Genomic DNA, 127,476 nt, shown 5'->3' on the forward strand with positions numbered 1-127,476 from the left:
CCGGATACCCTGATTAACCAATTCACATACATTAAAACCGAGACAGAAAACCGCAGCTAGAAAATTCTTCCTGTTTTCACTGAACTTTAAACAAGGTTTCTGCTCTGAAACAATCCAGATCTCCTCATTGTGCAGCCAAGGCAGCTACAAAACTTACTCCCAAATTCTTTGGTCTGAATATTTCCAATGCTGAAGCTGCCGCAGCAATGAAAGCTGGGCTCCTTTCCTGCTTCCTGTGGACTGCACATGGACCTAACGGTTTTTCTTGGACCACTTAACAGGATAGGTGCCTCCCTTTGCCAAAGTTAAGTTTGCAGGAAAGGCATATTTCTAGAATTTGGAGGAAGAAGTTGTGAGGTCTCTTAAAATACTGGTTTAATCTCCTTTCTATTAATTAGCGGTTCACCTTCAGTATATAAACTATACATGGCCAACTGGTTAGTCCCAGAAACAGGAAAGTGACACAGCAGACAAGAGTATCTGAACAGTAAAGATTTATGATAAATTTTAAAATGGACAGTGAAAGGATAAGAGGCAATAGACAAGCTGCAGGAAAGGAAATTCCGATTGTATCCTTCAAGATACTGAAAACTTGACTGGACAAGACCCTGAGCAACCTGATCTGACTTTGAAGTCAGCCCTGCTTTTGCAGGGGTTTGGACTAGATGACCTGCAGAGATCCATTCCAACCCAAGAGAAAAGCAAAAGGTTTCATTAAGTGTTTCATTAAGGTTTCATTAAGGCCAGGTTGGATGAGGCTTTGAGCAACCTGGTCTAGACGAAAGGTGTCCCTGCCTGTGGCAGGAGAGTTGGAACTAGATGATCTTTAAGGTCCCTTCCAACCCAAACCATTCTATGATTCTATGATTCTATGATAAGTGGGAATGTCAGAAACTTGTGACTGAACCAGCATCGTTAAGTATTGGGAAAGAAGTCCAAGTTCTTTAAGACAGCAAAATAACCAAAGCTAGGCGACTGAACAGCATACAAGGAAAGAAAGCAAAAACCTATAAATTCAACTGAATGCAAAATGGAACAAAGAATTACTTCTATAGTCCTGTGTTAAAAGGTAAATGTTCAGAAGATTAAAATGCCACTGAGGATCACTTAATGAAAACATTTACTTAATGCACTATTAGAATGCATAATGAATAACACAGAAATAATGCACATCTCTAATGGCAATATATGAACTCATCCGTACCTTACACACCATAATCCAATCTTCGAAAGAATAAAAAAAAAAAAAAGACTCAGAGAAAGGTGATAAAAATGAGACAGAATTCCACAAAAGGTGAGACTGAAAAGCTTTTTTGAAGAATACAAATACAAAGCGTGAATAATACCAAGGTCATCTAAGAACTCCTAAAGACATCCATCTACTGAAAGAAAGATGATGCATTTAAAATGCAATGAAGGGAAGTTCTTCTGTGTGTCTTACTAGTTGCGTTAGAGGCAGAGGCAAGGAAACCAGTAAAGATCATTTCAGAGGCAGGTTACTATCTATACCCCGAACTGATGCTATGGCAATTACTTGGTTTATTGTCAGAAGTGGCAGCTTGCTTTCATCTCAGAGTTTGGTTTTGATATGTACTAGTATCACCTGGCTGAAGGGCTTGGCGTGGTACAGATCAGTTGACGCTGCACGAAATGCAAGCAGAATGCTACAAATGCATTCTCCAAGATTCAAAAAGAAAAGAGGGGAACAATGTAGCGAGTTAGTTTTCATCTCAATGTCGTAATTTCTAGTCTCTAGATAACCTACTAGCTATGTGCCAATTTCGTTTCCTACGTTAAAAATTTTTATTACACAAGAAGCACTATTTTATTATTCAAAGTACTATACATCATGTGCATCACCTTCACATAATATCACAACTACGCTTAGTTAACAATTCTCAATTATTAGAGTGTTTAGAGTAAGACACAAACTTGAGAACTATTTGCTTTAAGATGATTGTAAGAAATATTTTCATAGACCCGAGAGCAAACAACACACTGACATTGTTCAAGTTTGATCATTTTAACTTGACATATTCCTGCCTGACCCTAAATCTCCAGTATTACAGTTAAGTTCAAATAAGACGCAAGGCTCCTAAAGCTATTAAAATCTATTCTGTAACAATTAAAACTTTCCTGCCTTTCTTCATTTGAAAGCATGGAGGAATTGTTAATGTAGTGAAGGAAAGGCTTTGAGTAACTATTTCTCAGTAAATCTTCTGAAGCACACTTGCATCTCCTTACTTACCTTGGAGAGAAAATAAGGCAGAATAAATTTGCCAAGGTTTTGCTCACCTCTCTGAATGTGTTACATTACTTGAACAAACAGAGCACCTGAGAAGCATTCTGCAGAGTTAGAATTAAAATATTATCTTACTTTTGCTGCTAACTTGTAACATAGAGATTCTCTCTTTTGCTTACAGGACATACGTCAGATTAGGACCATTGCTGTGATAAAATGAAAAGCGACTGCTAAGTCCTATTGTATAGTACTACCATAAAAATAAAGCTACTAAAATACAACTTAATTTCATACTGTTTGTTAAAACAAACTGGCAGATTGAGACAAAAACATTCACAGTTGTACGTACACACAGATAACTGTTTTGTGAATTTCAGTATCTAAACAGACTGAAGATGACTAATCAGACCTGGCACAGTGCAGTTCACAGAATCACAGAATGTTAGGGATTGGAAGGGACCTCGAAAGATCATCTAGTCCAATCCCCCTGCCGGAGCAGGATTGCCTAGACCATATCACACAGGAACGCGTTCAGGCAGGTTTTGAATGTCTCCAGAGAAGGAGACTCCACAACCTCTCTGGGCAGCCTGTTCCAGTGTTCAGTTACCCTCACTGTAAAGAAGTTTTTCCTCATATTTATGTGGAACCTCCTGTGTTCCAGCTTGCACCCATTGCCCCTTGTCCTGTCAAGGGATGTCACTGAGAAGAGCCTGGCTCCATCCTCATGACACTTGCCCTTTACATATTTATAAACATTAATGAGGTCACCCCTCAGTCTCCTCTTCTCCAAGCTAAAGAGACCCAGCTCCCTCAGCCTCTCCTCATAAGGGAGATGTTCCACCCCCTTAATCATCTTTGTGGCTCTGCGCTGGACTCTCTCTAGCAGTTCCCTGTCCTTCTTGAACTGAGGGGCCCAGAACTGGACACAATATTCCAGATGCGGCCTCACCAGGGCAGAGTAGAGGGGGAGGAGAACCTCTCTTGACCTACTAACCACACCCCTTCTAATACACCCCAGGATGCCATTGGCCTTCTTGGCCACAACGGCACACTGCTGGCTCATGGTCATCCTGTTGTCCACTAGGACCCCCAGGTCCCTTTCCCCTACGCTGCTCTCTAACAGGTCTGTCCCCAACTTGTACTGGTACATGGGGTTCTTCTTGCCAGATGCAGGACTCTACACTTGCCCTTGTTATATTTCATTAAATTTCTCCCCGCCCAACTCTCCAGCCTGTCTAGGTCCCTCTGAATGGCTGCGTAGCCTTCCGTTGTGTCAGCCACTCCTCCCAGTTTGGTGTCATCAGCGAACTTGCTGACAGCGCACTCTAACCCCTCTCCAAGTCATTAATGAATATATTGAATAGAACTGGTCCCAGTACTGACCCTTGAGGGACTCCACTAGACACAGGCCTCCAACTGGACTCTGTCCCATTGACCACCACTCTCTGGCTTCTTTCCTTCAGCCAGTTCACAATCCACCTCACTACCCGATCATCCAGACCACACTTCCTCAGTTTAGCTGCGAGGATGCTGTGGGAGACAGTGTCAAACGCTTTACTGAAATCGAGATAGACCACATCCACAGCTTTACCATCATCTATCCACCGCGTAACATCCTCATAAAAGGCTATCAAGTTGGTTAAGCATGACTTCCCCTTGGTGAAGCCATGCTGAGTGCCCCTAATGATCCCCCTATCCTTGATGTGCCTAGAGACAGCACCAAGAACAAGTTGTTCCATCACCTTTCCAGGGATGGAGGTGAGGCTGACCAGTCTATAGTTACCCGGGTCCTCCTTCTTGCCCTTTTTGAAGACTGGAGTGACATTTGCTTTCCTCCAGTCCTCAGGCACCTCTCCCGTTGCCCACGACTTAGCAAAGATGATGGAGAGTGGCCTAGCAATGACTTCCGCCAGCTCCCTCAGCACCCGCAGGTGCATCCCATCAGGGCCCACGGATTTATGGACGTCCAGATTGCTTAATTGGTCCCTGACCCAGTCCTCATCTACCAAGACAGATTCCTCCTCTATCCTGACTTCTTCTGAGGCCGCAGGGGTCCAGGGCTCCTCAGGACAGCCTCCAGCAGTATAGACAGAGGCAAAGAAGGCATTCAGTAACTCCGCCTTCTTTTTATCCTCTGTCTCCAGGGCCCCCACCTCATTCATCAGTGGGCCTACATTGCCTCTAGTGTTGGCTTTACCTGCAATGTATTTGAAGAAGCCCTTTCTGTTGTCCTTGACCTGTCTTGCAAGGTTTAATTCCAAGGAGGCCTTAGCTTTCCTAGTTGCCTCCCTACATCCTCTGAAAACAGACTTACATTCCTCCCAAGTGGCCAGCCCCTCCTTCCATGATCTGTACACTCTCTTCTTCCACTTGAGTTTGCCCAGCAGTTCCCTGTTTAACCATGCAGGTTTCCTGGTACCCTTCCTTAACTTCCTACCTGCTGGGATGCTCTGATCTTGAGCTCCGAAGAAGCAGTCCTTGAATGCTAACCAACTCTCTTGGGCCCCCTTACCTTCTAGTACCCTGTCCTATGGGATTTCCCCTAGCAATTGCTTGAAAAGACCAAAGTTGGCCCTCCTGAAGTCCAGGGTTGTAATTCTGCTAGCTATTCTGTTCTTGCCACATGAGTTATCCAAAGTTTGTACCATAACACGTAATACACTGCAACTCAGTTAAAAGGCACTGGTGTTTCTCAATAAATGTCTTCATACAAGCAAATGAGAAGAGATGGAGAACAGAACACGGTCTTTAGAGCATGCATAGGAAATTTATGCCAAACACACTGAGCACAAACAGAAGGAGGACAAAAGGACAAAGAGAGTTTACTGATTCTCGTCAAAATATGACTACTGATTTTTTCATTTACCCTGCCTGTATTTGCTATCAATGTCAAATAAGACAGCAGTGTTTTTTTTTTTTCCCCTCCTGCACTTGATCTGAACAAAGCAGCCATAAATGCAGAGGCACTGGAAAGCAGAGGGAGATTTCTACTAGAAATTACTCCTATGCCTAACAACACAGGTATGTTACACAGCAAGAAAAAGTACAATGGTAATTTTTTCAGAACAGGTTAAATAAAAATAGCTACAGAAGTTCTAAAAATTCCAAATGAAGACTTCAGTATGGGAAGACAGAGTAGCTGGAAAGGAATTAAGTATGCGTGTAACTCTGAAAGGATAAAGTCAACTTATATTCCTATTCAAAGCTAGGACATAGAAGTACCATGCCTCTAAGTGGAGGACCACCACTGGGAGACTACAGCTAAACAGAATCACCGAGGAAGTTCACTTGCAGCAGGCAGCTCTAACAACAGCCGCCCCATTTGTGGGAGGTAAAGGAAGCTAGAAGAAAAACGTGTGGGGAAGCTATTCTGCAGCCATATTTGAAAGATGCTTAATACAACAGAAATGCACATTACTGAAGAGACGGAATCTTTGCAGAAGCCCTGTGCTGTCCACCAACACAGCCTGTACAATTGCTGAGCACGTGCCATGGCAAGATGGGCAAGCTAAACACAGCCCACTGCCAGTCGACCACCACCACTTACCCTGCCACGGGACTGGCTGAGCTGAGGGGTTTTGAGCCAAACACCTAGAGCCTGCAGACACTCTCCAGTCTGCTGCTTTCCCTCCTCATGTTCAGCTGGGGCAGAGGGCTACCTTTGCAGGTAAGGAGCGGTAAGGTATAGGCTCGAAATCCGATTGCTACTCCAGCTTTCTGAAGCTGACAACTTGATATGTGGGTTTTTAATTGTGTGATGATTTTTCCTGCAGTTTTATTTGACCAACATATAAAATGACTTGCCAAATTAACAAGAGTCAAAATCATGGTAGCACTAAGGTCTGCCTACAGGTTTAGCTACATTACAAGCCATAGCACTTAAGTTTTGCCAAAAGGCTATCAAAGCAGTAATCTTAAGAGTTAAAAATATAAAGTGAAAATATATTAATTTTTGTATGTTCAGTCATGTGCCATACACTTATGAAGTCTGAAACACTAAATTTAAGAAATCTTGAAAACTTACAGGACTTTTACACTGCACATCCAATGCTCCTGCTTCTCATTCTGCAAAAGGTTACCCACCTCTGATTTAGAGCCTCTTCACTGGCAATGTTTTTAAAAGGATGTATTTTGAGTTTGGGAAATTGTTCCCGAACCAATACATAACCTCATATTTACCCACCCCCCACAAAAACCAAACCTAGTTTGCTAAGATAAACTAAAATAAAATCCAGAACATGATCCAAACCATTATGCACTTGTAACACAGCAGAAGACTGCAAACAGTATTTTGGTGGGCTAATATGCAGTATCAGACAACCACAAACTGTACTTCAGAAACAGTATAAAAGCAGGAGGGACCACAGAGGACCTAAGGAGCAAGAAAATGTATCATTTCAAATGATGACACTGTCACCCATCCCATCCTCTTCACTGGCTGTACCAAAGGAATAAGTCTTCTCATATAACCACTAATATACAGTTGTTCAGGTTTTTTTTTTATAAAGACATTTGGGCGCACTTCAGTATCTGTCTGATATATGTACTACACCATTACTTTCATAAATCCACTTTGACCTCATGAGATTTGCAGGGCTATCCAAAAAGAGGGGTCAATGAAAGATATATATTTAGATGCTTTATCTGATATTAATCCCACGTCAATTCATGCTACGTATTTTTAAAGTTGCAACATAATACTGCAATTTGTTAACGTTTCCTCTGTTTTGTGTATGAAAACACTTGTGTACTGCTGCAGAAATAACAGAGATAACATGGACTAAAGCAACTTGGAACAGCAGGAATCTAAAATGGCTGTAACAGCCAAATATAATTCCACACAATTTTTGCATGAGTCTAGGTTTAATTTGCCTTACAGGACAGTTGGCCAAACAATGACATTTATCATAAAAATACCCTCTCCATTAAGTACATCTCATTTTTCTTTCCAAAGGAAAATTCAATGTATACTCTGAGCACTCAGTGGCTCATTTACAAGATCAGCCCACACAGATTTGTCTTAACAAAGCAATTCAGTTAAAAAATGCAGACCAATGTAATGACAGTCATATTGCTTTTGGCTATGTTAACTTTAGAAACCATGCCAATTTAGCTATTTTTCTTTAGGTTTTATTAGAAAAAAGCAGCCAATCAACATTACAATTCAGAGTCTAATCTAAATATGCACTTGACAATGAAGCACATCTGAATATAAAGTGAAAAAGGATTCCAGAAAACCTTCAGTTTTGCCAGTCTCCTGCCACCCAAATCATGTATCTTTTCTTCTGGCTTTCTGATGACTGAAATCAAACAAGGAACAAAAGATTTATTGCTATGAAAACAAAACCGTAGTACAGTAGTATGAGTCTTGGGCGCTAAGCATATTCCGTCAAGTTAACCTAATTTCAAAGTGTACTTAAATCTTTTGTTTGGCCATGAAAGTCCATAAGCTGACTGACCCAAGTATAAACTGAAATGGCAGGTCTGGACAAAAAAAAAAAAAAAAAAAAAGTTAGACAGCATGTTAACCTCCAGTTTTCAGACAGTAATAAAAAGATACAATTCCAACAGCCAAGAAATTAAAATAAAAAAATGAAAAAAGTTGATCTGACATTCAAGAGCTAAGTTTATTCTTATATTCATTTTGTTTGCGCTCAAAATAATTTTAGACCCACCAGAAAAAAAAAAAATAGTATTTATGGACTATCACATAATTGAAGAAAAGAAACAATTGCCTTTTGACTTGGTTATTTTCCCCCACTGAGGTATAAAATCTACATATAAATTTGATACTTCACTATAACAAATTGTACTTTTCATAGCTCTGATTTAGTTTCCATTAAACCCTGTTTACTTTTTCTTTTTAAACCACAGAATTCTTATTTAATGTTACTGAATCTGGTTTCCAGCTCTCTCTTTCATTTATTTGTGGATCTATATTTAGTAGTCTGGTTACCACTGCTAACCAGGAAAAAAAATTCTTGGAACTTTCTTCATTACAACAGCACTTTCAGCAGAGGTTACTGATGTGCAAGCAAACTACAATGATATGCAGCTCTTCAGAGAGACTATTTCACTGATTATGTTTCCACTGTCCAAACGTTCTCTAAATTATTTGCTGGAAGAAACTCTTTCAATCTTGTAAACATCAGTGGGCACAGTTTCACTAGTATGTGTGGTAGTTTCACATCCTTATACAGGAAGGCTGGCTCACAGCTACTGAGAAGCTGCAGGAGTTCTAACAGCTGAGGAACTGTGGATTCTGCTGAGCAGAGGTTTCTTCTGTTGCTACTTAACGGTGTAGCCAAAGTATCAGCCGAGGTAGCCCAGTCAATCCTTGCTTTTCTTTAGAACCTCTCAGAATATTTCTGGAAGGGTGACATTGCGAAGCAGCCACTGCTGGGAGCGGCTGCCGTTGCAGTCTCTGATGCTGGGTACCTGGCTGTCCTCTTCGGTGGCTTTGTCCAGGCACTGGTTACTGTTCACGTGCAGCAGGGTTAATTTCTTGAAGACAAAATAAAAAGAAATTAGTTTTACAAAAATAACCAGGCTTAAGCTAACCAAAAAGTTTCTAGTGGCCATTAAAATTCTTCCATAGGTAAACAGGAACTAGACAAGACTCCTTGGGTACTGACTCCAGATCCCAATTCTAAAGAACATTTATATATACTATTTGATGTTGTATATACTAAAAACATTGATTCATGAAAAACAAAACAGTCTGAACCTTCTCAATAATGTTCTTTCTATCCACCATTCTTCAAATAGGACTATAGGGCTGGGAATCTTTGAGGAGTTAGAAATTAAAGTTTGGTAAGATACACAGCTTTGACTATTAGTTATAATAGTGGTTTTGATCAGATCAGAATGAACACATTGAATATGTATTCAAAAGTACACTTTTTTTCTCATTTGGGGACACAAAACTAACCTTACAGTATTTTATTTTTGTACTATGTTCTTTTTAAAAAGCATGTTCTTTGAAAAAATGTGTATAAATACACACATATATATATATCTTTCCCAGTATCTACTAATCCTACTTATGCAATCTTCCATACACCACTTCATCCACCTCGGCACTATCTCATGGAGGAGAGATCTTCACAAGTTGCATTTTCTGGCACTGTCCTATGGACACTCATCAGTGCATCAACTTGTCTATGGTACTGACTGGCATTACTATCAATATTTCTTCTCTCACTCAGCAGCACAACCAGGACACTGGACTGACTGAGAAGTGGCAGAACAGGCAGGCCTTACATGCACAAGCAGCAAAGGGTAAAAAATAAAACAAAAACCTGAGCACATCAGTCTCCTGCACTCATACAGCAGCTAAAGAATGAAGAAGGGAGCTGGAATAGACTTAAGCAGACAAATAACTAGCACAGCTTTTTTTTTCCCCCCTCCTCCTTTCTTTTCCCTTCCATTAAGGGAAAGGAGCTTCTTACATGCCTCCTGAACAGAAGTAGAAGGAAAAAAAAATACAGAAAAATCATCCAACTATGTGCACTCTTGCTAAGTATTCTCTAACTTATTTTTGTGCTTTATTAGCCAGCTTTCAGTGGCTCTGAAGCTCTGAAGATTATACCCAGATTTTCCATTGACAGAATAAAGAGAAAACCACATACAACAAAATTTGTCTGGGCATTGACATAGGGGAAGTCTGTTTTACAGTCTGTGGCAATCATTGCAAGACAGGCTATTGCAGTTAGGTGTCTAAATATGTTCTTAGCATTGATAAGGTAGAAACAAAATAAAATGGACTTGCTGTCTGGTGAATCACTCCATGCAGCAATATTACTCATCTTATTTACTTAAGTTAGATAAACTAACTACATTGGTTAGAGAGAATTAATGGTTCCCAAGACTCAAATTTAATAATTTCAAATCAAAATTTAATCCTGAAAGCCTTCAACAACTTCCTTCAGTCTCCTATCAGCAGTTGCTAGCAATGTGCAGAAATCCTAGTAGAGACCCACTGTCTTCCACACTGCCATCCTAAACAAAGAAGTCATCACTCATACATATTTCCTTTTAGTCTTAAAAGCTGCAGGTTTTGTTAACACCTCAGCTACAAAAATCTATAGCCAGTCTGCTGAGTTAGAAATAACACCCCCCTTTTAAAAAAAAAAAAAAAAAAAAATCTGTGAAATGACTTTTTAGTAGCTAAATATCTACATGTTCTCTTTATCAAATAATCATGATTATACTGGCAAGATTCTTCTTCCATAAATTGTCTTGCAACTGTCTTTTGTAATAACTGATTTTAAATTAAAAAGCCGGAGAAATTTTTTTTTTCCTAACTAGCCATGCCATAAGTCAGAGTTCTTGACAGCACTACTCAATCACAAAATTGTTTTTAGAACTTGCAAATCAAATTAATGATGAATAGATCAATGGTCAATGATTTCTAGATCTGGCAGTTCAACATATGAACTTCAAAATAAATTTGAACATTATTTCTCCAAGAAAGAGAACGATTAAAAAATGAAGCTGCTTTAAGCGTGTCTACCTTTAACCATGCCACAATTAGAAACGTAAAACCTTTCTTATAATTTTGGGATGCTGATTTTTTAATTAGAAAAGTATTTCCTTTTAACCTTGTGTGAGCTAAGACAGCAAATGCTGAAATATCACATGATCATTAGCATGACCTTTTACTGGTCCAGTAGATACTGGAGTATTTTTCCATTGGTGCTCTCACCTTAACGAACACTACACTAGCAGATTATCTTTCTTCAGATGATCCATAAGCACATTGAAAATATTCTTCTAAGAGCTCCCCAAAAACTCACCAGGTAATTAAACCAATACAGATGCCACTGAATGACTACACCTGAATTAATGACGGAGGGAACATAATCCTGACTTTGTTTCCTGTTTTGGCTGTCAAATAGTGGTCCCACATGGGAATATGTTGCTCTGTAGGCTCATGTAAAAAAAAGCTGTCTCATTTTAATGTCACAAGTCATTAGAAGACTTACCACTGGATCATATTCCCAAAGCTGATTTCCTTTTAGATGGTGGCACTTGAGCATCGTTACTGGGCCATTAAGTTTGGATACATCTAAACACAAATCATCTGTTCGAATTTCTTTGTTGGCAGTGTATGAGAAAACCTAGACGGAAAAAGAATGAGAGGAACTGAAAAAAAGTTCAACTAAAAGATTCCTGGGGGGCGGGGAAGGGGGAACATTTGTGCATTACTTCATTAATATCCACTAACCCTCTTTTTTTTTTTTCCTTTCAGCATGTATAGAAAGATTTTTTTTTTTTTTAAGAATAAATATAAACACTTCAGACAAAACTGACATTTTCAAATCGCAGACTGCTTCCTGCATAGAAACAGGAGGATCTCCAACACAGGTAATCTTTGTACACAAGAAAATAATTAATCAAGAATTACTAACAAAGTAGAATGAAAAAAACAGATGTAAAACAAATTCCAGCACTGACACTCGGAAAAATGTACATTAAACCCAGCATTTCAGGTGTAGGCATGTTTTTTTTTTCAAAGTAATGATGACAATCAGGTCTAACCAGGAGACAGTTCCAGAGAACATACAAGAGGTGAAGCCTAGCTTCAGTCTCCTCCCCTCATTTAATTTTTTGCTTGAAAGTTTATCTAAAACCTGTTTCCAGCAGGCCTCAAAAACCTACAAATAACAAACCACCAACAAATCTTCTCATGCATTTCCTCTTACAGGCATCTTCTTCAAAGAGGGTTTCCTAAATTTACAATTTAAGTATATTTTAAGGATAACTACTGAAATAATTGAAAAATTGTTCTGATGAGAAGTAGTGTTCCAAATAATTCGATACATTAAGATCAAAAAAAATTGTCACCTGATTGCCACCCATCCCATGGCAGTTAAAGATTCCAACTTTCTCGTTTTCTTTTCTTGCCATGTTATCCAGACATTGATTTGTCTCCACATTTCTTATCTGGGAGTGAAAAAGAGCACATCACCAAAGGTTGTTGTTTTCAGAAGAGAACTAGGCCCACCTCAAACCACACTGGCACCAGTTCTCTCTGCTATACACCCAGAGGTTATGTGAATGAACTGTAAAATATAAGAACTGTACTACAACGAGAGACCACTATCTGAGGCTCAAACTCCCAAGCAAATATTCAAGCTTCTAGGTTACAGAATCATGTTTGTTTCTTTGCTTTCTTTCAGGGATCCTTCCATCTTGAGGACTCTTTTTGCTCCAAAACTCAGCTACAACAGAATGGACACAATTCAATCTCCAGCCCAAAACCACCAGAAGTTTTAAAGCACTCTCCTTGGCACAGTGGGTTTAATTCCCTTTGAAATCATGGGTGACTGGGTTCCATTTCCTCACTTCTTGAGTTACTGCCTTACTCCCTGTATTACTATATAATAAGCAGGCATGAATATCAGTCTCCTGATGTTCAGGCAGCAGTACGAATGCCTGCTCTATTTTGTTAAAAATGTTTCTTTTAAAAACAAAAAGTACAAAATCACCCTACAAGAGGCTCAATATTTGGCTGTACGTGACTTGTAGAGGAGCATACTGGCCTACTCATTCAGGACAGCATCATCTGTACTACCTCTACAGTCACTTAAGAAACATTAAAGAAAAAACAACGAAATGTCCAGCAAGGCTTAGGGATCACTGGAATTTGCTGGTCACTGACAAGGGTTCTGGGGGTGAAGTTCTGAGCAGTTTTTAAGCAAAGTCCTTGCTTGACCTGGTCTAGTTTTTTAAGCAAAACTGCTCATACTCTACATAGAGAATGTTATACAGAAAGTTATCCATAACTATACGTTTCTGAAGGAACATTTCTAAAGCCCTTCTATGTGACATTTAGTACTGTAGTAAAAAAAGGAAAACATTCAAATTGCAGTACTGTATACTGAAGTTCAGTTTTCTGCCCCACTGAGAAGCCAAATGTATCATTTTACACCTGACAGGAACACAGGTGCAAGATACTTGAACTTTGCTGGAGATAATTTGTTTGCACTACTCACTTCAGAATACAAACAACTCATTGCGCAACATACTTTACACAGGGTAGATAAATATGTTGGATAAAATCTTACCTCTCCCAGAGAAAAGTAATGGCGTGGAATTTGGGAATCAGGATAAACATTCTCCAGGTACCAGGAGAAAGGCTTGCACTGGAGCTTGCGTCTTAGTCCAAGTCGTGATGATATGTCCCCATAATCAACTTTAGTAACCCCTGTAGAAACAAAAAAGTTTTATTTAATGGCTGCTAGTAAACTTTACATAATTCCACTTAATACAAAAGCGATCACTATAAATACACTGCTGGCATGATAGACCTTCTCTTTGGAAAGTCATCTCTACACAAAAAAAAAAAAAAAATTTTTTTAATATAGCATTATGCTGTTTACATTTTCAGAGAGGACACATCAGTCACTACCTGTGACAACTTTTTACAGAAAATTATACAAAAGATGGAATCACTACATCTGTGCTACACATGACAATTTCTACCTGTGGTTTGTGGAACAATTTGAATGCAGTTGCTTATTAAGTTATCACAGGAGAAAGGCTGAAACCATTGTCACTAATGCCATTCTATCCCCAACAGCAACTGGGGTGCATATCTATGCAGCATAACACCACAGAAGGAGACTGCTATGTTAAGAAGTCCATTTTAATTTAATTCTGTAAACCAGGTACCACTTGCTGGACAGTATTTGTTCAATATAATTGCAGCATTTGCAGGAAGTATGTTCACCATTAGGACTGTTATCATTTTTTTTGTGGTATTCTCCTTGCCTTTTTTTCTCTTTTGCTCTTCATTTATCAAAGTGCTCATTCCTCCTGTATCTTCCCACTCCTTTATGGTTGTTTTAATTCCTTCTGAAAATTAATAAGTCTCATCTGCAGATGGTTTGAAGCAGGTGTACATTATCAGTAGATATTTTTGCCTCACCAGAATTAAGGACTATTGTCATTAATATTGCAATATTAATGAATTAATTAAGGGTAGGATAATTTCTAGTTTTCAGGCATCACGTTCTTTTTGTATTTTCCACATTACACTCCATAGAACAAAGGCCAAAAGTAACACACTACAGAAAAACCCAAACCAAACAAAAACACAAACCAAAAAAGACAAAAACCCAAGTTGTAGCCATTTAAATTCCCCTCACGGACTACAAATATGGCTCAACTGGTCACCACACTTTAGACCTCCAGCTGCATACATTTTTCAGAAATCCCTCCACTTAGAGGACTGTGAATTGCCTCTAAAATTATTGACCTTTTGAAACTGAGTTTGAGACACTTCTAAGTTGGCATATTGTGTTATTAAATCGACCTGCCAGCAGATGGAGCATTTCTACTCAATTAAGACAGATACCTGCATAACTTCAGCTAAATGTCTGCAAATATCAATAAAAACATTAGTAATTTCAATATTCCAGAAACAAAAAATACTAGCCAGGCTTCTGGGCTGCTTTTTTTTTTTTTTAAACTACAGACTTTTAAAAAAAGATGCTGGAGAACTATACTGGTAAGGGAATAAAAACAAAAGAAATCTTGTTTTTTAATGAAATTTTAAATAGTGTGAATGAAATATAAAAGTCTTCTACAACAGAATCCCAGAAAACTTCAGTCTGGGCTTTCCAGTCACAAAAGAAATTCCAAACCCAAAAAACACAACCAAAAAACCCCTCCCCAAAACACTGCCCTATCTCCACCAAAGCACGTTTTTCCTCTACACCAAAAGAAGCACTCTCTCAAGAGATGAAGAAGAGGAGAAAGGCTGTACCAGCCGCACCTAAGTATGGAGTTTTTCATTTTTCTGTGATGAAAAAGCAGCTGATGGATGAAACAGTTATCATGCCATCCTTATAACAACCTTACGGTACTCAAAACTCATTCATCAGTTTGCTCCATTGACCTTCAGAAAACAACAGTTAAGGCTTTGTCACACTGCTGAATGGCAATAAGAACTGAAGTCACAACCGTAGAGAATTAAATGCAAAGTGATATTTAATAGTATACAAGTGTGCTGTTTCTTAAAGTAGTTGTAAATGTTACCATGTAGAAAGAAAAGCGGTAGCTGATTTTCCCTCCACTAGAATGAAATAAAAAGTGGGTATTATATTCTATGTAACCGTTTTTAGTCGAAAAGACTTTTAAAAAATCCTCTCTGAACTTAGGTCTGCACCAAACTGTATACTGGCACGTAGACTACAGTTAGCATCAGGTTAGCAGATGGACTGAACAGCAGAACCGATATAGTTGCCTTAGGGGTGTCCTCTAACAAGGCTGAATTACTCTGTTTCCAAAGTTTCTGGTACCTTATCTATGTTACTCAAAACCAGCTTGAGTGATCCTATACATGTGCATTGCACACTGCAGTGGCAGTTACTTATGGGTAACAGTTCTTTTGGTAGAAAAAAATGGAAGCAAACTAGGAAAACTGCAAAACAAAGCATATAAAAAATTAAGTACATGTCCAAATCATTATTTCCTCCACAGACAGGTAAAGTTTATATACACACAACAGTGACATATACCTTCCAGTGTTTTTGTACTTGTTTTTAAAGGCTCAGCTAAAAAAAGTAAAAGAAAAAACAAACCACAAAACAAGAATTAGATTGAATCTTCCTCCCAGGAGACAATTATACCAGACTCTATAGGTATGTGCATCGTAAGGAAGAAAATCATGTCCACTAGTTGTTCTTTCAAATATTTAGGTTTGGTTCACTTAAAAAAAGACAACCAACCAAACAAACAAAAAAAAAAACCAAACCAAAAACCAGAAATAGTATTCAACAGTACTTGCTACTGTTGTCTTTACTTGACTATGCAATATATATATTTTTTCCCCGACCCTAATTATATTAAAAGCCTGGACCTCCCTGATGATCCTATTTGTCACACAGCTTACTGTTTGCTGTGGGACAGTTGCATGCTTTTTTTCACATACATGCTTAAGGATGTACTCAAAAATAAATACCAATAAGGAAAAAAAACCCACATCAAATCATCCAATCACATCATCACCAGTTCCTTTGTACAAATGTAAGATTCATCTCAGAACACGCTCGTGCTGTCACTATTCTTGAAGAAGTTTGGTACGCAGCACCAGACTATTCTGATTGGTAACATATAACGGTCTTTCCTTATACCTTTACAAAAACACATGTATAATGATGTCTATCAGCAAAATACCCCTTCTTCAGTTTAATTTTCTTTGCCACCTTATATTTAAGCTTCCCATCAGCTGTGTTGCAACAGTTCTGCCATCCTCAAAATTTCAAAAGAGATGAAGATTTGCTTGCCAAGTTCAATGTGTGGCAATACATTTATGCCAAACTTCTTTGAAAAAAAAAAAAGCAGCATGATGTTTTCATCATGATTATAAATTGCTCAATCATTTTCAAAAGCACAGTATGAAAACTCTTTCATCTAAAACTAGACTTCTGATGAAAATCACAGAACTTGTTTTTATTTAGCATTATGAAACTCGATAAGCAATAATCATTTAAAACCAATTTGAATAGCTACATTATTTGCATTCCCAATTAAAGCTAATAGGGAAAGGCTATTTTTACTGCTGAAAACAAGAACACAGAGAATTGCTCAGTACATATTTTTAACACAGACTTAGCTACATTGCAAGATCTGCCATCATGGACTCAGGCCCTTCTCTGTCCTCCCCATCACCCATAAATAAAAACATTATCCATGTACATTCTGAACCTTGACTTACTGTGCTAGGCTAGAGACAAGTGCATGTAGCGATTAGAAACTAGGCCTACTGATCCAGTTTTCAGGATAACATGTTTGCATCTCTGTCTAGACGGCTCTTGCTCAGGTACTTCTGCAATGCTGTCTTTTCAGGCCTTCTGCCTGTCCAGTTTGCCCCAGTGCAATGGAAGATACCTTCTGGGGCAAACTTTTGGTCAAGAATGAAATCAATTTCCATACAAGCTAGCCAAGCTCATCAGACCCGCATTTCAGGATGCCTTCAGCTCACCAGCAGGGATGCGAGAGGCTGCTGCTGAAGGACAAGGACGCACACTGGACAAGGAGCAGGGGGGTGCATGTAGGAGCTGGAACCGAGACTCACATGAAGCAGGGGAAACCGCACAGTCTAGAAGTATCCATGCTTCACCTTTAGATAAAGGATACCAAGAAGTTCTACCACTGTCAGTTTATCATTAATTAGTAGTTAGGAGAAGGTTAGGGGGAGGTAGCTCTGGCAAGCCAACCTAATGCTTTGCAGCTGCAGAAAGGGGCAGCTTTCCCTTGGTCAGCTTCGGATTCCTGCTGCACGTCCTGTGCTGACGCAGGTGCTAACTTAACCAGCAGAGAGCCAGCCCACAGGACAAATGATCCTGACAAGTTTATCAAGTCAAATCAGGTGACACAGATGAACAATCAACAAGTGAGGGGAGGTGAAGCCCTGTCACCTGTCACAAAGAGTAAGGCACTCTCCTCACAGCAAGCTGTCAGACTGACATCATCATCTCATGAAGCCTCACCTTGGACAATCCAGTCCTAGCATCTCAGACTGCAGAAAGCTATGAAAGGCCAACATTAGAAATAAAGAAGTGACCGAGTCCACAGAACAGAATGACCGGAGCCAGGAATCACACTTTTCACCTGCACATGCTGGATATGTTTTCTGAAAGCCTGAGAGGAAACAGAATCACAGAATCAACCAGATTGGAAGAGACCTCAGGGATCATAAGAGTCCAACCGTTGCCCTGACACCACCCTGTCAACTAGACCATGGCACTAAGTGCCATGTCCAGTCTTTTCTTCAACACATCTAGAGATGGTGACTCCACCACCTCCCTGGGCAGCCCATTCCAATGTCTAATAACCCTTTCTGAAAAGAAATTCTTCCTAATGTCCAACCTGAACCTCCCCTGGCCAAGCTTGAGGCTGTGTCCTCTTGTCCTATCGCTAGCTGCCTGGGAAAAGAGGCCAACTCCCACTCCACTACAACCTCCCTTCAGGTAGTTGTAGACTGCAATAAGGTCACCTCGGATCCTCCTCTTCTCCGGGCTAAACAACCCCAGCTCCCTCAGCCGTTCCTCGTAGGTCAGACCCTCCAGACCCTTCACCAGCTTAGTCGCCCTCCTCTGGACTCGCTCCAACACCTCAACATCTTTCTTGAAGTGCGGGGCCCAGAACTGGACACAGTACTCAAGGTGCAGCCTCACCAGTGCCGAGTACAGAGGGACGATCACTTCCCTAGACCGGCTGGCTACACTATTCTTAATAGAGGCCAGGATGCCATTGGCCTTCTTGGCCACCTGGGCACACTGCTGGCTCATGTTTAGCTGGCTGTCGATCAGCACCCCCAGGTCTCTTTCCACCGGGCCGCTTTCTAACCACTCTTCCCCCAGCCTGTAGAGCTGCATGGGGTTGTTGTGGCCCAAGTGTAAGACCCGGCACTTGTTCTTGTTGAACCTCATGCTGTTGGTCTCGGCCCATCTATCTAACCTGTCCAGATCCCTCTGTAGGGCCTTCCTACCCTCCAGCAGATCGACACTCCCACCCAGCTTGGTGTCATCTGCAAATTTACTGAGGGTGCACTCAATCCCTACGTCTAGATCATCTATAAAGATATTGAACAGCACCGGCCCCAGAACTGAGCCCTGGAGAACACCGCTAGTGACCGGCCGCCAGCTGGACTTTGCCCCATTCACCACCACTCTCTGGACTCGGCCATCCAGCCAGTTTTTAACCCATCGAAGGGTCCACCCATCCAAGTCCCAGGCAGCCAGTTTGTCTAGGAGGATGCTGTGGGAGACAGTGTCGAATGCCTTACTGAAGTCTAGATAGACTACATCCACAGCCCTGCCCTCACCTACTAAGCGGGTCACTTTGTCATAGAAGGAGACCAGGTTGGTCAAGCAGGATCTGCCTTTCATGAATCCATGTTGGCTGGCCCCGATGCCCCGATTGTCCCGCATGTGCCGTGTAATGGCACTCAGGATGATCTGTTCCATCACCTTGCCTGGCACCGAGGTCAGGCTGACAGGCCTATAGTTCCCTGGATCATCCTTCCGACCCTTCTTGTAGATGGGCGTTACATTTGCTAATTTCCAGTCAGCTGGAACTTCTCCAGTTAACCAGGACTGCCGGTAGATAATAGAGAGTGGTCTGGCAAGTTCATTTGCCAGTTCCTTCATTACTCTGGGGTGAATCCCATCCGGGCCCATAGCCTTGTGGGTGTCCAACTGGCACAGCAGGTCACTAACGGTCTCCTCCTGGATCCTGGGAGGTTCACACAGCCCCCCATCCCTAACTTCAGGCTCTGGGGGCCGAGTCTCCTGAGGACAACAGGTCTTGACATTAAAGACCGAGGCAAAGAAGGCATTGAGCACCTCTGCCTTTTCCTCATCCCCTGACACTACACTACCCTCCTCATTCAGCAAGTGGTGGAGGCTCTCCTTGACCCTCCTTTTGCTGTTGATGTATTTGTAAAAGCTTTTTTTGTTATCTTTGACTGTAGCAGCCAAATCAAGCTCTAACTGAGCTTTGGCCCTTCTAATCTTCTCCCTACACGACCTGGCCACGTCCCTATAGACCTCCCAAGTTACCCGACCCTTCTTCCAGAGCAAGTAGGCTCTCTTTTTTTCCTTAAGTTCTAGCCTAAGTTCTCTGTTTAACCAGGCCGGTCTTTTTCCCCAACGGCTTGTCTTCCTACACACCGGGACAGCCTGCTCCTGAATATTTAGCAATTCCCTTTTGAAGCATGTCCAGCCTTCCTGGACTCCTTTGCCCTTCAGGACCGATTCCCAAGGGACTCGGTCCGCCAGCCTCTTAAACAGGCTAAAGTCTGCCCGCCGGAAATCTAAGGCAGAAGTTCTGCTCTTGCCCCTCCTTACCTCCCCCACTATCGAAAACTCTAACATTTCATGGTCGCTACTCCCAAGACGGCCACCGACCCTCACATCTCCCACTAGTCCTTCTCTGTTCACAAACAACAGGTCAAGCAGGGCCCCTCCTCTAGTGGGCTCATTTACCACTTGCATGAGGAAGTTGTCCTCCACACATTTGAGGAACCTCCTAGATTGCTTCCTCTCTGCCGTGTTGTATTTCTAGCAGACATCCGGCAAGTTGAAGTCGCCCATGAGTGCAAGGGCCGGCGACCGGGCGGCTTCTGACAGCCGCTTGTAAAACGCCTCGTTCGCCTGCTCATCCTGGTTGGGTGGTCTATAACAGACTCCCACCGTAATGTCCGCCCTGCCGACCTTCCCCCTGATCTTCACACATAAACATTCAACCTTGTCATCCTCACCATCTTCCTCAATTTCAACACAGTCCAAGCACTCCCTAACATACAACGCTACCCCACCGCCTCTCCTGCTTCGCCTGTCCCTCTTAAAGAGCTTATAGCCATCCATAGCAGCACTCCAGTCATGAGAGTCATCCCACCACGTTTCTGTGATGGCAACCACATCATAACCTTCCTGCTGTACAGTGGCTTCTAGCTCTTCCTGTTTGTTGCCCGTACTGCGTGCACTGGTGTAAATGCACTTCAGCTGGGCTAGTGGCCTTGCCCCCGATGCAGGCCTGTCACCCCTAGGTTCATTTGTGGTTGCCCTGGTCTTATCCCCCTCCCCCATCGAACCTAGTTTAAAGACCTCTTGATCAGCCCTGCCAGCTTCTGGGCCATAACTCTTTTCCCCTTCTGATTCAGCTGTTCCCCATCTGGCATAATCAGGCCCGGTGCCATGAAAGCCGCCTCGAGGCCAAGGAACCCCAAATCCCACCTATGGCACCAGTCTCTTAGCCTCATATTAATCTTTTGTACTTTCATAGTCTTGGGTACCCAACGGCCTGGGTAACAGCGCCCTGCCATAATGCATGACTGTGAGGAGAACTGTCAGCTAACAGGAAAGGGCTACAGCTAGTGCCATTACTGTCACAGAGAATGGCTGTTGTGTACAATGAGATAGGCCTGATTTTGGCTGAGCAGCAGCTGCTGCAACAGTTTCCTGCCCAATATCCATCTGCACCTAACCACTTCTAAGCAGAGAGATGGCTTCTAAAATGCATGAAGGCTTAAAACAGACAAGTAACAATTTCTACTAGGCTGTACTTATTACAGAAAAAAGGATTACAAGCTTACTTTTCAAGAGAGCAGCTTTCCATTTAACTACATTACATCAACAGTAAAAAGTCTCTTGAGTTCCTGCCGTTCAAGCAGTAAGCCTTTTTTTTCCAGACAACACAGATTACAGGAAGTGGGAAAGCTACCTGAGAATCTTCGGTTTGCTTTCCTGGATCAGTCCCTCTGTGATTCACTATCTTAGGGGAGCAGAAAAAAAAAGGATATAAAGGAAGAAACAATTTTCTTGTTAGCTAGGCTCAGTGATGCCTGTCAGTATATCACCTCCTTCAAAATCCAATTTTCTCATCCATGTCAACTAATGAGAAAAAACATAGGTGCACAGAAGATTGCCTGTTTTCCTTCCTCATTTGCACCCAGGCTTGCAAATCAGCATCAGCTTAAAAATTCTCACCTTGCTCCTTGCAAGAAGTCATGACAGTGTCACGGTAATATTGAAAGTACACATTGCACTAGCAAAGAGTTTCACAGGCTGTATACTGTACTCTGCCGGAGGGTCGCTACACCATCATTCTGCAAGAACTAAACATTTAAATTTTTATATTAGAAGGATACCTGGAAAAGCAGAGTATAGCTAAATGAGCCAATGTAGCAGAGATTCACTGAGTTCCTAAGACAACTATTGGCCAGAAAGACTTACTGAAATTTACACTGATGTTACTTGCTCTGAACAGGTAAAATCAGGGTCTGCAAAACTCAGATAAGATCGGAGATACCAGAATAACAACAGTAAGGTTTTGCGAACTTCCCAAAGCAGTAATCCTTTCTAGTTAATACCTACTGGCTCTCACAACTTACATGGATTTGGGGGGATGAGAGGCATGAGCAGCACTGAGTATATTTATGTGTTCGTTCTCTGAGTTATAATACCTATTGTTAAGAATGGCCCACAGTACTAACCACTCTCTTTGCATCCCCAGGCAACAAACTAATTTCAGAATAACCCAACTTTGTTCAGGTACTATATGATCCTATTCTTGAAACGCTTGGAAATTCTAGCCTCAAACTTTAGTGCAATGTCAATACAGATACACAGGTGGGATGGTGTGCCAGTTGGCAGGTGCAGATGCTCTAAGAGGAGCTAGGCAAGAACACACCCCTATCCACCGATCATTCAGGCTATTAGCATACAAACTATGCAGACATGCATCTTTTGAAAGGAAAGAAAATATACAGTGCAGTTACAGATAATTGCTTAAGTTACTTTCACCATTTCAAAATTTTTACCTTATTCTATTTTAAATTAAATTCTTTCAGTCCTTTTCTCCACGAGGAGAATGCATGCATATTCCACAATACTGCAAAGGGATGAAAGAAAGCCCTATCAAAACAACAATCCTACAAAATTCAAACAGTATACTCCTTTCATAGCTTAAGGCTACCACATGAAATGGAAGGACTACTGACATTATATATAAAGTAACAGAGCCTTATCATGGTATTCAGTAATTTACATCTGTTTTAAAGAATTAGGTTATTTTTATAATTAGGTGTTCCAGCTACTTAGTACATTTTAAAATCTAGCTTGACATGGATGCATAAAAGCAATCTTAACCAAAAACGATTGCACCTATTTATATACAACTTTTCTGAATGATATATCTATACATGTCATGTTTGAATTCATAATGCTTCATTAATAACAAAACAGGGCAGCAACCATAAGCTTCCGATTTCACCTAAAAGGCTTTGAGTAGTAACAAGAATTATTTTTTTTTAATTAAAAAATCCTACACAGTCTTATTTGAGTACTGCATTCTCTCAAGACAGAAAACCACCATAAATCCATACAGTCATTTGTTCTCACAAGTATTCTTAAAACCTGTAATCAAAAATTTGACACTGTTCAGACTCATAGTACATTGTATTACAGCTTTTAAATTTCAATACTAATGCAGGCTTAATAAGCAAGTCATGAGGAAATATTACTTTTAAAGATAAGTCTTTGGAAAAGAAGACGTTGCATATAGAACTACCACTTCGTATTTAAAGTTGAATGACTCTAATGTCTCAGGTATTTAGAAAGGATGCCTGTTACTACCCAAAGTTTGTCTCTCTTTTTTTAAACAACAACAAAAATATCCTGTAGTGGAAAGTAATAATTCAGTATTTCCCAGATTTCCTTTCTTTTCCTAAAATTTTTTTCAGAAAGTTTGAGTTCATAGGAAATTTGCTCTCATATTTTACATCCTCTTCTTTTGTTAAAAGCCATTTTAAGAAACATAATAAATATCATCACAGTTAAGTATATTGGCAACTTGCCCCTATACTCCGGATAGTGAAGTGCAAACTCTACCAAGCCAAAAGATGTTAACTTTTGCTACTCTTGCTACAGGGTTTCACTTAAATTACTTCTGACCTTTTCAACCTGGAATGCCTACAACACAAAAGCCAGAGGCCAAACTCCAGCACATTATGAGATGTATTTGGATGGCTAGTTTTCAGCACTACAGTTGAGCTCTTTGACATTCCACTGAGCTTTAACTGGATTGCACATGAAGCTCGTTCATAAATCATGTTCATGCTTAAAAAAAAAAACAAAAAAAACAAAATAAAAACACTTCAGGGCACATCCCTGGCTAACGAAGTTATTTTTCAATTAAGAACTTCCTTTTCGTATATCTTAGGTCAGCTTTGTCTTATAAACTTCAAAGCAATAACATTTTTATTTAAATACTCATGTTCTTTCCCAGTAGTAATAACATTTTAATTCTTACTAGGTACTTCTTATAACCAAAGACTTGCTCACCTGGGGAAATGATGTAAAAAAAGTTTTTGAATTCATCCATCCAGACTTCTGCAAGTCGCCTGTTATTTTTGTTGATTATCTGCCCTGTACCTCCTGGAAAAGTGTATGGTGTTGCTTTTCTGAACACATGCCCAACATGTGAACAAGTTACAATTTCCAAAGTGCCACCACACTGCCAAATCTGAAAGTGATAGAACAATTATTGCATAGCTTCAAGTTGTTAAAAAAAAAGTTTAAAAACATTAATCACTTGCTTCTGTTCAAGTTGGAGATACAATATCAGTTGAGAACTTATCACTGTCTACAACTACCTGAAAGGAGACTGTAGTGAGGAGGGTATTAGTCTCTTCTCCCAGGTAACAAGCGATAGGACAAGAGGCGACAGCCTCAAGTTGCACCAGGGGAGGTTTAGATTGGATATCAGGAAAAATTTCTTCACGGAAAGGATTATCAAGCATTGGAACAGGCTGCCCAGGGAAGTGGTGGAATCACCATCCCTGGAGGTATTTAAAAGATGAGTAGATGTGGTGCTTATGGACATGGTTTAGGGGTGGACTTGGTAGTGTTAGGTTAATGGTTAGACTCGATCTTAAAGATCCTTTCCAACCAAAACAACTCTATGATTCTACAAAGTCTAGAAGAAATACATACTGCATGGAAGAGAAGTATATGCCTGTTTCCTGCTCCACAGATAAAGATGCTCACAAGCATGAGTAAGGTAGCATAATAAAGAGTATGTCAGCAATAATGCACCAGCAAGGGATTACTTTAGAGAACTGGGTAAGCTGACAGCGAAGGAAGGAAGGAAAAGGCTCACATAAACCACAGGTAACAGGTGGTGATCTGTCCAAAAAAGCCCATTATAAAATAGAATCTCCATGTAAAAAACCCCATTAACTTCCCAAGTAAAGTTTCTGAAAATATTTTTAATTTTATTTTGGACCTCTAAAAATGACAGATTCAGAAAGCTGAACTACTTCAGAAGTATCCACCTATATCCTCTGTTTAAGTAAAACAAAAGGAAATTGTGCTGTTTGGTAGGAATGAAAGTGAGAACCGTGCAGGTTAGGTCCACATCCAAATGAACACATGCAATCATTAAGTTAGAAAACAGCAAGAAGAGAGAGTTCGTAACAGAGGTGCTCACATTTCACTAACACATTAAACCATACACTGATGACATCACCCTTAACTTATGTTCCCCAATTAGCTTTTCTAACTGAACTCCTTTTAACACATACGCATTCATTCATCCCAATCCTTTAATCACAAGGCTCTGCCAGCTATTCACCATGCACTTTTCACTGACAGATACAGTCTTTGTGTATCTCCACTGGAGGAACTTAGCGAAGTGCTAACTGCAACAGGAGAGGACACTGATGCAGGCAGCAATCTGTATTCTATGGAACTCAAGATGCACTGTCCTGAATAATAAAACCCTGAAAAGAGAAGTTTTACCCACCCTGAAAGAAATTTCTAAGTTTTCTCCACCCCAAATATCCATTCCAGCATCATATGTTCCAATTTCCTGAAAGTAATCTCTGTCTATTGAAAAGAGACCTCCTGCCATTGTAGGTGTCCTGGAGGGGGAAGAGACAAAAAATAAGCATCGGTCACCATGAAAACATATACTTAAATACATTTCACACTTACATTGACAAAATGGCTTTTTATTTCCCAAGTTCCTAACATGTTCCCTCTCAGTAGGCTTCCATCCAAATTTTAGTTAACATTGATGTACTTGCTAGCTCAAAATATTCCAGAGATGGAGCCAGTTAGTGACAGTTCTCCTTATTTTCCCACTTCAAATTGGAGTCCAGATAAAGAAACAGCCCCTAGAAAGCTGCTGCAATTCCTGAGAAAGGCTTCTGCCTCCAGTTCTGGTAACTCAAAAAAGAAACCAGTTTCTCACAGGAAATTTATACTTCTGGCAACTGTTCTTGAAAAAGTTATGGGAAGCCATGAAGTGTCCTGCTTGCTTTCACTATTATTGCTTCATACAAGAAAATTGTACAGTCAGGGTTACATCCAGATTTTCTTTACAAATTCCTTATTGGTAGAAAAAAAACCCAAACCCCTGTGCTAGTCTCTCCTAACTTTAGCAACATCTCCCAAATTTCCTTTTTTTTTAGTCCACAAATACACAATAGGTAAATTATATATTAGGTCGATAATATAACTTTGTAGTTCAAGTATCCAATTTATTTACACTTTTAGCATAAATTATTTTCTATCACTAGTCATTTTCCTGAAACACTTTGGGCTTTTTCTGAAAGACACATAAAATATAAGCTAGGTCACAACCCAACTAAACATTTATGTGGCTTTTTTTTCCCCAAAAAGGAAACTGGGGCGGGGGGAATGCAAATAGCCATATCCTGAGAAGACCTCTGGATTTCTTAAATGAAAAACAAAGAAAGAACAGTAAAGGCCATATTCTCAACTTTATGATAAGTAAATATTGCTCACTTTTCAGAACAGTAAGGCCAGAAAACGTAAGTTTGCAATTGTTAAAAAGTACACATCGCACACAAGTTATCTGTGTTTCTCATTACCTTTGTCATAAGATCTACATGGCATTCAAGTATAAATTCAGCTCCCATCCATGAACTTTGAAGACATTAAGTGTATACATGTAAGCACACACACAAATATATACACAGGCATATATGCCAAAAATCGATGCATCTTTTCAAAATATTGTTTGTTAGAGTAAAAGATAAAAATAAGGTTCAATAAAAAAAGATAAAACCAAGTTTCAATAAAAACCCGTGCATCCATATAAAGACTAGTTAAAATCTAGTAATTCACCAGTAATTGACGTAAAAGTATTTCTAAAGGGACAAGTTGATTGCTTCCTTCATTGCTACCAGAAATTACCAACAACCAATCCATGTAAAAGAACTTCTATGCTGTTCCTTCAAAAAGACAAAAATGATGCTACATCACAATTCATTAAGTACTTACTTACAAGATCACCCTAGAAAGGATATGAATAAACATCAGGTGAACATTTTAACCAATTTAATAACTTCTCATTACCTCACAGGAAGGGTTCGATCTCCTTTCCGTCGATCCATCTCTCTCTGAGGAACAGGATACCAACGAAAATTCAACTTCCAGTTGAATCCACCATAGGTCATGTCGGAACCTGCCATATATTCGAAGGTGTCATCGCTAATTACGTCAATGATGGGACACACTACTGTTCTCCTAGAAAAAGAGAGTAACGAAAAACTGTCAATTAAAGTGTCAAAAGAGGTGTTTTTTTTTTCTCTTTAATTTTGTTTTTAACACATATGGCTTAAATTTTCATAATACCATCTCATAACAATAGTACTCAATAGATTGTTACCATGAAACATACTCAAATTGTTTTGCTAATTAGTTACTTAATCTAAAGGAAAATGTGTTTTTCTGATGCAATTTTGACAATACTAGCTCTTTTTTTAAATAATATTTGCATTATTACCAGTAACAAATATTTATTCCTCCGCAGATGGAAAAATTGATCATAGCTTACTCAGTGCTACACAGTGTATAGAAAATAAGAGCTTTTACTTCTAGTTAAGTGGTCAAAGTAACTTGCATGTTTTGAAATTAAAACTCTGCCATTAGCTCTGGGGAAGTATTCTCATATGCCCTCAGGACTAAGAAATGATAGTCATTGTTAACAATTTATAACTACTGCATCAAAGTCGACAGAAAGAGGCTTCCTTGTCACTGTCCTGACATTAAGGCATATATTCACAGAAACTAATTCTAATCGTTTCAAAGACACTTAAAAAACCATCCAAGCAGGCTTCCTCTCACAGAAAGATTCAAGGGTTGCAACTAAGTTCAAAGGACTTATTTAGTTGGGCTACTTGCACAAATTGTAACAATTTATGTATCGCAGTCTCACAAAAATGTGTATTAATGGTAACTTAAAGGTTAGTATTATGTCTTAGCACATTTCTGAATGAAGATTCTTTATTACTTGCAGCTTTTTCATCATATAATGGTATATTTTGTAAGATTAAATTTTAAAAGTAATTTTTACCCATAACCACGAGAACAAAACAAAGATCCATAACACCATACATATTATCTAGTCTATTTAATATGCTGTTTTCTAACAGACTAGTGTGCAACTACAGAGTTACTGCGCAGATGTATGTATGTTTTATAAAGCAGACCATTCTCTCACTTGTTTCTTTTTCTCCTCTCAATACAATTTCCATCACACTATCATGGATGTAAGTGTTGTGAATATTGACTTATGATAGAAATACAAAACTATGTTACTGCAGTGTAGATGAGAATGATTCCAGTAACTATTCTAACTTTAAAAAATACATCCCAGAGGACCAACTCACAGCAAAGAATTCCACAATACAAATACATTACAAAATAAAGAAATCACAACGAGAACCTGAAAACAGTAAGCCTGACAGTTCTTGCTCACAGTGTTGCTGTTACATGAGATCAGGGCTCCATTTCTTCCTCAAGAATATCTTCCCAAATTCATGAAGGAATGGGCCAGGCTGCAGACAGAAGCCCTCAAATTCCACTGCTCTCTCAACTCCATTCATGCTCAGGTCTCCTGCTATTTAACACATTATCCCATGCATTCCAATATAAGCTTCACTTTAAACCAGGTTTTACTTTTAAAAGTTGTACTGAATTAGCCTTTTATCCTTACACAAATGAGGAGTACATAATTTACCCAGCCCTTCAGAAAGGAGGTGTTTACTTGTAGGCTATATTGTAATACTTGGAACATTTCTTAATAACAAAAAACCAATCATGGACCAATAGATGGATAATTACCTGTCAGCTTTGATCCTTGCCAGCAGAGGTTCAAGCCAGCCTACTGTACATTCACAATGAGCATCTAAGAAGGTGATGACCTGGCCTTTAGAAACAGCAGCCCCCTTTAATCTGGCTCTAATCAATCCAGAACGCTGTTCCATTCGAATCACATGAACAGGTACTTTTAATTTTTTCACATAATTTTCCAGCGGTCTTTTCAAGAAGTCTGCAAAGAATGATCAAAACCACGGAAACTGTCAGTTACATAGTTCAGCTTTTTTTTTTTTAATTAAGAGACTTGAATTAAGAAACTTTTCCTCATTTCTTTTCTCTCTTTTTCCTACTTTCTCAGCTAGTTTCCTCCGATGCTTATTCTACACTTTACAATATGCCCTTCCACATCTCCATGTGTTTCACTTGCTAAAGCAGGAAGTTCTTCCTCCTCTTCATTTCTTCATTATGTGAAACGTAAAAACAAAGAGAGTGTAGAATGCTTACACAGAAGCCAGATGGGATAGGCAATTTTTTATTATGGAGTAGATGTGACTCTTACTTTCAAAGACATATGCATAAGTGTTCTTGGACATAATACTTCTCTACCAAGAAAACAGAGAAAATGATCCAACTAGCTGAACATAATGAGTTACCTCCTACAGGAAAGTAACTTACAGATTATTTCTTTGCAAGCAGTTTAAAACATGATCAAATCCATTTTTCAATTATGCTTTATCTAGATTTCTCTGGCTAATATTTTTTCTATTAAATTATCACTATAACATCTAAAAACAAAAATAGAGACAAAAACAGCTATACATAAAGGAATATCTGTACCATCAAACCTCAGCTTAGCTGAAGAACAAATTATTCAAAATACAACAGCCGTAACTGGCTACTATATGCCTAGAGACTCAAAACTACTTGCATTGCAAAGAGCTGCCAAATTAACAAATTTCCCATTGGCAGGCACAGCTTTTGTCCATCATGAAAAATCAGACTACGATGTATGATGCCAAAAGAAGAACAAAGAATTGAAGGAGAATGCAATTGACAGTCACAGAAAGAGCCTTCTGCAATAACTTGCAGATTTCAAATCTGTAAAAAAAGCAAAATAGTCTTATAACACAGCTATGGAATATATTAGAGGATACACTCAAAGCACACGGGAGTTGTACTACAAAAGTGCAAAGCCTGTAGTAGGATGTAGTGTAAGACAGTAAGTACCTCATACGAGAATAAGCGTGACACTGGAGGCGGAAAAAAGCACGGCATGAACTCTTAGTGGCTGTTTGTAAATCTCGAGGCAGAGCTGACCTGAGGGTGATTACCATTCCTTAGCACTGCTCCGGATGAGTGAGTTCTAATCACCTCCACATTTTTTCCGTGCATTGTTGGACTGTCACCAAAATCCACGGAAATAAGTTCTGACACATCTTGAAAGCTGAACTGTGCTAGAAGAGCCTACGAGTTTGATACTTCTTAAATGTTTGTCTCCAGAGAAACTCAAAGCAAGTTAATTCTTATTGTGCATATTAACAGAGACTCAAATGAATAAATGTTTATTAGCACAAACCAAGTGTACATGCCTGAACATTTTGCAGGCCTTTTGGGGTTGAGCACAGAGATCATTTGGCTGACCAAGTCTGTGCAAATATAATCTCATCTCTTTACAGCGTAGCTTTCCAAAGCCACTAATTTAAAAGAACTAATATTATGTTAAGGTTTATAGTTTTAATGTACATGGCTTCCATGATATACACAAGGAGAATACAATGGTGAAGCATTTCTCTCTATGCTAACTACCTCATGGGCAAGTCATATGACTCAACATGTTCCTCTGCACATTTCAGGTGTAGTACTGATAACCTTTTAAAGTAGTTCTAACCACCTAAAGCTGAATGAATTATGTGCTGTGATACTGGTCCTTGAATGCACAGTTACATTTACAGAAAGGTAAAATTCTGCCAGGAGGAAGAGACAAAGAGAGAAAGATTTCAATAATACAACTGTGGCCAGTCAAGAACTAGCATAAAACAGGAAGTTACATTACAGAAGGTCATGGTCAACATATTGCATACAAAAAAAAAAAATCTTAAGTCCTACCTATATTTTCTCTGTAAAGTATTTCAAATTTCAACTTATCTTTTCAAGCACTTCCCAAACTTTTTTCTCTAAGAAACAATCACAGAGATGTGTGAAGTGTTTTCACTATGGAGGGGAACAGAGTTAAGAACAGTCCTTCTCCCATATTTAACCATGTCCATAAAAATATTCTCATGAACTACCACCCTGTTCAAAACTTCAGAAGGGAATATTCCCAGAAACAGAACATTGCCAGACATTCAGTAACTGTGCCCTAAAAATATTACTAGAAATATTAGTAAATATTACAAGGACTGTAATTAGAAAAATTACAAGGACTGCTTCTTCGGAGCTCAAGATCAGAGCATCCCAGCAGGTAGGAAGTCAAAGAAGGGTACCAGGAGACCTGCATGGTTAAACAGGGAACTGCTGGGCAAACTCAAGTGGAAGAAGAGAGTGTACAGATCATGAAAGGAGGGGCTGGCCACTTGGGAGGAATATAAGTCTGTTGTCAGAGGATGTAGGGAGGCAACTAGGAAAGCTAAGGCCTCCTTGGAATTAAACCTTGCAAGAGAGGTCAAGGACAACAGAAAGGGCTTCTTCAAATACATTGCAGGTAAAGCCAACACTAGAGGCAATGTAGGCCCACTAATGAATGAGGTGGGGGTCCTGGAGACAGAGGATAAAAAGAAGGCGGAGTTACTGAATGCCTTCTTTGCCTCTGTCTATACTGCTGGAGGCTGTCCTGAGGAGCCCCGGACCCCTGAGGCCCCAGAGGAAGTCAGGATAGAGGAGGAGTCTGTCTTCGTTGATGAGGGCTGGGTCAGGGACTAATTAAGCAATCTGGACATCCATAAATCCATGGGCCCTGATGGGATGCACCCGCGGGTGCTGAGGGAGCTGGCGGAAGTCATTGCTAGGCCACTCTCCATCATCTTTGCTAAGTCGTGGGCAACGGGGGAGGTGCCTGAGGACTGGAGGAAAGCGAATGTCACTCCAGCCTTCAAAAAGGGCAAGAAGGAGGACCCGGGTAACTATAGACCGGTCAGCCTCACCTCCATCCCCGGAAAGGTGATGGAACAACTTGTCCTTGGTGCTGTCTCTAGGCACATCAAGGATAGGGGGATCATTAGGGGCACTCAACATGGCTTCACCAAGGGGAAGCTGAAGTAAGGGGAAAAACGGGGGGGCGTGCTCGCGGGTGCTGGGCGACGGTCCGGAGTAAACTACATGATCTCAATGTGACTATGGAAGCTTCTCGTCCATCAACAAAGAAAGCAGCGGTCATATAGACCACGCATATGCTAATCACGCGCCCCAATCGCACTTGTGATTGGTCCATAGGTTTACATACTCAGAGCCATGACCGCCCCCCCCCGGATGCAGCTCTGCTTCCCGCCGAAGCAGGCACCACGGGGTTCTTTGTTTTGCACTGTTCAAAGGGAGTCCAAGGTCGCCAGCTCCAGGCCCAACCTCTGCTCAAAGCCTGGGTTGCTCAGACTGCTCAGTGGCACAAGATCGTGCCCCTTCTCACTTAACCAAACCTCTATAGGAAGCCATGCTTAACCAACTTGATAGCCTTTTATGAGGACATAACCCGGTGGATAGATGGTGGTAAAGCAGTGGATGTGGTCTATCTCGATTTCAGTAAAGCGTTTGACACTGTCTCCCACAGCAACCTCGCAGCTAAACTGAGGAAGTGTGGTCTGGATGATCGGGTAGTGAGGTGGATTGTGAACTGGCTGAAGGAAAGAAGCCAGAGAGTGGTGGTCAATGGGACAGAGTCCAGTTGGAGGCCTGTGTCTAGCGGAGTCCCTCAAGGGTCGGTACTGGGACCAGTACTATTCAATATATTCATTAATGACTTGGATGAGGGAATAGAGTGCACTGTCAGCAAGTTCGCTGATGACACCAAACTGGGAGGAGTGGCTGACACAACGGAAGGCTGCGCAGCCATTCAGAGGGACCTGGACAGGCTGGAGAGTTGGGCGGGGAGAAATTTAATGAAATATAACAAGGGCAAGTGTAGAGTCCTGCATCTGGGCAAGAACAACCCCATGTACCAGTACAAGTTGGGGACAGACCTGTTGGAGACCAGCATAGGGGAAAGGGACCTGGGGGTCCTAGTGGACAGCAGGATGACCATGAGCCAGCAGTGTGCCCTTGTGGCCAAGAAGGCCAATGGCATCCTGGGGTGTATTAGAAGGGGTGTGGTTAGCAGGTCAAGAGAGGTTCTCCTCCCCCTCTACTCTGCCCTGGTGAGGCCGCATCTGGAATATTGTGTCCAGTTCTGGGCCCCTCAGTTCAAGAAGGACAGGGAACTGCTAGAGAGATGATTAAGGGGGTGGAACATCTCCCTTATGAGGAGAGGCTGAGGGAGCTGGGTCTCTTTAGCTTGGAGAAGAGGAGACTGAGGGGTGACCTCATTAATGTTTATAAATATGTAAAGGGCAAGTGTCATGAGGATGGAGCCAGGCTCTTCTCAGTGACATCCCTTGACAGGACAAGGGGCAATGGGTGCAAGCTGGAACACAGGAGGTTCCACATAAATATGAGGAAAAACTTCTTTACGGTGAGGGTAACTGAACACTGGAACAGGCTGCCCAGAGAGGTTGTGGAGTCTCCTTCTCTGGAGACATTCAAAACCCGCCTGGATGCGTTCCTGTGTGATATGATCTAGGTAATCCTGCTCCGGCAGGGGGATTGGACTCAATGATCTTTCGAGGTCCCTTCCATTCCCTAACATTCGAGGTCCCTTCCAATCCCTAACATTCTGTGATTCTGTAATTCAGCAGAATAAGAAAAATGGCAAAGCTTGATGCCTTATCCCTACAAAAGCATGGAAAATAACTCGGGCATCAAGATTTCTCGTCTTCCTCTGCTGCCAGCAGTTAGGGTTAAATGCTCAAATCTAAGCAGCATATTTTCCCTGCAAAGAAAACTGCTCCCTTATTTTAAGTAGCAAGAGTCTAGAATTTTGGACCAGTCATCCATCCAGAAACTGGTAATAGTTTTGCAAGGTGAGACATGCTTTTTTCTTCTTTTTTTTTTTTTTTTAAAAAAAAAAAAAAGTATTTGAATAGTCTTTTAATGCATGCAATACATTTTGGCCTACAAGAAATGCCAGAATCAAGCTGTACAGATGACTTTCTGTACAAACCTACTGGTCATATTTATACTAAATCCTACATGAAATACTCAGATTAAAAGTTTTATGCACTGCAGAGTCAGTTGTTTATGAGTGACCCAGAATGACAGCTGAGTAAATTTTTAGCATTGCCTCAAACACTTCAAACAGAGAGTGAGACTTTGGTAATATTTAAAAAGAAAACCCAAAACACAAACCAAAAATACTTCTACTTGGGAACAATAATAATTCATGTATTTTCAGAGGCATAACTTTAGTTTCACTTAAATCTTTCTGCTGGATATTCCTTTCAAACTTTTTCCGTATCAAAAGGGTGCATAATTTTACCTATGACTATGGACAGTTTAAAGAACACCTTCCAAGGCAGTAGCAGAACTAAGAAAGCCAAAAAATCAATTATATTCAGTTAAAGTCAAGTAAGTGCATAAGTTGAAAAATACCTTGCCGATTCTATTACTGAGTCATATTTAATTGAATATAAAAGAAAAATTAAGTTTCAAACAATTGTTTTTTATTGGACTACAATAAAACACAGATTTATCACATATAAGCATGCAAACACAGTTTTAAGAAGTGTGAATATTTTTATAAGATGTTATTGGCAGGAACTTAGTTTTGGTTACATTGCTTTGATCTGTATCTATATAACTAACTTTCTGCATCAGGGTAGAATACACTCACAATCTGCCTACCATGCTTGGCCATTCAGGGCTGACCTAGTTTTAAATACTGACTAACCCTGATCTCTCCTGATAAGTTTTTTTTTTTAAATAGTTACCAAAGATCAATACTTAAAAACAAAACATGCAATTCTGATCAGTAACTAGAGAATAATGTTACAAACATGTCTTGTTTCTCCAAAGCTTTTCTTTTCAGTGTAAATAAGTGCGTGATATTATGCAAATTCATTCTTCTAAGAGCATGACACTAGCAGGTACAAAGTGTGCTTCAGGCAGACTGAATGCTTACTTTACTCCAATTAAATTGACTCTGATGCTAGAATTCAAAACACACCACTCAGGCTGAACATTTTCTTTTTCTGGACAAGTTTGCTGTTTTAGTTCAACATAAACAGAATGCTTAAGTAGCATATGCTAAACCCTTCAAACTTTCAGGCATCATACCCTTTCATTTTGTTTAATGTAAAAGCATGTTTGCTGGAACCATAACAAGTCTCTGGAAAACAAAACAAAAACTTTCAGTAATTGTTGAAAATAACTACAAATAAAAGATGCTCGAGTGATCTGAAATGAAGATCACAGATTTCAAAACTAAGTGTTGGAACGTATTCAATAACAACACCAAAAACGTCTGAAATGCTCTCTCCTTCAGCCTGGAATTAAGTTACTTTGCTTTTATTACCTAACTCAAACCCAGAAACAGAAAAGTTATTAGGCAATACATAAGAAATATTATGTCTACATTATTTTAATACTACCTTGCTCTTTATTTCTAGGTCATATTGAAAGCTGACATGTCACAGCTAATCGTTAGCACTGATTTGAATTAGTGCCAAGGACACTGTTTTGATAAATGAAACAGAGCGCACTTGCAATAAACTTTGTTTTCCTAGCAAGAGTCTGTGCACCAAAGCTAACCAAAACAAATGTACTATCTCTGTTCCCTTAGGGAAGCATATACCTGCACAATAACCTAGGATAGGCACTCAGAATCCAAGTATCAGCATCCGTGTTGAAAAGAGGATTGTTCCCTGGGAACAAGGCCAAAAGAGGTGAGCAGTTTCAAGTGCATTAGAACCAAAAAAATCTGGAGTTTTTGTATGAAGGTTGGAAAAACTACAAGAAATTGCGGGGTGTAATCACAAATTCCCCACAAGTGAAACAGTGAAAATCTGATCTTGTGCCTTTCTGAAAGCAAAAGTTAATCACACCTCTTATCTAATCTGGAACACGTTTATGTGGTAGCCTTGCCCTTTGCATGGGCATCCCTCCTCTACTGCCAGAGTGTAATTGTATTTAAGGCCTCTGCCCCTTCTTCCAAATTATACTGAATTTGGCTGAAGCAGATAAAATTAGTATCAGGTAAGAAAGCAAAAGCAAGCAAGGGTGCTCAAGAGAGGAAAGGAACACAGACTGATACAAGTGCAAACACAACCTGAGCGCATGAGCTGTGCTTCCTTAGGAAAACAGGGTGGTCAGCGATCGGCTAGCTGATATCATCTTTCTTTAGTCTACTCAGCCACTCCACAACCAGCTGTACTCTAGACCTACACAGTTTGGAATAGGTCAGTTAATATGCTAAAGCATCATACACGTGTGCAACCTGAAGAAACTCATGGTTTCTACCACGTTAGATATGAAGTGCAAAAATCCACTCCTAAAGTTCTTCAGCTACAAAAATTCCTGTTAACCATTGTAATGGTTACTATCATAAAACCTCCTGTTAACCACTGTAATCCATGCACCATAATGCTACTTAGACCATATGATCTGAAATCCAATGTCTGTCTCCATACATAGATCTTGTTTGGACAGATCTTGTTGTTTGGACAACAGTCACCCACCTTACTCTGAAGTTGCAATTACCATAAGCAGCAGAACATAGATTTTTGCAGCACTGGAATCAGAAGCATCAGAGATGACAGCATGCTGGGTGTAAAACCCTTCCATGACTAAAGCATGGGAATTCCTGCTGATACAGATAACAGCCTACAACTCTTGGCTGCCAAGACTTTTTTCTAGTGGCCTACTAGCTATTAGTCCTACCAGAAAACTTTCAATGTAGAAATATAGAAAAAAGGGTGATTCAATATAAAAATATAGAAATGTTTTAGATGGAAAAAACCATAATACCCTCTCATCTCCATTTGCAAACCAAGAAAAATAAAAATCCCTCAAGTTATACTTTATAACTATACATACCACTGAGGAAGATTAAGTAAGGAACAAGCGAAATATCAACTATTAATCAAAATGAAATATCAAGTATTGTAAAAAAAGTAAAATCTAAATAAAGTTACTTTACTTTAAGAAAAAATCAGCTTCAAGATTTGTCTATTAATTTCATTACACATGGGAAGTTTCTTTCTGTAGGATGGAGTTTTCATCTGGAGCGCTAGTTATTAAAAAGTGGAATCTCTTACAGCATAGACACTGAATTGCAGCTTCCCAGGAGCTGAATAATCAAAATTAACCCCTCTGAGCACCACATTTAATGGTGGTGCTGATAGTAAATCTGGATCTGTGTGAGGAACAGAGTTGCCTTTACTATTATTCACCAGGTGATTCAAGTATTAAATGTCCCCAAGCTTTAGGAATGCATTAAAATTCCAAATGCAAAACATGAAAGCTGTAATGGGACAAACCCACTAACAAACTCAAACTCTACTCTATCAACAGAAAAGTAAACAGATAAACTTCCACTAGTTTTCAGTGGAGAATGACCCACCTGTATTTCAAAATGCACATTGCTCACTCTGCTTTCCCCTGCCCCAGCTACTGTGTTTTGCTGAGGAGAGCTAAGCCTGTAGAAAGTCAGTCTCAATTTTTGAAGTAAAAAGAGCAGCAAGCTAAGACTTATCATTACCTCTTTCACTGGCATCATCGACGAGGACGATTTCTTCCAGCATGTGTCGCGGTGACCGGTTTATCACACTATGAACAGTTCGTAGAAGTGTGCTCCAAGCCTCATTGTGAAAAACAATGACAACGCTTGTCGTGGGAAGGTTGTCTACATACACTTTTGTTTTACACCTATAAAGAAAAATAAGGCATATATTTGTAAAGGTCAAGCCTCCAGTTAGAACTGCAATTTTGAGGTTTATTTCTGAGTATCAATACTAACATTCACAATATATGAATTGTATGCAAAGAATGACAAAGGAGCAAAGAGTGCACAATTTATATTTTTACCTAAAAAATACCCTGACTTTTATGTATACGTCTGTGTATTTCATCCTACCACTAAGAAAGGAGAACTTCAATTCAATAAACAATTCTAGATATGAAAGAGACATCCATACTGCTAACATACAGAGATGATAACAGATCACCTATTTCCACTAAGTATATTTCATAATTTAATGTGTTTATATCACACAAAGAGGGGTTTTTTTTTCTCCTCACTGTATACATGTTGGAAGTGCCATAAAGGTTCATCAAATTAAAAGAGAATTATATTCACATTCCAAAGTTATCACGGAAGACCATAAGTTTAGCTCTTCTAACAGCATATATAGGACATTTATGTAAAATAGGACATATACTCCAAGTAACCCCACACGCAGCCAACATTTTACACTCTTTACAAAACTATATGTTAAAACAAGTGATATTTTTAGTATCTCCCTGAAAAATCAATATGCTGTACATAAAGTACTCTTAACAATTCTGAAAATACAATTCTGCTCTAAAAAATAACCATGTAAATTTAAGTGTTCTCTACACAGATCAGTTCCTCCTGCACATTCCAAATCACACACAGAAACTTACATGAGTTTTGATGGCATTAAGCCCTTCAAGAATCAAAGCTAAAGAGATACATGCAGATCTCAAACACAAGGAAAACACTGAAGCGGAAAAAGAAATATATCCAACGGAGCTTCATTCCAACAAAAAAGCCTTTATTAGATCCCAAATCATTGAGTCAATTCACTGTAATGTAACCTGATCTAAATACTATTAAAATATGTTAACAAGCATTCATGACTATCACCTTAACAGCTGTGCTGTCTGAGGGCTTGAGAAGTAGGTAGGGCATATCCTCTACCCTAAACACGTAAGAACAATACTGAAGGAACAGCCTGCCAATACAGGATCATGGTGTCAGCATCTATCCCCACCCTTTTTTCCCCCTTTTGGAAAAAACGGTGACACTAGGAATGTCAGTCAAAATTGGGCTCCCAACATGAATATTTTCTTTGCTGGATAACTTGGTTAGCCAGAGCTCTTCTAAGTGAGAGCAGCTCTCATAGCATAAAGGCATTTCATCTCTGAGGTGGTGACAAAAGCCCAATGTGCACCAAGATCCCAGAAGAGGTGAGTAAGTCCAGGTACAATTCAAGAGATATCTGGAAGAGCTTCTGTGTAATCATGCTTCATTTCTGAGAACTGAAGCAGTAGGATCAGGCACTACGTCTTCAATATTATACTTACTATACAATTATGGCCAAATTTAATTGTCCACCGCACTGAAGTGAACATCATAAAATCTTTAGGGAAAGCAGCCATACATCCCTATGTTTTCTGATTAAATTCACGTATAAAAAAAAAACTTGCAAAGTATGCCAACTGATAGCTATTTCTGTGGTATCACTTCAAAAATAAAATAGCTTTTCGCAAAAATGCTATGAATTTCAGATGAAAAATTCAATCATAGGCCAAACAAATTCCCCCCCCGTCCCTTGTTTGTCACTTGTTCAGTCTGTTTTGCTACTTTAAAACCAAATTCTCAACGTTTTATTCCTTCTGCTGCACAGCTCCCTAGACCAGAAAATAAGTGTCTCATTGTAGACCTTCTGCTACAGTAGTAACACAAATCCATCAATTGTTCCTCTACTTTTTGGCAGAATATTGGTAAAGGAGTTGAGAGAAGCCTGTTAGCAGTTCTCTGTGAAAAGCAATAACAATGTGTCATTCACCAGGAATATCTTGCTGAGGTGGCCACAGGATCTACTATTGTAATATGAAATCTCTCATCTCCAGCCTTGCCTTTTTTTTACGGTCGTACAGAAGATTTTATTTCACTGAGCTCAAATCAATGAACCGGTATAATAAAAGCCAGCCAAGTGCTCAGGGACTACCACGTTTATAAACCATGACACTGCTCGAAGTATAAATATCTCAAAACATTTAAGATCCGTCTTTGAAAGGGAACTTTTTAGCACTAAGATGAAGGCACACAGGAAGGCATACCATCTCCAGTAATTTAATGAAGACTTGAAACAGCAGCTGAGAATGTCTACTTCACATCCTTTCTTTAATCTATGGCATTCACCTTGCAAATTCTCAGCTAATATGACTCCATATATTATTTAGATTGGGGAAACTCCTCAAAAATGTCAGACATTTTAAATGCAAGCAGAGACTTACTGCCCTATTACCTAAAGACACAGAAAAAGAATAGGCTAGATTGTTAAAATATGATCAAGACAACAAGCCTACAATTAGTCTACATTTCCTGATGTGCACATTCCAATGCTCAAAATAGTAATGTTCTTTATTTCACAGCAAGTCTCCTTCTCATGCACCGAAATCCCTACCTTCAGCTGCATTAGTCTTGTATTCTTCCCTAATATTTGATTTCTTGCTTTCATGCAAGTAGGAAATAAAATGAAAAATTAATTAGGAAATAAAATTAGTTATCCAAGATCTTCAATGCCCCATCAAAATCAGGTTTGAGAAAAAAAATTAAGTTTACAAGCTGTACTTTTAAAAGTTTTTTTACAAAGGAGCCACAGGACTATAAAGACATGACTCTGCTCCGACCTGTAAGATGCTCATACACATTCCTCATAGAATTTCACCTTTTGCAATTTTGTGTCATATATTCGGAATACTTTGGCCCCGTCCTTATAACTACATGGTTACTCCTAGGTCCATATCTCCCCAAGAGCACAAGGCAGTGTAACATGCACAAATCCTCCATAACTTGAATTTTAGTTTAACGGACTAAAAGCAAAGGAAGGACAGATCCCAGCATGTATGTGTATAACATTGCTAAAGAAGAACAGCAACAGCAAAATAAATACAGTGTGTTACCCCTAACACTCTGTAGCCTGATTTCAAAGTTTTAAATCCATTACAAAAGTTTTTAAAATGGAAGGCCAAAAGCAACTATGAGTTGTGTTATGCTTCTCCATTACCATGACTTTTTGTGAAGGCGTTAATCAAATCTTACACAGAAACTCTGGATGTTTCAGAAAAAAAAAAACCCTCAGCGAATTTTATTCAGTGGATTATGTGTAGCTACTTGAAAACTGCCTGATGTTACTTCAAATGCACCTGAAGAGCCTCTGAATAAACTGCTTTCCTCTTTTCTCTTTCAGCCCAGAGTACAAATAGTCCACAGGAGACATTACAAAAATAACCAGAAGAGACATCAAGTAAGGCAATTCTGTCCAAATAAAATTAAGCCATTAAATCTCAGAGTTCAATTGCTGCTTCAGCACAATCCTGCAAGGAAAGAAGACAACTCTTCATTTTGCACTTCCTGCAACACCACAACCATACTCTCAACTTTCCTCCACATCTGGCAGAACTGGAAGCCTCTCTCTTCTTTCATGCCAGTGAAGGAACGAGAAAAACTTACTTCACCACTGCAGGGACAGAAGAAACCTACCAGGTGATCTTACAAAATCCCTCATTTGAATTCCTCAGAAGGCGAAATTCTTCTGATACCTATCTGCTCTGCTCAGTGCCCAACTCGGAGATCAATAAGGCTTACCCACTCTAGCCATCAGCACCTGAGATGCAGAGACACCAGGAACTCGGGACACCACCCTTCGCTATCCTAATGCCACCTCTTTCAGTTTACTGTTGGGACTTTCACAAACATTTCAATTATTATCTTAAAAAAATGCAACTGTGCGGCCATCTTATTACGGAATAGCACTTGGCATTTTATCAATACTATGAAATTGTATTAATGGATCACTTTACTCAGAAATTACTCCTAAAACCCAAGATTGAGTGCTATATGTGTAATATTGTCATATCTTGAAAGACAAATATTTATAATGTTAGCAGTGATCTGTTTGCACACCCTTCAAAGTCATGCTAAATCATTTCTGAAAGTAATGTAATAAAATGGGATCTAATATCCTGATAGTTCTTAAATACTTTTGTTTCATAGGCTAAAGAATCACACCCCAAAAAAAGCTACAAACAGGGTAGAGGTCTTGTAGGAAATCAGTTATACGCTACCATAATGTTTATGCAGTCAGACACAAGGATGAAAACTTCATTCACTGAGGCAAAACATGAAAAAAAATTTAGGTAATTTTCTAGAAAGATGATGTCATAATTATAGTCTGCATTAGAAATAAATGCTAAACTTCTAAATATTACAGGGCAGATCTCTACCTATTCTGATGCTGCCAGCAGGTTATTCTCCACAGAAGAGCAGCAAGAGGACAAGTACCATCGGAACATTTTTTTTTTAAATATGGAATTTTCAAAATGAGGCTGCTCATGCTTACTTAATCACAAAAATTAATAGACTCAGACACTACCTAAGCCATGATTTGCTGTACCTGACATCAAATTTTACTCCCAGATTCCATCAGCCTTTCATAGGAACAAGGCATGACCAATAATTTACAGTGGCTCAAAAACATTAACAGCGGCAAAACACATGCAATCCCTGTTTTCTAGCCCAGCGCACACAACCCAGAGCACTCTGATAAAGGACAGAGATGAAACGCAAGCAAAAGTGTCTCCTGTGCACTAAGCAGCTCAGTTGGGAAATCCCAGTGGAGCTCAGACTGGAGCTCGTATACGCAGTATGATAATGCAGGGCCGATGCAGCTTTGGAAGCTGTACTAGAAACAGACTTGGGCAGGGAGGGAAACATATTTAGTCATTTTACAAATTTAGTACAATCTTTTATCTTGCATACTACAAACAACAGCTATAAATAAAAGCTGCAGTTATAAATAAACTGCATCCCAGAACTTAAATTTAACAAATGAATAATCCAAGTCTTGTTGAAAATCAGGTTAGAGCTGGAGTTTTGAGGAAATGCTACACAGCACAGCCCCTGTAAAAAATCTGTTTAATATTTCTGATGCAGTACAAACAGCATACTCTTCAGTACTAAAATATACTGGAGTCTCTGGGAAGTAAGCATCGTCATCCTTAGACTTGAAAATATACATTTATTTTCTATTGAGGTTACCAAAGTTAATGCCAGATCGATAGAGAAGAAAACCAGAAAAATCTGAACTCCTCTCATGAAACTTCAGGCTTTAATTACCGATATCTGATGAATATTGTTGCAGTGCCATAAAATGTCAGTACTCCGTTGTTTACCTGTCCATTTGCCATAAGTTATAGCCTGCAATAAAGTTAATGTAACAAAGCTGAGGCACAGCTATGCCCAATGCAAAAACTCCTCTCTACTTAAATCACGGGTGAAAACAGTTTTGAAATAAGACTCCGAGAGTCACCCTGAAGCTGCTGAGACTGACCTACATTTCCATTGGAGGATAACGCCCTGTCGCAGGGGTGGCAGAGAAAGTGTCAAAACACTACAGGAAGAACCACCACCACTCAAGTGGTGCGTTTCTGGTAAACACTGACTTAGTCTTTCCTGGATACGAGCAGCAGCCTCATATCATTATGAACAAGGGTGCTAATAAATCTACTTCCAACATAAAATTTAAGAACACCCCAAGCCCTCAAATTGAAGGCAATCAAGCTGGATAAAGATCTAGTCTTCACACAGAAACACCACAGCTAAAAGGGCTAAAAGCAATACTTCTGAGAAAGATGGAACCACTGACTGTCGTAACATGCCAAACCACTTTTCACTACACAGGCTTTGCATACAACCACTGTTTTAACTTGTGGCTGCACAAAGAGAAAGCACTGCATATGAGGTTGCAACAAAACTTCACGCTACCCCTGAAGCTGCTTCTTCCAATCAAATCAGAAAAATCTGGTTTAGAAAGAGGTCTTCATTTCTTTAATTCATATCACAACTCCAATTAGACTTTCTGAACAGGTGACCTGAATGCAGGCAAATCTCTTATTTAAACATTTCCCCATCCAGCCTGCTTAATGTCTGCCTTCAATAGTATTACGTAATTTACCTGACATCAAGAGTATGAAATTTTCCTTTCTTCTGATCTCAAAGATTTGGATATAAGAAAGGTCGCATTATCTCATGAGTCAAGTAGAAATCTTCTTTAGACCCTGGAAACAAAATCCAAAATGGTCCTTAAAACCATTGTGGTTACAGAATTCAAGCAGAATTTCACAAAAATAATTAACTGCAATTGACAATTTTCCATATCCTGAAAGTGATCTCTTGACAGAAGCAAAACCAATTCTGTCCTCAAAGACTGAAATTAAACCTTAAGTTCTCTAGTCATTATTATTTTCCATGCTTGACCTATCAATTTGAATAAAGTTCAGGATATGACTGCTCATCGAAGATGTAAAACATTCACAACTAAAAATAAAATTGCCAAGTGTTTGTGTGTACAAACGGACACACACATGTATATATGCATGCATATATATGTTCGTATATATATATCTAGATATAAAAAACACGGTTTACATGAAGCAAGTTGATTTTTAAAGGGACTCTTCTTTCCCTCTAAACTTTCTCTAGGGAAAAGACTTATAGGCAATTTCTTCCAGCTAACTCATTAAGTCAACGTGAACAAGAACATTCCCAAATGTTGATTCTACAGTGGACCAGCAACAAGCTATATGCACCACAAAAGCCAAATGAAAAAATATTCCTGCTTGAAAGAAATGTGAAGTCTTCAACACCTCACAGGCTTTCAGACTTCAAGTGTGACATTGCTGAAAGTTACATTGCTGGTCATCAGATCAGTAGATGTCCTTTACAGATGCCAGATTAATTAACAGCCTGGATTTCTAGCTTGTAACAAAACATTGAATAAACTTCTGAAGTCTTCCACCAGCTATGTTGACAACTTTGCTCTTTTTTATTATCTTTTACATCACTATGACCTGAGCTAAATGAATACCAGATGTTCACAAAGCATATCACAATTTATGGAGCTATTTACATCCCCATGACCTCATGGGGATTTTAATACACGCTTTCTGTAAGAAAGTTTTTTCCCCCCGCCATGTTTCACCTAATCCGGTGCAACTGCGAGCTGCTGCCAAAAGCAATAATCCCACTTTTCACAATTACAATTTTGTCACATCCCCTTCTTTGCACCAGATCCGGTAATCATACAGCTGCCGGGTGTGTTGCTTCAGTTTGCTGATTCAACGAAATACACTTTTCTCCCCTTCTTGGTGTGCAATCCTCCATGCAGCCAGTAAACGCCAAGGCCACGCAATCGTCAGGTCAGTATCAGCAGAAGCAGTGAGAAGAATTTTTTTGGCTACAGTTCACATTTATACCAGATTACAAGCAGTATAAAAGTAGCCCCTTAGCTCTTCTCCTGAATTAAAACAATTAAAAGAGAGCACACCTTCATGAGCCTCACATAAAAGTAAATACTTCAACTGTTGCTACTTAAAAAACCCATAAAATGTCATACATCTTGCATGTGTGCCTTTACTAGTTTTACCATTATAGGTTGACTCAAACTATTTTCCTCACACAGGGATTGTGTAAATTTTATGAATGAGTCACATTATGATTCAACTGTAGTATCTTAAAGTATACAGCAAATCAATTTGTTTTGAGTTAAAAATCAAAATTCCAGTGTATTCTCACATGTATATTTCACGCTTAAAATCAACAATACCTTTTTAAAGCACATGTATGAAAATCAGATTGCAGTCCCAGAACTGAAAAGCATTATATTGTATCATATAAGTAACAGTGCCTAAAACTAAAGCCTAAATCTAAATACAGCTCTTTCTAAGCAGAGAGATGACAAAATCAGTCATATGAAGGACTTATTCAGAAAGGACAGCAGCATCATTGCTATAAACTCCACAACATTCATATAACTTAGATGTAGAAGAATGTCTTTTAACCCCAGAAAAAAAATGGTCTACTTCCTCCCGATTGTGAAAGTAAGCTTGGCATCAGGAACTGAGAAGGGTAGTTTGATTCAGCCTTCAATAATAACTTAAACTGACCACATTACTGTACTAAACATTAAGATCTTAGTTAGAGATATGCATCTTATTTTTCTATTAAGTGGCTGAAGTCATAGTTCATATGAATCTAGACCCAGTTCACTCAAATACGTAGGGCCATCTAGCTAAATACTCTGATTACACCCTAACACTATCTATACCACTCAAAACCCAACATACCAACTTCCTGAATACAGAGAGTTTGAGAAAAGGACAGTTAAAGATCCCAAATGTTATGCAGAACTAACTGAGGTATAGTAAGATGTCTGATACCCTTAGTTCTGGCAAAATTATACCAACTAAGGAAAAAAATGACAAGGAAGATCTTTTATGCCAAGTTCTACCAAACCTGCAGCCTTGGAGAAAGGGTTACTAAAGTACCCCAAAGTTATCCACACTCCTCCTTGCTGTAGGTCTCCTTAGGAAAGCCCATCACCTTTCCAATAAATCTCAACCTGCAAAATATGACACCCTCCTAGCACTCCATCATAAGCTCCAGTGGGGACCAGAGCTTACATGAACGACATTATTCAGTCCCAGCTATGCCTCCATTGTTTCCAGCCTTGACCACTTGTGCCTGGAAAAGAAGAGCATTTTACGACGCTCTTTTCTAGTGTAAAAAAGTCAGAATTGGATTTCAACTCTCACACCAGGGACCCAAACATCTCTTTAAATGCTTTATATATTCCACAAATTATTAAATAATGACTGCAGCCTGGAAAGCTCAGCCTTAGAACACAATACTCATTCTTCATTTCACACAGCAGCTTCCAAGTCACCTCAAACAGCATTGAGAGCAAAACCAAGTTATATGACACATACAAATTTCATGCATTTAACCACACCACTTTCCAGCCTGAATACCAGTCTAAGACACATAGGCACAGATGAACAACTATTTTAGTCATTGACACCTATTTTATTAGTTGTCTCCCTCATGTTCAGCAAAATCAGACAAAACTCTAGTGTTCCTAATCACCCATCTTTCACTCTTTGCTGTCATGTCAAGCCCACAGCTGCAGATTTTCCTGGCAACTGTGAACGAGCTCCTACTCTGATGACTGATTCACAACCAGAATAAGACATGCTTACAAGAATTATTCTATTAACAACTTAAAACCAATCTGCTATCCCCAGCTGCTTGTTTCCCCACAGCATCATCTCTCCAAAGGTTGCAGCACTGTCAGTTATATTAGTTAGTTACACTAACACACCCCAGTCCAGATTTGCGGAAATAGCCAGACTAAAAAAAAAATTACTTCTGGTTTAGTTTTTTCTGTTAAGAAAATCATTTAGTTGGGATAACGAGGAGAATAAGTAGGATAACGTTCCCGACTACGGATACAAAATGACTAGCAATTCAGGCATATGTCAATGATTTTAAAGGCATCTATGTGCCTCATTAATTTTCTGCCAAATAATAAAAATAACCATAAACCTGTTAATACGACTGGGGCACAGCTCAGCAGAACAGATTTCAGCTTCTGTAGATTTCTCTTACTAAGGAGTTCCCTGAGTTGGAGAAGTGCCTAGAAGTTATTAAAATAGCTCACATTTTTGGTATTCTATAAAATTTCTTGGCCAAAACATAAATATGATGCCCGGAGTGGGTCATCTACAGAGATAAACCTATGAGCACCCAAGAGGCAGACATGTGAGACAGAACACGTAACCCATGGTGGCACTCGCTGCCTCGAGGACCGAGCAGGCACACAAAAGCTCTTGCCTTCGCACGGGTGACGGGGTTTTGGCAGAATCAGAAATTAATGTGAAGGATAATGCAGACTACTTCAAAAGCTGCTCTACGGCTGACAGGTTATGCCATCCCCATTAAATACATGTGCCAAATTGGTCCTGGCACACTTAATTCCACCAGCTTTTGAATGATTAACTGTTAGGCAAAACTTTTACAGACTTCTGTATTTCAGAAGAACTGACATACCGGAGAATTATAGGACTTGAAACAGTCGTATCTTCCCTCCCTACCACATTAAAAGAAGCAACCCACAAAACCTGTGAAGAAAATAATTACATGGTTCAACAGATAAGTGTGCCTTTGAACACATCCCACTTTTTCAAAAACTTGATTGAAAGTGCTACTGGCAGCTGTGCTGTAAGCATGTAAGTGCGGCAAGGAATGATTAGAAATTACCCATTTGCCTTCTCCCAGAATTACTTCCATATTATCAGGGATATATAGATAGAACAAGTTATAACAGAAGCAACTCCACTAACGCAGTAGAAAGCGTTTCTGACCATGTGAGTATTTTGACTAATCAGATAAATACTTTCATAAGACATACATACAACACCGGAGCATATTTATAGTTTTCACAATTCTGAAAATGGCTACAGTGTTCTTGGAAAGTAATATTAATCCACACATACAGATTAAGATACCCTTGCCTCATGAACACAGTATTGTTCTCAAATTTGCTGGGGAAATGCTAACACACTCCTCAACTTCTTAGTTAGTGTGTCCTTACAGAGTATGTACTGAAAAGATGACAAAAGCAGGAGCTTTTGGGGGACCATTTTTCTCTCAAAAACTACTAAAAATGCACACAGCAAATAAATGTTAAAATTGTTGGCATCTATTTACAAAACCAGAAAATCCAACTCTGCCCTGAGACCCTACCTAAAATTTTATTCTAAGATCCCACTTTCACACACACAGTATTGTGATAGTACTTATGTCCATACAAATGAAAAAGACAAACAAATGCAACATTACTAAATTTATAATGCATATCTTACTGTGAAACACAATAACTACAGAGCATGGCCGAGTGTGCAAGACAAAAATTCCTATACCTCAACTTGATTTTAAAATTGTAATTTCGTTTGTCTGCAAAAGCTTGAGGGATGCTTAGGTAACAAATTTTTAATAGTTTTTAACAATTTCTCTTTCCATTTTCGGTTAATTCAAAGTCTAGACTGCACAAAGCTTACAACTAAGTCAGCTTTTTAGATCCATAAATTTATTTTCTTATCTTTGTACTTACACTATAAAAATGGTAGAATATATATGTACAAGTTTGCCTATATAAATGCTGATAAACAGATCATATCATTTAGCTTCCTCCATACTTCCATTCATAATGAAATATTACTCATGTTTACCTTCCAAATAACCTTTTTAACTATCATTTCCGCAAAGTTTTGTTAATTCCTTCCATTCACCTCTTCCAGAAAAAACATACAGAAATCACCCCGTATTAGCATCACAGCTTTGACAAGAGTCTCCAACGAAGCTCATGATTTTCCTCGCAGCTAAAACAAGTTGAGAATGCTAACTACAAGTTCTTACAGTGAGGCTATTTCTTATCCTATAGAGTCTGTGATAAAAGGCGAAGACACTATATATGGATCTGCATGAATGCCAAGAGATTCCATTGCCAAGTTACAACCATGATCTGAGCAATAACATGAGAGAAAAGGACGTGACCCCCCCAAAACCATGTCAGTTTTGAAAGAAAACCCTGCAAGTTCATGATTTGCATTCTTCCACTATACTAAGAAACAGGCAAGTAGTGACCATAAAATCTGACTAATAATATACCTGAAAATCAATTCAAAAGTTACATTAAATCAAACTTATAAAATCATATTTTGAAAAATATATGGCTCAGTTATTAAGAACACCAGCACTACCAGGAACTCACATGCTACACAGAATCACATTCATTACAGTAGGTGAAGGTACCTACAAACCAGCTTTTTATCACTCATTAAAAATGAAAAGCGGTCAGAGCTTCATCTCATTCTTCTAATATTATCTTCTGAGGTAGGAAATAAAAATAAACTAATCCAGCAGCTAGGCCTTGTGTCTACAGAAGCAACAGCAGAGCTTCTAAAGAAATGGGGTCTCTACAGCGTCTGATTCTTTCAGGAGAATGCAGATAACTGATTGGGAAAATCTTGTTTCATGAGCTTCATTTAACTTGAGAGTCCCTTTCATAAACAAAAGGGGTTGAGGGTGGAGAGAGTCATCAGCTACCCTGCCAGAGTAGCCCCAGGAGAATAAAGCAATCTTAGTTTTATTTAAAATAAGGCTACAATTTTCTTTTTAATTACTTATGACACAAATAGCTCTGAAAGGATCAATATTTCAGAGGCAAGATCAAAAACAAACCAGATGGATATTAGAAAACATTATAATGCAATCTAAACAAGGCTTTGCACATTTCATTAGGTAACAAATTTTTAAAGTACTTCTTTCTCATCATCAAATCTTTTCTATTTCATATAATGCAGAATTTTAGTCTGCCTCATTATAAGCAGTGCATGAATTTTTCAAATAAGTAATTTTTTTCCTGAAATGTCAAGTCTTAAGTTAACTTTGTTCTCCTTCAACCAAATTAATTTCTATTCCTCGAACAGGCTTCATACTTGTAATCAGATTCAAAGTTAAATAACACTGAAGAAAACTGGTTTCTGCTTTTCAACCTTATTTTACAAATAAGTACTGTATATACAGGAAATTCTCCTACTTTTCACTTCAATAGTAATATCTTACAGAACTGTTGTTCTGGATCACTCTTTGCACGTTCTTCTTTTAAGTAGAGTACATTTTTAATATAACATAAAGCACTTACCCTTCTAACCTGACATCAGGTAAAGATCTGTTGAGTGCAATCATTTCACTTGCCATTAAATTAAATTGATTTATTTTAAACATTTCTTTCATTTTTTCTTGCTCCTCTTTTGGAATGACCACAGGCTTCCCCATCTCTCCAGGTCCTTCATGTGGTTTTTGTATGGGTTCTGGAACTAAGAATAAATAAAATGTTGGTAACTACTTTTATGCTTGTTTTTGTTTGTTTATACTTCATTTTACACTGTAGGAGTGTTCCTCTTTAAAACAGAGTTCTAAACCCAAAAGATTTTGGAAGTGAAAACAAATCTTCACATTTGGGAGTTTAACAGTAGTTAAGTGCTGCTCTTAAACACCACAATTCATTAGAAAAAAAACAGTAAGGGTTTATACCTATCCATCATCATGTCCTAATTGACTTTACTGTTAAAGTTCTGGCACAACAGACATTTATATCCCAGATTGTTCTTGCACACACAAGCTCTTCAGGAAAAGCTGAATTTTCCTTTACAGGGGTTTTAGTGAAGAATAAATTAAAGTAAAATTGTAACTTTATATTTATTTACACATTTTTATTTTGACAGAATGACATTGGCATTTACAGTTTAGAAATAATTTATCTTGGTTTTACTAACGTTATTTTTAGTCAACATAATTACATTTTGGAGTCCAACATTAGTACTGTAAACAGAAACAGTAACACTTGACATGTTTAAACCAAAGAAATCTTAAACATCAAATATCTGAACAAACTGATGAGGAAGAGAGGGAGGAGAAAAGTAATCCAGACTCCTGAATTATTTGGTTTTTTAAATGAAAGATGTGAAGAAACAAAACATTTTTTAAAACTATGTTACATTTTCTTTACAAATACCCATTTACTTTTCTCCTAAACAGAAATGCTCGAATACTGAATTTGAAATATATTACTACTTTACAAAATCAGTATAATTTTTTATTCAAGAAATAGTAATTTAAGATCTAAACAGAGGAACAGGAAGTGTTTTAAAATAAAGGCACTGAAGCCTTCAGTAATAAGTCTAGCTTTAATTTGCATCTTGGACAGCACAGTGTAATTAAAGCAGAGCAAATAGCCATGTAAAGAATAAAAATATTTTTTTTTAAAAAAGCCCAAGTCTCCCATCCTTGCTGAAACACTAAGATGTAAAATAGATACTTACTAATAACTGAAACATTTTGCTAGTTTGCATTTAGCATTAACCGGTTACAAGCACAATGTGTTCCTTGAGAAACTTTCATTTTCAAGTACTTGAAGCAACTGCAACCAATTGCATAAACGCAGTAACACTTAGCAGAGAAAAACCTCCCACCACAGAGATGCTACTCTCTTTTTACCAAACTCCCCTTGACTGCAAGTTGAGCTACATAATACTAGAAGTTGCCAGCCAGCCACTCATACACTGAAATTTGATAGAACAAGTATGTCCAAGCAGATCCTGAGCAGACTGATTTAGGTGCTCGTTTTAACCATGGGCTAAAATGAGCAAGCAGTTTGCTTTGCATCTTTGCCTCCTAAGAAAGTACAGTTGAATCTGCATCAAAACTTGCTGATTTGCAATTACGCAACCTTTTAAACTAGAATTTGTGCCTTTTGGGGGGTAATTAACATAAAATTATGGTATACAATAAGGCAATTATTTGGGCTTAATTTTATATATTCAGCTTGGTTTTATTACGTGGGCTATCATAACTATTTTTATTAAGTGTACAGCAATTAGTATATAGGTTCACTTGGAAGAAAATTATTAAATGAGTGTTCAACATACCTAAAATGATTAAACAAAAACTATTAGAATATAGTTATATTCATCATGTTGTTCAGCATTCTCAAGAGTAAATGTCTTATCCTAACATATTTGCTATTTAGAAGAAAAAATAATTTCCTGTTTCATTTACACTTCCAATTGTTTCTTAACTTTGACTAAACCAGTTAAACTGAATAGCTAAATGAACCGAAAACTCATCTTTCACATTTGCAGATCTTGCTGTTAGATGCTAGTTTAGCACATCAGTGAGTTGGATCCAGATGTACAAATTCCACAAATTCATCAGTTGAATTTTTAAATTTCATTAGCAAATATATACTACTTGATTACACATTTTAACTAAATGAAGTATGCCCTTCTCCTGCAGAAAAATCCAGCAACATCCAACTAGATCCACAGATATTTTATGGAACTCACTAAATGAAAAGACAGGCAAGCTTGGTGTGCAGGCAGAGAAGACTTTCCAAGAAAAGTTTACCATAAATGCAGAAACCTGAGAGAAGATGGTTATCTGTTTTCCCACAAAAGCATGTAGTTTTCACATAAACACAAATCAACAACATTCTCCCAAAATGACTAATACACATTGTTAAAAATGCACACCACAGTGCTCTTTTGTGAGTTAACTATGAAAAAAATATTTCCTTTGATGAACTGTAGACATGGACTGTAGACATACTTCTAACAAACAGAAATTTAATTTACAGCTACAAGTTTCAGAGCTAAATGAATGACTTAATAATCACCTGATCCAACAGGAAATCTAGTAATGTTTTTCCAGACATTTCTCATTTGTATCAGTAAACCATTAGCTTCAAAGAGGGCTTGACCTCTTCCAGATCTTGGTTAAAAATCAGGAACTCTTGATGTCTATGGACTACAAATTCCTTTTTACCAGACAATATGTGTGATGAAAAACAGATACTTCAAAATCTAAGAACATCTAAAGCCAGAAAAAGGGATGGATTCTTCCGTGACATGTCTTTAGGGGCCACAACATGGTAAACCGACCGAAACAAAGTCCAGTCACCTTTGGAGGAACCACCACAATTACAAGAAAGCTGTCTGGACAGGTAAAAGTTCATAGAAGTTTTGTCTCTTGCACACTCCTCAGCCTTACTAGAACAAGACTGATTTAGGACAGACAGTTCCTATTTTCAAAATAGGAACTCACTGTTCTTAGGAATTTTTTATGCAGATGAGAATATTCAGGACCGAGTCACAACTTAGAGATTCTATCTTTACCAAAGAGTTCAAAATTCAGAACACAAGGCCTTGGTTGGCTTGACAAAAATGACTGGTCCTAGTTTAAATTTGTCAGTGCCCCAAGAAAACTGTAAATAGCAAGTAGCTGAGATCATAAGACTTGCAATATCAATCCTAGGTCTGAAAGAATTTATTTTTTCCAGGGCTTCTAATCATTATACAAGTGGAATGCACCTTGAGGAAGAAAAAAAAAGGAAAAAGGATGAGTTTGGAAGTTTATTTAGAAATTACATCAAGTGCCAAAGCTGGAAGTTCCTTTGCAGTCATACCTATAACTGGGGGTAAGGAAGGACTCATTTATCTTCATTTAAATCAAGACCTCAGAGCTAACATATGGGATTATTACAGAAATAAGACAGACTTACACACACACACAAAAAAAATCTTTATTAGTAAAACCACAGCACTACCTGGGCATTTTTTTGTCTACAGGAATGGTGCCTTTTTGTATTGTTAGAGAACAGCTTGAACCCTTTCTTTAAGTCTAGAACTGTTTACACTTATCAGTAAGGTCTGTTCCAGGCTGTGATATATAAATTGCAATGCTGAATCCCCATCTAGAAACAACAGTGCTCAACTAGATATCCTATGAATTTCAGTTTGGAAAAAACTACTACATAACATGGATGATGCTTACTAAGCTTCAGTGATTTTCTCTCTAACTCATAACAACCTTTAAACTTACAGCAACAGCCTTCCATTAACAACAATTACTCTTTCTGAATTTGACTGATGAACAAACAGTAATTACAAATGGGAACCACCACCCAGAAGATGTGTCAATAGAAAGAACGCTTTTGACAGTTTGGGCAAGGGGTGTACATCATCCAGGTCAGCAGCGTAGCTCAGAATAGGTGAGACAACCTCAGAGACGAGCACTGCAGAGAGCTTCCCCCAACCTACTCCCCCCCCCTCTCTGGAGTGGTCACAGTGGGGAGAAGAGCAAGCAGCAGTATTGGACCAGACAAGCACAGGCTCCCTCCCAGCTCCCATGAGTTGATGCTGGAATCAACACTGCTAGGTGTTCTGATACCACTTCCCCAGGCTACCTCCTGAAGCTACTACTGTCTTCTTCTACAGTGGTGGAGGGGGTGGGCAATGGTTAAGCCTACGGCCAAATCATCCCACACAGTTACAGTCACTAGATTCCAACTATCCCTCCTCTGGTATCACTGTAGTTCCCCAGTCCTGTACTGCTCAGACACCATGCCAGGCCCCCTTTTCCCAAAACACCTCTACCCCAGCTCTCTTACTCACAGCCTAGTAAGTGTCTGTTCCTTTTCCACTTCACCTTTTGTCCCCTCATCTCCACACTCACATCATTTCAACTACCAATCCTCAATCTCTATGATAGCAGACACAAAGACCTTTATCCCACTCATCTTACAGTTCCCCATAATCACGTACACAAATTTTTCCACAGATTCATATTCCTTTATTATTTCTTATTTTGAGCAATTTGTAAAAAACAACAGTCGTATACATAAAATCCAATATTAGACACATAAGCTGAAGCTCGTTATTTAAGATGCTAGTACCTTATGGCATCAATACCAAGGAGAAAGATTTTTCCCAAAAGCAGTTTAGACCATGGCTCTAAGTCTCATTCTGAAAAAGAAACTCCCTCCATTTTCCATATTAAAAACATAAGGAAAACATCCTTCTATCTTCATGAAAGCTTGAACTGTCCAAAATTATCCTCAAAATCCTTTGCTCCGTCTGAAATGTCTATAGACTAATTTTTCCAACTAGGCAAGCACAGCCTAAAATAAACATATAAATTCTTCAGAAAAACTTACTCATATGTTGAGTAGGTTCATTAAATGCCATGGAATTCTTCCATGAATTGCAAAGAGAAGCTATATAACAGAGTGACATGGACAAAGAGACTATTAAATTCAAAACACTTACATAAATTATGCTCACTCAAAAAAACTAAATCAATTATGGAAGGCCAGAATGAAGACTGTACTCAACTAAGCAAAACTAAAGTTGCATAGGGAAGGTCATAACACTAATCTTTAAATACTGCAGATTTTCCCTCACTCATCTGAACTTTCAACATCACCAATATATCAAACCAAGTCTGATATATACTGACTGCAATTGCTGTTTGCTAACAGCAAAAAAAAAAAAATCCTGTTTGCAAGACAGCTCTAAAGAAGCCTGACATAAGTTACATGCTCAGCGTCATGTAAAAACTTTGTGGGTATCCAAGAAGTGGATCCATTCCTTAACACCACAATATCAGTCATTATCTTATCCTCAAGAAAACTTCCCAGCTTCTGAAGACAATAAATAAAAGACTGAGTTCCTATAAAAGACATACTTTCTACATAACCTTAATTCATTTTCTTGTCACTTTCTTTTCTGCTTATTGAAAAAGAAACCCAAAAGATGAAATGCAAGCAACTGAAAATTTAAGTCCCTTCTGCAAAACTCAGGTGGAACTAGGACCTCTCTGAAATGTTCGCATGCAGTTGTGGAAACAACAGTTCAGAGGTACTAAGCACAGAAATTCTACATTCCTATACATTGTTGTTCTCTGTGGAGATTTATCAGCCTGTTTTCATCATGGGGGAAAAAAGCAAACCAAAACAAAACTAACATTTCCTAAACATCTCCCCAGTGTTATTCTGTAACAGAGCAACATTGTTCTTAAAACATTTCAGAAAATTTCCCAGGTAGGTCAAAGTTGTCCATGCCAGATGTCAACAGGTGAAAAAGTTTTTTGTGATGGAAACTGTTAAGAAATAGAATCATAGAATTGTTTTGGTTGGAAAAGACCTTTAAGATCATCAAGTCCAACCGATAACCTAGCACTGCCAAGTCCATCACTAAACCATTTCCCTAAGCACCACATCTACACGTCTTCTAAATATCACCAGGGATGATGACTCAACCACTTCGCTGGGCAGCCTGTTCCAATGTTTGACAACCCTTTCAGTGAAGAAATTCTTCCTAATATCCAATCTAAACCTGAGGCCATTATATTGTTGTATTGGTGCAACTTGAGGCCATTTCATCTCATCCTATTACTTGCTATCTAGGAGAAGACACTAACACCCTCCTTGCTACAACCTCCTTTCAGGTAGTTGTAGAGAGTGATAAGGTCTCTCTTCAGCCTCCGTTTTTCCAGGCTAAATAACCCCAGTTCCCTCAGCCGCTCCTCACAAGACGTGTTCTCTAGGCCCTTCACCAGCTTCGTTGCTCTTCTTTGGACTCGCTCCAGCACCTCAATGTCTGTCTTATAGTGAGGGGCTCAAAACTGAACAGAGTATTCAAGGTGCGGCCTCACCAGTGCCGAGTACAGAGGGACGATCACTTCCCTAGTCCTGCTGGCCACACTAGATGTTTAGCTTAAATAAGTAAGTTTTAAATAGAATGAATCACTCAGTCAATCATTTAGCATTAGGATGCAGGGGTTGCAGCATAACATTGTGCAATTTGGTGTACTGTTTGTTTAGCATTACGTAATTAGCATGAGTAGCTAGATTTGCTGAAACCTTAGATCACAAGCTGTGATCTTTCACCTAGATATGCTTTCGGCTGGGGATAGAGTTATTTTCTTCCTAGTAGCTGGTACAGTGCTGTGTTTTGAATTTAGTATGAGAATAATGTTGATAACACACTATTGTTTTAGTTGTTGCTAAGTAGTGCTTATCCTAAGTTTAGGACTTCTCAGTTTCCCATGCTCTGCCAGCGAGCAGGTGCACAAGAAGAGCAAACCTGAAGGAGGCTACAACCATCAGCAGAAGCTGCAACTCAACAAGGTAACAGTTAATGGCCTGCCTGGAGACAGAGAAAGAATCCAATAAGGTGTTAGAAGATCCCAGAACAGAAATCGCCACTGGATCAACAGGCGTGTGAAGAGCATGTGAGCGGCAGGTGCATATGTTGTAAGGGTACAATTGTCCAGGGATTTTTTTGTTCGGGGTCCCTCTCCAGAGGCACTGACCTTGAGCTGTTTTCACGCTGCACCATCTGAATAAATTATTTTTTTTTAAAGTAAGATTCAATACCTGAGACTGCGGTCGAACCTAAGGAAAAGGGAATCACTCAAGAGTGAGAACGTGTGGGTGAAAGGTGTTGAATGGGGCACCCATCAGCTCACTAGATATGCCCACTGTGAAGGGACTTCAGTCCTAGCAGGAAAGACTCGTGGTGTGTATGCGACTCCTTGAATGGTGTATGCGTGCTCGAGTGGCTTCTCCCTTAACAGAAACCATTAATTTTGAGTACAGTTGGCTGATCAGACTTAACATTGAGCATCACTGCATAAGTTTCCTATAGCAGCAGTGAAACATACAGACAGCCTTTCTGGCGGGAGAGACACCATACTACAAAATCAGATGTTTCACAAATGAACTGGAGGCAGCAGCTGCCTGCAGTTCTAAATGCCTGTTTTGAGACATTGCAGGGACGAGAATTCTCCCTGCACCAATGCTTTCTCCCATGTGATCAACCGTGATGACCTCCCTAAAATAAAGTTGGCAAGATGAATGGTACCAGCTTTCAAAAAACCACACTCAGCTCATCTAACTGGTACCCAAAAACTAAGATGGCAGTAACAAAACTGAAAGCTTCTCTGAAGAGCTTTAGTATTGAATAATACAGCTCTCGCTTCAAAGAAAAATTTACATACATAAGCAGGTGCCTATGTGTGTGTGTATATATTTACACACACCACACCCCCCCTATATTTGTCACTTTTACAGCCAGGGTTAGTCTAGTTATTTCCACAAATTTATTTTCATTACAACATTCACTGTCCCTTATTGCTATAGTCACTGGCCAGGTTTTTTTTGTTTTGGTTTTGGTTTTTTTTTTTTTGCCAGGGCAGGGGGAGAAGTAAGGTTGGTTGATGGTTTGGGTAGTTTTACCACCAAGTCTAGTGAAGTTAACAGTGCCTTTGCTTCCTGACTGGTGGAAATTTAGAACACGCTTTAGACTACATTAACATAGCTTATATTCCTGAACTGCTTGTTGTTTAGTTTTATTATTTTTCCATATACATTAGTGCTTAAAATTCTACATCTTAAGTACGCATTTAAGTCTGCAACATACATCTCAGTCAACGTGCTTATTCCCTAGTCATTCAAAGAAACACTGAACATTCTGCAACACCTAAACGCTGATACAATACTATATTGTCTGGGAAAAAAAAAAGAAATCAAATGTTTAAGAGGAGTGCAATTTTAAATGAGCATAATTTAAAGATTACTCAGGCAGAAAACTTACCATCTCCAGCAGGCAGGCCTCGTTCTTTTTTCTCATCACATTTGTTGCATTCACTGAAGTACAGCAATAGAAACATATCCAGAAGGACCCAAACCAAAGAGGTGGCAAGGACCACCTTGCAATATGCAAATTTTTTCATGGCACTTTAAGTCAAATACAAAAATAAAAAAGTATAAATAAAAATATCAACAGGTTGCTTTAATCCAGTTTGAGAGACCACGTTCTATATCTGGGGAAAAAAAAAAGGAAAAAGAAAAAAGTCACAAAAAGTTACCTGAGGACAGCAGCTAAAAGCAGAAATTTTAACTACATTTTAAAGGTAGCAATTTAATTATCAAATGCTGTATGTATCAAAATGAATGCTCTATGCACTCCAATGAGATTAAGGGAACAGAGCCAATTAAAGCAGCATTACTCCAGTCCTGTACTATGTTAACATTCATCACCTGAAACGTTAACAAAAGTGACCAAAACAGAGTGCTCTGCTGAGCCTCTAGAGAAGGGGGTAGCCTCATCTAGTGAAATTAAAAGGAACTCTCTGGAAATCAGAACAAGCTAAATGAATGAAAACCAGGAAGATCTCAGGAAGCAAGGTATCAATCTGTGCTGCCTGAAGCCCATGACTAATATTCCTCATGCTCCTCCCATGTAGCACATGCTGACTCTTTGGGCCCATCACTGGGAACGCTAGTCTACAAATACCTGTATTTTACATAAAATCTAATGACACGTTACACCTTCATCACAAAGACAAATGCTTTGCTTTCAGTAAACCAAAAATAAACATCCCTTTTGGTAAAGTTAAACAGTAGGTAAAGAAAGTACACACAAGCCACTGTGCTCACTTACTAGGCATACAAAACTAAAGGTATCAACTAATAACTTTGATGCTTAAGTGACTTCAATAGTTTAATGCCTGATTATAGAGCAAACTTTTATACATTTTTCAACATGTATATATTAGAATTTTAGAATGTCAACTGTTGAAATCCTCCTTTGTCCTACTCAAATTACAAGCAAATTTTATTACAAGGACTACTGATTTCCTTGACTGACAGTTGGGTAGGGCAGAATCAAGAACAGCTTTGGGCTTGTTCACTTACAGTAAAATATGATTTTTTTTTAATTTTGGTTTTTTTTTTAACCAATAGGTTCCCCACCAGTGCTGATGTGTTTAAACACAAAGTACTCCCAAAGTATTTCCCAGTGGGAATAGCTTACTAGTTAAAACCAGAATTGCAGATGTTAACTTATGAAATAAATGGAGAATAAGACTCTTCAAAAACACACTAGAATTTTAAATAGACACAAGGATGGGCCTGAACTCTTGATCTTGGAGTTGCACTATAAAGCTGTCAAACCATCAGCTTGGTGATCATCAGCAGTGAAAGAAAAATAATTTGTTACAGACTACTAAGAGAAGAACAGAAACCAAACCATCACTATGCCATTACACAGTATCTGCTTTTTCATCTTGAGCACTGTACGAACACCCAGTCTTGTAATTTCAAAAAGGATATAGGAGGATTAGAAAGGACAAGTGAGAAGGGCAAAAGGATGAAGACAACAAGGAATAGCTTCATTATAAGCTGTAAGTGAAGAGAGCAGAATTTTTCCTGGCTGGAAAAGATGTAACCTAAATCAAGCGGCAGGTCTATAAAATCAAAAGCTGCACGGAGATGGTAAATAGAGAACAACTGTTGCCTGTTACTCCTACCTCTTGTATTGGCAGAAATCAAGTGAATTTAGCAGCAAGAGGTTAAAAAACAAAAGGAAGGTATTCCTGTGTAGTTACGCAGGGGAACTGCCTGCCACAGAACACTGCCAGTGCTGCCAGTCTATTCACCAGCTGTTAAATACCAAGTCCTCATCCCTACTTCAGGCAGTCCCTGACTGTGACTCTCAAGTCACTGCATGCTAGGAGAGTACAGCGAGGAAGTATCATTACATTTCCCCTGTTCTCTTCCCTAGATATACACTATCAACCACTGGCAGAAGCAAATACTGTATACAGATGAAACCTGTCTGACATGGTATGACTGTACTTAAACTCTCCATATGATAGGTTTCTTCTTTTGCTTTAATTCCGGACACCATAGAAATGATCCGGCAAAGAATCAAGTCATACCAGCACCCTGCTTATACTTAAAGAAAACAAATGCTAATTAAAAATAACATGTTTTGCAAAAATGTATTTAGTTTTCTTTTAATCTTGGACTTCTTGAAGTTCAGACTCGTGAGATAATAGGCTATTAAAGAAAGTGTAAAAACACACAGGAGCACAGTGCTTAGGGGTCCTCAAATTAGCAGACACCGGCAGAATTGTTATCTAGACTTTCTGTTCACACAAATCCCAACTATATCAAGTGTTTTAAAATGCATAGGCTGGCACTGTATCTGCTTCTAATGCAAGAAAATCCCTTTGAGAGTTCAGTGAAATGTCAGAGACACTTTGTGAACCCTTTGAATCCTTTGAGGGTTCAGGGAAGTGAACAGGAGACAGCACTGCAAAGTTCAATACACACCAGGTACCATCAATAAGGCCCTTCCCTGTACCTTTAGACAAAAGCTCTCACTCCCTTGGGCAGTTTATCATCTCACGAATTAAAACCAGTGGTAAAAATACAGTGTACGACAGCACTTCCGCCATCTGCTTACCAGCAGAATTCAGGCAACACAGCAGTGAAGCAAAGGGGTCCAGCAACTCTGCTGAAGCAATGGCTTTTAGCATCCCAGAGCCTTGACTGAGATAGACCTCTGGAAGAGGACTCCACCATCCAGGGCTTGGGCTGTAAGAAATGCTAGGTACCTCTCTCTGGTGCTGGAGCGGTGGTGGTGGCCTCCCCCATGGGAGGGGTGCTCTGCCTGAGGTGCTGCTTCTTCAGTGGAAGGAGCTACAGGACAAAATGGGCAGACTGGTACACCATGAGCAAGGGTGAACAGTAAACAGACAGGTCTTCACAGAGATCTTGCAGCATCACAGGTCTGAGCCCCATGCTACAAGGAAGAAGAGACAGCTAGGTATTGCACTCAAAGGATGAGTGGATGGAGATTCCCCAGATGAGGGCTGAGTGAGAGAAAAATCCAGAAAATTAGTGACTTGTGGCACCAGAAGTAAAGCCTGCAGATGTTCATTTCCAGAACAGTTGTACTGCCTGGGATGTTGCTGAAAGACTGATGAGTCTGCCCAAGTTCAGCTCTTAGACAACCACCCCTTGGCTATTCATTCACATATGAATCAAAGATACTGTCAGGTATGAACCTGAGCATATGATCAGTGACTGCAGAGCTCAGGTGGGTAGAGTGTAGCAGGCATGGGACCCAGATACTGATCTCCTCAATTGCTCCAGTGGGAGGGCAAGATTCAGGCAGGGGTACACACAGCCTAATAACACCCGGCTGCATGGCTGGTGTCAAAGGCAGGTGTCTAAGACCACAGGACCCACTTCAAGGAATCAGGGCTGCTGGCCAGGATCCGTGTGACAAAGTGAGGCAAGGAGCATCATGGAGAGGCTCTTGCACTACTTCTGTGAAATACACAGAAGGTGGAAGCAGAGCTACTTTGGAGGAATACAGAAACATCTCCTGAGCACGTGGGGAGGTACTCAGGGAACTCAGGAGTTCGAAAGAAACAAGAGCAGCAACAAGAAAGGCACCTGTAAGGATACTGGTGAAAGAAAGGCAGCTGACCTGGTGACAAGGGGTGTGGAAAAGGTGCCTTTTTTGCCTCCTTTGTTATTAGATGCCCCACATCAGAGTCCAGTGGCAGAATCTGTGGGAGTGAAACTTCACATGCAGATTGAGTCAGGGTTCTCGTAAGCCACTTGGACATGTGCAACTCCATGGCACCAGATGGAAAGCATCTGAGGGTGCTGAAGGAGCAGACTGATCTTATTGCAGGGTTGTTCTCTATCATCTCTGAAAGGTCATGGTGATCCAGAGAGTTGGCCCAGGATTAGGAAAAAAGCTATCATGAAGAAGAAAAAGACGGATCTGGAGAACCATCTGCTAGTCAGTCTCACTTCAGTCCCTGTGAAAACTATGGCACAAATCCTCCTGGAATTTACATCCACACACACACGAAAAAAACAAACACCACCAAAAGGGCAACCAGGAACAGACTGTACAGATTCACTAAGGGGATATCATACTTGACCAAGCTGGCAGCTTGCTTTAAGGAGAGAACTGGTTTGGGGAGCAAGGGAAGAGCAGTGAATGTTGTTTACCTTGACTTTAAGGGGGACTGCAACAGTCTTCCAGAGTACTTTGTCAGAACTGAGACATGACCTGAAGAAGTAGACTACCAAGTGAGTGGACTGCTAGCTAGACCACCAGGCTCTATGGGTTTTGACCAGCAGTACAAAGTTCAGCTGACAGACATTCACCAGTGGCATTCTTCAGAGGTGAAAACTGGAGCTGATATTGGTTAGTGTCTTTACTGAGAACCTGGGGATGGGACCAAATGCACACTCAGCAAGGTTGCTGGAATGGGTCTAAGTGGCCAACCCAAGGGACATCCAAGGGCTAGAAAAGCAGGCAGGTTGAAAACCTCAAGCAGTTCAAGAAATGCAAGTACAAAGTCCCATTCCCAGCATAGAATAACCTTATTATCCATATAGGCTAGGTGTCAACAGGCTAGGAAGCTGCTCTGCGGAAAGAAACCTTTGGAGCCTGATAGCAACTTTAAGATGAATCAGCAGTGTGTCCTTACAGCAAAGAAAGTCAACTGCACCTATAAACAAGTCCTGTAACCACAGCAATAATCCCAAAATGCATAGGTTTAATAACTGCCTTTGCTACTGAGTAACATAATAAAACTGAAGAATTTTGCAAAACCACCTATTTTTCCTCCCTTCAAAATACTGGATAATAGATAAAACCTTTATGCCATGGAAGTAAGAGGAGCATTAAAAACACCTTGGAAAGAGTAGAAAGAGAGACTGTAACTTACCAAGAATAAAGTGCAAGGAGGAAAAATGGGTATGTTCAAGTCTTATTACTTCTGAAGGTCAAGTGATTCCCCCCACTCCCGCCCAGACAAAATCCATGATACACTTGACACTACAGAAAAAGGTCATCTTTAAAATTACTGCTCATGTGAAGTGCATTGTTTCACTTTACCACCTCTTTTACCAACACAGTTGGCATGGGAAAGAATGCTTACTCTTTTCAGCATGACACACGACTATTCAGTCTTTTTTATCTTTGGACCAACAACTTCATCTTTGTTTATACTAGTGATCACTCTTCAATAAGACTTTGTAACATACTTGACAAAGGACTTCACTGCTGTTACTCAACTAAATCAGGATTCTACACTGGATGTGGCACCTAAATAGACAAAGCTGATGGGAAGTTTGTTTTCCAGACTTTCAGATATGAATAATCAGAATTTGGCACAAAGTAAGAGCTCATCAAAATCCTGACACAACATTTGCTATTTCTAAGCTATTAATATCAATTTAAATCAAATGGAAAATGACTAACTGAACAGCATCTGAGGAAAGATTGATGGCCTACACAAAACTGAATATTCAGCTTCTCGGTCTATTTAGTAATGAGAGAGAAAAGACTGGCATGCTCTAAGGTAACATATTAGGCATATGTATGGATTTTTGGGCAAACTTCTAAAAAATGAAGCAAATGTAAATTGTCAATATGAGCATTGTCTAAAACTCCATATATCTGAACTATTAATGAGGCCTCTCCAGTTGAGTATGTCTATATTTGAAAACAGAAGTGATGCCAACACTAGACTTGGGTTTCAGAACTACTTTTGCTACTGTGCTGATGTATATTTTTTTCTTTTTACTGGCCCACACTCTGTTAAATTGTTTTTAGTGCTTGTTTGCAGAGAGATCATTACCATCAGCTCATGAGTAAACAGGTCAGTTTGAGGATAAACAAAGCATTACCTAGTTTCAATATTACAAAAGCAAATGTAAAAAAAACATTCACATCAGAGGGTCAACCCATCACCTGTGGAAAACAGGTGTATTCTGTGCCTTCACAGAAACATAAACACATCTGGTAAACTTAATCAGGCAAAAAAATATTCATGAGCTCGAGGATGCCAGTACTGTCTTCTGCTCAGAAATTAACACAGAGAGAAGTACCCTTCATTGGGCTATACTTGTTTGATTGATTTTGAAAGGTTTTAGTATTCAAAAGTCATCTGTTCAGTACAATCCAGCAACAGTAAGTTCTGAAGAAGTAATGAGAGAAAACAGATCATACTAGTCTGAGCAGTATGAGAACAATTCATTAAAACAAACCTACTCTTGAGAAAAATCTGAGAAATGTAGGTCAGTAAAATCAATTTCTATTCTTCTTGCTCTGTGCAGAAAGACTACATTTTTAACTCATCAGAAGTGAATTTTCAATTCATAAGTAAATTTTTTAAATGGACCATTTGAAAAAATGTCTATTATGTCTCTAAAACCAGGAGGCCTTGGCATGAAGGAAGAATAAAACACAAATATAGGAGTAGCTGACTACACTTGAAAAAACAGGGATAAACTTAATACACAAAAGCAGAAGTTATGAGTTCATAAAGGCTGTCCTACAGATAAATTAGAATGCATAAATATGCTTATAAAAGTAGAAGCTCTTTTGAGGTGAAAATCTGGCTCATCACATAGAAAAGCAATGTCTAAAACGGAACAACAGGTATGTACTCCATCCACAATTTTGTCAAACTGTTTATAACTGTATGGAACCAAGTTACTGTGCACTTGAATCTTTGATTCTCCTGATTTACTTATCTAAGTAGTCTTTACTTAACCTCTAAATCATATTATGAGTTCTAATTACTTCTACAGAGATGTAGTAAGGAAATAACATTTCTGAACTGAGTAGAAATGCTTTCAAAACCAAGCTCTTCCAGTTACTGCAAGAAAATTAATTTAAAAGACATTGCTATTTTGGTACCTTTACTTTTCAGAAACATCTTAACTACAGTCACGTAACTTCTGAAAGCAGCTTATCATTTTGCAAATTAGAGTGCTTAACAGTTTCTCAAATGAGTTTGTAAGCAGCATGTACTATCTTGATTAAATTTCCTCAAAATTTTCCAACAAATCGAGCAAGCATTTGGTCAACAGTTTCAAGCAGCTCCGACTACTACACAGTCCTTCCTGATTCTCTTCCTAATCAGTGCTATTCAAATAAAAATGTTCATTTGCAGATCAATAACTACCTCGTATGGCCCAAATGTTAATTATACTAGAAATATAGTTTACTTCCATTTAAGAAAGATGAAATATATGAAAATTAATTGCAGCAGGGACAAGGAAATGGAAATTATCAAACCCAAGATGAAACAAAACCAACTGAGATTACCTACTCTGGTAAAACCAGGATGGCTTGTATAATCCCTTCTGTAGGGCCCAGAAAGAGCTGCCATGTGACATTTCAAAGTGTAATAGGAGAAACATCTGGTAATTTACTAAACATACTACCTGAAACAGGCATAAATGCAAGGATATTCAGAAGAACAGGAAGTTGTCCAGACATATATTAATTTAATATAACAAACTACATTAATACTGCATTAGTATACATTAACGTAGTAATTGATACAGTATATAGTATACAAATACTGCAAATGTTTCTAGAACAGATTGAGTGAATGAGCAAGGATATAAGTAGATTAGAAGTTGAATAAAAAGAAATACAATTTTGATAAAATTAAAACAGTGTAAATTTCATTCAATCTATAACTGACATCGAAGTTAATGCTGTTGGCTAGTGCAAAACATTTTAAATATAGCTCTCACAAGGGAAATTGTTATTTCACATGAGGAAGATCAGAATTAATACAAAAAATAATGCAGATATACAAGATGATTACAAGAAAGACTGTAAAGGCTTATAAAAAATTCTTAGTAGGCTGACGAGAACGCACCTTGGATAATCTGGCAACTATTTTCTTTAGTAATCTCAGTGCTAGATCTAGATGGGCAATCTTGAGACCTGTTGCCATTTAAAAGGAACAAGTGACAAGGTAGGAAGAAAGATGGTTTTGTGGACTGGAATAATAGAATCGAGATGACATTTAATAAAATACGTTCAACAGTATGAATTGGAGTACGTAACTTCGCTATCAGCTGAAGAATTTCAATAAAGCAAAGGCTCATGAGGGTGACACTGTGAGCTGCCACTGTCACCCAGTCATGGATAAAAGGCCAATGAGGTTTTTGGATGCGTCATTTAAGCATTCTCCTTAGATATAAAACCAGAAACAATTGTATGATGCATCAATATTTAAAAAGGGAAAGGCAGAGGAAGAGCTATGTATTCAGCAAAGATGTTTCAAAACAGAGCACTGTGGATTTATAAGAGACCACTGCAGGGGACTGGACACAAGGATCCAAGAGGTCCTTTCTACTCCCGCTCTTCCAGCCTGGAATTCATAGAAGAGTAGTGAACGCAAGAGCAAAGGCCTAAATTAATTGCTTCCAGAAGCAAATGCAGATGCCAGATCTTTGTCATAAAACTCCTCCATACCAGCTTAGTGTTTGGGGTGGGGGATTTTTTGGTTTTAAGTTGGTTTTTTAGAAGAAAAAAAAAAAAATAAAAAAATCCACACTGATGGATTCCCCTGATGTCAAATTCTCCCAAGAGATTGCTTTTGAGAATAAAACAAGATTACTTACAGAACTCCTCAAATGAAAGTCTTTGCAAATCTTTCTTAAGTTACTTCTTTTCCCCAGCCATAGCCAATACTTTTTAGACTGACTTTAAAAAAGCCCTATCTTGCTTGCAGAAAGAAACTGCAGTGTGCAAGGTTTCAAAGGACCAGATGAACAACATTTTAATCAAATAACAGAAGTTCAAAACCGATTTAATCCACAGATTTTGGATTTACATTCTTTTTTACAACAATTTTTGCTATACAAGAGAAAGAATAAATTGATCCAGGAGGGAGAGAAAATATTCCGTATCAGAGTATCACTGTAAATATTACAAGAGCTCAAGAGGATGGCTAAAATTTGGAAACCAAGAATACAATAAAAGTACAAAGACTACTGCTTTCATATAAACAGCTGAGATTCACTAAACTCCTGTTCCATGACTTTAAAGTAGCTTTCAAATGACTGAGGCAACAATTTCATTCTTCTGTCTGCTCTCCAGGTTGAATGAAAAATATCTAAAAATAGACACTTATTCAGGCATCCTTCAGACATTTCCATTCTCTCAACTGCTTTGAGATTTAAAATATACTTCTATTATGCCCAGTGAACAATCAGTATACATTACTTAATATTGCCAAACCTATTAAAAAAAACCCTATACATCTTCTTACAGTACTGCTTTAAATATTAGGAGTATATCATTAGTTCAATTTAATTACAACACATAACAAAATAAATACACAGACACATAGTACCTTGAAGCTAATAGCAGTAAGTTTTTGCATAGGCATCCAGTTATTGGGTATCACAGTACTGGCAGGTAAGTTCAAACCACTGTTACTCAAATCTTTTCCTTCTTACATTGAAGAAGGGTGCTTAACTTAGAGAACAGCCAGCTAGAGAATACAGACAGTATTTTCCTCAGTGAGTATCACAGGCAGCATAAAGACAATGAGAAATTTACAAGTGAAAAGCTTTTGTTATTAACAGCAGCAAGAGAGGATTTTTATGTCAGTGGTAGCAATGCACCAAGCTCATAAATCCCTGACACACGACAATTAGTTCCTGAAGATGCATCAGTAAGACCTATTTCAGGCTTCTGCTACCCTTCACAGAGGCCTGAGGTGGGATTTTCTTTTTGAAAGATTCACATTTGATGACCCAGCACTTAGCTTTTTCAGTACAGCAACATTCCTGCCAATAAGCATCCCAGAGCTATAAACTGACTCCAACCTTTAATAAATCCCTGAAGAGCTGTGCTAGCTGGTCTTCCAACCCTAACACTACAGGACTGGAAAAGGAAAATCCAGGTCACACCAACACAGGTGCTCTAAGTGAAGACCTCAATTTCCTCAAGAAAAACAATTTTGTCACATGAGCTACAGACCTTGCAAGTTCACCATTACTCATAAGAAACAGTTTTTTACAACTAAGTAATTTTAGCTTCCCTATCAGAGCTGAATGCCAGTTCTAAGGCTCTTTTAAGGAATAAAAAGCTGAACTACCCAAAATTTAGATTACAATGGGACAGCGTCACAGTAGTAGAGATTAGGCTATTAGTATACTATTTGTTGTCTGCAACAAAAACCTGTAAACACCTCCACATATTTTAGATACTCAGGCTTATGACATGTATCAGGCATGTAACACAGCATGAAGGCTTCCAGTCAAAAGCAGCATCGCCTGGCCTTACAAGGCGTATGTTCACTAAGACCAAATGCATGCAAGCAGTCAAGAATTCCTAATAATCAAGAAGTCACACATTCCAAAGACTATATTAAATCATCAGACAGGTGCAAGATGAGCTATAAGTAGAACAGGTTATCTGACAGGACTTCTTTTAAATTTAAAATTCCTGCTGAAAAAAATTAGATTCACTATTATGAGCAATCTTCTTTAAGAAATCATATGCACTAGATTAGACTACGTGGGAGTAAAAAACACAGTAAGCTGTTCCATGTTCTCAATGCTCATATTTTCCATCTTCCTTTATAATGTTTCTGCATAGTCCAGAAAATCAAATTTACTTCCAAAAGTTCTACATTAAAATCTCAAACTGCAAACTCAGTTGTTAGCAGCTGAGACTAAACTAAAATGAATACCATCCTTATCAATAGATCTCTCTTCATACAGATGTGTCAAATAGTCAATAGAATTTTCTGCAGATGATACTTTCTTCAGTCTGCACATGTCAACACTTCAAAAGCGAATGGTACCTGATGTTTTTAAGTACTTTGAGGAAATGAGCAGATCCTTCTTGAAAACACTGATGAACACAGACAAACGGGGTTGGAATTTACTCTCTACTCTGCTATTAAGATAGAAGAGAATAAAATTAGCAACTCGGGTGCCAGTATTAAAAAAGAAAAATCACAAATTTCAAAGAGAAATCTTTGACTACTTCAAGGTCAGAAGAATTCACCGTCACCAAGCTAGTTACACATTTTTAAGAGACAAAGATCTAAGCAGACTGCGAACAATCAAGTGAATAAATCTTTTACAAGACATTCTTGAAATCTTCCTCATATGTTAGGAGAAATTGTTAAATCTTGCAAGCTAAGTCTCAAATGTTCTAAAATACCCAACCTCCATGAAGCTTCTGATTATTCTTTAGATATGCATCAAAGCCAAAAGTTAGAGTGGAATAAAATTGTTCATTAATTCTTCAAACACTTTTAAAGACAGCAGAAAATTACATAGGCAAATAGTCATCATTAAGGATGAATCACTAATGGGCAAGGTTTTGAATTAAAGAAAAGCAGAGTCAGCTAATTAGAAAAAAGATTATAAAGGAGATTTCTGGAAACATGGGTAAATTGCAGTGAACAGATTCAACCATCCTTATGTGAGTAACTGCAGAAACCACTAATCCTGAAAATCTTCTATTGTAGATTAAAAACCCAGAAGGGCAACTTGAAGAAATAACAAATACATTCAAAGAACATTTTTTTTCTCTGCCTTCAATACACGTGGAAAACATTCAAAAAATCATGTTCTAGAAGAAAAGCTTTGAAAACAACACAGGTAAAGAAAAATTGATGTTACATGCTGGAGCCATAGGATGTTTATCCTAGAGAAGCTGGCTGAATTCTGCCTAGAGTAACTGCAGAACTTGCTGACGAATCAAATACAGGCAGATACCAAGTTAAAAACTGCTGAATAGGATTAATGCATGTGACTAAACATGAAGACTTAAAAAATTTGGAAATATAGTTTGACAAAATAAGGATTACAATCATTTAACACGTTGTGGGTTATGTTACCTCAAGTAAAATGAAGAATAGTAAAGAATTCAACAGTTTTGTTAACAAGTTTTACTTCTCATCCCTTTTAACAATGACACTGCAGATAGTTTAAAAAAAAAATTAAAAATACTACACACACCCCACCACACCTAGGGAAACACAAAAATTCTAACCAAAAGTAGCTCATCAGTTTTGCAGTGCTGAACACTTTTTGAAATAGAGAAAGCATCAGATCTCCATTCAAAACACCTAACACCCAAAATAGAAGTCAGAAGATATGTTTGTTTCTTTAGAAAGGAAAGCCTGATCAGATATGGAGAAAAAAAAAGAAAAGCTAGCATTATCGAATTTCATGATACATTCATGAAATTATTGCAATGTTTCTCACAAAAACTTGTGCCCCTTTGGTATATCCATAAGCAAACACAAATTCTACGTAGAAAGCAAATGGCTGCATTTATATAGACAGGCCACATAGCTCTTAAGCATATATTCACACATGAAGTCTGTTTTCACACCATAAAGCTGTCTGCTTAGCAGGCAACTTCTGCTGCTAACAACTGTTTTGTATTTAATTAACACGCACAGTATTGCACTAAGGATAAGATTCTTCACATCTATCCTTCAATTTCCCTTTCACTTATATTCACTTGCTTTAGATTTAGTTTTTCTTAATTCTGTCTTCCCAGAAATATCTGACAACACAAGCTCGAGAAATATCATGCTTTAAGTTCTTTATTTCCATTGTCAATGCATGCGAAGGTACACATGGTACAAAAAGAACAAGCATGAGATTTTCTTCAAAGACCGATAAATTTGTCCATGTAAAGTCTATTTCTAAAGTAGGCAATGTTTGTATTCTGGGTTCTACTTCCACAAGAAGAAAAGAACTGTCGGATAAAAAGCTAAATAGGCAAACTAATAAAGCAGAATCCTGGAAATCCTTTAGAACTTGGTATCATTTGCAAGACTGGACAAGTAAAGAAGAAACTGAAAGGGAGAAGTTGCTATAATAGTTTGCAAACAGCCAATACAGCAATGGCTCTTCTTCAGGACTAGAGTCCTGGATACTTTCTTTCCCTCATGGCATCCTGGTCTTCAACACTGGTACTGGTATTTCCACAGGACCAGAGCTTAAACTCTAGAATTCAGACTTCAGGTGAGCTACAGAAGTTTATATGCTGAAGCACCTGTGATGCCTGACACTACAAGAGAATTTACAGAAGCATCAGTATTGTCCATTGTGAACTGCAGCAAAGGCTAGTTTCACATTTTGGGACGTTCTCATGCAGAAGTCTACTCTCCCTTTCCTTTTCACCGCATTTTCCCCTTTGATATACAAGCAAGCAAACTATCCTTAACTCTCAGGCAGGGAGCAGCTCTGACCAATTCTGTTCCATGCAAGCAGATGTACTCTTCTTCCCCCACTGCTCTTACATCTAGATCTCCTAGGTTGCTACCATACAAACAAAAATTAAGATAACAGGTAAAGCAGAGACAGGATGACAAAGTGATCTTCTGTTGCTGCTGGAATCAAGACTATTTAACAAAAGAAGAAGGAAGGAGGAGAAGTTAAGACTCCAGCTGTCTAAGGAATATACAGCTGCCCATATGATTCAGAAAACCTGAAGCACACAGTATTCACCTATCCACCGAATATGTCTTTCTATAACTGTAGAAAGTAGACAATTATAAATGATGGACCTCAGCATAGAAATTGTAATTGACCACAGACATATGGCCTAGCTCATTATAAGTTATCAGCTGGCAGAGCTTCCATATTCCATTAAGCGGAGGGGAAAGAACTCAGTTTGACCCACCCAGGTCATATGCCAGTCCTAATGCAAATAAATGAAACCATTTTTACATTAGCAGTCCCTACAAATAGTAACACGTGAAAAAGCTAGATTCGTAGACAAAGAAAACAAAAAGCCCAACTGAATAGTCATCAAAGATTGGGAGAAATCTGATGGAAAACAAAAAGACAGTGCATGACCAGCCAGCAGAATAAAATCATTAATTGCAGAATACTGAGACTATATAGGAAAAAAACACAAAGACTAAAAAGGACAAGAAATCCAGTCCATTAATTTCATTGTGAACAGCTTTGTCCTCTCCTCCCCACACAGAACCAGATATATTAGATAACCTTATAAAAAATATTTAGAAACCAAGACTTCATTTGCCAGCATTTCCAGACAAACTAAATGCTGGATACATTGAAGACTTTTCTCAGACTCATCTCCCATACTACAGTAAATATTTTAAACCTCTTTATATTCACTGGAGTAGTATTTCCAAACAATTAAGCAGAGAAAAAAAAATTAATCCACTAGTTAAACTTGGTTTGCTGAAACTTAAAAATACACAGTATGGACATTGAGACCAAAAGCATGTTGCATGTAAATCCAGCCAAATGTGACAAAGCATGTCTTGGGTTTATAGTTTTTTCAGAATTAAATGTCTTCTGCACTCTGAACATGCCATTATAAAAAGCATAACATTATAAATGAAAGAAAATGTAACAAGAAAGTAAAAGCTCTACATCAACCAGGTAGATATAAATTTAAAGAAGCTCTTGGGTAGCCCTATCAAGTCAATGCAATCACAGCATTTATGCACGAAATTCCAGTTCAGATTTCCAAAGGTTAAACAGAACCACTGAGAACTCTTCCCAACTTTCAACTTCATAAAAAAATGAAAAAATTGGCATTCAAGTTCACATTTGACCAAAAGTAGTAGTATGGAAATGGTAAGTCGAGTTCTATAGAAAACAGCAATCCTGTTTTGTTAACGGCTTCAAAAAGCTGTACTTTTTTAAAATAAAATCAAACCTATCATGTTTTGAGCTCCTTTGTGAAAGAAAGTGCTAGAAAAACAAAAATCAATAAAACTGCAAAAAAAAAATAGTTTTCACTTAGATCATTGAAAGTATTTAAACAAAGTCATTTTCACAGGAAAATGCTACATTTTCAGCATTTTGTAATAAATGCTTTTCCAGTGTTGCTGGATTTTTTCTTAATTCTCCAGAATAAAGATGGTAGATTCACTCACATGTTAAATTTCAAGACTCTACTCTTACAGCTAGTGATTCCAAAAAAGGTTTTCCATCCAATTTAACTTGTAAGTTTTCATTCCAATATGAAAAAGGTTTGGCAAATTTAAATGAAATAGCCACATCAAGATATAGGCATTGCATCAGTGAGGGGAAAAAAGTAAATAAAATTTAGAATTTGTTATTTGTTGCACTGTGCAGCAGCCCAGAGAAATCTGAAGAGTGTGATATGTAACTTAAGGCAGAAAGATTATTTCTTGAAAGAGTTCACTTTTTTCCATTTACCTGTAAGATTGATGCTAACAATTTTCTGCATAGTTGCATAGAGAAAACAATCCGTAGAACATTGGGTATGGCAGAGATGTATTAGACTTCACTAAAATACTTAAGTTTCTTCAAATGGTCGGGTGCGTATTACTTTGCCAATTTTTTCCATAAGTTGTCAGGCACGTTGTAAAAACCAGCTAATGTATTTAATTCGACACATCATTTTTGAAGGTATAAAGCTGGTGGCAACCTAAGCTTTTTTACAATTCAAACTTCACACCTGACTAGAAGCCAAGAGAGAAACAGGTCACCATAAAAAGGGTTAATGTGTCAGAAAACATTTAAAAAAGGAATATGATGGGACTGTTTTGCAAATTCAGCTATATATTAATTGGAGACCGCAGCATTTGAGCAATACAATCACTTTTTTTAATTTAAATTAAATCAGATACTTTTCAAAGCCTCTTTTAAAATTCTGTGCTCCAATTAATTTAAAATTACTTCCCAGTAACTCTTCTGAAAGATTCTCAACTTCTCTGAAGATACTAGAATCTTTACAACAAGAGAGAGTAGACATGCCTGAGAAGCTATACCACATGGTTAGAACATGGTTAAAGATTCACCAACATACTACTGTGTAAGTAGCTGCTACTCCATCTTCCCTCTCATTCCAACATGCCAGCCTCCTGCTTTGCCAGCAAAAATTTACACAGCAATGAAGAAACTCAATCAGGGAACTGATACAACTGAAAAATAACCAAGAACAATCGTGTTTTTTCAGCCACAGTCTCCCAGTGCAGACCCAGACCAAAGAATGAAGACCAAATCAGGTATCCCCCTCAACAGCAGTTATTTGCACTGAAATCTGTTACCTCATGAAACTCACCATTAGAGTTAACAACCACAGAAGAGGTGGCTAGGCTACAGTGAAAGACGTATCAGTGGAGCTAAAGCTTGAGAGGCCATAAGCAGTAAATCCAGAAATAAAAAATTTCCTCTTTTTTTTTTTTTACCTTAAATTTTTTATTCTGAGTAGCCACTACTATTATTTAACAGTATTAGGTAGTAATTTTGGATATATTTTTCTCTCTCCCCTAAACTGATGCTTGTTAAAGCTATGCTTAATTAAGCACTGAATTTAAGAGTACATGCCAGATTAAGATCTTTTGAAGCTGACTGGAAAAGGGCCCACTTAGACCTGAAACAGGCTTTTCCCTTTTTATCCCACTGAACCTGAACTTCAAAGTTGGCCCCAATGAGTTCTTGAGAACTCAGTCCGTAAAAACTAACCTTATGAAAGGTGCTAACAGGTTTCCAGGAAATAAAAAAAATCAAGGCGAAAAATAAGCACAAAATGTCAATACCAAGGATATCAAGCAGAGGACAATATTTAACACACTAAATACAACTGAACTAGTTGATCTTTTCTGCCAGACTTGTCCTCCCACATCTTTGCCCATCTGTCCCGTTAAACTTTCGTTCTCCATCTTGTTTCAATCAAGCTTAAAAAAAACAGCAGCAACTGGGAAATGCACACAGAGAAGGCTTGAGAAGAACTTAGTTGTTAAACACCTCATTGAGCAACCAGTGACTACACAGCAGTAGTTTAGTAAGTCATCTCTTGTTCAACAAGGATGCTTTAAGGGAACTGTGTTTACTGTAGAAACACAGTAAATAAAAACCATGCTTTCTTAGTTCAGCTGGATGGAAGACTGATCTGAATTCCAGCTCATTGGCCTAGATCACTCTTTTCCAGATGATATCTTTATTGAGGGTGTATAGGTAAGTTTAGGAGAACTAAAAATGGGGTGCTTTACCCACTTGGATATTGTACTTTCCAATACCCAGAGACAACCACAGTAACTGATAAATCAGGCTTGTGCAAATATCTAAAGGGATTCTTATGGATACCCATTTAATAGCCGTAGACAGTTGAACTGGTCCACCAGGACCCTGAAGGAACAGAAGAATACGGAATATGCAATGACAAATTAGTAGTGTACATGCAGTCTCTAAGTGCTCCGTTTGCTTAAAGATACATCCAAAGCAGACAGACCTGACCAAAGGGCCAAAAATTTCAGGATCACATTTTGTACTAACCTCCTCTGCAGGTTTAAAGCCATCTGGACTGTCCACTAGCACTGGTGGCAAAATCCCGATACATTGCTGTAGAGCGCCTGCGGTAGGAACCATAGAGCAACAGGTTGGCCTAGGCCATTCTGACATGAACACAGAAACAAAAGAAGTCTTCCATCCACAAGGTCTCAAGGCTGTCCTAGAAGAAGAACAGAAATTCAAATAAGTTCCCCACTCATTTGTGGCAGAGCAAGCTTGAGGTGGAAGGGGAGGAAAGTTTTCCAGCATTTAAGACTTCAAAATCCAAAATCCTGTGCAAGGGAGAAGGAGCCAAAAGACTGATTGTAAAAAAAGGCAGCAAACTGAGCCTGTGAGGAAAACAACATATGCAGGGTAGAGTGGAGAGGTGGAACAAGTCATTAAATTTCTTTAGCCTTTCAGATTATATGATTTAAGTGGGAGGACTGCCTGTCCTCCCAAATAAGCAGTTAGCTATTTTTGAGTTCTATATATATGTCGTCTCTATCCAATCATGAACACTTAGCACAACAAACTATGAATTGTTCTCGATAAGGCTAGAAAACAGCCTCCTCAGTGGCACACATTCACATGAGCATCCTCCCAGATGATCTTTTGGACTAAGTTTTCCCATACATATTCTAGTTTATAGATGTAGGGTTTTTTTTAGTCTTTCATCTCTCGTCTGCAAGTTAAACACTCGCATTTATAATGACAGCTTTTGTAAAAAGAAGGTGTTATTAAACTAACACAGACTTAATGCTTAAGAAGTAATGTTTTTTCACTTCTAAAAAAAAAAGTGACACCTGAAAAATGACGCTTGAGCCTTTCCAAGTGTTATCTGTTAAAATTTTAGCAATATTGAATGAATTCCTTCAAATCTCTTCCTTTACCCAGTTAATACAGCAATGTCTGAAGGAAATTCTGAGCAGCTGAAAAGTAAACAAAATACCTTAACAGACAAGAAAACAGATTTTTTTTCAATTCTTAATGCAATTGTCACTTGTCTACACTTAAGTCATATTTGCCATATATTATGAGCTTATGTGTTCTATTTGCCATATTATATATGAGCCTACTATGCTATCCAAGTTCATTGCTCTACCTGTTAAAACTGTTAGCTTTATGTATTGCCTGTTCAGATGAAAAATTATGTACAAAGGAGAAAAAAAAAAATAAGATGCTGACACTATGATAACATGACAGTATGGAGGAAATATATGGCAAGGAGAGCTAAGATTGGCAGTGACAGAAAAGATGTTTGTCAACTGCTTATGCTGAAACAAATTATTACCTCAGTACTGAGACAGGTGAAGCAAGTATAATACTTGGCAGTTTCCCCTTTTTGCATATTAAAGTAGAAAGGGAAAATATCTCAGCTCCTAATTTTGTTCTCCATTTGAGGATAGATTACCAAAATACTGATAAAGCATACTGATAGGATAGGAATAGTAAGCAGTTTTATATCCACAGAAGTGGATTACAGTCTGGATTTCAAAAGACCTGGCTGGGGATCTCCCAGAAATAATAGCATTTTTAATCAAATCTGAAAAAAATAGGGAAGTTTCAAAGGGCCAGAAAAATAATAACCCAAGACATACCCAGCAGGACACCTAACACAAATCACGTGGTTGTTACCTTTCTGAAAGTGTTAAATATTAAGAGATCATGACACAATTCTGAAGAGACCCAATCGCCTTTTTAAAAGCAAATTAGTAACAGCCTTCAAGAAGGTTAAACACACAGACTTCTGACTAGGCTTTACACATTGCACTGTAACACGCAATACACAAAAAAAATCAGCGCCGCTTATTTAAATTAGGTTTTTTAATATCACTTTTATTCAGTAAAATTCAAGTGCCTTATAGAGGTGGAGAACATGAGCCATTTTTACACATGGGGAAACTAGTCCATTACTGGCTAAGTGACTCGCAAAATCTGGAAGCAAGTTTTATTCTATCTGCTCAAGAGTTTTAACTGAAGTATCTATCTATACATCTATCTGGTTAGATGAAGACCCATATTTTAGTGATTTTGCTAATTTATACAGTTCTTCAAAGGATCCTAAGATGACATGCTCTTTGTTCAGTGCTGTCCAGACACTGGACGGAAATAGCTCTTATAAAACACACAAACAAAAAGCAAACAATGAGAGCAGGACACAGAGAATGGTCCATGTTGCCATTAGAAAGCAAGGCACATCTACCAAGAGCAGATGTTCACTTTTTTGTAGTAAACTTCCAAACTCTTAAAAGCTTGTAATTTCCCTTGATCTTTTCTTCGGGTTACAAAAATGCCAATTCAATCATTCTTTCTGCACATACCATTTTTCTAAATCGCCTGTCATTACCATTACCCTCCTGAGGCAAATTAATTATGTCTACATCTTTCTTGAAGTACAATGGCCAAAACTGACACAGTACTTTAACCTTACAATACAAAACAGAGCAGAAGGTTCAATTCTACATGTCCTTCAGATTATACCACCAATATGCACACACACCTCTTCTTTCTGAACAATGCTCCACTGTTAACTCTCATTTTATAATCCATGGCTTGTCCTAGATCAGGGTGGGGAATGGGGTGGCAGAAACAACTTAAACAGTTCTTCTGCCAGTTGTGGATGCCCTCTCCCTGCAAGTGTTCAAGGCCAGGCTGGATGGGGCTCTGAGCAACCTGGTCTAGTGGAAGGTGTCCCTGCCCATGGCAGCGTGGTCGGAACTACATAATCTTTAAGGTCCCTTCCAACCCAAACCATTCTATGATTCTCCATCTTTTATTTTTATTTTCACGTAAATATAAAACTTTTCACTTATTCTTCTAAATCACATCCTATTCTTTCAGGCCATCTTTCAAACATCCAAGATTCTTCTCTATTGTCATCCCAGCTTCATGTGCCTGCATTTATTCCCAAATACCTCGTCTTCAGATTTCATAACCATATGCTATTCCATTACGCAGTTCATGAACAAGAATAATAAGCTGAAACAACTACACAAAATCCTACACAATATGCTTTCGCTTGCTGAAAGTGAACTCCTGAAAAATAAAACTCTGGCAACTGTTAACCTAATGATTTTACACACATCCTAAAATAGATTTTTTTATCTAGGCCATGTTTCCTTAGCTTGCTCTGTAAGAATATCACATGTGGCTTTCTCCAGTCCACAAGCTTCCTGTCGTAGAGGAAGTTAGATTGGCTTGATTATGCGTTACTGATCTTCACAATAAGGCTTCCAAATTTGCTTCCCTAAACTGCATGTTCAAAGGGAGGACTGTCTTACCTGTAACTACATGTCTTCAGCATGTTTCTCCTCTAGCTGGATTTTCCATTATACCTTGTCAAGAACAAAAATTAAGGCACAGTATGCACACAGAACTGGCTGGTGATTTTTTCATGGTTCCTACTCAAAACAAAAGCCATTTTAGCCAGAAACAGGCAAAAGAAACCAAGGTGAAGAAGGTGCACTGTGCCCTTTCATTTTCTTGATGTACAGCCTAAGTTACCCAGAAAAAAGTAATAACCTATACACACTGCTGATGTGGACAGGCAAGTGGGTTAGGAGACCTGGACACCAATAACAGAATACGTAGGTGAACAAAAACAAGAAAGCATCTGCTGTAATAGCAGTTATGAATACTTAGATTAAGGCTACCAGTAGGCATTACCCTTCAATGCTCCATACCATATTACACTGCTACACAATTCAAAATGAAGATGACTACTGCTTTAAACTGTGCATACAAACAGCCTACAGACTTCAAATCAAATTGTTGGAGCTGGGATTTTGGAATTTGGAATCCAAGCAGCTTCTGTTAATAAAAAGTTCTCACATCAACTCCAAGTATTTCAGAGGATGAAAGTTAGATGAGGATGATTCTAGGCAGAGATCTCCCTTCCCAATAATTTTTACTGTCTTGTTTTTACTTCACTATCACTAAGCTAAATGTTCTGTCATCACACGCATCAGACCCTCTGCACAGTGGGTGCCTTAGCTTTTTTAAGTGACACTTAACAATGAAGAAAGGTTTTTCTGGAAAATTGACTTTTCAGGGGAATCCAATATTCAGAGCTTTTATTTAAAACTAAACAATTTTAGCCAGCCACTCTGATATGCTGATCAGATTCACAGCCACGTTTGTAGAGTGCAAAATGTAATTGTCTCATATTCAAGTGTCTATACTGAACAGCCTCAATATTTGCATTCTCATTATTCAGAGAACTTCCTTCTGACACATTTAATGTTAATAACAGCAACAATCAAGCAGAGCTACTTATGCACAATGAAGTGTCTATTCCTAATTGTCACTCTTCATCCCACTTACCACTTTCACCTCTTCCTAAATATAATGTGGACTGACTGTATGATTTTTTTAGTCATGCATTATCTTCCCAGTCTGCACAGTCAATTTCTGTTTATTTATTGACACACCTCCCCAAACACACAAAATCATACAGCTGTCAAAGCATGTAGCCAGCTCCATTTCATCAGCTTATTTTAATACCAGCTCAGTCCAGTGGTATGATCCTGCTCGTGATCAGAAACATCAGAGCAAGGGAGAGAACAGGAAATCATGAAAAAGAGCGAAAATTATTAGCCTGCAATGAAACTCCAGAGAAAAGAGAAAAAACACTGAGAAAAACACATCTTCTACATAATGGTCCTGAAGTGACCAACAATACATGAAAAAATAGAGCATACAACAAAACCACCACAGTTTTATTCCATAATTCTCCATGGCTTTATTTTATACAGAAAGACAGTAAGAGAAATAATAATTTGAATAAATTTTTCTTAATGGAGACAATCCAAAGATTTTTTTCCTGCATGCAATTTGTCAGAAAAGAGATTCATAGGCATTATTTATAACACAACCAGCAAAACCATAAACACAGGTATGTGCTTAACAGGTGTAAAGTACAGACTGCTATCATACTATCTCCTCAAAACTTATAAAAAATTGTCAAGGTAACAGTTATTTCAATCCAGCTGACATCTGAAGTGTATGCCCTTTCTTTTCTTGGCCTTCATCAATAGGTTGTTCACCAAGCAAGCAACGATTCCTGTGTTATTTGCATGGCTGTACTCGCCACAGTGCCCTCCTCTCATAGCCTGCCGCCTTCTGTCTTCTGGGGACACTGACTCAAAGCAACACAAGCCAACACGAGCAGCATATGAAAGGAACCAAGAGTGATTGAACCCATAGGGTTTTGTTTTTTTTTTTATAAATATTATTTTTAGAAGTCAACTGTAAAATACTCCCTGCCCCCAATCAAGACTACAGCAAAACTCATTTTCACTTTGCTTGTGAGTACTACACTGCTGGAGAGCACAAGAAAAAAATAAAAATACAAGACAGTCTACTGTTCTCAACAGAAAAGTGTCTACTATCATATTCAGCATCATTACTTAATCTCTTTGGACTGTAAGAAATATCTTACCTACACAGAATTGCACAACTCAAAAAAGAGAAAAGCTATCTTTCATAACCTCACACCTGCTCTCCAGAAAGACAAAAAACAAATTATTTGCAAATCAGGACCAGCACTACAGGTCTGTAAAGACGATGAAAGGCTGTCTTAATTGTCGTGATTCAAAAACATTAATAAAGCAATCAGCAAAATCAGTTTATTTTGATAGCATTAATGTACATCAGCCTTAAGTATGAGCATGGAGCATCAATCGTCTGGGCATGCTTGCCTTCAGTGGGACTATCAACAAAGAGTTGTGTGTTGACTGCTGCGAGCTGGCAGACACCCTCTGCACCTTCTCTCCAGCCACCAGGAAACACTACCCTCATTGTTTCACAAGTATGCAAAGCAACCAGCACGGATGCGTATGGAGGATGTGAGCCACAGTGTCTAAAATGCATTAGACACCTCTCAGATCCTTCAGTTGACAAAGCATTCACTATGAAGGAACCCAGAAGTCACGAAAATAAGATTTAGTGCCACCTACAAGTTTTCTGTTCATTTTGTTTGTTTATAAAGAGTGGGTAATTTAGTTTTTCAGTAATACTTCTATTGTAATGGGCTACTGAAAACTTAGTCTGAGCTGTTCTTCCCTCTCAAAATCTCCACCTCCTATCCTGTTCCGCAATGGTTTCAAACTCCAGTCTTGTCTTCTCTCCCCCTACTTGTGAGATCTCAGGTGAGACCAGTAGCAGATGCACACTCCTGACGTTACAGACAACACATTTTCTGTATACAAAGCACTGACTTCGGACCTCACTGACAACTCTTCACCACAAGTTACAGGAAGCTCAGGAGACAATAGATAATTATCACTTACTGTAACAGCTCAGGTAGTCACCTTCCTCCAAAAATGCGAGTCTGACAAGGGCCTTAAACCAAGCATCAGCAAGTAGGCAGAATCATCAACTCCCTCCAGTATGCCAACTGGCATTAGCCCCAGCTACCTGTATAGATGTGCGCATGTGTACATGTGCATAGGTATGTACACAAAGTGGATCTCTTCATTTAGTTGTTATGAATATGTCTCGACTTCCACCTTCAGAGTACTGTTCTTTGCTAGAAAAAATGTATGACATTAACACTGGCAAACAAACACAGGATCCCTTCAACTGAGAAAGACGATGCTTTCTGTTCAACCTTTTTGAGTCTTCCCTGACTCATCAGAAAAAAGTACCCAAACCCACTGAGGAAAAAATCCTATTTAATTATGAATACAAAACAGCTAAATACATAACTACAGTAAAATTAATCACAGCTGCCCTCATAAGCGTTCAGTAAAATTGCACACTCTATGATGATCAATGCTTTCTTCAACAGTGAGCAGAGAGCTTCAGGAAAGCTGTCTGCTATGTTCTCAGGTATAATACTCAATCGAATAATCTATAACCTCTCATTTTCTGATCTGATGCAAAAAAAAACCCAAACAGTAGGAAAGCTTACAGTGGGAGCGTGTGGGAGAACAGAGTTTAGAGAAAAAAAAAAAATGTACCCAAGTTATTATCACACCCAGTTTGTCTATTTCCATTGAAAATTTTTAATGGAACTACAGAGAGTGAGATAACTACCAATATTTCCCGTTACTTTAGAGATGTTCAGAGGGATGCAAAACTATAGACATTCAAATGTGCTGCTTTATGGTGCTTAAAAGATCACAACCTCAGGCTTCCACACGCCAAGAAATCCATTTGCAAGTGGTAAAAGGCAACTGTGGGATAATAAAATTACAGCAACTCTGTCCTATACACAGAGAAAGGGAACTACATAATTGTTTTAATTCCATCCAAAGGCTTAGGCTTCTCGAGATCACACACACACATAGTATTATTCTAGTGTGCACCACAGCATATTACTTAAAGTGAGAAAAGTGGGAGGGGAAAGCATCTAAGCAAGATCCTAAGACTTGCCATTCACAACAGGCAGTACTTGAAATAAATCAACCAGTAAATTTGTAAAAGCAAATGTCAAATTTACACTATGCTTCTCAACATTTACAAAAGGATCTCAATGATATATTATTTTCTCATGAAGAGAATAAACAAAGTGCTAAGTGGCAGAAAGTCCCCAAAGTAAAACCACTGCTCCACACACCTAATTATGTCTGTTTAGACACTGAGAAATCATTTCTTCCAGCACTCTGGGATAAGAGACAGTCTACTGTCTATTCAGCTCTGTACCTGCATTGCAAAAGAAATATAAATATTAGAGTCCTTACTCTAAACCAAATAATTTATGGCTGTATACATAGATAAAAAAGGCTGTTTATATATTTACTAACTTAGGAAGCAAATGTAACCATAAAAAAAACTCAATCAAACAGGAAGTATTCTCTTGCAAGATATAATTAGCACTTCTTAATCAAAGAGGAAAATGAGAAAATTGTATTCTTGTCCACAAGGCTTTATGAAGCCCTATATTATCACACATTACAACATCAGTCCCCCAGTAAGTAATGGAAATATTAGATACAGCTGTTTAAGAGGTGAACAAGCATAACTGCGAAGTCCAAAATAACGCACTGCTTATTAGAAGGACTTTAACTCAGGGAACAGTAAGTTTACAGCACATAAAAGAAAACCTTTAGCAAAAACTTAGCCTAGAACACAGAATTAATACATGGAACCTCCCCCACGAAAAAAAGTTTGGCCTGGGGACTCGGTTCTTTGAAAATATTAATGCTCTATTTAAAACAAAAATTTTCTGCCAAGGGAAATGAATAGAAGCAAATAGGGAATGGTTTGCTGCCTTCTGCCAGATTTAAAGCATTTCAGTAAGACTGTCTGTCAGTGTCAACAGGGGAATACATACCCTGAAACAACAAACTGCTTGACTGAGCATATGTCTTCATACAGAAATACTAACCCTCCCACAGAAATTCTAGTTTCGGATATCTTCATCTGCCTCCAGGCAAGGCTCTGCTCCTTGCAACAGTATCTGAAACTTGGCTGAGCTGACAAATGACTATCATTTCTCATTTGCAAGAGTAGGAAAATCACTTTAAACAAAAAAAATTTCTTCCATTCTTCTAAGTAGAAACAGGCAGGCAAACACTGTCTGGCTTCAGGTGAGATAATGGTCCCTATTTCAGGAAGTTTTGTTTACCCAAAGGAACACAGGAAACATTACGTTATCAAGTTTCCAAAACAATGGATTCCGTTAGTAACACCGATCCTAACTTCTTTCTTGTCCGTTTCTGTAAAATCAGTAACACGTAGTTGAAACAGAATACTGAGAGCTATTAACAGTGTCATAACAAGGATGAGGAAACTGCAACAATAAACCAATGAATCAGCTTTTTCTTTAAAAAGCACTGCTGTTTTAATGCAGCCTTTGGCAATGCAGCAATCCAGCATACAGTTTCTCAAATCATGGTGCAAACCTTACGGTTTCTTCCTAGAAATACCCTGTTTCACTTAGTTTACTAATTGCTGAGCCAGTCAGCTGTTTGCAGTGCCTTTCTTTTTACACGTACAAACCTAGAAGATACTTCAGTATGCAGGAAGCAAGGAATGCAGCTTACATTTACATCATGCCTAAAATCAAGTAAAAAATCAAGAACACTGAAAATCAGCACTTCAGCTCAAGGAATGCATAACAACGTCCCCTCGTCCCTAAGCACTTGCTTCTGTCCTCACACTTCTTTCTGACAACATCACATCTGGGTACAGATTAGAGCTAATTTAGCAGAGAAATGTACTCCAATTCAGAAAATTTTGCAATCTATTTCACAATACATGCCTAAGGAAGGGAAAGAATGGCCAGGAAAAGACTGGCGTGCTCACGAAGCTAACAACCTCATTATTAAATTTTGAGATTTGCCATCGTTACACTCAATTTCTACAGGCCTGTTACATGGTAATTATGTCCTCATTTGTTTTTTAGTTATCCTGTGTCTGTTTTCCATCTCAATTTAAATACCTCTTTAGCAGCTGCTGTGGATCAAGAACATTGTGAACTACATCATAACATCATGAGGGAAGGATTATTAATCTGATACCTGGCAGACTGCTTCAGGGTCTAAGACACTTTCACTACTGGAAATCTCCATCAGCTATTCAGATATAAGTTCAAGCATTTAGCATTTTCAGTAACTGGAAAGACATCAGTTGTATAAACTCTTCCTTCCCTAAAACACCTGGTTGCTTCAGGGTTGAGGAATAATTCTTGTTTGAATAGTCTAGAAAGTGATGAAACAGGAATCTTCCACAGAGAAGCTCATCCTAGGGTACATGAAAAGTGAGGTAGCAATATGAAAACATTCAGAATGTTTATGTTTCTAATCAACCCCTAAAAACAAAGTTACTAAACATAACATAACAAGTAGGCTAGGTACTTGCTATATTGAAAGGAAGGTCAGGATATAGAGAGAACTATGACTTACATAAGAATAAAATCAGAACATCTTATTTGATAGCAGGTATGCCATACCATAGAACACTTCAGCAAACACCAAAATGAAAGAAGGCACCTTTTAAAAATACATTTAAATAAAAAGTGATGAAAATATGAATGTACTACTTTTGTTCAATCAACACTGAATTATTCTCACTCCTTCAGAAGATGGGAAAAATCTTTGGAAGTACTATATTGTCTTAAACTACTGAACCCAAAATGTTTAACTTGACATCAAGAAAAGCAAGCAGGAAGCTCTCAACACTTGGATAGGCCAAAACAAAGCCTCCCAACTCATTCAGCTTTCAGCTCAACTGTTTGACAAAGTCATACACTTAGCAAACAACTTCTTAACATTGGCTCATGGAATGTATCAACTAACTTATTTTGTATATGTTAGGAAATGTACTATGTTTTTTAAAGACTCAAATCCAATTCATCATTAATAACTAAACTAGAGAAGCAGTGCCAGCTGAAAAAGCATTTCTAAGACATTCCTCGGCAATTGAAAACTTGGGGCTTGCGATTACCTCCCTGAGAGGCTCCCATCAAAACAGAAGACGACCCATTTGTCAAAAAACCTAAGCTGTATTTCCACGGTATGACATGTGAACATTTAGCTTCAAATTACTTTGATATAAAATTAATAAGAACCAACTCATAAGTAGCAGCTCAAGTACTTCATCAGCTTCAAAAGAACAGCAAATGCTGAGAACAGTTACTTGCTTTGCAAGCAGAAGTGTTCTACAGACCAAGTATACTCAAACCACTGATTTGTCAGCACTGCCCTTAGATTTGCACCAAAAAGCATTCCACACTTACAGAAACTAAGTTCTAAATAAACTCTAAATAAAAATATGATGACTTAAGGCTTTTACTGAAAGGATATTTATCAACCTTCCATATTCATGGAAAAATTATATACAGAATGGAAAATTCAATTTGATCTTCCGTTCTATAACAATATTCTGCTCCCTCCTCTGAATATTGAAAAAAAGTTTGCAAAAGACTAAAAGTTCAGTGCCACCTTAGCACATGTATGTAAAAGAAACTATAAGAATTTAAAGACTGTGTAAATTTAAATTCTTATATAACTAACTTGTATGTCTGGTTTGAACTACGATGTAATTTTTTGCTCAAGAGACATCACATCTTATCCAAATAGATCAACTGTCTGTGTTCCTCAACAATTATTCCAACATAGCCCAGGGCTATAACAGTGTGCCCTATGCTGTAAATGAAAGCAGACGGTATGCCTATTTTACATTTTACTGTGGTATATAAACCCCTCCCATTTCTTGCAAAGATCCCACTGATATTTTCCTGCTAATTGTAGCTTACCCTCTTTTGCCTGAATTATATCAACATCTTTAGCATTTAAAGATTTTTTTTTTTCATTTTTATGTTTCCATTTCCACAAAGCACAAGCAAGCACGAGAAGGAAACCAAGTCCTATGTCAAGAGTAAATGCTACTCTTGTCAGAGTCAAGTAGGGCAAGAAGGAAGAAGGTCAAACTGATCTTTTCCTACCTGAAGTTGGCTACACAGGCTAACCATGCTAGTCAAAACTTTCACCTGCCAATAGGCAGATTCTCCCCAGTCAACACTTCTACATTCTCTTAATAGTTCTGGATTGGAAAACTCATTTACTAATTAGCTTGCTATACAACCCTAACTGTCGCTATTTGACAAAAGCACTAGTGAGATACTATTTAGCTATTTAAATATTTTTATTATCTTCCAGAGCAAGACATTTACATTTTATTCTCTCCTGCCAACTCTTCTGTTCCTCTCTCCTACTGGTTTTCTGTTGTCCTATTCCTGTTTGCCTATACTCGGAGCTCCCAATGCATGTCTTCAAGCAAAGCGTTGACTAGGAGACTCTCCAACGCTGTTCGTAGCTGCAGTGCATTAAAAAGTTGAAAAGGGGAATGTCATTGCTTCCTTTGCACTGCCCAGTGCCGCTGTCCAGGGAAGGTTGGAGATCACAGCTTTAGTCTCATCAACAGGATCTTGTACCAGAGTTCTTACTTCACAGGTGTTCAGATGCTGCCAAAGCCTCTAATTCTGACCCACTCTCAACTACTTTTCATTGTTAAAAGATGCTTGGTAACATGGCTTATGCCACCCTGTCTCAAACATTTGCTCTTTGAGGGAATCTACTTCTTTTGAAACAGCCTTCAACAAAGCAATGTCTCATTATCAGATTTTTATTTTTTTAAGCAGAGCTATACCCTTTGACCATTTACAGCTTACATACTTAGTGAAATAATTACAAGCTGAGGAGCCAGCAGTCCAGTATTTCAATATTGTGACCCAGTCATATATTCAAAATGCTTTGAAAAGAATGTCAGTGGCCCATGAACATTACCAGACGAAGGGAAGTTTGACTATAACAGAATGTATTATATTACATGTAATTTGCAAATTTTTGTTAATATGCTAAAAGAAAAAAAGGAAGACAGAGCAATCCCCATTAGGCAGATGAACATAAACACATAATTCAGATACCATTAGCAACAAATGAAAAAGTAGTTACAATACACCTTAAGACAACCTATGCTTTTTCTTAGAATTTATTAATTTTAAGGCTTGAAGCAAGCTACTCTTTTTGCTGATTATCTTTTTTTATGCCAAGAAATTTGTTATAATATTACATATTAAATGTATAAAAAGCAGATAATTCTGGTAAAAACTGGAGTGAAAGTGTAAGTGACAACAATGTTAAAAATATGTCCACACTTACATTAACAGTTCACTTAATAACAGTCAAGTCCTTAAAATCATATAATTTAGTAGCATTCATTGAGGAAAGTGAAAGAATATTATTATAAACAGTTATATTATTATTTGTAGTATAAGAAGTCTTTCCTAATAGTTTCTGTGACATTACAATGTAGAACAGTTGTCTGTTCTACAGAACAAAGAAACTAGGTCAAAACTAAATATCCAACAATTGAATCTGAAGAAAGTCTGAGCAGACAGTCGCTTTATTAATTTTCTCAGACGACCCTTCTGTGCAAGTATCTGTTGTGGTTAAGAAATAAGCCTTGGTTTTCCCAATGCAGTAAGGTACCAAGTTTAATATTTAATGTAGAAAATGAAGACAGTGAAAACAGTGAATTGATCTTCTTTCATTCCTTTTCCTCATGGTATTCAGAAAGTAAATAAACTTATGTGATTAGGGAGAGTGATAACCTAGCTTACGCACTTTACATGTATGAACAATACATTAATCTTCTCCTCATCGTGTCTTAAGTCTGCTCTCCTGTTCTCCTCTTTGTTTTTTTCAAGAGAAGAACAGGAGATGGTATTCTTAAAAAATAGCCACTTTATAAGCTAGTTACCTCTTTTAAGCAGATTTCAAACTATTAGCATCAAAAGAAAAAATATATTAGGTAAATTCAGATTGAAAAGTTCATAAGCAAACTGTGGAAACTGTATCAGGGAGAAGAAACATGACCAATTACTCATTAAAGCAAGCAAAGTAGTTTAACTTTTACTACTGTGTTATTCTAAAAAAATACTCTGCAGCAGCAGCTAGCTACTTTTTTATAATTTACAAGGACCAGCTGCAGCAGGAATAGCAGCACACTGAAAAATATTTAATGGAATGTTGACGCTTAGAAATAAATTACAGTCTATCTGCAAGCAGCCTTTGCTAAAACAAGTTATCCTGTCTTGTGAAAAGTAGAACTGGTGGCCTGATCTCCCATAGATTTCAGTGAACAGCAATAACCTCAGTACCTTGCTGCTGCTGCTGCCTCTTGCAAGCTCTCCTTTATTCCTCCACCCCCAAATCATCCATTCCCCACATGATACCATTATATCTTCCCTATGTCTCTTAATTACCAAATCAGCAAGCGGTATCACATGCTAGGGTTTATTCTAAGGTTTAGGTATGCCATCTGGTCAGTTAAAAATATGCCTCACTGGTGAACTGGCAGGCTAGAAAAAGAACAGGCAACTGTTGAGCTGTTGTCTGTCTTCTTCCTTGGTATCAATTTTCTCCCAACTTGTGCCAATGTAATATTTTGAGGACTTCTGTACATTGAGTGTGACTAAAAGCAGCCTACAAACTGGGGGGAAGGCGCATGGGGCAAGAGCGATGGAGGGCTGAAGGTGAACACAGCAGGAGATCAAACTGTGTCAAAAGGCAACTCTTCCTCTCCTGCCAAAGTAATTTTTTTTGTTGCCTGGCTGAGGCAAACATTCACCTAAAAACATCATTAGCTTTTACAACAGGGACTCTCACAGGGCATGACGTTACCACATTCAACATACGATGAGCGAACAGACAAACTGCGGGTAGAGGAAAGAACCCCAGCCAGTGCTGGTACGGCCAGGGAAATACCCCTCCCATCACTTCAGACTGGACATTTGATCCATACAGATGCAGACAAAGCCAGTGCCTTCAAGTTTTTCCAATGTCCTTCAGCCTTTTTGTGTATTAAAGTTTTGCCTTTAACTTTCCTCTCTCCTCAAAGAGCCATGTTAAAAATTTATAACTATTAAGCTTTATTTTTGAAGCTAAACAGAAAACAGTATTTCTCCTATAAACCTGCATTCACAGTAGATACAAAGATTTTTCAGCCATATACACAGTTTTAAGATAGAAGTCTCTTAAATTTTCCCTAGTCTATACACAGTTGACTTCATAAGCTTGGAGGTTTTTCAGTAGCATTCCTCCAATAAGCATTCAAGCTTCTAGAAATAAATACTTTCTCCCCCCTCCATCTGAAACAAATCTCTTTTGGAAAACGAAGATAATTCTTCAACAACTGTTTGCATAAGACTGGCTAAACTTTCTCCTTCTTGTGTCTGAAAGGGACTGCTCAGCCCACAAGTTCACGATGCAAAAGCAGTAGCAGTTCCAGCTGCCACCAAAGAGCCAAACTAATCCGCTTTCCTCCAAACTAGAAGACTCAGATTTGGAAATCTTTAAACACAGAGTTTGTCACTTGGGTCACTGTGTTCATTTCCTCTTTAACATGCTCGGCCACAGATTTCAATTTACTTCAAAGACGCCAGTCATCACTTTTCTCTTAAAGAAGTACTGTTTCCCTCTCCTGACATACACAATCATAGAATCATTTGGGTTGGAAAAGACCTTCAAGATCATCAAGTCCAACTATCAACCTAACACTGCCAAGTCCATCACTAAACCATGTCCCTAAGTGCCACATCGACATGTCTTTTAAATACATTCAGGGATGATGATTCAACCACTTCCCTGAGCAACTTGCTCCAATGTTTGACAGCCCTTGCGGTGAAGATGTTTTTCCTGATATCCAATCTAAACCTTCCCTGGCACAACTTGAGGCCATTTCCCCTTGTCCTATCACTTGTTACTTGGGAAAACAGAATGACACCCACCTTGCTAAAGCGTCCTTTCAGGTAGTTGTAGAGAGTGATAAGGTCTCCCCTCAGCCTCCTTTTATCCAGACTAAACAACCCCAGTTCCCTCAAAGGGCTTGTGCTCTAGACCCTTCAACCAGCTTCGCTGCCCTTCTCTGGACTCTCTCCAGCACCTCAGTGTCTTTCTTGTAGTGAGGGGCCCAAAACTGAACGCAGTATTCAAGGTGCAGCCTCACCAGTGCCGAGGACAGGGGGACGATCACTTCCCTAGTGCTGCTGGCCACACTATTTCTGATACAAGCCAGGATGCTGTTGGCCTTCTTGGCCACCTGGGCACACTGCTGGCTCATACTCAGCCGGCCATCGATCAACACCCCCAGGTCCTTTTCTGCTGAGCAGCTTTCCAGCCACTCTTCCCCAAGCCCGTAGCATTGCATGGAGTTGTTGTGCTCCAAGTGCAGGACCCGATGCTTAGCCTTGTTGAACCTCATACAATTGGCCTCAGCCCATCGATCCAGCCTGTCCAGATCCCCCTGCAGAGCCTTTCTACTCTCAAGCAGATCAACACTCCCGCCCAACTTGGTGTCATCTGCAAACTTACTGAAGATGCACTCGATCCCCTTGTCCAGATCATTGATAAAGATATTAAAGAGAACTGGCCCCAACACTGAGCCCTGGGGAACACCACTTGTGACTGGCCTCCAACTGGATTTAACTCCATTCACCACAACTCTTTGGGTCCGGCCATCCAGCCAGTTTTTACCCAGCAAAGCGTACGCCCATCCAAGGCGTGAGCTGCCAGTTTCTTCAGAATACTGAGGGAAGCTGTGTCAAAGGCTTTACTAAAGTCTAGGTACACAACATCCACAGCCTTTCCCTCATCCACTAAGCAGGTCACCTGTCATAGAAGGAGATCAGGTTAGCCAAGCAGGACCTGCCTTTCATAAACCCATGCTGACTGGCCCTGATCGCCTGATTGACCTGTACGTGCCGTGTGATGGCACTCAAGGTGATCTGCTCCACAACCTTCCCCAGCACAGAGGTCAGACTGACAGGCCTGTAGTCTGAGTCTTAGTTTACCTTTTATGTAATGGTTTAATACATTGTTAAAACATAAAGGAACTCCTTAAGTTATTAAAAATACATTGAAATATCTCTAGCAAATTAAATTATGTCAAGAACTCGCACGCAAAGGAAAATACAAGACTTCACACCTTTTATGAACACTCTCCAATCACCAGTACAGCAAAACGAACATTCGCAGTAAGTTGACTTTGAGGTAATTGTCTTTTTTTCTGAAATACTTGAGTTACACTAAAAGAAAGTGATGATTTTTCTGAAAAGGGTTTAGTTTCACTTTCAGACAGCCAGGTCTCTAATACATGTCAAACTAGATATCAAAAAACTCCAATTACTTGCAAGTTCTATTATTTTGACCTCTTTCAGATACACTTCTCCACTCCCATTCTTGAATCATTACCACATCCTTCTGAATAAAAATTAATGATACACCCAACCACTCATTATATATCCAAACAAATGGAAGAAATGGAGAAATCACAAATTATGGAAAACCGTGAAGCTGGTATGCTACAACAGTAATTGATAAGAGCCGTTTTAAATTAACAATTAGCCAGCACGTTACAAGTGACAGATACAGCAGCAATCACAGTCTCTTAGAATAACAAGAAATTGTTGCCGTTTCTGCTGCATAGAAATAGACTACACAGCTCATCCCTGCAGATGGAAGCGGTAGTGAATCATAATTTCATTACCCTTCACAACAAAAGATGGTTTGATTATAAGAAAATTGGTATCAATTATTTTTACAGCCTCAGAGTTTAAAATTTAGCTATGAGGATCCCAAGGTCAAACATTTCATTTGGAAATCAGTGCCTGACTTGCATGCTATTTAAGTCTGGGTCTTCTGCATAGAAGTGACAATAAAGCAAGCCTGCTCATTTTAAAAACCATTCCATTGTGGATTATTTGTTTAAACACACTAGTGATCCAAACTAGTGGATTAGTGCAAACTAGTGACCACAACTCAGTGCTGTTCAACTCTGCTGTAAATAACATGATGTATGCTATAAAAAATAAAAGGCATTGTTTTCCTGGCAGAAGCAGAGATGTTTTACGAAGTTTTCAATAAAGAGGAAAATGTGGTTAAAAAGAGTCTTTAGATGTCTCTCAAATATACATAACACTTATGAAATACAGAGAAACCACTGTTTCAGCTCTAAGAAGTTCTTACTGTGTTTGGGAAAGCACAATTTTGGGGAAAAAAAAAAGAATAGTCATGATAGTCTAAAAATGCATAAGAAATCTTTCATATAATCCAAAGCAAGAAAATTACATTTTATTGTACTTCTGTGAATCAGATCACAGCTGAGAAGCTGACAATTGGGTTTCTTGCACACAGCAGATTTCAAGCATTAACTGGTTGCAGAAGAGTGATTAGTTTTCCTGGACATGGAAAGACAAAATAAAATATGTGATTTGACAACTCTGCAAAATCCAAAAGCAACTAAAAGAAAGAAACATGAGGAAGGAAGGAAAGAAAACAAATATCTTCTAGAAACAAGGGGCTTGGTTTTGTGGGTTTTATAGGGTTTCTTTTTTAAAGGTTTAACAAATTCAGTATACAAGATTACTTGGTTTCTTTTGGGCATTGGTTATCTTACATTTTTGAAAATTAACTACTGAAAATATAAAGTTTTATGATTTAGAACTGCAGTGCAAAATTAGATATGTAGCCTGACAAGCACAGTTCAACAGAGAAAAAAGTTTTATGATGGGTCTGCATACACCAGGTGAATGTTGCTTTAAAGTGTTTTAACAAGTTCTGGTTACTCACTAGTCTCCTAGAATTGTTCATGTTTTTTAAACACCCTTTTCGTTCGATGAGATGACACTATAGCAGACTATGTGAATGATATTATGAAATAGTACTTGAACTTCTAATATCAAAAAACCCCCCCTAGCCTGTGACTTTTAACAACTGTACCATATGCCTTTTGAATATTTAAGTTAAGATTTTTCAGATGCTTTTGTCAGAGTAACTCCGATTCTGCTGTACTGCATTTAGGTATCTTTCTTCCCACTACACTTCTACAAGAGTTGATGGATTGTTTAATATTTTCTGCAGGAGTCTGCTAATGTTACCAGACAGTCACAGTACCAAATTTTGCCTCATTCTTTACCATTTTGTAGAAAGTAGTATTTCAACTACAAACAGACAAATTATATTAGACTCGATAAAATATTAATGCAGCTCCCAGCAATCCAATTAATCTATTCACAGCCAAACATCAAATACAGATTTTAGAGCATGTAAAACCTATAATGAACACTAGTTTTTCTAAAGCTATACTACCAATACTTTTTAAGCTTTCAGCACATTAGAGTTATTTTGAAGGCTAGATGATCGACCATTTACTTCTGGAACTCTGCACAGCTGGAGCAGTCCTTAAGGTTGATGTTGATCTATACACTTTCAAAGTATTTTAGTCCAATGTTCGTAAAACCTGTGATGTCACATGTTAAAACCAATTTGAAGCTGAAAAACCAACATTTTTGATGAGCATGCCATCTAACATATCAGCAGCCGCCCCATTCTGTTCTGCGTTAGCATGGAACTTGAGCTTTTACAAAGAATAAAGAACTCCCGTGCATCCTTCCTGTTACATTATTCTCCCTATTCACTTCAGTGCCCAAATAAACCACAGTAGAAGTTGAAGAAAAGGGACCACTGAGCAGCGTGGAGTTGTCTTCCCACAGCTATCTTAGACCGCATTTCCAAAATATTATCAGTCCATTCCTTAAAGAGGCCAGATACTTAGATTAAAGCTAAGTCTCAAGCAAATGTAAGTTTAACTTACAGGACTTTACAATCCGATCTGTAACCCTTTATATAGACACACAGCATTGGAACAAGGCGTAAATCGTGATAAGAACCTAGAGGCCTTTCAAAGTTTGTGCGAAGATATAGAGAGTCTAATGTTTAATCTGCATTAAGGCTCCTGAAGGTGGTACTACGCTTTCCCACTGAACTGAACGACTAAAGTTACTGAACTGAACGACTTTGTATTTTTCATGTCATTTCTGAGACTATCAGTTCAGAAAAAATAAACCACAAAATCAAATATTTAGAAATGTCAGCCTGAAAAAGGACTTCAATTTTTTAACCTCTGTTTGCAGGCAGAAGGCCTTAAGGGGCAAGTTTCATTTTTCTTAAAATATACGTTTCAAATAAACATATTTTAACTGTAGTAACTCTGCTGCACTTTAGGAAGCTTAATATTTGTAGTATGATGTGTACATGCCAGCACTATCTCCAGAAGTTGAAAACTGAAAACAAATTAGGTTTATTAAACTATTACTAATTTAAGTACCTATATTTCTTAAAGTTCTGATCAGTGAGCCCTGAAGAAAAAATTGCAAGAGTATATTGGAAAAGAGGTGAACAAAGTCACACACTGCTTGTAGGGGTGGGGGTTTTTGGGCAATTCTAAGTACACCTGTTATTCCAAGTATCTCTGTGGAACAGGACTCCTCTGGTATACAGTCTTCAACTATTTTTCAAAGATAAAGATGATAGACATTAATTTCATTCACACGTTACTATAGACAGAGTTTAAAACCACAAAGTGGTCTTAAAGAAAAAAAGTTCTGTGGAAATGCGTCCTTAACTTCTTCACAACAGTCACTAACTCACAAACTGGACATTCAAAGCAGTATTCCAATCAGCAGAAATTGAAGTAATTTCTTACAGAAGTACTGTCTTGAGACAATAGTCAAAGCTGAGTTTTGCATCTAGAATTAGGATTCAGCTGCTGTGTTTGAGAAGCGTATCGATCCCAATTACCCTGAGTACACAATCAACTGAAAATTAAATAAATCCATTAGTTTAATTTTAACTTAAATGAGTCCTTAAAGATACTTAAAAAATGCCCCATCAGTGAATGTTCTCTCTTCAATGTATTTAATGCAGAAACATCACGAACAGGATATGCACATAAGAGCCAGGTCATTATTAATGCTAAATTATTCATAATGGTAATCAAACTGATGAATGTCACACAGAATGAAAGCACAACTCTGACCAATCCTATTTTTTCACTTGCAACTAATTTGTACTTGGACCATCTGAAGATTCAGAAGCCTACTGTACGTGTGTTGTTGGGGGGGGGGGAGGGGGTTGTTTGTTTTTTGGGGGGTTTGGGTTTTTTTTGTTTTTAAAAGAAAGCATCACCTACCAAAGTTAAGAACTGACCACATGAAATTACATTCACTTGCCACCCACTTCTGGCTGGGGCGAGAGACAGCTTTATGCTTGGTCTTAGTCCTTGCTCATCCTGGCCACTCCAGTTAAACGCATTTTAGAACACTGTTGTAGAGACATGTGATTAAGACCAGTACTGGATACCTCTTTCTCTTTATAGAGGTCCATGGTCATTTGATCAATTTTTCATTCTGCTTTCCAGTCAGCTTCTTCATTCAGATATTTAACGAGCACTTCCAAATCTCTCTATACACTGACAATTGATTCCAACCCATTACCAATATTCTCATCCCCTGCCTTGTTCCTCACAGAACCCTTCAAAAAAACCAAAATGTGTTTCCCTCTCCCTGGAAGAATCCCAGCATTATCACTTCCCTTTTAATTTTCAGTGTAATTCTGGTTATCATTCACAATTTGCACTAAAGCGTTGCCAGCATACAGAGTGCAGGCTTAAATGGCACGGAAAAAGATAAGATAACCATGACCCATGGCTATAGAAGAGTAAACAGATCACAGAATCACAGAATGTTAGGGATTGGAAGGGACCTTGAAAGATCATCCAGTCCAATCCCCCTGCCGGAGCAGGATTGCCTAAACCATATCACACAGGAATGCGTCCAGGCGGGTTTTGAATGTCTCCAGAGAAGGAGACTCCACAACCTCTCCGGGCAGCCTGTTCCAGTGTTCAGTCACCCTCACCGTAAAGAAGTTTTTCCTCATATTTATGTGGAACCTCCTGTGTTCCAGCTTGCACCCATTGCCCCTTGTCCTGTCAAGGGATGTCACTGAGAAGAGCCTGGCTCCATCCTCATGACACTTGCCCTTTACATATTTATAAACATTAATGAGGTCACCCCTCAGTCTCCTCTTCTCCAAGCTAAAGAGACCCTCCCTCAGCCTCTCCTCATAAGGGAGATGTTCCCCTCCCTTAATCATCTTCGTGGCTTTGCGCTGGACTCTCTCTAGCAGTTCCCTGTCCTTCTTGAACTGAGGGGCCCAGAACTGGACACAATATTCCAGATGCGGCCTCACCAGGGCAGAGTAGAGGGGGAGGAGAACCTCTCTTGACCTACTAACCACACCCCTTCTAATACACCCCAGGATGCCATTGGCCTTCTTGGCCACAAGGGCACACTGCTGGCTCATGGTCATCCTGCTGTCCACTAGGACCCCCAGGTCCCTTTCCCCTACGCTGCTCTCCAACAGGTCTGTCCCCAACTTGTACTCATACATGGGGTTGTTCTTGCCCAGATGCAGGACTCTACACTTGCCCTTGTTATATTTCATTAAATTTCTCCCCGCCCAACTCTCCAGCCTGTCCAGGTCTCTCTGAATGGCTGCGCAGCCTTCCGGCGTGTCAGCCACTCCTCCCAGTTTTGTGTCATCAGCGAACTTGCTGACAGCGCACTCTAATCCCTCATCCAAGTCATTAATGAATATATTGAATAGAACTGGTCCCAGTACCGACCCCTGAGGGACTCCGCTAGACACAGGCCTCCAACTGGACTCTGTCCCATTGACCACCACTCTCTGGCTTCTTTCCTTCAGCCAGTTCACAATCCACCTCACTACCCGATCATCCAGACCACACTTCCTCAGTTTAGCTGCGAGGATGCTGTGGGAGACCGTGTCAAACGCTTTACTGAAATCAAGATAGACCACATCCACAGCTTTACCGTCATCTATCCACCGGGTTACATCCTCATAAAAGGCTATCAAGTTGGTTAAGCATGACTTCCCCTTGGTGAAGCCATGTTGAGTGCCCCTAGTGAAGATTCAAGTTCTTCAGGCTCTGTTGGCCTTCATCATGTTGCGGCTGCAAAATGAGGCTAGTATTCTTGTCTCCTGTAGAACTACTTAATGTAAGATATTTATGCACTGTGATATTATCGTAATTCCTGTGGCTGACAGGAAGCACCAGCTGAAGCTCTGGAGTCTATTCTGATGCACTGTAAAAAAAAAAAAGTAAAAGAACATGACATACCTTCTCACTTGCCTGTAACAAGTTTTCACAGGCAACTTGGATGTTGAATATCATTCTGATTCAATTGTTCCACGTAACTGGGATGACAAATTTTGCCATGTGACTTCAGTTACACATCAGGAATTCTCTTACATGAAGAAATACTGGATCTCAACATGAAAATAGTACCGCACCCCACTACAAAGAAATACAATTTGTAAAAAAAAAAAAAAAAGCTAGGAGTTCATCTACAGTAAGAAATACCACAAAAAAAATTCCCAGAGATTCTATCACTTGTGCAGCTTAACCAATATTATCACTAGTGAAAATAAAGTAGACTTTCCAAAACATTTACAATATTACACTGGCTTGCTTACGGGACAAAGTTTTAAAAAGCAAGATGAGCGTTACGGAACAAAAGAGCAGTTCACACATTCTGCCTCCAAAGGATGCTAATGCTCTTTCAGCTAGACAGCAGCACACCAAACTGGCTTATCTTTTGGGTAAGTTTTCTAACAGAGGAAAGTTTCTGAAAGCTAATACCAGCATGGCACAAGAAAAACACAGTATGAAAACACTTCTCAACTAGGAATGAATTTCACAGCAGCTGTACATCAGCTGGTCCCACAGTCTGAACCTCCACAGCAGCAAACTGCTGCTCTTTACACTGTTTTTCACTACCAGTAACTTCTCAGAGAAGAACAAACAAACCTCTTCAGGACCACCAGATTATGCAGAATAGCAGTCTACAACACAAATACTGCTCCATGTCCCTACCTGCGTATCTCTCTCAAATGCTGGAAAAGATCTGATAATAAAGGAAAAATACATGAGCTGAAACTATCAATGAGAGTTGCAGTGGTCACTGAACACTGATTCCAGTGAAAAGGCGCCATTACAAAGCTCTGACTACTGAGGACAACTTTTTAATTCCACAGAAATTAAGTTGACCACCCCAATATCAAAACCAAATACCTTGGTAAAAAAGAGGAGAAAAAACACACACACCACCATTTTTTTTTTAATGATTGAAAATAAAGCCCTGGATCACAGAAGCAAGAGTGGTAAGCGATACCAAGAGACAGTCTAGGGAGACTAGCTTGACAAGGGTACCTTTTCTTAACTGGCCAGGTCTCCAAGAACATTTGCTTTCAGTGACAACTGTGGATATCAGCTAAACACACCTTTCTACCTTGACTGCTCAGTTCCATTGGCCCTTCAAACAAAAGCACGAGAAATCAAAGTCATATTTCCTACAAGAAACTACAAACCACCTGCATAGTCCAGGGCTTTAGAATTCAAGTTCACTCTCTTTAGTGGATTGTAACCAGACCTTTATGTGAACCTGATGGTAAGAAAGCCTCAATGAGTTGGGAGTTACTACAACAGTACATGCGCAAGGTATTTTTTCAGTGCTCAAAGTCGCAAGCTTCTAATTTAGCCAAAAGTAAATGCCCCTTAAGAATCTTCATATTTCATAGTGTAAAACCATATTTAAGCAATCAAAAAGTGAATAATAGAGCAGTTAGCCAGCTCTTTAATACATTAGCTAAAAGTATATCAATTCCATTGATTTTTATGATGGGCTGATTTCACATAATGGACTAAGTTCGCTAGAAAGACTGTAAAAGGGAAAAAATGCTTTGCCAGAAGTAGCAGAAGGTGGTGTCAAAATGCTTTTATGACAAGCATACAGTTAAAACATTTTATTTGGAGATGTTAAATTTAGAATACTACTGTCAAGAATAGATTTGGTGCTAAAAGTTGAGTAAAAGCCAAGATTACAACACTGCAGATATTTTACAGATTTCAGTTATATTTCACTTTAAATATTTTGTTTTATTCCTAGCTAAGAAACAGGAAGCTTGGACTACGAATAGTCAAACTTCAACAAGGCAAAAGGTTAACAGCAGGATGCTTCAAGGATCCATAAAGCAAGCAACATTTAAAGGTACTAATTAATGAGCTGGAAAAGAAAGTAGAAAAGTTAACAGTTACACAGGTTAGTCAAGTACAGAAGACCAAAAATGGAACCAACCGGGAGCTAATCAACCATGATGTACAGGTAACACAGTGGCAGACAGAATTCAACGTTAATAAATGCAGAAGAAGCATCACTGAAAGTTAAAGACAGAATTATTAGTATGGTCAGCAACCTCCTAAATTAAGTAGACCTAGGATAAACAAGAGGATTACAAGCATCCCTGTGGAACTCAAGGAAGATCTCTGTTCAATATGAGAACACTGCTGTTGAAAATTAAAAGTACCAAGATTCAAAAGCAGCAGTGGCAAGCATCAGCAAAACTGTGGTATCTTCATATAAAACCAGTGCTTCATTGTAAATCATTACCTGAAAAAAGCTGCTGCAGTATTAGATTTGATGTCTGAAGAAACTTGTATAAAGAGAAGTAGAAATTAATACTGTTAATACAAAGAATCACAAAGCAAGACATGAAAAAATACAGTTATAAGTAGACTAAATAATGTAAACAGAAGGGAAATCATTTACACCTCAAAAATTAAGATACTGCCCAGTGAAAGTGGGAAGTATGCAATTCCAAGGGATTCTTTTTTGATACAATGCATAATTAAATATTTAAAGTAATTTCTAGTGTGTCTTTATAATTAAAGAATCTGCCAATAGTCAAAGAAGGACAGAAAAGTGGACTGGGATGAGGAACATCCCATTTAAGGATCCAAGTCTGCTTCTGTTAAGTATTGGTGGAAGACCCACACCATAACAGAAGTATTCGACAACTGTCTTCTGTAACATTTCTTGTATCTGCCACAAGCTATTCATCTAGATGAACTCCAAATAAGGTCTACTGCCACAATTTCAATGGTAAAATCACCATGTTAGGTCTGCGAGGGGGGAGGACGCATCAAAAACACCACCTTTCAAACAAACTTTAAAAATCAAGATCCTGAAGAGCAACACCGGAATGCAAAACACACAGTATAACTTGGCCTAAAGGACAGCACTAGAGACTTCTAGAATTTCGTTAATAATTTAAGACAAATAAAAGAACTTGAAAATTCTTGATTAAATGATTTGTTTATAAGTATGAAACAGCACCATTCTCAAAAGCACCGCTCCAGCTGTTAAAAGGTGTTTCAATGCATCGTATACAAAAAAAAAAAAAAAGTTCTATTTCAAGTTGTAGGCCAGTCTTTTCCCTTGTAAGCACTGAACGCTCCCAGTACAAGCCAACTTGCATCTAGAGATGGTTCCTGCACTTCCACATAGCAGACAGTTTGGGGAGGACTACATAGCCAAAGACCATACCATTCTGGTCCTGTGAATCAAACTTTTGTGCCAGGTGCATAGTCTGAGACTGATCATGTGCACTAAAAAAAAAAAAGTCACTAAAAATATAAAATGCAAAATCTGTCAAGAATATCCTGTCTCTTGAACTAAACATAATGTAAACTGCATGCAAATGATTTAAGTATTTGGAAGTACCCTATTTTTAGATGAGTGTCCCTGGAGCTACTTTTTGTTCTCATCCCAAAGACAAACATCACGCTCTTTCTGTGATAGAAGAAAGAAAAATGTTTAACAAGTTCACAGCTAATATATATTTTACCAACATGTATACAACAAAGAAAGGACAGCAGGGTACTACTTTGCTAAAGCTGCAATTTGGCATTGAAATTTATTCTAAATTGCCTCTATTCTTTCTCTGTATAGATTATTCCTGAACTCATTTGAACAAATCCAGTTTGAAATGATGGGGGGGGTGGGGCGCAGAATTTTTGTATAAAAGTGAAACAGTACCACCTCACCACTAGGACATGCAATGACTGTCACATGGTATTTTTAACACTTTTCCATGACTTTCATTAGTGTCTTTCAATTGCCCTGTTCCTACAGGAACAAGGTATATGAAGAATAAGGTATCCTCATTCACGCAGCTTACGATTCTGAAAAGCCAGGAAACATCCAATAATCATAGAATCACCGAATGGTTTGGGTTGGAAGGGACCTTAAAGATCATCTAGTTCCAACCTCCCTGCCACGGGCAGGGACACCTTTCCTCTAGACCAGGTTGCTCAAAGCCTCATCCAACCTGGCCTTAAACACGGCCAGGGAGGGGGCAGTAGTAATAATAGTCCAAGTGTTATCACTATCACCTTGATCTGAAGAGTGGCTTGTACGTAGTGTCCTTGCCAGGTACCATTTGTATCATTTTTCTGAAGATGACTATGCTGCCACAATCTCTCTATCGGCAATCATTTGAGGAACATTTATCTCTAATGTGCATTCATGTTTTACAGATAAGGTAAGCTGGACAAAATGCAATGAATTCAAATTCAAAGCGCTCACAACAGCACTCAAAAAAGGCCAACATCACAGGAGGACACGGACAAAATTCCAAGTCACAGAAAATGACGAAGTTGGCACTAGAAAGTGAAATGCTTTCTCCAATATAAGCAATCCTTTGTATTTACAATAAAAATGAGTTCTGTGGTGTTCCAAGTGTTCAGAGTGGCATGATCTTCACTGAAAGGAGCAAAATCGAGAGCAGCAGTGTATAAAAATACATGGTTAGTTACATAGCTTTGGTTTGCACAGCTGGTGGCTATGTTCATTTACAGTTCACGTAGTGCCAACATCATTTATATAAACAGAAGAGGCTGGTTCACTCCTGTTCATCGTCATAAAAGTTATTTCTCTCAGCAGCTGCTGCACAAAGATGAGTTCCTATTTCAGTATCTCACCCAGTAAGTTTACAAAGTGGCAGGTTGTCAAGACTGCTAAAAACAAGTAGGACCTAAAGAAACTTGGCCGTACTTAATAATCAGCGGGGCGGGGGGACGGGGCGGACGAACGACGCACACTTCTGCTTTCCTGGAGTGGAAGGCGGTAGCAGCCCTCTGTTAACACGAGGTAAAGTCACATGAAAACTGAGCTGCTTTAGGCAACTACTGTGGGAATGAGCACCTTAGTTTCCCCGACCCTCTTCGGCTTTATGAATTAAAAGGAAACAAAATAAGGCTGATCCGGATTCCAGCAGATAAGAGAAAGTCTAAAATATTGCTCCCACGTTATGTAATAACCATTAACTGATCGAACTTGATGTGACAGCGGTGCAGAGGCAGAGCCGGGGATGCTGCCCTGGTACCCCCCTGCTCACACACACACGCTCCCGAGGCTGCTGACACAGAGCAGCTCCCCGACCCCTGGAAGCAGCAACAGGACTTCCCCAGACCTCCCCCGGCCGCCCGCGCCCGTCCCCAGCAAGGAACAACTTGGGGAGCCGCTGGAATGCAGCACGCAGGCTGTGTGTGCCCGTCACCCCCCCGCCCCGCTCCTCCCCGGCGGCTGCCCCCCGAGCGGGCACCGCGGCGGGGCCGCCCCGCTCCTCCGGCCGCCCGGCGGGGAGGAAGCGGCGATCGGCGAGGCGGCGGCCCCCCCGCCGGCGGCCGGAGGGGGGAGAAGCCCGGCGCTGCCTGAACTCGGCGCTTCCCTTTCGCCGAGCCCCAGCGCGGGGCGGGAGCGGGGGGGAAGCGGAACCCGAGGCGCCCGGAGCCCGCACTCACCTCGGCCCTCTCTGTCGCTGCGGGGCGGCCGGCCGTCGGGGGGAGGTGACGGGCGCCTCCGGCCCCGCCGCTGCTGCGCCTGTCACCGGGCGCCCCGGGAGGAGAGTCCCGCAGGGTAAATCCCCCGGGCGGCAGCGGGGACGAGCCGCGCACCGCCCGCTCGTCGCGGCGGCCGCTGCCTCGCACCCAGTTGAGGCGCGGCCGCCGTTGCCGTTGCGCAGCCGGGCTGCCGGCGGCGGCCGCTGCCGCTACGGCCACCGGGAACCGGCGCCTCCACTCGCCGCCTCTCTCCGCGGCCGGGGAAGGAGCGCCGCGCCGCCACCACCGCCGCCGCCGCCTCAACCCCCCTCTTCCTGCGGCTGCCGGGAGCCGCGCTCCGGGCGCAGCGGCGCGATCACACAGAGCCCGGCGCAGGAGCCGCCGCCTCCCTCAGCGCCTCGGTGCCCGCAGCTGCAGCCCCCCGGCGGCCGCCGCTCCGCATGCCCCGTCCTCGCCGCACTGCCGGCGGCGGCGCCCCCGCCCGCCCGCTCTCCCGCGCGCGCCGCTGCTGCCCAAGCCCTCCCTCAGCGCCGCACCTCCATCACCGGCGCGGGGGCGGTGGCGGCGGCGCGGGGGGCGGGCGCAGGGAAAGGGGCGGTGACCGCTCCGCCGCGCGAACACGTCCCCCCCGCGCGCCCGCGCCCCCTGGGCGGAGCCCACGCGCCCCGCCCCGCCGCTACCCCGTACCCCGGATGTGCGGGCGGGGAGGGGGACGGTGTCGTAGAGGTGCCGGTAGTGTGGGGCCGGCGAGAGGCGTGTGTGTTCCCGCCGGTGCCCCCCCACCCTCGGTACAGCAAAGCTGGCGGTGCCCTCGGTCCCCGCCTGTCCCCAGGTTGGGGGGCGCGGTTCGTATTGGCCGGTTCTAGTCAAACGCGCGGGTAGAAGCGCCGCTGGCCCGCGCCCCCAGCCGCCCTCTGGCCGAGGGGTGCAGTGTGCGGGGGTGTCCCTACGCGGTCCCTGGGGTGCGAACACGCGGCTGCGAGCGCGGGTTGCGGCCCTGTGTGGTGTAGCGGGTTTGTAGCGATCTCGCAGGAGTGGTGCGCTCCTGTGTGATCCCCGCTGCGCCCACGGTCACGCGTCCCTTAAAAGCAGGTCTGGGCTGTGAGGACGAGCGAGATCTGCGTGACCTACCAAATCGTCCTTCCTACACCTTTCGATGGCGGCCGCCAGCGACAGCAGTTCCCAGCTCGTTGCTGGGCCACGGGTGGCTTTGGCGTAGGTTGCGTGCCGCCAGCGTGGCCGGCCAGCAGCGATTTGGGGACCCACGGCTGAAAGAAATGTTGCATTGGGTCGACGGGCTGTAACAAGCCTCCTCTTAGCAGTGGCCCCTGAGCCGGGGCAGCGGGCGATGGGTATGGGGCCCATCGCAGCATCAAAATGTTAGACGTGTGCCCTGTAACAATGTTTGTGTACTAAGATCATTCAACAGCTAGAAAAATACTTCAAACCCCCCCCAAGATATATTTTGACACTTGAATTCTAGGAAGTGTTTTATCTTACCCTACTCTTAAATTCAGCTTTTTAAAGTCTATAGATCAAAGTTTGTACGCCGCCTTTAAAAAGTCTAACTAGCAAAGTTTCAGTGAAGAAAACACTGGGTTTCCTTGACGAGTGAATCTTAAGTCTCTGAAATGATGTATAACTTTAAAGAGGCATTTGTTTACAGAACCCAAAAACCATGCTGTGCTCATTATAAACATATTTAACAAGTTCCTTGGCAGAAACCCTATATTCTAAATAGAATTTCAACAGGGAAAGGAGAAAAAAAAAAAAAAAGGTCTGCAGACAAAGTTAGGTGAGTGCCAAACACTTTCATACTGATGCCCCACAATTGTGTGGGGGATTTTGCTGGTGCTTCCATTTATTTCTCTCTTTAAAGACCTTTCTGTTCAGACACTGACTGATGCTAGTCCTTTACCCATCACACACTTGCAGCTGCCACTAGCCCTGTGGTATTTTTATTTTTTTCTAACCATAAGATTCATTTTTTTACTGTCTTTGCCACATACACAGGTGCTACTTGCTCTTGCCTCCCTCAAAAGTAACAGGCTTTTTTTAAAGGCACTTACATTTCCCAACAGTTCATTTGGGATACTTTTTCTTCAAACAAAACCAGTGAGTTCAGAATCTTGCTGTGCCCCCACAGATCTGTTGAGGATGAGTACTTAGTTTGCAGGGTAGAGAGCATACAGAATCTTGTTTCTCCGTATATTTTGATGTATGCACATTTTGACAGCTGTATACTTGCCTACTTTTGCAAGCGTTAAAGAAGATATTTCAGGCCCAGCAGGAGAGCGCAGGCAGCAGCACGGTGGTTGCACTTGGACTCCATCTGCCTGCTCTCCTCTCGCTGGAGGGAGTCAAAAGTGGACGATGGATCCCTGAGGAGAGGAGACATCTAGCCAGGGTAAGCTGAGGATTAGACTAAAAGTGGCTTTGACTAATGTTGATGGAAATAGTTGGAATAAAAAACATTTTGAAAAAAATGCTTAAAGTCGTGGTCAGGTGACAGAGTAAACATACATGTAAAAATACCAAGATAGCCAATGCATAAACAGTAGGACAAGGGGGCATTCTTCGCCCAGCGCGGGACCCGCGCGTATGTGCGCCTTCAATGAGCTGAATGGGATTCCTGCTGTGCTTAAACAACTTAAATGCTTGAGCTGTGCTGTATTGCTCAGCTGATAAATTCATCAGGGACCGTGTACTATGACAGGCAGCTTCCCTGTGAGAGGTAATGCGCACCGCTGCAAGAACTATAGAGCTGCCTTCATTTAGCATTTATAGGCTGGGGATTGAATATGTGTGTGTTTATACACAGGCAGATAATATAAGAAGTATCAGGCTTTCCTGTGCCAAAAAGGTGTGTTTTCAATTTATAGTAAAAAGTTTTAGCAATAATGATCTATTGTATGCAAGCAGTTTACAGCATGGAAGCAGCTTAAGACTTGTTCCTTTATGACTGATGATGCCGTAGGATGTATCCCAAATCCCTCTGGTGGAATGTCTCTATGACACCTCGGTTATCTATTCTATTGCATTGCAACCGAGTCCAGGAAACTCACTTAGCAAAAATGGTATCAATTTCATGAAAATAAATCAGTGTGAGACATCTAGATACAGCCAAAGACACTTTCAGAAGTGATAGGAATTCACTAAACCATATAGATAAAAAGATGTAATTTTGGAGTAAGTGTACATTCAAAAACATAGTCTATAATTTAAGGACTAAGTTTATGGCATTTGTATTACGAGAAGTATATAGAGATTCAGGTTTATGGATTGTGGAGCACTACTAAGCCAACTTTGTAAAATTATTATTGGAGGGATCTTTTAAAATATGTACTTCTCCAAGTTATGAGAACAAATAAATAGATTTTAAAAATCTTTCTGACGGTTTGTAATTATAGTCAATGCTATCCTTCTGATTTCATGAGACTCTCAAATTATTCTAACATACATAATGCAGAATGCCTGGAGGGAAGGAAAAGAAAAAGGATTTTTCTTTGGTTACGTTTGTCCAAGCTGTGCCACCCCACAAAATACAGATATAGTACACTGCAGATGGGAACCCCCTGTGTAATCTGTACTGTAGCAGGCACTGATGGGCACAGTTGCCTGCGTAGGTCTCCATCTTACATGTGCGGCCCACCTACAGCTGCAGAGAGGTGAACTGACGGAGACAAATGCCAAAGCTTCCAGGCTCAGGGCAGACGAGAAGCTGAAGTTCAGCCTACCTGCAAGACAGGGGGCCAGAGACACCAGGGGCCAGATCGCAGAGACAGGGTATGTGTAACCGTAATTCATGGCAGCAGCATGGCTTAGTGTCGTGAGGACAACAGCCAGGAGCAGCCTTGCCAAAGAACCCTCACAGAACCAGGGTTAAAATGTTCCCCAGCTGAAGCAGGTCACTGTGTCAGGATTTGGCAGTTTGCTGCATCGGAATCTGAAACGGCATCCCATTTAAACTGAATGCAAACAAGCAGTACCTTAATGAAGGTCATTTTGCACTCATTCAGTATTTAAATGGTGTTTTTAAAAGAAAACCTTGGAAATAAAAAGTATATTTACATGCCAGATACAATCCACTTTGTAAAAAGAAAGAAATATGTAAATACTGTCTTCACATCAACTTTGGGGAAGTGTTTGTCCCACCAGAGCTAATTGCCAATGAAGAAATTGGCGTTTATTGCTGAGGTTGTTACAAAGGACATCATAAACTAACTTTATTATAGCAAACATTAAACTGTATTTGCATTATTTCTATCACATTGTCTTTGTTTTACAAGCTGTCTGCAATAGCTGTTCTTGGAAGGTCTCCAACAAAGCATTCTCTTTGGGGCTACTAACTGCAAATAAGATTAAAGCTTAATATGTCTGGTAATGTTTTATTTTAAAGAGTGCAGTTTGATTTCTTATGGTCAGTTGGGATCCCACATATCCTCATCTCTTCTGTTTTTCAACTTGCTGCTCTCAATAACCCCAAAAGGCAATTTGCCAACAGATGTCCTTTCACCACTTTTCCTGGAGTGTCACTGAGAGGCAGTTATACACAGCTTCTACTCCAGAATCCAAGACTTCTGTCTATTAAATGCAACTTCTTTTTTTCCCTCTAGCCTGGGCAAGAACAAAGCACTTTGTGTCCTCCACTTGTTCCAGTGACATGCAATGAATAAAGATGAGTAAAGCTCGTTTGCTCAAACCAAGCAATCAGGAGCAGGTAATCTCTGTGCTCCTCACCTATAGCACTGATTTGCTCCAAGAGAGCTGCAGCTGTACTGTGTGAATTTTTCTTGATAACAATAAAAATACGCTTTGGGCAAGTAAGAAAGAGGGAGCACTATGAGAACTTGTCTGTCTTTCATGAACCTGATCCCACCCTCCCCCTCAGCTGATCTGATCTCACCTCACTTGTAAGGGTGGGAGGAGGGAACAGCTGGGATCTGTGCTGGTACCCTGGAGGGGAGGGTAGAGCACCTTCCCATCTGCCAGGGTTCAAGGGTCCCAGCACTCTCAGGATGCTCCCTGAGCCCATAAGTGCACAGCTCTTGTCTGCTTTGCTCCTTTGCTGGGGGAGGAGTGAGAGGGAGAACAGGTCTCCTTCACCCCATTCCTTCCCCTGTATTGGACTGGAACTAGGATGCTGTCCTGTATTGGAGGAGAAAGTTAAGGACAGAAAAACAGTGAGACTGGACCAGTGAAACTGGACTGGGTAAGCCTAACCCTACAGATATCATGTGAGTTTGACAACCTAATAATTACTGAATCATTTGGTACCATGTGCAAGCTGAATTGCAGCCACACTGTGCTACTGTCATCTATACTGCAATATTGTACCACAGAAGCGTCAGGAACTGGAGGAGACCATGAATCATCAAGGCAAGTTTGGTAAAAAGAATGTTGTTGGCGACTCTTGCACTTTCTTTTTTTCAATATTCTTAAAATTCATCTTGACCGATACCACACTTTTCCTATTGGGCCTACTGGAGCAAACCACCTGAGGCTAACATTTTTGGAGTGTTAGTTCCTCATCAGGAGCTAGTTTCTCAAATCCTGGTCCTTAAATTATACTTCTGTTAACTCTCCTATTGAAAACAAGCTTTAGGACAACAACAGACCATATCAGTATACTCGTCAGCTTCGTTGTCAGAGGTCCAAGATCATTTAAACCAAGTTTTCCAAAGAAGGAGGTTGCTTCTAGATATAAACATTTCAAAGAATGTAAACACCAGTCTTCAAAACGTTGTTAAAAGGTTTTGGCAGGTATGAAAGTGCTTCCATTTCCATCTACATTAAACCTGGAGCATATGCATCATTCTTACACAGCCTGTTGTTATTCCATATGTCATAATTTGTTTTGATACTTATTTCTAAGTTCTGTTACAGGAAAAAAGACAAGTGCTGTGTTTCTATGATATTTGTGTCACAGCAACATGTTTCAATATATTACAAAACAAACCAGCAAGAATATCCACAACTACAAAATGTGGATGTTTAAACCACAAAAGATAAATAACTATTACACTTCATTCAAATATACATGTGACCAAAAGGACTGAGGATTTATCACAAACAGCTCTAGCCTTTGCAAAGTGAAAGTGACTGGTCCTATTCCGGAAGAAATATGAATGAGCTTTCTCCCAAGAAAAACAGAAGCGGCCTGAGGGCAACGTAAAGGTATAGTAAACCTCTAAAAGATGAAGCCTCTATTTTATTTTTACCAGAGTAGCTTTATGTTATGGAAAAACAAAGACAAGATATAATTTTATGTAGCCATTTGAAAGTTCATAAGCCTAGTTAAAGCAACTTTTCTCAAGCAGTCTTAAAAAACAACAGTAAAAATAGCAACTAATATGTTTGCCTGATATACTGTCACATCTACACAATAGTAAGGCCTGTCTAACACCACTCATTCTCCCTGCAGATGGGATCCCAGTGTTCCTATTTCAGCAGGATGTTTTTGTCACTGACTTAGAATAAGTGATTAAAGTGAGAGCAGGTACTAAATGTTTTCACATAAAAGCCTGTCACAGATTTCTCATCCAAATGCTTCTGTCTATCCTTCACTATTTACCATCGCTGCTAACTCAGTGGGTCAGCAATATAATTTTTTGCCAAATGTGAAACGAGGCAATTTTGTAGGGGATGCCGGAGGCTGCTTGGAAACTGATTGTCTGGAGGAGGTACCTTCTGAAAAGGGACTGTAAAAGTGGCACCCGAGGGCTTCAACTTTGTACCTTGATGGCTTCTTCAATAAATAGGCTCTGTTTATCACATACAGAAGAGCAAAGGAGAGGAAACGGGCTTCCCACAGACAGGTCTGCGAGATGAAGGTACTGTCTGCTTCACACATCATAGATTAACCACAATAAAAAGGCTGAATTCATCAGTGTAGAGATATGCTGCATCATTAAATTATGCCTTCGGTGACAACTGAATAGTTCATTTGCCTTCAGCGGGTTTCTAGTGGAGGCAGCGACTGGAACTTAATAAACAGTTGTGTTAGAAAAGCACTATTTGTTATATATATGGCTTGTGAAGCACAAGAGGCAGAAGAAAGCAGGAACAAGCAAGTTACAAGCATCAGAAGAAATTACTGGCAGGTAAAGGAAGTGGACTGATGTGGTAAAAATACACTACTTACAACTCACTTTTCAAGTGGAACAAGCCCTTAATAAGTATTTGGTAGGTTTTCCCATTAATCTGGTTTTCCTACCCTAAAGTGTGCCCTGATTAGCATTCCCACATGTTATTTCCAGTCAAAGGACTCCACCCATAATCTAGATTCCAGTTTTATTGCCCAATTAAGGTTTTAAAATGGTTGACACCCACTGCAATTCAATGACTTAATTACATTTGCCATTTACCCAAATGACATTGCAAATGAGCTACACCTGCACAAATGGATGATTGGGGTCAGACCAAAGGTCTGTCTAGCTTCATATCCTCTCTCTGACACCTCCCAAAGTGAGTACCCAGGAAAAGATTGCAAGGGCCACTACAAAACACATGGTGGCACTTCCAGCTGAACTTGGGGTTAGTTTCTCTTTTCAATACAAAGGTGATTTGCAGTTCACTTATTCTCTACAACTTGCAGAAGTCTGCAGAGGCAATAATCTTGAAGATCATCCTCAGCTAGGTCTCCCCTTAAGTACATGCTTAATTGAAATGTACTGGCAATACTTAATTCCTGCAGCTGAGCTTTGTAGACACGCGAGCTGCTGGCAAAAGCAAAAGGCAAGTATCATCACCTCTATGTCTTAATGCAGTTTCTCCCTCATGATCTGGCCCAGACCATAGGAAGTCACATACATTCCCTAGGGTTTTGATTTCTGGAACCATTGGACAACATGTGTGTAGTGTCAAATAATTTATCCAAAGTATAAAGAGGCTTTTCTGTAAAACCAAGGAATAATCCATCACTCAGTTGTCTTTGTTAACAATTTTCAAATACTAGGAAATTGTATAACATTCCTACAGCTCCGTTTTTATTCTTAAACCCTTCTACCCCACAAAGTACATGCAAGTATAATATATTTTACCCAGGACACATTCAAGTAATAAGGGCAATCTAACAAGTTTTCTTCTGTCTTGCTGTGTAGCAATGATCTTTGATACTGCACTGATTTCAGACAAGGTGAATAAAAATCACTCCCTCTGGAGCTGTTTTAATGGTTACTGCTCGATTCCTAAATCCTGCACCTGAACCGAGTACACGGTGCCTGAGCAGGAGCGCAGCGTGGAGGGATTATAGAAAAAAAAATCCAGCACCTCAAGGTAGTACTTGGCAGCTGCTGTTCAGCCCTAGAGCTACAGCAGCTGCCACAGCCAAAGCAGCACTGCTGGGAACAGACAAAATAAGGAAGATCTGCCTGAACTGTGGATCTACTTCTCCCTCGTACCTTGTGGCTTGCCTGCATTTTTAACTCTTCCTTTACATGGTGCAAATAGTTCTACCTGGAGAGTAATCTTGTGGATACAGGAGAAAGACTATGTTTTCATCCCTACTACACCATGCAGCCACAGAAACGTCCCCTCCCTTTCCCCCAGCCCCACCCCAATATTATGTTGTTAAATTAAAAATAAGCCTCATTTCTTTTTCTATATGTGCTCAGAAATCCTAGCACAGGTGGATGGTACAGAAAGATTATTTCATCATTACAAGCACAGAGACTGTGCAAGCAATGAGCTATACGCTTAGGAGGAGATGAGAAAAAGGCAGAGCATATAGTCTAGAACCAGCACAGCAGCGTTAAAGTAAATGCATGTATTTAATTTAATATTAATCTATTTTCATACTTTTAATTTCCTCCATTTTTTTTCTAAAAAAAAGGTTTAACTCTCCAGACTGCCATTTCTGAGATGGTTTTCCATAATGCAAAAAGGAAAAGTCTGCAAGCTTTCCAGTGTAAGCGAGTAGCAGATGTGTGTGGGCAAAGAGCTCAGTAAGTAGGTATTTCAGAGAGCTTAGATAAAGTGCTTAATACAATGCCCAAATACCACAAGTCCCAGTGGGATCTTGAATCCTGCTATGGAAAAGAGCCGATGGAAGAAAGTCAAAGACAGTGTAGGAATGTGACGTTTCCTTTTCAAACCTCTGTGTGAACCCATCAGTCTCACAAAGTCAACAGCAAGACGCAGTGTGTGGCAGTGGGCATGGAAGGTAATAGTACCTGCTTGGGGTTAGAAACTGCATGTCAGTTGCCCCATACTAATTCTGGGGCATTTCCACAGCATCTTGGCCAATCACTTCTATTGGAATCAAGAGTAAGCACAGTATCATCATTTCCAAAACACTGTTTTGAAGTTGCACCTTTGCAGCTAAACAAAGTCTTGCTCTTTGTCTAATTATCTGAATGTACAGAAGATCTGAGTATTATTAAATATGTGAAACACTGTCACTTTGGTTAGTACAAATCTTGGGTAAGTGAACATGTTGTACATCCATCACATTTTTTACCTGAGGTTCTCACAGCTTTTGCTGATGCAACTGTCTTGGTCCCATTCTTGTTAGACAAACAGCTACGCTTACACCAAGGCCAGGAGGTGCCACACCGAATCCTAACTAAACTTCATATGACCCTGTAATGCAAGTAAGATTTCCCCTGCATTTTGAGAGGCAAACTGGGGTCTTGCCTGAGGTTGCAATGCAAGTCAGTGACCATAGTGCCAAAAAGATTCAAGGTCTTACCTCCTCTCCCATTCCTGTGCTTCATTATTAAGCTACGCTCCTATTGAGTTACATGCGTCTCACTTTTCACTACTGCATATCACTGTTTAGCACAGTTTTAACAGTAAAACTTGCTTTATGATTTGAATTATGCTTCTTCTTCAGATAAAGAAAAGGCTTTGGATAAAGAGAAAAGTGATTTCTTCAAGGATACACTCCTGTCTTGCAAAGTAAGTGTTAAATTTCTTGAGCTGAAAGACTATTTATGGTCTGCATAGTTATTCTTTCAGGGTATGACATCATCCTGAGCACATGCATAGCCCAGAACACAGTAAATTATTCTCTCTCAAAATTGCTTTCATTACTCTCAGATTGTTAAACATCACCTAGTGGCAAATTGGTAACTGATGTCTGTTGTCTGCAATTGATTTGCATGCTTATTTCTTTTGTTACACACTGGGGTCTCTTACCTTTTGTGTCTACAACAGAACTAAAGATGTAAATATTTTAGGATGCAGGGAATAAATTATGCTAGCCTATTTGCTTTTTTCTAAACCTGTATATATTTACTTTTTAAAAATGGCTTTTTGTATTGCAAACAATACTCATTCACACAGTTACACATCCTCTGGTATTACCTCAGCTGCAAAATACAATTTTCTACTCAACCTTTGATGTGGGACTTCAGCCTTGTATGCAGCCAACTTCTGCCCATAGCCACTCTCTCTGACTTTGCAAAGGAGTGACCTTTTGAAGTTAACACTGTTTTATTCATTCAGTATCACTACTCCAACTAGTTGAACAGTAGTATCAGTACAATCTGAGGCCTCTGAAAGCAGAAGGTTTAATGAGAGCCCCTCATTCATTCTTTGGGAGTATTCTTCAGAAACAATACAGGCTTAAAATTTATTTCTTGCAGGACCTCCAAGCGGCTGCTGTAAAGAATAAGGAGACGGCATTGATACGAGTCCCATCAGGAGAACCACTTTAACCCGAAGAATGCTGAAATTCCCAAAAGCTGAACAGTGATGAAAGCAATTACCTGAAAACACAGGCAATGTTTTGATGTTTTTGCTGTTGCCTTTTCTTCCTGGCTTTTGGAGTTGTTTTTCTGTTAGTTCCAACAGTAAAGACAGCATCTGCAGTTTACTGCTGTCTACTCAGTTAAGCAAGTGGCAAGTTGCTTTTGTTGGCAAAGTTGCACCTTTGTTATGGTGGATCAGGCCCTTAATCTGAACAGTACTGTCTGTAATGAATCAAATAACCTCCAGGGCATTTCTCTTGTATGTGGCACAGTTATTTATGTGGCACAGTTCCATATAAATCTTCCATATAAATCATGCTTTTTAGGCATGAAGTGCTGCACTACTTCTAACATCCAAACAGTGATGAACGATATTCACATATTCAAACAGAGGAGGAAATACCTCGCTTTCTAAATTTCTTCTAGCTCTGCTGTCAGATAACTACAGTTTATCATCTTTCTATTAAATAGGTAGATTTTCCTTCCCTCATGTGTCCAATATATTTTTTTGTTTGGGCTCTCATAGTTGCTCACCTTGCTACATCCCAGACAGCAGGCCCTGATGTTCTGAATGGCGCCTTTATTGGGATTGTTGTTCTAGAGGCACTTCCCTGGAAATTTGATTGGATTTTTAGATGAATACAGAGGTGAAGAAAGGAAACGTACAAAACTGATTATTTTTCTATTTGAAAACTAGTTTTCCTGCTGTTCTAGACAGATGGAGAGGAAAAAGACGGTACTTAATGAGGTGGGACATATTGTACTTCTTGACAGCGCTGCTGAGCCAGAATACCATTTTTTAACATGAAAACCAATGCAGTAGATAATGGCCCTTTCAAACACAGCTTTGAAGTGAAAACCAATACACAAATCAATTCATCTCACCTAATTTTCTCATAGCAATGATAGACTAGTTTGGTTTTACTGCCTACGTTTGTATTTATTACTGCTCCCTCTTCCTCCCATTTCCTACCTCTCTCTTTTTTCTCAAAAGAGAAAAAAAAACAGATGCTAGCAGAGTAACCCTCAAGATAAAAATACCTAAAAAACTATGCACAATTTCCCATGAATTCTTTCAAAGCATGCTGCTAAAGGAATATGGTCATGGACTGTAAGCCTCATACTGAGCTCTGGTCAGTGCGGGGCATTGTTTTACACCACCAGAATAGAAATGCTGTTCTAACTAAATCAAAAAGCTTACAAAGTTTATAAACTTACAAAGTTTATAAATTCTCTGCTGGTGAGGTTGAATTGTCCTCTCCTCTGAAACTAAACATGGAAACTATCTGCGAAGGAAAAAAAAAAGGATGTGTCAATTATCTAAAAGGAGCTTTTGCTTTACGTACAGGTTATTAATAAATATATAGTCAGACCGCATCAATTCTACTGAGCAAATCCAGCCTGCAGGAAGCTTAATTTAGGCATGTGATTCGGGAAGCATGCAGAAGAGAAGGCTCATCCAGAGCCAGTGCAGTCACTTGGAAGAATGGTGTTGACTGGAATGGATTTCAGAGGACCCCGATGGGTAACAGTTGGATACCTTTGGCTGTCAGCATTAGAGGTAACAAAAGCTGTGGTTTTCTACACTTACTCCCAGCTACACAGAAGCCAGAGTTACCTTGACTATCAGTGTTCATCAGCAGGTTGGAGTGTTTACTATCCGATGTCTACAATCCTTTCTCTCTCAAAAATCCCAATGGCTGTAAGACTCTTTTTCCAATTAAAGCCAAATCAGATGACCCCTGCAGCAGCACTCAAAAATGTAGCTTTTGAAATTTCAAAGCCAACTCAGATTCTTCAAATGTAATTTTGGAATAATTCTAATTTAATTGTTGTCTTTTGCCTCAATTTTTGTGCCTATGTGTTTGAATTATCATTTTCAAGCCAAAACCTAAAAGCATTTTGCTGTAAGTAACAGTAGATGTTACTGTAAAAGCTAATGGAGATGGTGCTTACCACTGAATAAGGCACAGAGGAAAATAACAGCCCCAAAGAATTTACCATCTAAGGGCTCATTAAATTCAGTGGGACTGCTTCCAAGATTAAATGAACACTTTTGGGCTAAGTATTTGTGAGATCAGTTTCATTTTGCAGACATAAGATACAAAATTGCCCCTTGAGACTGGGAGAATAATTCTGCATGTACTCACTCTTACTATACTCAATAGCAAAACTTTAATGATAGTAGGAGAGCCCTCTGGAGTGCTTTTTACATACACTCACTTACACACTTCTATATACGTATATAGAAGTTTTATCTTTTTATATATATACGTATGTATGTGTGTCTGTGACTTCCAGTTACATAAACACATATTAAAATCTCTCTATATTCATATATATATTAAAATCCAATCTACCGCTGCTATATAGCATATGTTGCAATATGAGAGTATGTAAGCTAACAAAGCAAGGGGGTGGTTAGAAGACAAAGTCTTTCATAAAGGTTGCAACTGCATTCTCGTAAGACATTAGAGATCCCAATTCCAATTTTAGAATCACATAATTGACAAGTGTATGAAGTAACTCGTCTTTCTGGAGGAATTCTGGAGGAATTCATTCTCCTGCTATGGTCAACAGGGAGTTTTACTCTGCTTCCAAGGGGAATCAGCCCAGGCCTTGCTTCATCCAAACAGAAATCATTCAGACAAGACTATAGTGTCCCTGATGCAGGAGTTGCATCTTGTAGTTACATATTTTAAAGCACTGGATAATTCATCATCACCAGTAAAGGAAAAAGAAAAACAAAAACAAACACCCAACCAAACCTGTTTCTTAAATGGTTTGTTTCAGATGTAGCAAAATTCCCTCTTTCCAACCTATGGTACAGTTTTAAACAATCAGTTAGAGCTTTATGAAAGCGTGAAAGTGGGTATCAACCACTGCTTCGAGATGAAGTGGGTTAACAGTCTGGCAAGATATAAGGAATTAAACCTAAAAATTACAAGGGATTATGATCTGCAGGAAAACCTTTACATCTAATCATGCCGTTCAAACTAGTTTCTGGTATTAATACTGAGCTCTTAACAGGTTTGTTTTTTTGTTTGTTTTAACACACGCCTACAAAATCATCATTGCTCCATCAGTTAAAATTACATCCCATATTGCTCTCATTTAATCAAAAGCCAATCTTCTTAAGTTATTAAAAAGAACTGGCTTCTTGACATTAGCTAATACCAACATTAAACAAACAAAAAAAAAATGAATAGCTCACCCAAAAATTAAGGCAAGCGTGAAAAGGAAAAAAAAATATTTTAATATCATTGGAACAGACTCCTTTCTCCAAGAAATAAAAAGAATATATTGGCAATTTTCAACAAGCACTGGCAGAGTGCACATTAAGAAAATCACTTAAGATTTCATCATGGTAAAAGAAAGATAGCATCAATATTTTAGATTTTGTAACATCTGTTTACAGTCAAGATTTTTTTTCTGAAGTACTATAAATTGGCAATTGTTTATCTACAGTAATGGACTCAATTACTGCTTCTCCAGATTATGCAATGAGCATATTCAGTAACTGAGATAATTAAGCAATAAACATATACTTTGAGCTACAGCAAAGCCTTGCCAGCATTAATTCTGCCAAATCAGAAGACATGCACACATTGCAATGTCATTTATTTGCACTTCATTTTTCAGTACTTTGTCCTTCACTGTTCACTTCTGTAATGCTAATGTACTATTGCTTTGAAAATAATTAAAATTATGGTCTGTCCGCATGGAGTTTGAGGAAATAGGCGTGTGACCTTCAACACTACACAGAAACACATACATGTCAGACAACAAGGTTATGCAGCATTAGATAAACCACTACATGCAAACTTACACACATTATAAATTTCAATAGGCTAATCAAAATTTTGAAAGACATATTTTGATTGCACAAAGATATGTACGCTACAGGCTGACATTACAGATATTTAATTTTTTTAAAAGTCTCCCTCAAAATCTCAGTTTAAACACCTTCGTTTGTCCCCAGCCTTTAAATCTGTCAGGAATATTCTTCATTTCCATTAGTTTTTCATGCTTTTTTTTGTAGGCCCAACACTTAAGTTGCTGATGGTTGCCTCTGGAAGGCCTAAACCTCCTTAACTTTAGTAAAGTCCATGGGAGAACAAAAATGCTTCACATCATCAGACTTGCATTATCTAACATCTCTTAGAGCTCGCTAATTGGGAGAGACAGAACATCACTGCAGATTAATGCACCTTCTTTCACTTTGAGCACCTGAGTTGAATCTAATCTGCACAGAAGTGGCTAAAAATCAATCTAATCTGACAGTGGTGAAATTATTAGGTATAATTATACACATCCTCAGATCCTTTGCTGGAGAAGACTGATTCCCTGGAACCTTTCAGGAGAGGAATTTAAATTATATTTGTAGGGTTTTTTTAAAATCAAAATCATGCAGAAAACATTTGCTTTCAATCATAAAAGATTAAAGATGATAAAGACACTATCTTCTGTTCATATCAGCTCTTAATATTTGCTACAGGAAACAACACACCCCCATGCCAGAAGCGTGTTGGAGGAAGGAAGGAATTGGGGGAAGGGACAAACCTTGAAAAGCACTCAGATGCACCATTTTTAATTACACAAAAACATGCATTACATTTTTAATGTAACAAGCTCCTCTCCATTAAAGGAGCAGAGATCTTAGCTTGCTCATATAATGAAATAATTAGCAAAATTCCTCATTTGCAAAGGGCCGTATATATCCACCTAATGCAAGAAAGTAAACTCAGCCTTTTTGCCAAACTCAGAGCAATGGATGTGACCAGGAGAGCATAACCCTGACCTGAAGCTGTTTTTTCTTTTTTCCTCTCACTCAAGTTTGCAGAGCCATATGCAACCACAAATTAGGAAATAAAAAAGACACTACAACAGGCTGACACACCTATTTTTTGTCAATAATCTCAGAAGTAACACAACACTAAACAGTGCTGGAAAAAAAACTAGTTTGTTTAAATCCTAATCATGCCTACTGAAAAGATTCAAATGGATTTGCTATTTTTTTTACTGCATAACATGACGTACTCAACAGAACACTGTTAACAATGTTCTTCATCAAAATCTTTCTTCAAGTGGTGAAATGCATACATTTATAATTCCAGTATTCAGAAAATGAAGACACAGATGATGAAATCATTGTATTTCGAGCATTAAAAAGCACAGCAGGTCTATGTGTCAGAACAAGGAAAGTAATACTGTGATTAAACCAAGTTTGTATTTGGTGAAGAGAATAGTTTCTCATGTAAAAGAAAATCACATTGTTCACTACTACTGTCGTATTTTCTGAACATGTCCACGAGTATATGGACAGTGGAAATACAATTGATACAATCTATCTGGATTTCCAGAAGGCTTGAGGAACCTAAGCACCTACCAAAAAATAATGAAGGTTCTTGCACAGATAGAGAACTTGTCAAAAAATAGGATACAACCACCTAAAAGAGTTAGGGAAGTAAATAGTGCTCACAGAGATCTGTCCTGGGACTCGTGCTGCTTACTGTATTTATAAGCAAGCTAGAAAGGGGTGTAGCAAGGTGACAAAAGTGGCTGATGCTACTTCATTATTGAGGGTAGTCAAGGTGAGGGCTCATAACGAAGAACTACATACAGACCTTATGTGACTTGGTAATTAGGCAATAAACCAGCACAGGAAATTCAATATAGATAAACGTAGAACAATACACAGGAGAATAAAGCTGTCCAAATTTCAAATATACAATGAGTTGACCAGTATTACTCAGGAAGAGAGATCCTGAGGTCATGACAGACAGATTATGGAAACATAAGCTTAGTGCTCAACAGCAGTCAAAAAAAAGAAAAACAATTATTGGAAAAGGAATTGAGAACAGAACAGAGAACATCTCTTTGCAACCTATGGAGTACCTGCATCTTAAACGCTGTGTGCAGTTTGTTCCCTCCATCTCAAAGAATATACAGTAGAGTTGAAAATGTTCCAAACAGAGCAACAAGGAGAATCCAAACATCATTTTCCATATAAGAAATAGCTAAGTAAGCTAGAACTCTTGAGTCTAGAAACCGAAACGTTTAAGGCTGAATAAGGTAAAGGTCTACAGAGTCTTTAGCGGCAATGCAGAGGGTGGGTCTTTAACATCTCTCCAAAAAAACAAGAGCCAAAAAGCACAAAATGAAGATAGAAGGGAGTCAGGTTCAAAACCAAGAGAAAGAGGTGGGTTGTCACACACGTGATTCAGCTGCAAGAATTTCTGTTTGTGGGATTCCATGAACACCAACAGCTCAGACTTGTTCAAGGGACACCAGATAAATTTATAGAACGGGAATCTACCTAGAGCTAGTAAATACACAGAAACCATCTACAGAACACATACCATCCTGTGTAGTTGCCCTGTTCGTAGTGTCTTCCCCACACATCTGCTTTCAGCTCCCACTGAGGATGGGGGACTAGGTTAAACAGTCTGACCCCATACAGCCAGCCTCACATTCTCACTTCTCTGTGTGAAAGCACATGGCTTTTACGAATAACGACGAAATTGACAGAATCACAGAAAAGAGAACTGGAAAAATTCTTGAGAGGTCATCTAATCTACTCTTTTGTCTCTTGGTAGAATCAGTTGTGCGTAATCTTTTGTGGCAGATGTCTAACCTGTTTTTCAAAACCTTCAAAAGCAAGCTATTCTAGTGCCAAGCTGGCTTTCTCTGATAAAAGCTCTTTGTAATATAACCTGAATCTTCCCTGCTGCAAAGTTAATCCCTTTTATTTCTTCATTGTTACAGACACAGAGAGAGGTGGTCCCTCCTCCCTTGCAGTGGCCTTTCATATCCTTGGACTTACCTACCAAAACCTAGAAAGAAAACGCAAACCCTCTCAAATTGTAGTCAACTAATCATAGAAAGAAAAAAAAAACACAAACACACACACACACACCCCCAAAATGCCAAAATTCCTCTACATCTTACCCACTTGAGTGCCTCACAGAAAGTAACAAAACAGATTCTGCTAGTAGGGTCATTACGAGTACAAAAAAAATTAAAAAAAATGTGGAGTGTGGTTAATGTATCAAGAATGGCCTAAACTGCTCAGTAAATAATTGAGTTTATCTACAATGGGCCCAGAGAACAGTTCTTCCTTTTCTGCAGAAATCTCCTCCAGCCCCCTTCTCCTGCTTATGCCACCATAAGCCGTATGTAACCCAAATTCTCAATCACTCTTCACAGACCACGCTTCCTAGACCTCAGAGAATCCTTTTACTCTCTTTGAGGAAGACAGGAAAGGTTTGGAGAGAGTCCAGAAGCATAATGCCCAAAGCTAGACAGAGCATTCAAATTGAGCCTAACCAAAGCTTTGACGAGTGAAAGGATTACCGCGTGTGCCTTGCAGGCTTCCTGCTTGTGTGACGTGCGTGTTTCAAGGCACTGCAATACCGCTGATTCATATTCAGCTCATAATTCACCCAGGCTCTGCGATGCCTTCTACTGCAACTGTTATCTACTCATTTTTACCCCAGCCCATGATTTATGTTGTTCCAATCATTTTCTTGTTTTCCCATCTTGAAGAACACTTTTTCTCCAAAAAGAGATGATCTTTGGGGGAATTTCACAAAAATTACACTGATGCTAAGCAGTACCAACCTGCTTCTCTTAGTCACCTCACATGGTCCCTACAGATTTTCCAGGGTCAGTTTACCAGACTCTTAAAGATCACAGGCTGTAAAAATAAAGTATGAATTCGTGCTTGTCTGTGCTGATTTATTTATATATATTTTTTAAAAAAACCCCTGTTCTCTAAATTCTAATTCTGTCCTTCAACTATAGTCTCCTCTTGGCTTGGTATCATCTGCAAATTTTGTTAGGGTTTTTTTTTTTTTTTTTGTCTATCCCATCATCTGGTTTGCACAGTAGCAACTCAGCAGAGACTCTCACAGACCTTGGGTAGACACTGGGTGCAGTCTGACTAGTTCTGCACACACCATTGTGGTTTATCTAGCACCTGAATTCCTACTGTGCATTTGAAAAATAAAAAAAAAAAGTGAGACTGACAAATAACCACCAAAGTCGAGATGTTATCAAGCAGATGTCATGTATTGGTTGCACTTTGCATCTTCATCTTTTGTTCTTTATTTTTTTTGCATCAAGAAAACAATAGCGAACAAAGCAGGTAACATTCACAGATGGCCCACTAACACTTAGAGGTACCGTTGGCAATATTAACTTACTCAAATTTATATCCTAATTGCAATAAAAATACCACATCCTTAATCTACTGGCAAATGCAAAATTACTACAGAACTAAAAGTGCTACAGCACTAGAAGACTTGCTCTAACAAGCAGAGATGCATGAGCTAATCCCTGTGCACAATTTATTCAGTGACTTAACCCCTGTTCTGTTAACTATTTCAATGCAACATTTTTATTTCTGTAAATTTATTCTTTATTTAGAATTATTAATAAATTATATGACCATGCTCAGTCTCTAGATCGCTCACAAACTATTTGCTATCCCACCACGATCTTATGTTCGTAAATCAGATTACTTACTCAGCTAATCCACATTTTTTTCATTCTACAAACAGGGAATTTTCAAGGTGGTTACTGCATTAAAGATTATGCAAATGAGCATCATGACATTTTTATCTTTCTCAGCTGAGCATTTTGGAAATCAAGAACTTGTTCACATGAATAACTGCAGAAAATATTAATCAGAATCTGAATGCAAACTAAATAAGGAAATTCTTAACCCATTTTCACTTTCAAAAAGATAAGATTAAATCTAATATGATAAATTAATTCATAAATCTTCTGAGACAGTGGGTAATATGTTAAGTATTGCATAATAAATAATTATCCAGGACCTACAGAATACAGGGTTCCATTAACTGCACAATGGCCAGTTTCTTCCTTTCACAGTATACACAAACAGAATAATGTTTAAAATCAAAGTCAAATACTACATCTCTTTTTTTTTTTTTCCAGTATAGAACTATTTTACCATAGTGAAATCTGTATTTAACATAACCTTTTGGGTTAGATTTCTCTTGCCTACACAGTATTTTGGTTAAACTTGCCAGACGCAGCATGCATACGGTTTTTGGTCAGAAGTCCACACTTCAGGTAACAACACTGATAAATGGCAAGTGTGCTGCCAACATAACTTTACTGACTTAGTAGCAAAAAATTAAAATAATGAACAACTAAACTGCAATCAGAACAGCACTTTGACTCTTCTCGTACTGCTCATTTCTGATGTGTCAAATTCATCACATTTTAAAATAAACTTCAAGGAGAGGCTACTAGGAAAATGGCAACAACTAAACTGCAATCAGAACAGCACTTTGACTCTTCTCGTACTGCTCATTTCTGATGTGTCAAATTCATCACATTTTAAAATAAACTTCAAGGAGAGGCTACTAGGAAAATGGCACAAAGGCATTTCTAAAGACCCTGCTTCTCTTTTTGTGTTACTCAGAATATAGAAATGGCTTTTTCAAAACTTCTAACAGGAAGATTGCATTGAAAGTTAGATACTTAATGTGTGCAGTAAAAAGGCCTTTAATATCACAAAAGTAGTCTCCTTAATCCAAAGTTCAAATATCTATTTTAAAGGCATTCAGCATTATATTTAAACAAAGCTAGTGCAGTGCCTGCAGCTGCAAATTGCAGGGAACAAATGCAAATCACAAGAGTTCACGCTGCAGGCTCTGAAAAGTCATCAAAGCCTCCAAGTACTTTTAAAGAATAATGTACAAAATGCCACCAGGCCTCACAAGCCACCCTGCAGGAATCCATTGCTTTTCACCTGATAAAACGGTGAAACTAGGAACTTCAATCCTTTCTTTTTCTGGAGCCTCTATAAAAATGCAAATGACACCCAGCAGACACATACACAACAGGGGAAAAAAAAAAAAAAAAAGAAGTGTTTGGTTTTTTTTTTTTAATGAAACATAAGTCTTTTTAAAGAGTTAAAAACTTACAAATTATAGCACAAATTGTAACTGTGCAATGCTGCTAAAGATGGATAAATTAACAGAAAAGTTATCCAATACTGTTTCCTGTTGCCAGGAAATTGTAATGGTACAAATTACTATGTAACCCTGACTAGGAGATAGTTCTCAACTTCCAGAACCTCCCACACTGAGTTCAACCTACCACGTCACAAAAAGTTATCGTTATGTAGATATGAAAACAAATTCAGAAAGAGGTTATGTAAGAATTTTAAAACCTTCATTTTAATTCAGTGGTATTCGGAGGGATTACGTATATACTCTCCCACCATTTTAGATACCTAATAATCTTATAAACTGCAATAGGGCAATGAGTGAAGCCACAGACAATTTCATTTTTAACCCACCCATTTTTCTGGTAGTACAGAAGTAAGAATAGTAGAAGTGTTGAGAGCTAAACAGCCAGGTGGTATGTAAATTAGGTACTGAGAGAGATTTAAGTTCAAAGCTTGGAATAGAATAAATTCACAGTTGTGGAGACCAGTCTTTTCTTTCTGATGGAGCAGAAGAGTACCAATGCATGTGGTCCGAAAGCACCCAAGGCATTTGCTCCCACACAGCCTGAACGTGGCAGTCGGAGGGCGTCCCACCACAATCAGCCACTCTGCTGGGCCAGGTCACCCGTACTGGTAGGAAGGGAGCTGGCACAACACTCCACTCGCTAGGAAGCCGCTGCTGGGGCTGGAGCAGAGCATGGCTGCCGGGGGCCTCACTCTCTCTACTCTGCTTTTTTTTCCCTACCTCATGCTGAAGATCCTTCTGCTGGTTTTCCAAACATTTTTTTCTTTCATCACTTTCTTCCTCCATTGAGAAAAAAAAAAAAATTAATCTTAAATTATCCTAATCATGAGGCACCCACCAACCTTCATATGCCTCAACAGCTTCACACTGCAGTAACCCCCTCTGCATGATGAGAAAACTATCATTACTGCTCAATTTTCACCTAGTCAAAGGGTGAAAAAAAACAACCCCAAACAACAAAACCAAAACTCCACCTCATAAACCTGGGACAGGAGCCTGACATCTTCTTCCCTAATTCAGGAGACTCCTGCATTTTTCCTCACATATTATCAAGAAAAGTACAATGAGCCTTTCCAGTTCACTGAGACTATTACTAACAGACAGGTGGGTGACTGCTCACATCGAAGAGCACGCAGGGTTATTCCTGAGCTGTATTTAATTTTCTTATTAGTGAGGCAGCATATAAAAAATAGACCTTGCAGTACTAGTGAGGGAAATGGTGTTCACTTCGAGCCAGGTTCAAAATGAACAGCAGGAAGAGCTGCGTCGCACCGAGCGAGACTACCAATTGCAATTTGCACTTCTTCAGGCGAGCTCTCATCTGTATGACAAAGCAACTGCCCATTTAAGTGTGTAACAGGAACCTACCAAGATACATATTGCACTTACTCACCAGAACACCACCTCTTAATTTTCAGCAGGGCTGGGTGTGCACAGCCACTCAAGGAGTGTGGAGAAGGCAGCCTTGCAACTCCACAGCCCTTGCCACATCCCTAATTCTATCACTCATCCCCTGCAGACACTCTCACCGTTTACATTGCCATTACTGCTATTTTCCAACGAGTTGTAGGCCTTCTGGGATTGTAAAGCATTTGGTACCGTGTAAAATTGCATTGTAGTTAATATTTCTGCAATACACATGGGCCTTGTGATTTTGTTGTTAGTAAACCGATTGATAAAAATGGGTACAGATAAGAAAATGCCTGGCTAAGTGCTATTTAAAAACTTTCACTGACACAGCATGTTAATTCTCTGCATGATTCACATGCAACATCTACTCTGCAGCAGCATTAAAGATGCTCCTCTCAGTATAAACTTTCCTATGATAAGCTACACTTTATTTTTAATTGGGCATGCCTGGGAGCTGAGCACACAGCATGTGCGTGGGAAAGAGATGGGACCCAGCCCCAGGAAAGAAAAAAAGGGCTGACTAAGACAAGATCAATGCTCTCAGCGCACCACAAAGCAGATTTGGCTTTGTCAGGGGACATGACTCCCCTGCAATTCCCAGTTCCCCTGCTAATTTCAAACTCAGGTCACCATCTTGAGCATGCAATGGGAGGCTGTCACCCGAAGCAAGAAGAAACACATACTGGGTAGCACACATCAGTGTGAAACAATCACTAAGGGCAAACACAATCGTGTTTACCAGTTGGCTTTGCAGTGCTGCTGGCAGCCTGCACGCTCGGACAGAAAGGCAGCAACTGCAGTTGGGAAGAAGATGGGGCTTGGATGTTTGTACAAGGCCTTGCTTATGCCCCTGGAAAGTAAATCTTGTCCTGCTTTTCTGCTACATACACAGGTGCCTGGAACACAGCCTGGAAGTCCCAGCTTTTGTCCTCAACTCTCTTTCAGGCCACCTTCAAAGCTTTTGTTTTACACAGCACTGCCTGGCACCCCTGCTGTGACCAAGCTCAGTCCTCATTACAGCACCGTCTAGAAACGCGACCTAATTTTTATGCCTGAATATCAACTTCTTGGACCTCTGCCTCCCCACAAGGCATGTGCTGGGGCAGGATCTGTATGCTGAATGCAGGTGCATGCAAGCATAAAGCAGCTAAAAACAGTTTTTATCTGCCATCAAGCAGCTTGAGAACTGTCTGCAACCCCATATTGCCACCAACCAGTTTTCTGGAATAGGGT

General features: G+C 39.3%; 1 protein-coding gene across 3 annotated transcripts; it reads right to left on the reverse strand.

Annotated features, from left to right (window-relative positions):
* Positions 1-7,086: 7,086 nt before the first annotated feature.
* Positions 7,087-104,571, reverse strand: GALNT1 (polypeptide N-acetylgalactosaminyltransferase 1). 3 transcript variants are annotated; one of them, XM_068396491.1, is made up of 13 exons: positions 104,088-104,571; positions 76,080-76,249; positions 58,777-59,005; positions 50,484-50,658; positions 37,670-37,836; positions 28,915-29,122; positions 27,145-27,315; positions 25,565-25,682; positions 24,103-24,283; positions 13,315-13,454; positions 12,092-12,190; positions 11,230-11,364; positions 7,087-8,746 (listed from the first exon to the last, which is right to left on the reverse strand). In XM_068396491.1, the coding sequence occupies exons 3-13, from the start codon at positions 58,913-58,915 to the stop codon at positions 8,600-8,602; spliced, it is 1,680 nt and encodes a 559-aa protein (XP_068252592.1). In that variant the 5' UTR covers positions 58,916-59,005; positions 76,080-76,249; positions 104,088-104,571; the 3' UTR covers positions 7,087-8,599. The 3 variants fall into 3 exon arrangements, with proteins under 3 accessions (XP_068252592.1, XP_068252591.1, XP_068252593.1); XM_068396490.1 differs by having other exon boundaries at positions 76,080-76,254; XM_068396492.1 differs by lacking the exons at positions 50,484-50,658; positions 58,777-59,005; positions 76,080-76,249; positions 104,088-104,571 and adding an exon at positions 43,896-43,969.
* Between the last annotated feature and the right edge of the window lie 22,905 nt (positions 104,572-127,476).

This window comes from Nyctibius grandis, chromosome 3, assembly GCF_013368605.1.
Source record: "Nyctibius grandis isolate bNycGra1 chromosome 3, bNycGra1.pri, whole genome shotgun sequence".
NCBI lineage: Eukaryota > Metazoa > Chordata > Aves > Nyctibiiformes > Nyctibiidae > Nyctibius > Nyctibius grandis.

Coding starts and splice junctions, on each gene's coding strand:
- GALNT1 (XM_068396491.1), bottom strand. CDS start 58,915: ATGAAAAAATTTGCATATTGCAAGGTGGTCCTTGCCACCTCTTTGGTT. Junction 27,316..28,914: donor GCAAGGATCAAAGCTGACAG/GTAATTATCCAT, acceptor CTCTTTTTCTAG/GAGAACAGTAGTGTGTCCCA. Junction 13,455..24,102: donor TTTTTACATCATTTCCCCAG/GTGAGCAAGTCT, acceptor TTGTTTCTACAG/GGGTTACTAAAGTTGATTAT.